Source organism: Mustela erminea, chromosome 1, assembly GCF_009829155.1.
Source record: "Mustela erminea isolate mMusErm1 chromosome 1, mMusErm1.Pri, whole genome shotgun sequence".
NCBI lineage: Eukaryota > Metazoa > Chordata > Mammalia > Carnivora > Mustelidae > Mustela > Mustela erminea.
The window spans coordinates 154,889,193-155,031,092 of NC_045614.1; the positions used below are offsets into that span (position 1 = coordinate 154,889,193).

At 43.7% G+C, this 141,900-nt stretch overlaps 1 protein-coding gene, 1 long non-coding RNA gene and 1 other non-coding gene across 4 annotated transcripts; 1 reads left to right on the forward strand and 2 right to left on the reverse strand.

Annotated features, from left to right (window-relative positions):
• Positions 1 to 3,102: 3,102 nt before the first annotated feature.
• ARHGAP31 (Rho GTPase activating protein 31) lies at positions 3,103 to 116,693 on the reverse strand. Of its 2 annotated transcripts, XM_032347922.1 has the most exons (13): positions 116,571 to 116,693; positions 54,226 to 54,328; positions 51,293 to 51,437; positions 40,812 to 40,894; positions 39,741 to 39,848; positions 38,941 to 39,083; positions 37,954 to 38,031; positions 33,130 to 33,328; positions 30,950 to 31,074; positions 24,309 to 24,371; positions 21,831 to 22,406; positions 18,813 to 19,093; positions 3,103 to 8,193 (listed from the first exon to the last, which is right to left on the reverse strand). In XM_032347922.1, exons 1-13 carry the CDS (start codon positions 116,668 to 116,670, stop codon positions 5,764 to 5,766), a joined length of 4,434 nt encoding a protein of 1,477 aa, XP_032203813.1. In that variant the 5' UTR covers positions 116,671 to 116,693; the 3' UTR covers positions 3,103 to 5,763. The 2 variants fall into 2 exon arrangements, with proteins under 2 accessions (XP_032203813.1, XP_032203822.1); XM_032347931.1 differs by lacking the exon at positions 37,954 to 38,031.
• Positions 18,197 to 18,303, reverse strand: LOC116581392. Its single transcript, XR_004282050.1, has one exon. It is a non-coding gene; the product is annotated as a U6 spliceosomal RNA (small nuclear RNA).
• LOC116593655 lies at positions 73,865 to 90,794 on the forward strand. The gene is made up of 3 exons (XR_004286921.1): positions 73,865 to 74,212; positions 85,958 to 86,127; positions 90,374 to 90,794. It is a non-coding gene; the product is annotated as an uncharacterized LOC116593655 (long non-coding RNA).
• Positions 116,694 to 141,900: the final 25,207 nt, after the last annotated feature.

Here is a 141,900-nt window from a genome sequence, read left to right on the forward strand (position 1 = left end):
ATGAATTGTGGTAATGAGAGATTTTTGTATGAGGTGGGAAGAAGCAATCGTGCAGAAACAAGTGGGAAATGAGAACATCATCTCTGCGATCTGTAGTCTGTGTAACAAGGGAGGGATGTGTAGCCTTCTGTGTAGGAACAGAGGTGCCCTCAGGTAAGCGTCAATTTTCGTGGGAGTCCAGGAAGTGGAAGCAACATTCAGGGAAAAGACCAGGGGTGTGAGAAGAGAAGACTCCAGAGGAACTGTGGGATAGATTAGGAGTGAGGGCAACTGTGTGCTGCCAGTTGGGGGGCAGTGGGCATGGATACAGGAAAGAGAAACAGCTGAGTGGGGATTGAGAGTATGGAGGAGAAAAGGTAGTTAGAGAAGTAATGAGGGATGACAGGAGCAGGCCTGAGTGGCATAAAGTTCTAAAAATATTGTTGCCAGAACGCTAGTATTTTTATCCCTTTGGCAATGGCATTTCTCACTGCAAATATCACCGGATGGTAAGCCTCTGTTGCATGATTGTTTTTTCTAAGGTCCTGTGATTTAGACCTGTTGAGGGCCCCTCTTCGTCTTTTTTGTGATAATATATACCAGGATTTTGCTGCTGTTGCTTTTTTTTTTTTTTTTTAAGATTTTATTTATTTATTTGACAGAGATCACAAGTAGGCAGAGAGGCAGGCAGGGGGCGGGGATGGGAAGCAGCCTCCCCTGAGAGAGAGCAGAGAGCCTGATGCGGGGCTCGATCCCAGGACTCTGAGATCATGACCTGAGCTGAAGGCAGAGGCTTAACCCACTGAGCCACCCAGGTGCCTCAGGATCTTGCTTCTTAAACGTGACCATTTACATAATCATTCAAATGAGAGTAGTCCCCCTTAATTGGTTGCTTCAAGTAATAGAAAATTTGAGTTCCCATCTATTAAGATGGACCCACACACATAACTCCCTAAGCTGTGGACTTTTGAGAAGCAGTAGGTTTTTTCTTCTTAGTTTTCATGACAATATCCATTGATTTACACTGGGTATCTTAGGTAATGTGTAGGATTATAACAGTAAGAGAAGTTAACAAATATTTGACAGTAAGAGGTAAGTTAAAAAAAGAACAAACTTACTGAAGCAACTCATCAGGACTTTGGCTGTGAGACCAAACCTTGAAGTAAAAACTAACATCAAACTAGAACAATGAGCCTGATGCATATAATCTACTTTTTCTAATACTGATTTTGGTGACCCTAGGTCCTCATCCTCTAGTTTATAGTGCCATCATAAGCATTATCCTTTATATCATTTATTAGAATACATGTTTAAAGCATAGCAACATTTTAATTACACTTAAATGTCTATGGATAGGTTTAGTATTTATATTTTTTAATCAATAGAAAAAATTTGATTATATCTTTGGAAACATTCGTCAAGCTCAACAAGCTGAAACCTTGTGGATTTCTAACAGATGCCTTTGAAAAAGTGCTTTACCTTGCAGAATTATTAGCCAGGAGTTGCCATGGCATTAAGTTATTGCAAAGCATTGTGATCCATCCAGGAAAACGCATGGCTACACCCTGCATGGGTTTCTTACACTAAGCTACATCCTCCTTCATCCTCACGGAGTAGTGATTTTGCACTGCCCATGAACCTCAAGGCTGCTAAATGACCTACTGTGTGCCCGTCCATCCGTGGTGACCCCCAGTTTTGTACTATCTGGACCAACACTGATCTCAGGCAATCACTCTTCTTCCATCTCCTATGCCTCTCTCTACTTGGAAAAGTGCCTGCTCCCTCTTCTGGCCTGACTTTGCTAGAGAAGGTGTTGACAAAGGAGGACACATCCTTTGTCATTCTACATTTTGAGCTGACCTGGAAGTGCCTAAAATCATTCTCCTCTTATTTAACCCCAGGATTCATTTTGTCATCAGATAGGACAAGCTGGGTAGAATGTGGTCCTACTCAATCCTGGTGGAAACTGGACCTCTCCTGAACCCCTCCCACTCCAATTCCAGACCAATGAATCTTACATTCCCACTATGTTTTCAGGCTTTGAAATGAGACCTGTGTAGACTAATGACTGTACCACCCAATTTTACTCTAATGTGATCAGCATGCTGAACGTTAGACATGAAAGTAACAGCTTATCTTGACCTATGACTTCATAACCAATACAAGTTAACCCGTTTTGTGATGACGGAAGTCTCTGAAGCTCCCTCCCCACGAGCATGGAATGCTGGTATTACCTGGCTCATCAGCAGAGACCCAGCAGGACTTCACAACTAAACCAATTCAGACCACACACAACTTCAGAACTCTTTGTTTTTGATTACCACTCTCACATTTTTCAAGCAATCGGAGCAAAATTCTCAATGCCTAAGTGTCTCCCTAGTACCTTCTATTGGATTTGCAATTGTTTAATTTGATTAAAGTCAGTAGGTAGCTTAAACACTATTAACAATCCTATTAAAAGATGCTAGTTGCTACAATTTTCCCTTTGAGCTTTCTTTTGGTAATGTAATGACTCTAAATCTTGCTCCTGTTTGTTTATGGACTGTTTCATTTGCTACCACCCCTCACCCTTTTTTTCATTAGACTCCAAGGATTTAAGAGTATTAAGGCACCCAGGGCAATATTACTAAGCTTTTGATAAATATTGTTGAGGAGGATGATGCTTACATTTTTAACTTATACAGAACCCAGAATTTTGACTTGGCCAATATTTTGAATTTTAGGGCTTAGACCAAGCTGTCTTAATGGGGTTTTGATCAGTTTTCTGCACATTCCATCTGATGCAAAGAATAAAAACCAAACTCCTCTATCTGGCCCATTTTGGTAAAAAAAGAAGAAAAAAAGAGGGAAAAATAGTTGGCCTAAGTCCCATTTTGCCAATAAATACAGATTATTATCTTCTTTAGCAACCACTAACACTAAAAGAAAACTTTAGGAGATGCATGCATTTTATTTCAAATTTAACATTTAAAATCAGCCATCCCCATTTTGAGGACTGGTAACTGGTTTGAAGGAGCACTTGGGAGAATTTGATTTTGCAGCCCTTTCTAGAGCACCATGCAGATCCACCTAAAAACACCGCCCTTGTCCTGTCCGCTGTCTGGATGGAAGCAGGCAATTTGATTTCCATCCAGCCATTCTCAGGGGGGTCTTTTTTCAGTCCCAAATGAATGACCAAACAGGTAATCTTGGAGCATTTGAGGGAACAATTTCAGGGGAGGAAATCTGAGTTCTCTTTGCCATGAAATGGAATTTCCTCAGCGTCAGGTTAGCCCCAGCCCACAGGAAGCTTATGAATGTGTTTGTGACAGTTGACAGGCTGGGCTGTATTGAAGAAGTCCACACTTTAGCCGTGGGACACTGGTAGAGAAGATGAGTCAGCTTCCACAGCCTTCCGGATTCACTGGCTTTGGAAAACTCAGAATAGAGAGTGTCTCCAGACAGTTGTCATTGGGTCTCATGACAGCATCCACACACCCACACTCCTGAAGACGATGCTAAAAAAAAAGATGTCAGTCTATGGGGCATAGCAGCCATTTAACAATCTGCCTACGAGTCTCGGGCAGAACTCATGTATTAAGGTGTACTTAGTGGCTTCTCAGTCTATCCCCAAATAAAATATATCCTCTAAGCGTTACAAACAAAAATTCAAAATAATCATAAAATAGTTTAAATATTTCATTATGTGGCTCAAGAGTTCTGATGGTGAAGCAAAGTCCAGTTCCTTTCCTCTCTCACATTCTAACTAGAACATGGTCTTTATCAAAGCATAGACACCACAGTGCACTGCAATTGGGATAAAGCCTATCTGCCCACATTTTCTGATAAGGCAGGAATGTACTTGTCAAATCTCCTGAGCATGGCCTTTCTCATCTGTCACCACTATATTTCTTCACCTTGCTTGCCCAGGAGGGAAAACGCCATACCCCGGCACTTTTTTTTACGGGTTGACATCCCATTGGCTGGACCCATTGGTCCAGGGTCTCGCTCACCGAATGAGAAGGCAAGACACTGAACCTATTAACCGCTCCCCTTGTTCATTCACCTCAGTGCCCTCTGAAAGGAGAACTCATCAGCTGGCCTCCCAGTTACCCCTGAAACAGACACTGGCTTAAAAGGGTCAGCACAAGATTTCAAAACTGTAAGGTTTATCAGGGAAGAAGGGAGAGGGGAATATGGATCTGTTGCAGGGCACCACCTCCAATTCTCCCCGGACGAGGTAACTTCAGTTCAGCCCCTACCCATCCCACCAGCGGCCTGGATTGTGAGGTCTGCTGATGCAATGACAGAGCTTGTGGACAGAGTTCAGCCAGACTTGAACCTGAGAAGATGTGCACAGAGCTAGAACTTTATTTCTTTCTAAATAAAATTGTTGCGTTAGAAGGTTTGAAACCACTGATACCCTAATGGGTTTTGCCTTGAGAGGGGCTCCTGTGAATCCCTTTTTGGGGGAGCACCAAAAATCTACCAGTAGGTTCTATTAATTCTCCTTCCTCTTACCAGCTGAAAAAGAAAGAAGCACTGAGGTTCTAAATAACTGAAATAAGATCACATTGGTTTATTGCTTCTGCTTGCATGTAGACAGGAGAATGGCCTAGGGTAATGGATGAGGGGGGTTATGGGATGGAGAAAGGTGCCTCAACTCTGCTCTGAGTAATGGAAGGAGAGGAAGAAAGGGAGGTACCCACTGGCTAAAATGAAATACATGTTCCAAAGGGCATTTCTCCCCAAGTGACAGAGATGGCCACCCTGTTGGGGCTCCCTCCTTATCCTCTCCTGTACTCCCAGCCTAGTGTGGAAGGACAGGGAACCTGAGCTAGAAGTGTTTTCTACTAATGCCCCATCAATTTAAACACACTGACTTTGGAGCATAGTTCTACCTATGCGTGAGGTTGTTCTCTACGATGATATCCTGTCTGTGGACTCTGATGGAAAGAACACAGATCACTTCACTGTTGCCTACCTAAGTGAAAATTCAGCACACCTCATTGAGGTAACCTTCAGCTCAGCCCCCAGTCTGCCCAACCACTAGATTTATACATCAGAGGTCAGGAGAATGGCAGAGTCCCCAAAAAATAACAAAAGCCACACCAGGCAGTCCTCTTAGATTTTGCCAGTCATAGAATTTGTGTATAGATTCTGATTTTCTATGCTGATACATGCAACCATCTCCCACAAGTCTGCAGAGGTTCCAGGGAAAGAGCATGGGCACCTTTACCCTGTCGGATCTGTAAGTGTACATTAGTTTGCACTTCCAAACCTACTTCTGTTCTGGAGTGTAAATGTGTACAAAGCTTATCAGAAAACTGGTCTAAAAGAACGCATGCTTTAAGGAGCATTAAAAAGCGTGAAGGAAAGAGGAGGCCTTCCAACCTCAACAGCAACATTTTCCAACACAGGCAAAGGATTTCTCTTTCTTTCAAAAAAACGTTATTTTTAGCCAACTCTCAACAGTAATAGGTAATGACAGTGTGGGAGAAACACAACTCAGAAACAACCCCAAATCTCATTGGAAGAAAGCATTTCAGCTTCTTCCTTTACCTGACCTTTTCCCACCTGCTGTTAAGGACTGATCCAAATTTCATTTCTTGGTCCTTCCCTTGACCTCTCTTCTGGCAAATGGACTAATTAATAAATGGTCAAAAAGCTGAAGAAAGAAAAGAGGCCAAAATAAGTCCAAACTTGGATAACCTATGCCTGGAATAATGGCAAGTTGGCCCTGTAATAACTTCCAGATGATGAATCATGACTTTTTTTTTTCAGACACCAGCAGGTGAACTGATGTCATTCTATTTGCCTCCCACTTCTTCCATCCAGAATCACTGACCTCCTCTGGGGCTGGTAAAAACAGCTGGTTGAGGTCTCTAGTCTTTGGCCATTCTTAGGGATGGTCATTTTATTCCTAAGCGTAACCCCTTCTGGTGTGACCCACGTGTTTTCTGCCAAATCCCCACAAAGAAGGCCAGGGGAAACTGTCTGGGTGGGACTTCTGATAGGGGACAGGAGAACCTTGGAATCTGTCACTGTGGAGGAAGGGGGTGGGTGGTCCATAATGGGGAAAGGAGGACTGAATAAGATAAGGCTCTGAGGTCTTCCTGGCCTTGACCTGTGGAAAGGTTTAGAACCCCCTGATGGTCGCTCCATTTTTGAAGAAAGAAGGTTGTCTCCGGAAGGCTCTGTCTCTGATGTACGCTTTCTGCATTGCACTGTTGCATCCTGGGTGGAGAGCACGTTAGCCAAGACTGGTTCTGGAGGAAGGGTGGGTCCCTCGCACATGTGGGATGTATTGGTATCCATTGGCGAGGTCTCAATGGCTCCCATATCTTGCTTTGGCTTCTCTTCTTTTGGGCTTTCCAAGGAGAGAGAATCATCTCTGGAAGATTTCTGCGAGGTCCCACCAGTTGAGCTGGGTTCTTCCTGGCTCCTCTCCAGAGGCTGAACTCCACTGTCCCCTGAGCTCTGAGATGGCAGGGGCTGTGGGATCTGTGTGTACTGAATCTTGGGTGGGATGACTGGGACTGCCCTAGCCTGGCACATTTTGACCATGAAGGAGGTTCTCACAGCTGACACACTCACAGGAGCTGAGTTACGGCGGCCCGTCAGGGCATGAGCCACAATGTCCAGGTCCTGAGGGTCCTGGGAGCAAAGACTCCACGGGTCTACTTTACAGTGAGATGAGGTCATCCATGCGACTTTTGTGTCTCCTGGCTCAGAGAGCTGCATTCCAGGTGAACCAAATGAGGCCACATTGTCAAACCGAAAGAGGTCAGTGATGGGAACGGCAGAGTCCAAATTGAGGGAAGAAGGCCTGTTTTTCCCTTTTGGAAGCCCAGACTCAGAGCTCTTCAGCTGTAACTTTGGGGGATGTTCTCCACATGAGGCACTGTCTTGCACACCAGGAGAACTCTCTTTGCTGTTGTCTGGCCCAGGAACACTACCTTGGTCAATCTGAGGGCTGCTGTGCCCTTGGTGTGTCCCCTGTTCCTTTCCCTCTGCTAGGCTGCCAGGGCTGATTTCTGCTGATTTGGGCTGCAAACCACCCGGTCCCTTCTGGCTGGGAGCAGCCTTTGTCCCTCTGTCCCCAGAGAACTCTCTAAAGGACTTCAGGGTTTTCTCATCCCATCCAGTTATCTCTCTCCTGGGGGCCAGGGGCTGCAGAAGGTCGGAATTCCTCTCCGCTTCGAGGTTAGCACAGCTGCTGGAGGAGGGAGCCTCAAGAGTCCACTGGCTCTTAACCGTGGTGGTTTTGCTATCTAGAGAATGACTCTGACGAAGGCTGGGCCTGTGGGGAAGCCTCCTCTCCAGTCGGTGGCCCTGGGGGCCCTGCACCTGGGCCTCCTGCACATCTTTCAGGGTGGGAGAGTGAAGGGGACTCGTTACCCACTGGGGCTCCTCCCAGGGCTCCACCATCTCCAGGCCATGCTGGGCAATGTCTGTCACAGTTTCGTCTTCATCACAGTCTGAGGGCTCCTGCACTGAATGGGCTACATCCCCCTCTCCTTGTGGGGAGATCCCAACCTCGCTTGCTGGGCTTTGAAAACCAGAGCCTTTTCCCTCATGAGCAGCATTCTTTGAATTTTGCTTTTCACTCTGTCCCAGAGAGGGCTCCTCCTCCTGACATAGGCTGGGAGTCCCAGGGCTGCCATTAGACTTCAGCTGGTCTGTGCATGGATTTGTCCTCAAACTCCTAGATGAGTCTTCTCTCTCAGGACTGCCCTTCGATAGCTGGACTCGAGGCGCCTCCTCCAGAGGAGTTGGAGGAGGCGCAGCAGGCGGGAGAGGAGGCGACAGATTCCCTGTGCCTTCCTGGCCCACCTTTGTTTGTAAAGAAGCCATTTCAAATGGAACAATTTCCAGAGGAGCTAAGCTGGTGGGGTCCGGACGAGGGCCCTTCTGTGTCTCGGGTCTGCGGAGGACGCTCGTCGTCTCTGGCTTTTCTCTATTGGCTGCTGGGGAAGTCCCTTGTGCCGTCTGATTGGCTGGATCCCTAGTCCACTCCTCCAGAGGGGTGGAGCCTGGTGGTAGGCCACAAGACAAGCTCCCAGGAGCCTCCTGGGAAGCAGAAGCCGCCGGACTGGCCTCCAGGATTGGCTGAGTGGGGCTGATCTTTGGGGCAGGTGCTGGCGATGAGGAGAGCTCCTCCTCAGATTCGATGATCTTCAGCTCCTGTTGTATCTCAGGCCAGATCAGGGCATTGGCCAGGTCATCCTCATCCTGAAAAATATCAAGGAACAGATTATTTTAGAGGCAAAGACTCGTGGCCCTGACAACTGCACTATTTTCCCAGTGATAGTGAAGGGCCTGGCGCTGGGCCAGGCTGCACTATCCCAGCAAATAAGGGCTACCGCATTACTAATCACTGTGGCTATTTATCCAGGGCTTACTGCATGCCATAACACATTCTAGCTGCATGTTCTGGTTTAATTGTCCCAGAGATAAATACTACTATAGCTACTCCCATTTAAGAGGTGAGGAGACCTATGTTCAAATAGATTAAACAATTTACCTAAGTCACACAGCACCAGCCCAGGACCAAAATCCAGCTATGTCCACACCAGAACAGAAACACTTAATCCCTGTGCACTGTTGATTTATAAAACAAACAAACCCCTAGTCTCAGTTAACCTCAGGTTTACCAGATGGCACACAAGAATGTGATTCTCCCCATGGAATGTAAATGTTAACTCTTGCCCTGATATCTGCTTTCCAAATAAATAAATAAATAAATAAATAAATAAATACAGCTTTTCTTATTACCAAAGAAATACATATATCACATGGAAAAAAATTTGACACATGTTAAAAGAAAGGAGAATACAAAAACAGCAAAATCTTATATTCCAACTACCTACAGATAACCATTGTGGATCTAAAGAGGTGCCTCCTACTGGGTATTCAGCCCAAAGATACAGATGGAGTGTAAAGAAGGTGCCATTTGCACACCAATGTTCCTAGCAGCAACATCCACAATAGCCAAACTGTGGAAAGAGCCAAGATGCCCTTCAACAGATGAATGGATAAAGAAGATATGGTCCATATATAAATGGAATATTACTCAGCCATCAGAAAGGATGAATACCCAACTTTTGCATCAACATGGACGGGGCTGAAGGAGATTATGCTGAGTGAAATAAGTCAAATAGAGAAAGTCAATTATCATGTGGTTTCATTTATTTGTGGAATATAAGGAATAGCATGGAGGACATCAGAAGAAGGAAGGGAAAAATGAAGGGGGGCAATTGGAGGGGGAGACGAACCATGAGAGACTATGGACTCCAAGAAGCAAACTGAGGGGGCGCCTGGGTGGCTCAGGGGTTAAAGCCTCTGCCTTCGGCTCAGGTCGTGATCCCAGGGTTCTGGGATCGAGCCCCGCATCGGGCTCTCTGCTCAGCAGGGAGCCTGCTTCCCCCCTCTCTTTTTCTGCCTGCCTTTCTGCCTACTTGTGATCTCTGTCAAATAAATAAATAAAATCTTAAAAAAAAAAAAAAAAGAAGCAAACTGAGGGTTTTAGAGGGGACGAGGGCAGAAGGAATAGGTTGACCTGGTGATGGGTATTAAGGAGGGCATGCATTGCATGGAGCACTGGGTGTTATATGTAAACAATGAGTCTTGGAACACTACACCAAAAACTAATGATGTACTAATATAACATAATAAAAAATAATAATACTTAAAAACAAACAAACAAACAAAGGTGTGCCTCCTCCTCCATCTTGTTTGCCACCCCTTGTCTCTCCTCAAGTCTAGTTTCTCTTTGACTCCTCCCTTCCCCTACACAAAGTCTCAAACTGCAGATAGGAAAGGGATGAAGGAAGGCCCAGTAAGGGCCAGGGAAACAAATTTCAGTGGCCTTCATTTCTTGTCTCAAGATACATCTGTCAAGGGACACCTGGGTGGCTCAGTTGGTTAAGCAGCTGCCTTCGGCTCAGGTCATGATCCCAGCGTCCTGGGATCGAGTCCCACATTGGGCTCCTTGCTCAGCAGGGAGCCTGCTTCTCCCTCAGCCTCTGCCTGCCATTCTGTCTGCCTGTGCTCGCTCTCTCTCCCTCTCTCTCTGATAAATAAATAAAATTGTAAAAAAAAAAAAAAAAAAAAAAAGATACATCTGTCAAAAAAAAAAAAATTAAAATTAAAAAAAAAATACATCTGTCACCAGGAGAAGCAGTTCCAGAAGGCAAATCCATTCTGGGTTCGGGGTGGGGGTGGAGTTCAGCTGGGGTTCTTTATGAGGAACCTGAACTGCTGTCAACCTGACATCACTTCTCACCAGGCTCTGATCACATGTTTTATATTACAATTAATTTGATATTTATCTTTCTCAATGGACTATGAGCTCCTTGAGGTAAGGAATTTGGTTTGTTCATCTTTGATTCCTCAAGGCCAAATGTTGCCTGGTATACTGTGAATAATTGCTCAATAAGAGGGCTTTTTTTTTTTTTTTCACTATTCCAAAATTCATTGTTTATACACCACATCCCTGTGCTCCATGCAATATGTGCCCTCCATAATACCAACCACCAGGCTCACCCAACCCCTGAGTCCCCTCCCCTCCAAAAGCCTCAGTTTGTTTCTCAGAGTCCACAGTCTCTCAAGGTTTGTCTCCCCCTCCGGTTTCCCCCAACTCACTTCTCCTCTCCATCTCCAAATGTCCTCCATGTTATTCCTTATGCTCCACCAAGTAAGTGAAACCAAATGATAATTGACTTTCTCTACTTGACTTATTTCACTTAGCATAGTCTCCTCCAGTCTCGTCCATGTTGATGCAAAAGTTGGGTATTCATCCTTTCTGATGAGGCATAATACTCCATTATACATATGGGCCATATCTTTATCCATTCATCCCTTGAAGGGCATCTTGGTTCTTTCCACAGTCTGGCGACTGTAGCCATTGCTGCTATGAACATTGGGGTACAGATGGCCCTTCTTTTCACTACATCTGTATCTTTTGGGTAAATACCCAGTAGTGCAATTGCAGGGTCATAGGGTAGCTCTATTTTAAATTTCTTAAGGAATCTCCACACTGTTTTCCAAAGTGGCTGCACCAACTTGCATTTCCACCAACAGTGTAAGAGGGTTCCCCTTTCTCCATATCCTCTCCAACACTTGTTTACTGTCTTGTTGATTTTAGCCATTCTGACTTGTGTAAGGTGGTATCTCAGTGTGGTTTTGATTTGAATCTCCCTGATGGTTAATGATAATGAATATTTTTTCACGTGTCTCTTAGCCATTTGTATGTCTTCTTTGGAGAAGTGTCTGTTCATGTCTTCTGCCCATTTTTTGACATGATTATTATCTGTTTTGTGTGTGTTGAGTTTGAGGAGTTCTTTATAGGTCTTGGATATCAGCCTTTTGTCTGTAGTGTCATTTGTGAATATCTTCTCCCATTCCATTGGTTGCCTCTTTGTTTTGTTAACTGTTTCCTTTGCTGTGCAGAAGCTTTTGATCTTGATGAAGTCCCAAAAGTTCATTTTCGCTTTTGTTTCCTTTGCTTTTGGAGACATATCTTGAAAGAAGTTGCTGTGGCCAATGTCGAAGAAGTTAGTGCCTATGTTCTCCTCTAGGATTTTGATAGATTCACGCCTCACGTTGAGGTCTTTTGTCTATTTCGAGTTTATCCTTGTGTATGGTGTAAGAGAATGGTCAAGTTTCATTCCTCTACCCATTGCTGTCCAATTTTCCCAGCACAATTTATTGAAGCAATGTCTTTTTTCCATTGTATATTTTTTTCCTGCTTTGTCAAAGATTATTTGACCATAGAGTTGAGGTTCCATACCTGGGTATTCTACTCTGTTCCACTGGTCTATGTGTCTCTTTTGTGCCAGTACCATGCTGTCTTGGTGATCACAGCTTTGTAGTAAAGCTTGAAATCAGGCAATGTGATGCCCCCAGTTTTATTTTTCTTTTTCAACATTTCCTTAGAAATTCGGGGTCTCTTCTGGTTCCATATAAATTTTAGGATTGTTTGTTCCAGCTCTTTGAAAAATGCTTGTGGAATTTTGATTGGGATGGCATTGAAAGTATAGATTGCTCTGGGCAGTACCGACATTTTAATGATGTTTATTCTTCCAATCCATGAGCATCGAATCCTCTTCCAACTTTTTGTGACTTCTTCAATTTCTTTCATGAATGTTCTGTAGTTCCTCGAGTACAAATCCTTTACCTCTTTGGTTAGGTTTATTTCCAGGTATCTTATGGTTCTTGGTGCTATAGTAAATGGAATCGATTCTCTAATTTCCCTTTCTATATTTCATTGTTAGTGTATAAGAAAGCAACTGATTTCTGTACATTGATTTTGTATCCTTGATTTTGCCACATTACTGAATTGCTGTATGCATTCTAGTATTTTGGGGGTGGAGTCTTTTGGGTTTTTCATATAAAGTATCATCTCCAAAGATAGAGAGTTTGACTTCTTCTTTGCCAATATGAATACGTTCTTTTTCTTTTTGTTGTCTGATTGCTGGTTCTAGGACTTCTAGCACTATGTTGAACAACAGTGGTGAGCGTGGACATCCTTATTGTGTTCCTAATCTCAAAGGGAAGGCTGTCAACTTTTCTCCATTGAGGATGATATTCGCTGTGGGTTTTTCATAGATAGATTTTATGAAGTTGAGGAATGTTCCCTCTATCCTTATACTTTGAATAGTTTTAATCAGGAACGGTTGCAGTATCTTGTCAAGTGCTTTTCTGTATCAGTTGAGAGGACCATGTGGCTCTTCTCTCTTCTCTTATTGATTTCTTCTATCACATTGATTGATTTGCAAATGTTAAACCACCTTGCATCCCATGGATAAATCCCACCTGGTCATGGTGGATAATTTTTTTTTTAATATTTTATTTATTTGACATAGAGAGAGAAATCACAAGTAGGTAGAGAGGCAGGCAGAGAGAGGGGAGAAAGCAGGTTCCCTGCAGGGCAGAGAGCCTGACGTGGGGCTCGATCCCAGGACCCTGGGATCATGACCTGAGCTGAAGGCAGAGGCTTTAACCCACTGAGCCACCCAGGTGCCCCCATGGTGGATAATTTTTTTAATGTACTGTTGGATCCTATTAGCTAGGATCTTGTTGAGAATCTTGGCATCCATATTCATCAGGGACATTCGTCTGAAATTCTCCTTTTTGGTGTGGTCTTTGCTTGGTTTAGGGATCAGGGTAATGCTGGCTTCATAAAAAGAGTCTGGAAGTTTCCCTTCTGTTTCTATTTTTTGAAACAGCTTCAGGAGAATAGTTATTATTTCTTCTTTAAATGTTTGGTAGAATTCTCCACGGAATCTGTCATGTCCTGGCCATTGTTTTTTGGGAGGTTTTTGGCCACTGCTTCAATCTCATTACTAAATATTGCTCTATCCAGGTTGTCCATTTCTTCCTGATTCAGTTTTGGAAGTTTATAGGTTTCCAGGAATACAACCATTTCGTCTAGTTTGCTTAATTTATTGGCATATAACTGTTGATAATAATTTCTGATGATTGTTTCTATTTCCTTGGTGTTAGTCATGATCTCTTCCTTTTCATTCATAATTTTATTAATTTCAGGTCCTCTCTCTTTCTTTTGGATTATTTTGGCCAATGGTTTATCGATCTTATTGATTCTTAAACCACCTTCTAGTTTTGTTGATGTATCTACTGTATCTCTAGTTTGTCTCATTGAACTCTGCTCTAATTTTGATTATTTTCCTTCTGTGTGTGGGGTTGGCTTAATTTGTTGTTGATTCTCCAGTTCTTTAAGGTGTAAAGAAAGCTGGTGTATTCTGGATTTTTCAATTTTTTGAGGGAGGCTTGGATGGCTATGTAGTTTCCCCTTAGGACTGTCTTTGCCATATCTCATAGGTTTTGGGCTGAAGTGTCTTCATTCTCATTGGTGTCCATGAATTGTTTAAGTTCTTCTTTAATTTTCTGGTTAATCCAAACATACTTAAGCAGGGTGGTCTTTAGCTTCCAAGTGTTTGAATTCCTTCCAAACTTTTTCTTGTGGTTGAGTTCCAGTTTCAAAGTACTGTGGTCTGAGAATATGCAGGAAATAATCTCAATCTTTTGGAATCGGTTGAGCCCTGATTTTGACCCAGTATGTGGTCTATTCTGGAGAAAGTTCCATGCGTGCTCAAGAAGAATGAGTATTCTGTTGTTTCAGGGCAGAATGTTCTGTATAAATCTTTGAGGTCCATCTGGTCCATCTGGTCCATCTCGTCCAATTCAATGCTCTTGTTTCTTTATTGATTTTCTGCTTGGATGATCTGTCCATTACTGAGAGTGGCATGTTAAGAACCCCTACTATTCATGTATTCATATCAATATGACTCTTTATCTTGATTAACAGTTGTCTTATGTAGTTGGCTGCTCCCATATTGGGGGCATAAATATTTACAATTGTTAGATCTTCTTGGTGGATAAACCCTTTAAGAATGATGTAGTGTCCTTCTTTATCCCTGACTACCATCTTTAGTTTAAAATCTAATTTACCTGATATGAGAATCACTACCCCAGCTTTCTTTTGAGGCCCACTGGCATGAAAGATGCTTCTCCATCCCTTCACTTTCAGTCTGGATGTATCCTTAGGTTCCAAGTGGGTCTCTTGCAGACAATATATGGATGAGTCTTGTCATTTTATCCAATCTGCAACCCTGCGCTGTCTTATGGGAGTGTTTAGGCCATTAATGTTGAGAGTGATTATTGAAAGATACATTTTTATTGACATCATGTTGCCTGTGAAATCCTTGTTTCTATAGATTGTCTCTGTAAATTTCTGTTCTATGACACTCTTGGGTTCGTTCTTCTTTTATAGAATACCTCTTAATATTTCTTGTAGTGTCAGCTTGGTGGTCACATACTCTATTAAACCATGGAAGCTCTTTATTTCTCCATCCATGTTGAATGTCATCCTTGCTGGATAAAGTATTCTTGGCTGCATGTTCTTCTCATTTAGGGCCCTGAATATGTCTTGCCAGCCCTTTCTGGCTTGCCAAGTTTCTGTGGACAGGTCTGACATTATTCTGATGGACCTTCTTCTGTATATAAGGAATCTCTTCCCCCTAGCTGCTCTCAAAAGCTCTTGTCTAAAATCATGATCATCAGTCTTACAATCAAGTGCCTCAAGGTCTTTCTAGATTCGTTGATCTTGGGGGGGTGTTCTTTCTACCTCTACGGCACGAACGCTGGTTCCATTCCCCAGACTGGGAAAATTTTCACAGAGAATTTTTTCAACTATATCTAGTAGTCTTCTTTCTTTCTCCTCCCCCCTCAGGGATCCCAATAATTCGGACATTGGAATATTTCATGGCATCATTTGTTTTCCTAATTCTGTTTTCATGGCTTCTAAGCTGTTTGTTCCAGGCCTCCTCCTGATCCTTTCTCTCTATCAGTTTGTCCTCTAGATCACTAATTCTATCTTCTGCCTCAGTTACCCTAGCTGTTAGAGTATTTAGATTAGATGGGATCTCATTGATAGCATTTTTAACTTCTCACGGGTGTCTTTTACTTCTGTCCTTAGCGATTCCATGTTGTCACTAATGGTTTTCTCCAACTTAGCCTTTGCTTGGATAATTGTTACCCTGAATTCCCTTTCCAACATATTATTTATGTCCATATCCAATAGTTCTGATGGAGAGGGCACAATCTCTGAATTTTTCTTCTGTTGGGTGTACCTCCTAGTAATTTTGGTGAGCGGCAGTTGAGGAGATATGTAGCTGAATGTATCAACTGTGATCCAGGCAAGGTGCACCCTGGAACACTTCTGAGCAATCGAAGTCACCACAAAAAAGAAAGAAAAAAAGAGAGAGAGAGAGAGAAAGAGAGAGGCAGAAAAAGGAAAAGAAAAGACCCAGCCAGAATGGGCCCCAAAGGTAAGATTTATAAGGCATACAAACAAAAAGACCAACAAAAGTAAATGACAAGAAAAATAAAGAACCCACCCAAAATGAACCCCAAGGATAGGATTTATATAATACCAGAACAAAAACAAATACACAGGAACACTGACAGAAGAAGAAGATGGGAGGGTGGTTATAAATCCTTGATGTGGGAGAGGAATGTCATTTTATTCTTTCTGGGTGTATCTTGATATTTTTGTTAAAAAACTCAACTTTCCAGGGATAAAGGGAAATTAAAACTGGTTTATATACAGGGGTAGTATTGATTAGGGAAAGAGGTTTACCTTGAAGCTTATATCTATATGTATATTTAAAAAAATAGAAAAGAAAAAGAAAAAAGGTATAAGTATGAAAAAAGTTCACGTTAAAATGTTAATATGGAATATATTGTAGTAAACCTCTAGTTGTAATGGTAAGTAGGTTAAAAAAATTAAAGAGAACAAGAATAGTGAGAACAAATTTAAAAGTAAAAGTTGAATCTACGAAATATACAGGTTTTAAGGCAATACCGGGAGTTTAATATCTTCTTTTCCCCTGAAATTGGAGTTTTACAGTTTTATGGGGACCCTGTGGTGGTTGTCCTCTCGTTCTTTTGACTGGCTTTCTGGGGGGAGGGGCCTGCCGCATTATTTTTCAGTCAGTCTTGCTTGGGTTGAGTCCTCCTGCCCCCTATCAAGGGACTGGGCTCTGTGAAAACTGGTTTTTCAGGCTTTGTTCTCTGGAGGTTTTCTCTTTGGAGGCTCTTTGTGGCTTCTCAGAGGTTTGGCGGAAAGCAAACTGCACCCAGACCTCCGACTCAGAGAGAAGCCTCCATCTGCTCCCCTCTGGGTGGTCCAGAACACACAGACTCCCCCTCTGCAAACTCTGCTGAGCCATGCAGCCTCCCACAGGCATAGCACATCCCCAGCCACTGTCTCAGGGGGAACCTGAAGCGTCCACTTGTCTCTGCACCCCCGTGCCACTAAAACCCCAAGCGATATTGGTCCAGGGAGCCCGCTTCTGGTGGCTGCCTTTGCCAGGACTACTACTGTCTGGGGCCCAGCCCTCAGGTTGCCACCACAGGGGATCGCACTGAATTCCGTCAGGCCCTGGCTGGGAGAGTCCAGACCTTCGGCCTCTTCTACAGACCACCAGCTAGCGTCAGGATGGAGCTTTCTCGGGTACTGGCAGGGAGTGGGTCAGACCCTGGTCGCACACTGAGCAAAAGTTCTAGGGAGCGCAGGCTGGCGCTGTCACCAGACTCCCTCATGTGGGGTGGGAGTGTGCCCCGCCGATCTGTGGTGCAAGCCGTGCAACCCCGGGGGCTCCACCATACTCTCTCTGGCACAGATGGTCACTGGCGGTGGCCTTCCTGGGTCTGTGGGTTTGGGCCCGTGCCCGTGACTGCGTGATTCCACCAGCTTCCCCTTAAGATCTTTTGCTCTTTTTGAGTGCTTTTAACCAGACTCCAAGTTAATGCTGGTCCCCAATCACAGGGCACTCTTGTATTGGGGTATTACTTTCCAATGGGTGGCTTCTAGTGGCTCCCTCGCCCTTCTGTTTATCCTCCGATATCAGTCTGATCGTTCCTACTCCGCTTTACCTCTCCACTGTTGTCTTCTGCCCCTGAAGAGATCCAGAACTGTCTAATCCTACAGCTCAGGCTGATTCCATGGGTGTTCAGAGTGTTCTGGTAGATAATTAGCTCACTTTAGGGGATAGGCTGAAATAGGGTCTCCTACTTCACCATCTTGCTTCTTTTTCAATAAGAGGTTTTCTTTTGTGGTATTTCTATTTGATTGTTTCCTTCAGAGAACTCTCCAGCAGTCGGATTCCTTGGTCAAAAGGCAGCGGTGTTTTTGAGATCTGATTCTACCATATCACACTGACTTGTGTCTCCTCCCATTTCACCTTCAGGCAGAGGCAGACTTTCACTCAACTGCTTACTCTCCTTAGCACCTACACGAACTGATCTCTTATAAGAAATAAATATTTAGAAAAGTAAATGAGCACGTAAACTCTCCTCCCCCACCATCTCAGTAAGTGGACCATAGTGCGTCTTTCTGCTTAGATCAGAAATCTATGAGGTGTTTTGACTCTTCCTTCTTCCTCACTCTTATCCAATCCTTTACCAAGTCCTGTTCATTCTAGCTTCTTTCTCGGTGTGGGTGATAAATTCTATTTCAGACACTGCTTTTTATTTTATTTTATTATTTTATTTTAGTAGGCTCCATGCCCAATGTAGGGCTTGAACTCATAATGCTGAGATCGAGAGTCACATGTTCTACCAACTGAGCCAGGCAGGAACACCCCACCCCAAAAATATGGAAGAAGTCCAATGCGCTATCCATTGCGCGACAGAGCCAGGCACTCACCCCCAAAATATGGAACGCTTCACGAATTTGTATATCATGCTAGCACAGGGGCTATGCTAATCTTCTCTGTATTGTTCCAATTTTGGTACAAGTGTGGCCGAAGCGAGCACCATTCTAGTTTCTAAATAGCTTTTGAAGCCTTCCATTTCTTTCCTTGTTCCCTCCTCCAAGCCACCATGTTTTCTCGCCTGGCCTGTCACATACTAGCCTTCTAACTGGCACCCATGCCTCCTCTCCTGCCTTTTCCAAGCCATTCTCCTCACAAAAGAGTGACCTATAAAGCATAAAATCCCAGGGTAGCCTGGTGGCATTAATTTCTACTTGCCCCTCCCCCCAAATTCAATCCCTGTAAGAATCTCTGTATCCTTCTCTTTCTATGATTGCAAACACATCTTTTGGGAACCTTATTTCAGCCCTCTTGAGCCACTACAGCCCTCCAGCACGGCCCTAACTCCCAGCACATGGTTGTGAAGGTTGTCTCCTCAAGTCACGTTGGCAGAAACTGGTTCTTAAACAATCCCTCCTCTTCCCCCCAACAAATCCCTGCTTTCCGTTCTACCGGGAGCCCCTGGGACAGAGAAGACTGTACTGGCTGGCTCCCGCAGTGAGTGCATCTTACCACGTCCTGGAGAAACACTGCTTCGGCTCTGGCCCCGGGGCTCTCCTGCAGAGTGCTGGGCTCCACCTGGTCAGCCTCTCGACCCTCCTCCTCCGCCTTCTCTGGGTCCAGCCTCTCCTCTAAGTCACTTGAATGTTGACAGTCCAGGGATGCTTCCGAGGCCTTCTTTTCCTCCTGCTGGGGGCCTGGCTCCAGGGGAAGGCCTTTGTTGCATTCCACCGTCCTCACTGCTTCTGGTCCTGGCTTGGCTTCCTCGAGAACCCCCTTCTTAGGTACGGAAGCTGTGAAGGATGAGAGTTATGTTGAAGACTTCATTTGCAGAGAGGCCCTAACCCGCGTAGTCACTGTCCTGGACTAGTCCCGCTTCACGAGGATGGAGGGAATTCTCCCAGCTTGCTGCTTTTCACATTTTGACCCTTTCCCCCTCGCCATGTCCTGCCTTTAGTTCCCAGAGTCACAGACTGTCAGAGATGGGACGGGTCTTGAAGATCCCCCAGTCCAGGGGCTCGTGACTGGGGATCCCCTGCTCTTTCCCTCCCCAGGAGACATTTGGGCGAGGAGGAGGTGGCTATGGGCATTTAGTGGGCAGAAGCCAGGAATGTTGCCAAATATCCTACGAAACGTAAAACAGCCCCTGCCCCCAACAAAGAGTTGCCCAGCCACAATGTCAATAGTACCAAGTTGAGAAACCCTGTTCTAATCTAATCTTTCACTTCACATCTAAGTAAATTCAGACCCTGAGGAGTCAAGCTGTTGCCTAGGGCACAGGAATCCCTTATTTACACCAAGCCACAGAGATGGGATGTGATTTTGACTGACAGCTTCCAGTGTGATTCTTCCCAGGGGGCAACTCCACACCAATTTGGATATATCTCACAAAAGACTCTGGGAACACTTTTTCCTCAAGTGCTTCCCTTCCTCTTCTAGCCCTCACCCTGCTCCATCCCACCAGCCCCCCCACAGAACATTCTCCACACAGGGCATCACATGATGCCCCTGAGTTTTTGCTCATCTTCTGCCCCCTGTCCAGAAGGGAAAGGGAGGAGTAAAGGACAAAATACTTATTGAACATCGTCTGTGAGCCAGACTGTGAACAGGCATTTTATGGACATTCCCCTGTTCAGAGTTCACCCCAGCCCTTGTGAGAGTGACCACTCCTGGCTCAGAGATATCAACCACCGTCCACTGTCACACAGCCCCAAAGCACTGAAGCTAGGATTCAAATCACCCCAGGTGAAGTCCAAAACCTACAGACTTTCCACAATACTCAGCTGCCTCTCACCCCAGAATGCCTTCCCCATTTTTTCTGTATGGAGAAAGCCCACCCATTTACGAAAGCCCTCCCAAATGTCACCTCTTCTGGAAAGCCTTCCTAGAATCCTCCCGAGAGGACTGCCTCTTCTTGATGCCCTTGAAATCCTTTCTGAACACCTCTTTCATTATCTTTCAAGGACTGAAGTCCTCCATCATTCAAAGAGCCCAAGGAGGGAGGCTCTTGGGTAGTGCAGTCAGTTAAGTAACCAACTCATGTCATGATCTCAGTCAGGGTTGTGAGATCGGGCCCTATGTCGGGCTGCATGCTGAGCTCAGAGTCTGCTTGAGATTCTCTCTCCCCTCTCTGCCCCTCCCCCTTGTGCTCTCTTGCTTTCTAGAAAAATAAATAAATAAATCTCTTAAAAAAAAAAAAAAAAGCCCAAGGAGAGTCTTGTGCTACTAGACAGGCTGACCCTGTGCCACACTTTGGTACGGTTTTAGTTTCTCTTCCTAGTTCATGAGCTCGCTGGGCAAAGGGATCCTATTCTAACAATCTCTGAGCCTCCACAGCCCCTTGTAAACATGTGAAGGTGCACGGTGGAGTGTTTTAAAGCACGGGTTTTAAAATCTGGGTTAAAATCCTGGTTCTTCTACTTCCTTGCTCTGAGTCATTTGGCAAGTTAACTGATTTCCTCTCTAAGCAAATGGGAAGGATAGTAACAAACTGTACCTCACAGGGTTTTTGCGCAGAACACTTAGGACAGTGCCTGATACCATAACAGTTGTTCAAAAAACGTTAGCTAATATTAATAGCAAAAATAGGCTTAAACCAAAGTGGGCATTTGCTGGTTTGTCTATCAGTCATCCTTGCCTTTGTGGTTCTCCTTACTTCCCTTTTATGTGGCTCACAGCTGGCTGTTGACCACAGAACCCCTCCTAACTCAAGAGATGGTTCAGACACTCGGCCTTAGCCAATCCTAGAACCCTAAGTGTCTGGCACCCATGATTCATCCAAGGCTGGGCACGTGTCCCAAGCAGGCCCAACGGAGTCTTCCCTGCATTTGATATATGGAAATTGGGAGCAAGATACCCTTTCTCATTGCTAGGGTTGCTAGCCATATTCTCTTCAGATATGAGGTAGAAGTGAGGGGTGGATGGATGGATGGAGAGAGGTTGAGTCCAGAAGAGTTGACTTCCTTGAGCTTTTCCTCCTGCCTGCTCACTATATGGGTGAATAAAATAATAGGCAACATTTGCTGAGTACTTGCTATGTATTACTCCCTGTTCTGAGAGCTTCCCATGTATTAACTAATTTAATATTCCCAGCAAACTTACGAAGAGGATATGATTAGGAAATTCATTCCCATTTTACAGCTCAAGCAGTTGAGGCACACAGCTGCTAAAGATCATCCAGTGAAATGGCTGACACTGGACTCGGGCAATCTGGCTCCAGAGCCCACAGTCTTTTTTTTTTTTTTTTTAAGATTTTAATTTTTTATTTGGCAGACAGATCACAGGCAGAGAGGCAGGCAGAGGGAGAGGGGGAAGCAGGCTCCCCACTGTGCAGAGAGGCCAATGCGGGACTTGATCCCAGGACCCTCAGATCATGACCTGAGCCAAAGGCAGGGGCTTAATCCACTGAGCCACCCAGGCATCCCCAGAGATGCAGTCTTAACCACTTCACTACATTATCTTGCAAACTCTGGTTAGGCAACTTTGTCTATTTTTTTAAATTCCTTTCGATGAAAGGAATTCCTGCTTTACCTGTAGATGTCTCAGCTCCCAGTGGCTTGTCATCTTCAGGCCAACCTCCACCCTCTGACCCCTGGAAAGAAAATTCTTCCAGGCTGGAAAGCGACTGGAGCTCCTTCGGGGGTGTTCTGCACGGGGTGCTGTTGGTGCTGATGACCGCTGACACGCGCAGCGGAACGGACACTGCAAAGGGCTCGGAGATGTTCAGGGCCTTGCGCTGGTGACGGGGAGAGGGCTCCATCTGGAAGAGACTGCTGGTAAAGACAGATTTGCTGGGGCTGTCGTTCGATGTGTAGAACATACCCAGCATCTTCGGGGCTGTTTGCTCACTCTCTGGATCCTCGAGAGGCCGGAACACCTTCAGCTGCTCAGGTGGGGGCCGAGCCTGAGCGCCCTGAAGTTGGCTTCGGTCACTGCTCATGTTGAAGCCCCCCTCCGCCCCTGCCGGCATCCCCTCCTGGCCCCATTCGCCCTCCTGCTTGCTGAGGTCACATGAGCTACCAGTGTTGGTTGAATGCAATTTTGCCGCTGGGATGAAAAATCCACCAGTGGTGACCGTTCGATTAAAATTTCCTTTGGTTTCTTTCCCTAGTGAAAAAGCAAACACACACACGGTCAGAAGCCTTGGCACACACACACACACACACACACACACCACAACACAGCCTTCCAGTAAGGGAAGGTGCACAACACCTGAACATTGGGAAGGCATAACCTTCTAAAAAGGGTATAGCCCTTCCAAAAGAGACAGACAACGTTTGGTTGACGGGAGAGTAAGCATCTTCTCCTGTGCACAGAATGTTGGCACGATGGCCTGACAGGACCATTCTCTGTTGTGCTCTACGCATCTGTTTGAAACTCCGCAAGGAGAGCAGTTTCCAAATGGCTAATGTTGCTAGACACAGTGGTCATCTACCCGGCAGTAAATGTAGATCGTGAAAAAAGACAAAGATGGGAGAGGGAATGAAGTTTTCCCAAAATGAAGGAGAAGACAAAAGGGCAAAATAGCAGAATTCTGTTTTACTTTAAAACTTTCGAATGTATTGTTTTAAGTGTCTTCTGGCAGACAGACCCAAAAGGGGTTGGATTTCCCAGCAAGGAAACAAATGCTGTTCTCAGCTAGACCTTTCTCCCTTTTCCCAGGCTTCCTCCTGCTGATTCAGGGGATGAGAAACTAGAAATGTAAATTAACTAAAAGTTAGAAAGCCCAGTTGTGAGCAGCAATTTCCCAACGGACTGACAAGTGAAAGCAAAGAGGAGAAAAATCTGTATTGGAAATAAACAAGGCGTGAGATAACACGGGAGTTGCCTGGGATCGGGAGAAAAACTGCACAAGGTACCAAGGGCTCTGCTGGAAGTCTTATGTGATACGAGCTTTACAATTCTCCTGACTGCTCATGGAGGAGAAGTGTAATCACCTCCTTTAACACATGAGGAAACCGAGACTCAGAGAGGCAGAGAACCTGCCCAGTGCCCACCAAAATGAGGACCTCAGTTTAGGTCCTCACCTAAATTCAGTAGAACCGCCTCAGGGGGGTTCAAAACTAAAGCAAATGGCCAAATATAAAGGCACAAAAATGCTAAAAGTATCGAGTCAGCTTGAAAAAGAGCTCATGGAGGATTTTACAAGTTTACAGTTATTTTTTAAAAGGTTGTTCTGTGGACGTTCTGCACGGTTTCAGGCTGCCTCCTTTATCAAAGAGCAAAATGGTTTGCATTAAAGGAGCTGGAAAAGTCACGGGATACATGTGGGCGTATGAACCTTCTGCTGCTGGGGAAGCCTTGTGCCTTATAACTCGTAGAGGTGCTTGTTGGCTCCTTAACAAGAACAGAAGCCAGAGGGATAGGCGAAGCAGCCCTGAAGACCAGCGTGTGTTCACGCTGGTGTCACTGTGAGGATGTGTCACCTCGCGTGCAACGCTATACACATCTACTCCACCCCAGGCTGACTGGCTACATGCCAGGCTGGTGCCCATCACTATGTACTGGTGAATGAATGAACCAATCTCCAGGCTCGAAATCACGACCTGGCAGATACGATGAAGCTACTGCCTGCAGAAGGAAATGGGCAAATTCAAGACATGTAAGTATCTAGGCACCAAACTATGAGGTAAAAACCAGTGCTTGGCTCTTCCTTATGCCTAAGGTGAAAGCCTCACCTGCCTTGGCTCGCAGGTGTTGCCCTTTTACCTAGTTCAGGTTTGAGTGTACAATGGCTGCCATCACCAGCTGTGGGGAGAGGAAGGTGGGGGGAGGAGGATGGCCCTTGAGGCCAAGACTTGTGTCATGTGGGGTGGGGAGAGGCTGGGGAGGTGGTTAAGGCAAGGGCTGTGTGAACCTGCTGGGTTCAGGAAGGGTCAGGAGGGATTTGGGACTGTGCGTGACTGTGATGAGACTGGCAGGCAGGTAACTCATGAAGGCAAGTCTGGTAGGGGAGCTCGTGTCTCCCAGTGGTGACCCCCAGCTCCGAGAGCAGTTGTGAGAGCTCACCTTCCACAGGCACTGAGCACAGCGAGTCCATGCTTTTAGCTGGCCGGATAGTAGCCTTTTCCACTAAAGACAAAAGAAAAAATATTCCTGATGAATGCATATTGAGAGGAAGCGTTCAGAACAAAAATCAGGCTCTAAGTACAGAAGAGAACTTTCTTTGCTAGAGTTTTTCAAGTATTTAGAGTTTTCCCCCGTGGTAAACATTCCCCCACCCCACCCTGGATGCTCCTCCTTTCATAATGAGACTGAGCTGACAAAAACAGGGCATTTCTAGATCAAAGACTCGTGAATATTTTACAGATAAAGGTAAATTACAATTTTGTCAAATAGCTTTTAGCAAATGAGCCCTGAACCAAATTTTATGATACAAAGATTCATCCAGGGGGTAGATAGAGTCTATGAGGCTCAAGGCAACTCCCCCCACCCTACAGGCTGGAGAGCAGGATTCTTGGCTGTCGCCACAACTGACGGCACCCAGGAATGTGGTACAGCCAAGGAGGGGGCCCCGGGGACAGAAGTCCCCTTTCTCCCACGTGCAGCTCTGCTCCTGAGGCCTGTAGGCTGGTTGCTGCTCTAAAGCATCTCACCCTGGAGCAGATCCAAACCAAACAGACCTTTTTTGAGTACCTAACATATGCCTGGTGTTCCCTGTGCGTCTTGGTAAGCCACCCAGGCAGATCTGGGGAGGAGTGTGGCTTAAATAAGTAAACACTTATTCCAGGCACGGGATTAGGCACTTAAAAATTTCGTTTCTTCTCTGGGAGCTGAAGTGGTTGAAAGGTAGTTCCTCTTGACGAGCTTGCCAGGAGGGGAAAGAGGGCAGTCTGGGAGCCGAGTGGGGTCCCAGGACTCGTGGCTGTGAGGTCACTGTGGATTCAGACAGATCTGGCTTCCAGTGCCAACTCTGCCCCTTCAGGTGGTGAACACGGACACGCAGCTGGTCCGTAGGAAGCCCTGGGAGTTGGCTCTACCCCAAACTGAGCTGTTTTATCCCTCTTAAATTTCCCACATTTCTCTCCTTGCCCAAACCCTGCTGCCTCTGAGAGGCTCTAAATTAGCCCCTTGGCCTCCTTGGCTCAGGGCTTCTCTCTGTCTGGGCCCTGTAAGGAGGGGACAGGGCCATCTTCACTCAAAACCCTGGAGACAGCAAGATGGCCTTCAACCTCCTTGCTTCTGCTCAGGCACTAGAACCCTTGTCCCTTCACCATCTGCTACTTCCGCAAGTTTACAAACTGACTTATCCTACAACTGCCTGACCAGTGTCCCTTGATTCAGAGACAAGTTTTTCCTTTGTTTTCCAGAGGCTGTGTTTCTGGACTTCCTCTGGGTTTCATAGGTCAGACTTGAGGGCCAGTGACCTGATGACACTTAAGTGTCATGGAGGATATGTGACATTCTCTCTGCCACCAGTGTTCACCTTTCATGTTGGATCCTCTTTCTGACAACGTGGCTTCTTGTGGCCTTGGTGGCCACAGTGGCTGCCTTTGGGAACAGTCCCCAAGGATTCCCTGGCTTCATTTCCATTTCAGTAAGTAAGCACTCAGGGCTCCTTCGCCCATGACTATTTAGCCCACAGTTTTCTGTCTGAGACCTTGTCCTGGACTTGTGGAGATACATCTACCAGTTTTCTGGCAGCTTTGGGGTCCTCAAGTCCTCTCTCTTCAAGTATCCCTATAGCTTTGGGACTTCCCTGCTGAAAAGCGTTTACTTTAGAGAGTACCCTGGACTCTCCCTGTGGGATAAGGCATAAATTTCAGTACATCCCCTTCATCTGTCCCCTCCAAAAAAATCCCCAGTGCTATTCATGGTGAATAGCACTTAGTTATGGGGTTTAGAAAAGATTTAAAAAAATCATTTAAATATGTCAATTCACTGACTCATTTTTTCACATGCATATTTCAACAAGCAGTGGGGTCATGTCACTTACAGACACCATGCAGGTGGATATGACCACAAGCAGCCCCCACCCCTGTGAGGGTCCCAGCAACACTCCTCTAGTGGAAAGTGGGCACTTACGCCCCCAGTCAAGGTCAGAGTGTCACTTGTATTGGCCCTGATGGTTCTTTCATTTCACCCCTGCATCCCATTAAAATTCAGCCATTCCCTTAATCTATCTGATTAGTTTGCTCATGAGGCTTTAGACCAGCAGCTTCCAACCCTGGCTGCATTTCAGAATCACCTGGGGAACTTTCTAAAAACGAGACTCTGGCTTTCCCACAGCTCCTGAGGCAGAACCGCTATGGGTGTGAGCCTCTGAGGTGCAGCCAGGCCGAGACTCCCAGGCTGGGGACATCCTGTGCGTTCTGTGAGTAGACGACCATTTGGTCTGGCACCTTGGACTTCTTCCTTCTGAAAGCCACTCAGGGGATGAGGGTGGGTGGGTGTTGGAAATCTTCCTAAGGCCAGATCAAAGCAGACCATTTATTTCATTTTTTGCTGTTTGTTTTGCTCTATTGTTTTTGACTTTTTGTTACGTGGTAAACTTCTTTCATGGTATCACCGATTCTGTGACTGAAATTGTCTTTGATGTGCTCAAGCAGATCTCTTTATTATTAGGTCAGGAGTTTTTTGCCAGGTACTCCTCCCTTCAGATTCTCCTTTGAGAAGCCTAATTTCTGATTTGTATCTGATCTACCACACCTGTGGCAACCCGCCCTCTTCACCTGAAATGGCTTTCCGGTTGGTGAAAGTCTTGTTTCCTCATATAGTGAATGTTGTAGATGCCTACCCAGAATCCTGTGCCCTTCCCCCTTCTCACAGAGCCCTTGTACTTTTTGGCTGCTCTTACTGTAATCCCATTCCTCATGCTGGGGATTGGTTTAGGAAGCCAGGCCTAAGCCAGTCAGTACAAGGAACCCGCTTGGCCATAGGGATTGATTCATATGACCCAGTGAAGGCAACGAGATGGGGTGGCATGGGGGCTGTTTCTGATGGGGGCTGCTGCGAAACAAGGGTCCCTGCTCTGAGGAGCAAGCTACCAGAAATAATGTTTTTTCTCCTTCTGGATGTAGTGATAGTCAAAGGGAAAGGCTAGAAGTACTATAGCCACTTCGTTGCAGCCAAGAAGCCAGACTGGGGATGAAGCTGACCCAGGAGCAGAGGAAAACAGGGAAATGGAGACAGAGCCACTGTGTTAAACCCTGAAGCCCTCCCTCTATCTCCCTGCTGAGCAGAGAGCCCGATTCGGGGCTCAATCCCAGGACCCTGAGATCATAAGAGGAGCTGAAGGCAGACGCTTAACCGACTGAGCCACCCAGGCACCCCAAATGTGAAGATTGGCATACAGTTATCACTGGCTTCATGGAAAGTCCTTCAAAATATTTTCACTCATTTTTCCTATAAGCATTCATTTCCCCCCAAAATCTTTATTACTAAAAACTTCAGGGCCATCTGGGTGATACAGTCGGTTAAGAGTTGGACTCTTGTGGGGTGCCTGGGTGGCTCAGTGGTTAAAGCTTCTGCCTTCAGCTCAGGATATGATATCAGGATCCTAGGATCAAGCTCTGCATAGGGCTCTCTGCTCAACAGGGAGCCTGCTTCCCCCTCTCTATCTCTGCCTACTTGTGATCTCTGTCTGTCAAAAGAAAAAAAAAAAAAAAGAGTTGAACTTTTGGTTTCCACTCAGGTCATGATCTCCAGGTCATGGGATGGTACCCTGTGTCTGCTTGAGATCCTCTCCCTCTCCCCCTCCCCACTCATGTGTTCACTCCCTCCTCCCTCTCTCTCAAAATAAAATCTTCAAAAAACAAAAAAACTTCAAACATTCACAAAGTTTGAAGATCTCTAAACGTACTACTCAAGTTGACATTTGCCATATACTTGCTTTCTCCATTTCTCTGTCTACTTACTCACTTAAATATAGCTGAATCATATGAAAGTGAGTTTCAATATTTTGACACTCATCTTTACATACTTCAACCTTGGGGGCACCTGGATGGCTCAGTTGGTTAAGTGTCTGACTTTGGCTTGGGTCATGATCCTAGGGTTCTGGGCTTGAATCCTACATCAGGCTCTTCACTCATCAGGAAGCCTGCTTCTCCCTCTGCCCTCACCCTGCTTGTGCTCTCTCTCTCTCTCAAATAAATAAATAAAATATTAAAAAATAATAACAAATAAATAAATAATTCAAACTTATCATATGCCTCCTAAGAACCATTAGAACCCTATAAAAATTTATAATTCTGTAATAACATCTAATAACTTATCTGTCCCCAAAATTATCATTTGTAGCCCTTTCTCAAAGGACTCAATAAAGGTTTGCTCATTGCATTTGTACATTTATTTTTGTACATCACATTTGTACATGTTTTCATGACTATTGGCCTCCATTTAAAAAAAATCAGACTTTCAGTCTATCACACTAAAGGTCATTGTGACAGATTTCTTTGGACTTCCCTTTATGACAGTATTCAGCTGGATTGGTTATATTCCTTTTTGTACTGTGATTCCCTCAGTTCCTTCCTGCACTCATTCCCATTCATTATTTAGATATCATTCCCACAAGGCAACACTCCTATTTAAAAATTATAACTCTGGCATGAGTCATGGGGGAGAAGAGACAGATCTTCCATAGAGTAGAGTTTAGTTAATCAATGTAGAGGAATGATGGAAATAGAAAATGGCCATATGGCAAACACCACAGTAATAACTGTTATAATAACAGTAATAACTTTTGGGGTGTCTGGGTGGCTCAGTCAGTTAAGTGTCTGTCTTTGGCTCAGGTCATGATCCCAGGGTCCTGGGATTGAGCCCCGAATCAGGCTCCCTGCTCAATGGAGAGCCTGCTTCTCCCTCTCCCTCTGCTGCTCCCCTTGCTTGTATTCTCTCTTTCTCTGTGTCAAATAAATAAATAAAATCTTAAAAATAACAGCAATTACTTTTGCAGACAAGAACCAATGATGAATGCTTAAATTCAGGGATGAGAAACAGGATATTTTCATAGTCTCAAAATATCTCCCACAATATACTTGTTAATTAGAAAGGAAAAATTAGTAACTTTACATGGACAAACACTTTAAGCAAGTAATCGAAGTTAACATCACAAGCAATAAGATATTGACATCGTGTGCCTCCTGATACAGCATGCTGAGACAGGCACATTCATCACCACAAGTGAATCATGAAAAAATGTCAGACAAGCAGAAGGTAAAATACTATCTACAAAATAAATGGCCGCACTCTTCCCAAGTGTCATGGTCAGTAACACTGAGGAAATGTCCTAGACTAGAGGAGATGAAGGAGGCATGACAATTGAACGCAGTGTGCATTCCTGGACCAGAAAAAGGATAATAGTTGGACAATTGGTCAATTATGAATAAGGTCTGTAAATTATTTAACAGTATATTGATGTGAATTTTTTGGCTTGGCTCGTATTATGGTGAACATCAAAAGCAGCTGTGTGAAGGTTACAAGGGTTCTCTGTGTACTATTTCTGCAACTTTTTTTTTGTAAATCTAAAATTATTTTTTTTAAAAAAAGACTCCCTTAGTTAATCTTTATGTTTCAGGTCTAGTGAGTTTCACATGATCAAACCAAAGACCACCCAAGAAGCAGAACTAGGGGGGAAAAGTAAATAAATATATATACATATATATGTATTATATATATAAAGAGTATTAAATGTATTTTCCATTTTATAAAAATTTATTTATCATATATACACATGATATATATCATATATATTTATGATATATATATGTATGTAATAAATAAATATTTGTAAAATAGAAAATCTATTGGTCTCTGTCCCCGTTTAAGGAGAACAGGGCTGCTAAAACCCTTGAAACTTCCTTGGTAATTAGATTGTCCTTTGTTCTAATGAGTCCATGGGTGGGTGGGCTCCTGGATGGCTCCCGAATGGGGCTGGTCACCAGAAAGACCAAGCCATGATTGCAAACTTGGAATCTTCAGCCTCATCCCCATTCTCTTGAGAAGGGAGAGGGCTGAAAATGGAGTTTACGATTGATTATGCCTATGTGACAAGCTTCCATTAAATCCCAATGGTATGGGGTTCAGAGAGTCTCCAGATAAGCAAATATCCCCACCAGGAGGGTGACGCACCCCAACTCTGTGGAGGAGACAGAAGTTCCTGGGCTCAGGCCTCTCGCAGACCTCACCTCATATATCTCTTCCACTGGCTGTACATCTGTGTCCTTCAGCATCTCCTTCAATAAACTGGTCAATATAATGAAGGGTTTCCCTAGGTTCTGTGAGCTGTTCTAGCAAAGAGCCCAATGAGGGGGGTCTTTAGAACCTCCCATCTACAGCTGGTTGGTCAGGAGCACAGGTAACAACTAGGCTTGTGACTGGCCCCTGAAGTCTGTAAATGTGTGGGTGGGGGCAGTCTTGTGGGAAGGAGTCCTTAACCCGTGGGACCTGGTGCGGTCTCTGGATCGACAGTGTCAGAATTGAGCTAAGTTGTAGACCACCCAGTGGTGTAGCAGAGAATTGCTTGCTGTGAGGAAAAACCTCCACACACTTGGTGACCAGGAGTGTCAGAAGTGAGGTAGTCTGTGTAGGTAGTAAGGAGACACATGGGAAAGAAACAGTAGGGAGGAACTGGGTTTTTCCCTATGCGGGAGGTCGATTGAACAGTTTTTCAAATATAATATATATCTCATAAAACTGCTAGTGATTCTTACCTGAGAGCCTCTGTCCTCTCACAAATACACTCCCATTTCTACTCAGCTTTGATTTGGAGTCTGATCCAGAACGTCCCAGGTTAAATATTGATTTCCACTTCTTTGATTTACTGGAAAGCTTTCTTCTAAAAGAGCCAAGCCATAATAAAGGGTTAGTTCAGTGACTGGTCATTTCAGGGGGACCTTTAAATTGAGAAGGAATACCCCAGTCATGTTCTTGGTTATGAATGGCTCTGGCATTTCAGGGAATTCCTCTCTAAAATTCAGTTTGAGCCTGAGTCTGACCCTGTTTGGGGTTGCCTTGAACAACCAAGCTGGGCTTTCATATTCCTCAGGGGAAGGGGCAAAGTTGTGCTTTTAAAGGCAGGCATGAGGGCAGACAGAGGCAGGATGGGCAGGAGAGTCAGAGGTCACAAGCAAGCACACGGTTCTGGGAATTTTGGTAGGAATTCTTGTAAGCACCGCAGTCCTGGGCTTCGAAAGACACCTATTTTTTGCAGGAGTGAAAGACCAAAGAACTCAGTGCTGTTATGCCCCCTGCACTTTGGACATCCTGCTTTGTCATCCATAGGGAGGGACGGGCTGGCGAAGACTTCCATGGACTGAAAAAGGGGCGGATAAGAAAGTGACGTGGGAAAGAGTCTGGCCCGGGAGAGTCAGGCTGCTGGGTGTGGTGGGACATCACTGCAGAGAAAAGCAGGGGATAATTAGGGCTTCACGCTTGTTTCTCTGATGCCTCTTGCCAGGCTGCCTCAGCAGGAGGCAAGAAAAGGAGAGTGCAAGACTGGGTCGTAGGAGCCTGGAGCCACCAGAGGTCACCCTAGAGGCTCTGCCCTGCTCTGGTTCACCCAGCTTTCAGATTTCATATGAAGTTCCAGGATGAAACCCTCCACCTGTGGGTTTCATAAAGGACCATTCCTCCACAGGGTTTTTCATAGAACATCCAGATCTCAAGCCCAGCATGTTTTCACAATTAATCAGAGATAGACCTGCATTGCTTGGTGGTTTCTTTTGAATCTGGCCCAGTTTTTTTCCAAGCACTTGGCCTGGGATGTATTTTATAGGCTTGCATACGTTGGGGTGCACATGTGTGGTGAAGGCACAGAGAAAACACACTTGATGGTCTCCCTGGGGTACTCTTTTTCCTGATCCCTGGGTAGAAGTTTTATTCTCCAGGGATTTAGGGAGCGAAGTAATGGGGCTCAGTCTAGAGAGAGCATGATCCATGTACTTCAGGAAATGGAGGGGTTTCTCGCCAGCTGAGGTCTAGGTGTGCCATTCCCATAATGCCCATGCACTGTGACAGACACTCCTCCTGCTGGGTAAAGTGGCATCACTCCTCTTTCCCTAAAGGGAAATAGCCCCACCATCTTGGGGATCATGCTGACAAGAAGACTGAGGTGCCTCTTTTCATACCTTGATGACTAAACATTGAGGATGACAGTCTCCCATGAAAAGGTTGCCTTTTAGCCCCTCTACCTACTGTCTGCCTAGAGTTTGGGACTCCTGCTTCAATCACTGCCAGCTTTTTAGAGCGCGGTGTGAAGCTGAGAAGGGAAAGGGGCAGTGTGGGGACCAGGGTTCCAACAGAGGAAGCAATGAAGAAAGAAAATATCCTATGAATAAAATTGATGTTTGGCTTGGTTTTGGAGGGGAAGGTGGGCTCTGACAGGTATGGACGGAGGACCAGAAGCCAGACAAATATGTCCCCAGGTGCCACCTGCCCAGAGCTCTCAGTCTAGAGTGGCACTACTTGTCAAATTATGCTCCATTCATCTCTATGGCTTTTATAATGTCACCTGGAGGTGGAGGATTGGGGGAGGGGACCAAGTTGTTGATAGCAAACTTCCTTCCAAAAATGTCAAGACTGTTTTGTGTAAATGAAGGAGTAAGGGATTTTAGTCATAACTCTTGACCCCTTTGGCCCCACCCCCATCACGGTACTTAGGGATCTCTGGTGGGAGAGCTGGTCTTGATAACTTGGGGGCGGGGAGGGAAGACAATCACCAGTGGGAGAGAGCTGTGGAGGCAGCTCCCTTCTCTTCGGAAATGTTCCCTCATACCCCGACCCAGCCCATACCCCCAACCCATGCTGCCATTGTGACCTTGAGACTATATAACTACTTCCTCTTCCTCCCTCCACCCAAATGTTCCCCAGAATTTACGAGAACGCTGCTTACTTGTTGTCTGGTAACTCAAGAACAGTGTGGAAGAGGGTGCCCACGGGAGGGACAATTTCAGGCAAGCTATTCTCCCTCCTTTCCTTCCGAGCAGGATGGTTAGTAGCCAGGCTCCTGGCCTGAGCTTCCTCCAGGCTCACCAGCTTCATGGGCAAGGAGAGGGCTGGCAAGGTCAGGCTCTTTGTGATGGGCGGGTTTTCTGTACAAAAGAGAAAAGAGCTCAGTCGTGGAAGGAGGCCTGTGCATTAGGTGTAGCCAGATTCCCCATCCACAGTGCTTCCATTCCTGATCCCCTGACAGGAGGCTTCTGGGGGATTTGGGGGTTGGGGGCAGAGGTTGCACATAGGAAACCGATAACCTCATGGCCAGCCAGCCAGCAGACATGTAGGACTTCAGGAGGAAACCTGCACTTGTACCTTTCAGGAGGGGTCCTGCTTGCTTGCTCCCTTCCTTCCTTCAAAGGACAAACATTTATTGAACATTTACTGCCTGGTACTTTCTTGTTTTGTTTTGTTTTTACTTAAAAATTAAAAAAAATTTTTTTAAATTGACATAGAATGTATTATTTGCCCCAGGGGTACAGGTCTGTGAATTGTCAGGCTTACACACTTCATAGCACTCACAGTAGCACATACCCTCCCCAATGCCCATAACCCAACCATCCTCTTCATTCCTCCCTCCCCCCCGACAACCCTCAGCTGCCTAGGACTTTGGCCAGGTGGGAATGTATGTTGGGCCATAGACATGACCTCATCAGCCTAGAACAAGGCAGGGGAACTTTCCTGCTCTCTGTAGCTGCAGAACCCACACTCCAAGGTGATTTAATGTGGGAGCCTATACTTTCCCTAAATCAGGAAGGTTTATATTCCTGCAGTGAAAAGACATTTTATAGCCCCTGCTATTCCCTAATAGATAGCTTGTTTTTTACTCACTACTCAGCGGTTTTTAAGTGTATGCAAATAAATCTTTTCTACCCATGGTTTGGCGGGGGGAGAGTTTGTTTATTTTTTGTTTTTGTTTTTATTTTTTGTTTAAAGAAATAGAAGTGATAATGATAGATCAATGGTGTCCAGGGTCATCTCTTTTCTCTAAGTGATTTGTTTTCCACTTTGGGCGATTTTGCAGCCCCCACCCCTTTCCCAGGGACATTTAGCAATTTCTGGAGACATTTTTGGTTGTCATAAGCATGTGTGGGAGTACTACTGGCATCTAGTGGGTAGAAGCCAAGGACGCTGCTAACCACCCTACAATGCATAGCACGGCCCCACAACAAGAACTACCAGGTACTAGCACATGGGCAGGCACTAATGGCAGGCCCTCCTCTGTGGGCCTCTCATAGTGGACCCATGCCAGAGGAGCGGGCAGCCCCGAACCAACCTCCTCACTGGTGGACTGTGAGCACAAATGGGGATGTCCAGTATGGAAAAATAAAAAAGGAAAAAAAACCCCAACCACACACACAAACAAAAAACCCAAAAAGTACTACCCAGCACAAAATATCATTAGTGCCAAGACTAAGAAACCTTGATCTAAGTAAAAGAAGGGGAGGTCCAAGTTGGCCTCTGTGTAGCCTTTGGCAACCCGCCAGTTTTCTGCAACTTTAGAAGGTGTCAAGAGACTCAAACATAACTTGGACCAACTGAGAATCAAATTTTTTTTGGTAGAGGACCCACCTAATTTTCAGAAAGCACCTTGGCAGCACTATTCCTCTTTGCAGAGCATGACCTTTTCTGGGAGGAGGGAAGTAAAACCACTGAACAAGGGCCTCACTGAACAGAGACGGTGTGCGATACCGGGGTTCTTCCAGGCAGAAGAGCATGGCAGTCATTCCACGGGACTGCAATTAAGTAAATCCGTGATCCTAAAAACTTCTTTTCAGTAAATTTCCAACATTAGCAGAGTTTTCCAACTTAACCCCAAGGAGGTTAAAATATTTAAATTCTATATTCTCTTAATATTTGCATTCTAAATTATTTATGATTTGTTAATTATTTATTTACTTAAAACATTCAGTCACTCTGGGAGCAACCGGATTAATGGGAAGAACCTACACTGCAGGTCGGGAGACCTCAGCTGGTTTAGCACCTACCCCTAGTTTCAGGCCGCAGTGTCCTAAGACCTGCTCACTGTCTCTACTCTGATGTTTAACAAGCATCTCTAACTTATCATTTCATCACAGAGCTTGTGATGGCTGCTCTTCACCTCTAAACTGCTATCCCCTCCCATCTTTGCCATGTCAGTCAATGGCACCATGGACCACCCAGCCAAAACCTGGAGGAGTTCTTTTCCATTCATTCCTTTTTTTTTTTTTTTTTTTTGATGCACCACCTCCTCCCACACCCAGACTATACGCTTACCTCCAAAATGCATCCCAAATCCAGCTACCTTCCTTCTGTCCACTGCTAACATGATAGCCCAGGCCACGATGATTGCCCACCTGATTTCAGCCATTGCTCCTTCACTAGTCTCCCTGCTTCCAGACTTGCTGCCTTTCCATCTCTCCCTCATACCATTGTCAGAATGCTTAGACTCTGTACTCCCTGCTCAAAATCCTCAGATAATCTCCCATGGCACTGAGAACAGACCAAACTCTTAGCTTGACCTAAAAGGACCTTCCATCAGGTTTCCCTCTCCTCTTTGCCCACTGATCCAGTGGGCTACAAAAATATACAGTAAAAATTTTTGATTGTATACTCCCATTATAAATTCTATATATATATGTCACTGTATTAGCATTATTTATAACAGAAAACATAAAAAAATCATAGAAATTACAAAATATACAATAGAAAGAAATGAGAAAGAAATGCTAATAGTTTATTCCAACATCTACGGTTTGGTACCTTGGTCTTTGGTGCCCCCTAGGGTGGGGCACCCCACTTTGGAGACCCCACTGGCTCTAACCACACTGGCCTACTTTCTGTACCACTCTGATCCCCTGTCCACTTCAGAGATTTTTATCTCTGTGTTTGGAACATTCATCCCTCAGATCCTCTTATCATAAGGTCTCAGATCAAAGATCACTTCTTCAGAGATCATGGCCACTCTGTACCAAAGTAACACCACCATATCATTGACCATTGCACTAACCTGCTGTGTTTTCTGCATGCTATTTCTTGTCTTCGAAGTGATAATGTCCTTATCTAGACTTCCTTCCCAACTAGACCATAGCTTTCTGCAGGGCAGGATCATTACCATTTTGTGCACTGATGGTCCCCAGTGTGTGGAATAGTGGATGGCACCTAGAAGTTGCTCTATGCATATTTATGTTTTAATGAATCTTGGGTACATCACAATCTCTCTTGCCTCCTTGCTCTTATTCATTAAACTCTGGATTCTGTGACTACTAAAATCTTTCCAATTTGAAAAAGAACCCTAATCCCAAATTTAAAATTCCAGAGGGTATAGCTTCTTCCATTTTGTGTAAACATTAACTGTGCTATCTTACCAAAGTCAATAAGAGTTCATGACAACATTTAAATGAAATGCATTGAATAATAAGCATTAGAGGCCATCAAGAGTTAAAGGCTTACAAGGCAGCTGGATTTACGTATACAGTATAAGAGATGATCAAGGCAATGGTCACAAAGAGAGCAGGCATTTTCAGGTTAGAATCAGAACCGGCTTTAACACTAACTGTCACAGACAGGATTTGCTTTCGGGAAGAATAGTTCCCCAAAGTCATTAGTTCTTCACAATGGTTTACTGGTCTATATTTCTTTTCTTTTTTCTTTTTTCTTTTTTTTTTTCTCTTCATAAAGGCAGCATAGAGCTGAGGAAAGAGCCATGGGCTGAAAAATCAGGTTCCATGTTCAGTCTCAAAGTTACTAGTTGTACAACTTGGGGCAGTTATTAAGCTTTTTCTGGTCCTCGGGATCTTCCCATATAAAATAAGGTCCGTGACAACTTCTTGTGATAAGCCAGTGAGATGATGTATGGGGAGCGCCTGCAATCGTTCCTGGCAGAGAATAAGTCCCCAATAACTTACTGGTTGATTCAAAAGGATGAATGAATGAATGCACCCTCTCACTTACCTTCAAAAAGGATTTCTATAGCTTACGATAAAAACTATATCTCTAGTGAGAGAATTAAAATAAAGATAAACGAAACATTAGCCACACCTCAGTATATAACCAAGAGAATCGAAAACATGTGTTCACACAAAAACTTGTATTCACAGCAGCATTATTCATAATATCCAAAAAGTAGAAACAACCCAAATGGCCATCAACTGACGAATAGGTAAACAAAATGTAGTACAGGCATACAACATAAGATATATTATTCATCCGTAAAAAGGGAGGAAACACTGACATATGTAACAATGTGGGTCAACCTCAGAGAACATGTGCTAAGTGAAAGAAGTCAGTCACAAAAGACCACGTTGCGTGATTCCATTTATATAAAATGTCTAGAGGAGGCAAATCCCTAGAAATAGAAAGTAGCTTTGTGGTTGCCAGGATCTCGGGGGAAGGGTGAAACGTGCGGAGACTGCTTCGTGTGTATGGGGTTTCTTTCTGGAGTGATGCAATGTTCTGAAATTAGACGGTGGTGATGGTTGCACAATTCCGTGAATACTAAAAGCCACCAAACTGTATATTCTAAGATGATTAAGATGGTGAATTTTATGCTATGTGAATTTTATTTCAATAAAAAATGTTTTCAAAGGAAGGTTATAAACCACAAAGAGGACAGGGTCGGGGTGGGAGCACATATACCAGGAATCAAAATTGGATGTTAGCTGCAATTGATTATTCTGATGGTTATGTTCGTTTTCCCCAACTACATTAGCTAAACGAGAAAAGAATGCTTTAATCAGCTAACCCAAATATTTGGCAGATAGAGTTCTCATAGACCACTGGTTCCCCAAGTGTGGGCCCTGGCCAGCAGCAGCACCACCACCTGAAAACACACCAGAAATACAAATTCTCAGAAGCATCCCAGACACACCGAATCACACATTCTGGGGATAAGGTCCGGTAATCTGTGTTTGAACAGCCCCCCAGGGGATTGTGACATATGCTAATGCTTAAAAACTCACACAAGTGGTAGTTACAAGGCTTCCTGACCAGTTGGATAGTTGATTTATGATAAATCAAGCTTACAGGAGTTGAAGCAACAGAAACCAGTTCATTCCTAGCATGTTCATTAGATCATTATGAGAGCTATTGGGAACCACAGTCTTGCATCTTCTCACATCCAGCCTCAAATAGCTGTATCTTTCTCACCAACATGGCCACAGAGGGTTTCAGTGCTGACCAGTCTCTGCATATGCACACCTACAGATACACACTCATTTTTGTATGCCTAGTGCCTGGTGCGTGGTAGAACAAAGTAAGCACTCAAGAAATGCTTGTGAAGAGAACCATTCTGAATATACATGTGCATACAGCCATACAGCCTCTTAACCCACTCATAACACCCAAGATGAAGACATAAGCGTCTTCTGAAATCCCATCAGGAAAGTAAAGGTGAAGGAAGAATGTTACCTGCTGATAACAACCCAGAGAGTTTAATAACTTACTAAAACCAATAGATTATTACAGCACAGAACTCTCCGTTCAAGGGCTAGGTCATGCATGCAACTGCTCAGAAACATGCCACAGCCACCCATGAACACATCTTGGTGCACGAAGACCAATGTACACACGTGCACAATCCCCAGACGCTGACACATAGAGTAGTCAGCCCACACGCACACAGACAAAGCTCAGGGCTAGAAGCAAGGCAACCCTAACTTCTTCTTGGGCCCCATGACTAGGCAAGGAAGAAGGATGGCCTGGTGCGGAGTATGCCAGAAGAAGCCATTACCATTGTGCTCCAAAGACGCAGGCGTGCCGTTGTTAAAGATTTGATCCACATGATTCAGGATGAACTCAATCACCACCTGCTGGACCCGAACTGCAAGGAAAGCAGCATCTCCATTGCACCCAGTGGCTTCGATTTCTTTTGACCTAAATCATGATGAAACACATTCATTGAGTGAGTCTGTCCCCCAATGGAAAGCAGTCAGGGGGAGCCAGTGGGCCTTTTGTACAAGCCCCATTTCCTAAATGTATACAGTTTGTTAATCTCTAGAATATTTTAACTATTTCAGACCTATGAAAAGGACTCCCCAAAGGCTGTGATGCCAAACATACTGAAAAATTTGAAAACAGTTACCAGGGACCATGCATTGCTAGACTACAAACATTGTATTTGTGAATATACAGGAATTGCTTTTTTTCCTTCATGGGGTCTCCTCCCATCCTCTCCCCCCACCACCCAATTCTTCTGTGAGTCAGGTCATCACTTATGAAGTCCTCTGACACGGTGACTCCGCCAAAACCAACAAAAGCCAATGAGCCCTCCAGACAAGAAAGGCCTTTTCAAGAAAATTATAACACACAAACCCGTAACTTTAGCCACACGCTGGCTGTAGCCAGAAAATGCCTTTGGAACCCAGAGTTTCCAGGATGGCAGACAAAGAGCTCAGGCTATTACAATCCTCTTAACTTACAGGTGTTACAAATGACCACTTGGCTACAGCTTTGTCTTCAAGGGGCTTCATTTCAGTCGGTGGCTGCTTTGAGCCCACGGGGGTGGTGAGAAGGTGAGGGTATGGGGGTTACCTGAGCAAGTTTGGTGCCCACACCAGGGCGAGGTTCCTGGCGTGCATGTTGGTCTTACTGCTGAAGGAGGCAATGTGGGCCAGGTGTCGAATCAGGTATTCCAAGGTCCTGTAACGGTTCATTTTTTTTTTTTTTTTTTTTTTTTAAGTAAAGTAAGAAACTTTAGTGCCTATGTAAAGCCCAACATCTGGAGATAATTTCTAAGTTTGGATTTAAAAGATTCTAAATATTTCTATCTCGTGAATTTTGGAGGAATAGCAGGAAGGTATCAAGATTGATGGAAATAATCTTCTTGGCCCTAGGCATGCTGGCTCAGGGTGGAGAAGGGGAATGGTTTTGTCAGAAGTCAGCCGAGGCCCCTGGAGAGCCAGAGACAGCTCCCTGGGCCTCGTTTTATCCAGGCCACCATTGCCGCCGCACAATCTTAACTCTTAACTCTTAACTCTTAACTCTTCTCTTGCTGGAATTCTCCCAGCTACAGGTAACTTGGTTCTTGTTCCTTAGAGAGCTCAACCCATGGACGAATGACATCTGTTAGTCGGAGTTTCTTCCTTCTACCACATCAAAATCTACCCCCTTATGAAAGATGCTTAGAGAACCCTGGAAAAGGTGGTAAGATGAGGGGCTAAACTGTGAGAACAAAATGGAAGGATGGCATGATGTGGGGGATGGTACTGAGGAGCAAACAGATTGTCAGCCAGAAGCTCAAGAGCTACAGCCAAACCCTATTTAAAGACCCTCCTGTGGATCCCACAGATGTGTTTATGCTATGAATCTGGGTAAGAACCTAGGATAGCACAGCCAGTGAGGCTGGCTCGTGTGATCATAATGACTTCCCGTGAGACTCTGAGGGGGGCCCCACAAGTAAATAGGACATGGGCTGCCCCTTCCTGCCAATGTCCCTGGGCAGGCACCAATGCACTCTGATAAAAGTTGACCCATTCACCCACCTCAAAATGCCACAGGAAAGTCACTGTCCACTAAACTTGCTCGCTCTTACGACACCAGTCAGCATCTCTGGTATTATACCACCTTGAGAGGCTGTGGACATCTTTTACCAAAAATTCTTACCTATAATGGGATGGGGGAAGCTCCTGGATAACATTTTGGATTCGGGCCAGTTGGCCTTCTTCCGGGCAATGTGACACGGCCTCCTGTGGAGAAGAACGTAAAGCAGCCCAGTGAGTGCTTGAGAGGATGGACGCCCCCTTTGTCTCCTGGCTTTATTTAGGTTTCTGGTACTCCAGCCTCCCACCCAGGCCTAGAGATCATGCTTCCAAGAGGTGTGCTTTTCTATTAGAAACGAATGACTAAATTCCGAGGCTTTGTGATGCAAAGTGTCTAACAGTGAGTGCACACGGGGGCGTCTGGATTGCTGGGTCTCTGTGTAGCCTCAAAAGGTTGTTAGGTATCTGATAAAGGTGTAGAATCTTGGGTGTGTGGTGTGGCAAAGAGAGTGACAGAGGTTCACACTGGGAGAGAGGAAGAGACAGAGACAAGGAGAGATGGACTGGAATAACAGGGTGTCTCTATGTTGACTCAGCCAGCTGTCTTCTTGGGTGCAAACAGCCACTTCCTGTCTGGCCTGACACAATTCCGTGACCTCACTACTCAGTGCCTCATCCACTGTCATAGATGCTGATGTGAGGAAGGAGGGAAGACGAGCCTTCTCAGCAGGGTAAGAACTTTGTACCCTTTGTACCAGGTCTCACGTGGACCTCTCTGGTTGTTTCCTGTGTGGGTATTTGTTCTCCTGAGACAGAGAAACCAAAGGGATCCCACGAAAAGAAGCTGTTGTTTTGTTTGTTTGTTTGTTTGTTTGAACTCTTTGCTCCTTTTCCTGCTTCTGTTCTTGCTAGGACCAACACCCCTTGCCTTACACAGACGTTACAGAACAGAAAACTTTATGTCCTCCTTGCAAAGCAAGAGAAGTTAATGATCTCTTTGGAGTCTTCCAGCACAATGGATGAATCTAAGGAATGATGGGGGGTTGTCATGACCAGTTTCCATGACCACTGAATCATTAAGAACCCCAGCTCCAGGGCATAAGTGGCTTACAGAGTCTTTAATTCCTGGATTACTTAGAGGATACGTGCACCACACCTCAACAAGAACCTCGGGCCCCAAGCAAAGATAAGACTCAGTCTTCTCTCCTTTCTGAGTCTTCCAGAAAATTCCCTGTCCATATCTACTCTCTCCATGTCTTCAACAAACTCTACTCTCACTTCTTCTTGGCTTGCATTTGATTTCCAACCTGTGACAAGCCAAGGACCTTCTTGACTGGTCCTGTGGGACTCCCCTACTCTGGGCCCGAGGACCCAGCCAGCCTGCATCACTCTCGCCTGCCCAGGGTCTTCAGGGAGAGCCAAGGGCATTCGTAAAGGTAGTGTGAGCACACACTTGCCCAGAATGTCCACACAGTGTAGATGTTCCTGGGCAGATGCCTGGTGTCCTGTCCTGAGAAGTTGTCCTGCCTATGCCCAGGCTCAAGGGGGCCCCTTCCAGTGCAGTGGCCGAGGGTTCACAAACTGCCAGTGTGGGAGCAGTACCTAGGTCCAAGGTCAATGGTAATCACATCTTTCTTTGTTTATTGAGGTATACTTTATAGACAGTAAAAATATACCAATCTTAAGCCATAGTCCCATGAATTCTTTCATAAGTGCATACTGTTGTAACCCCATCTAGATCAAGACACACTTGAAAGAGAGCTCCTGAGCTCATGTCAATCCTTAACGGCCCTGAATTCACAAGCAGATGTGACTTACACAGCCTTGAATTTCCTCCCAGTGCCAGAAACTTGCTTTACATTTTGTACATAAGGCAAAGTCAAATCGGGAAATACATTCTGTACTTTGAGAAATACTGCCCTCTCCATTTCAACCAGAAAGAAAATCCTAAGTGTGGTATAGTTTTCTCATATCGTTCACCTCTGCTCAAGCTTCAGCTGTCATCTTTGGCTTATGTGCAAAGGCTGAAGCACATACTCTCAGTAGTGAGAATTCTTAGGCACTGAAAAGAAGAAGGAACTTGACTTGGGCACTCTCTGTTATGCCTGGCCCTATTCTAGGCCACACGTGCAGCGTCTATTCTGCTCTAGCTTAGAGAAGACATCCTGAGCGCTGCCCAAGCCTAGAGTTCCCAATTCCCTGACTTGTCTCTATTGTTTCCCACAGCACACACCACCATTACCAAGAGACTGTAGCCCGTACTTGGTGAGTAGGTCTATTTCTTATTGTCAGTCTCCTACACTAGACGTAAGCTCTGCAGGTGCAGGGCTGTGAAGAGTCCTAGCCCTCAGAGTGCCTAGCACCCACAGAGCACTCCCTTCATATTTGTCAGCTTTGTTATACTCCATCTAAGTGGGACATCGTGCCAGGGCTCTGTCCACCCCCCCTTTTTTTAACCTTTCTTCTCTCCCCTCCCCTTTTAATTTAATTGAAATAAAACATATGCAGACACCAACTGTTTTTGTTTTTTTTTTTAAATGCTACCAAAATTCTCCACATGGAAAAACTTGAGTTTTTGTTTCCTAAGCATTGGTGGGAAAAATGAGGCACTGGGAGGTCACAGTGTCCCAGTCTTCAGGTTGGGGTGCAAGCCTGAGACTAGAACCAGCATAAGCGTGATCGCTGTTGCAACCCTCCATTTTGGAGCTATGGAGGAGATAGAGGGTATGAACAAGAATGGGGCCTGGAGTAGGAACCCGGACACCCCTGCTTTCTTTCTGAGGAATTCCTAAGGGGAGCCAGCAGAGAGAAGCTCCCGAGGAAGGAGGGGCTATGGAATATGTGGACCCTCCTGCATTCTATTCTGCAAAGGGGGAAGGGTGGGAAGCCTCTCTTCCTCTCAGCAACCTTTGTACAGTGCCCCCCATTTTTGAAAAATGTGTCTGGGGAATAAAGGTGCAGGTCAATTTAAGAGCCCTCATGGAAAGTTTCTTTGATATTTTAGGAAGCTGTTAGTCATCTTTGTTCTGAGAGGCTGGGCGGGTCTTCCCCCTGCTGCCTGCAGGTCCCATTTGGGATTCTTGTTTATTTCATTGTTCACAGCCTCTCCCCTTCCTATTCAGAAGCCCTCTGGCTCCCCGTAATTTCTCCTGGAGGGGTCCAGTCCTACAAACTCATTTTTCCCTCTCTGTTCCCCCATTAAGTTGGCTGAACCTATCATCAGGGAATTGGGGGAGGGGAGTTGAAGCTTTGCCTACCCCAAGTTTTTTGCCTTGAAGAGAATTTCACTCAACTTTTGCCAAGCTAATCTGGCTATGAGTTAAATCTTAAAAGACCCAGGACGAATCTGTGACTATTCATTCTCTTACAATCAGTATCAATAAGACCGGCTTCCTGCCCTTTGAGGACTTGGTCCAAGACTGGACTCTTGTTCCTTCTGGTGGCCCCTTGCTCTTGTTTTATCTGTTCACCTGAATGTTACCGTCAGAGCTCAAGTCCTGCTGCCTCGGCAGCCCTGTCACCAGGGGAGGCAAACAACCCACGCCTCTCCTTTTCAGTTGCGCCCCAGCTACAACTTGGCCGATTATTTTACACTATTAGACTAATAAATCTAATGCCCATTATTTAAAATGGGCATTTTAAGTCTAATGCCCATTATTTAAAAAACAAAAGCATTCAAAGGAATACACAGAAAAAAGTCAGTCTTCTGCCGACTGCAGACCTTCAGGGGTTGTCTCCAGAGGCAACCTGTGTGTGTCCTTCCAGATAGTCCTTAGACCTTTCCAACTTTGTCACACACAAGTGGAACAAGCCCGACTGTGATAGAGAACTTCAGCTACTTCCATCGGGTCTCAAACTTTCAGTTGATTAAGTTCTTTCTGGCTTATCTCTTAACTCGGGCAAAAGACCCTGTGGGCAAAGCATCCCCTGAGGGGAATGAACTTACCCCTGAAACCATAAGGACCGCCCTGAACCAGAAAGACCCCATGTGACTGACCCTGAGACAAAGATCTGTTGGACCTTCACCGCCTACCTGCATGTACCCACCCACCTTTGCCCTCACTTTTCCTTATATAAACCTGGGAAGCATCTTCAGGGCTTTGGAGGTGGTCTTGGAGACGCTCGTCTGCTCTCTCCCCGGTGGTGGCCTCACTGAAATACATTCCTGTCTTGTTTCACCACCACTCACATCTCTGCCTTTGGCTTTCGTCAGTGGTGAGTGATGGAACCTGGTCCCTCTGGCACCCGAGGAGTCAGCTGCTCCTGTAGCCTTGCACCCCCACTTGAATTATGGGACCTGGTCCATCTGCAAATTCCCACCATCCTGGTTTGCCTGAGATTAGGGGTTTCCTGGGGCACAGGACTTTCAGCATTAAAGCTGGGGGAGTCCAAGGCAAACAAAGAGCAGCTGGCCGCTGCCCACCCCTGCAGCTCTCTTGAGCTCCCAGCCAGCCTGCTTTTGCCTTGCGCCACACACTAGTAGCCCACCCTAACCCAAGGGACATTTCAAATTCTGTGTGTGGGTCCACAAACCTGTCAGCAAAGGCTCACTAGGTAAACATCTTCCAGCATCTGGAGAGCAGGGAAAGGAAACACAACAAGGAACACAACGAACACTGTTTCTGTGCTCAGGAAGCTTACAGTTAAATGAGGAAGACTGATCCACAAAGAAATTATTGCAATATAAACTCACTCTAAAATTAAACACCTCTCTACATTGCCTTCTCTAAAAATCCAGAATCGCAACTTTCCTCTTGGGTGTAATGATTCCAACTGAATCAATCAATAGGACCAAAATTGAATTTTTCCTAAAATGAACTTTTTATCTGATAAAAATAAAATGTAGCATAGTAGGCTGAAGAGTTGCTCTCAAAGATATCAGGTCCAAATCTCCAGAACCTATCCACCTTACTTTACTTAGGAAAGAAGTCTTTGCAGATGTGATTCAGTTAAAGGTTTTGAGATGAGATGATCCTGGATTAACCCAATGGGCCCTAAATGCAATCACAGCTATCCTTATAAGAGGGAGGCAGAGGGAGCTCTGACACAGACAGAAGAGGAGAGGAAAAGGCCATCACAGAGGCAGAGATAGGAGTGCTGGCACCTACTGGAAGCCAGCCCTGCCCCAGCACCCCCCCACACCCCCAGTCTGGGCTCTTGAACTGGGAGAGAAGAAAATTTTTTTTTAAGCCACTAAGTTTGTGGTGATTTATTACAGCAGCTACAGGAAACTAATACGTGTACTCAAAATTATAATATTATAATATAATACAATTATAATATGGAATATGAAGTAATTAACAATCACTTGCTATCCTACCAGCCAGACGTAACTACTATTAACCACCTCACATGTGCAGCATACAAGAGGCAATCTTCCTGACTTCCCAGCACCAAATATGAACACGCATTGTTTCCTAGTCAGTTACATATACTGCTTTATGCCATTTAACTTTATATTGTGGCCGATAAATACTCTTCAAAAATGTGACTTTTCATGGCTACCCAGGATCAAAAATAACAGCATTTATTTAACTTACCCCTTATTGTTAGACACATAGATACTCCCACATTTTGGTATTATACTATTGCAATGAAGCATTTAGAAGTCCATTACTTGTGGACATATCTGATTGTTATCATAGAATGTGGTCCTAGAAATAGTTACTATATTTAAAAAATAAGAGCACTTTAGGATTCTCAATAGTAATTCCAAATGACTTTCTGAGGTGTCCAGCTAATTCACACTTTTCAACATAGAAAACCATAGAGGGGCAACTACTAGTTCAGTCAGTAGAGCATGCAACTCTTGATCTAGGGGTTGTGAGTTCAAATCCCATGTTGGGTGTAGAGATTACTTGGAATTAAAATCTTAAAAAGATAACAACAAAACACCCTAAAAGACCCAGTGTCAACACAGGATTGCCAGCATGAAATACTAATGTCAAAAAATTATTTAGGGGCGCCTGGGTGGCTCAGTGGGTTAAGCTCGGGTCATGATCTCAGGGTCCTGGGATCAAGCCCCACATCGGGCTCTCTGCTCGGCAGGGAGCCTGCTTCCTCCTCTCTCTCTGCCTGCCTCTCTGCCTGCTTGTCATTTCTCTCTGTCAAATAAATAAATAAAATCTTTTTAAAAATTACTTATTTAATATGCAAATATATTTTCTAATACATTTATACTTTTTTAATTAAAATTTTTTTCCTACATTTTAAAACTGTCTATCTGTGGTGGCTGGGTGGCTCAGTCAGTTAGGCAACCGCCTTGGCTGAGATCATGATCCCAGAGTCCTGGGAAGGAGTCCCTCATGGGGCTCCTTGCTCAGTGGGAAGGCTGTTTCTCCCTCTACTCCTCCCTGCTGCTTGTGCTCTGCCTCTCTCTCTCTCTCTCTCACAAGATCTCTTTCTCTCTCTCTCTCAAATGAACAAATAAAATCTAAGAAACAAAAACTTATTTACTTATCTGACTTTTTTTTTTTAAACTGAAGTATAGTTATACACAATGTTACATCAGTTTGGGGTGCATTTATAATTTTTTAAAAACTGTATTTCTTCACTGATTTGTTCAACGAATTGTCCGTTGATGCTCTTTGCTCATTTGTTTAGCAAGTGGTTTTTGTTATGTGGTGCTTTTATCTTTTTTTTTTTAATAGTTGATCATTTGCCTTTTAATTTATTATTTATTTATTTATTTATTTATTTATTTATTTATTTATTTTGGACAAAGAGAGATACAGCGAGAGAAGGAACACAAGCAAAGGGAGTGGGAGAGGGAGAAGCAGGCATCCCATTGAGCAGGGAGCCCTAACTGGGGCTACATCCCAGGACCCTGGGATCATGACCTGAGTGGAAGGCAGACGCTTAACAACTCAGCCACCCTAGTGCTCCTGTCTTTTAATTTTGTTAATGTGTTTTTTATATAGAAAAAAGATTATATGTAGTTTAGTTTGTTACATTTGCCTCTGGTGATCTTTTGCCTTTTGCTTCTTTAAAAAGCTTTCACCTGAAATCTGCTAAATGGTAAGAATGTAACTTGACTTTCCTCCTTTCCCAGTAGTTAGTCAATTTTGCTAATACCATTGATTGAATTCTTTGTTAGCCTGGGATGCTTTCTTTATCTCATATTAAGTTACTGACCACCTGGGCCTACTTAGGAGTTGTTAACTCTATTTTAAAATAGTGTCATAGTTTTGAGACAGAATATTCAATCTTTCCTTCCATTTACTAGCTGTACAAGCCCAGGCAAGAGTGTCTCTGAGCCTCATCTATAATTCACTCATCTGTAAGAAACTATAAAACCTACTTTATAGAGTTATTCTGAAGAGTAAATGAAATAATATTTTAATGTTTATCATATAGTAAATACTCAATAAATAAAATCATTATTATTATTCCATTAATATTTTTCTAGTTTTATTATTTCACTGTGATAGTATTCTAATTTAGCAGTGCAAGCGGGTTTAAATAAATCATTTTAAGAATATGTGAGTTTAACAGAGCTATTTCCATACTACCAAAGAAGGTTTGCTTATATTATAATTTGTTATTGAAAAGAAATCAATTAAATGATATATTTTTAGTGTAGATAACTTCACTAGGTCCTACTTATGCAGAGGTCAGTTATACAGCAAAATATTCTTTATTTTATTTTTTTTGTGTCAATACCATGTTAGATTTCCTGGAAATCTAATGACAAGTTGAAAATAATGTTGCTTTAATATTATTCTGCTGCTGTGGGAGAACAGAACGATTAGCAATGTTAAGGAACAATAGTGGGAAGAGATAAATATGGGGTTCGCTCTGAGCCTATAAGCAAGACTTAAGAAAAAAACATATTTCTGAAGTTTCCAGATAAGAATTCTTATTTACCCCCAACTATCATAAAGTGAAATTTAGTTAAAATAAATTGGACTCATTCTGTTCTTTAACATGATGATATCCTATTCTATCACATTCTAAGATGTACTATTATACTGATAAGAGGATTAAAACTATGCAGAAAAAGACAATAAAGTCTTATGCACAAAATAAAACAAAAATAATAATTTAACAAATTAGAAATATCAAGTGTTGGTGAGGCTACAGGGAAAAGACCATTCTTATCTCTCTGGAGAACAATTTGGCAACATAATATTTTAAGTAAGAGTTTTTTACTCAATAAATCTAAATCTATGTTTTCTTCCTAAAGATGCAAACAGAGAAAAGGATAAAGATATATGTACAAAAATATTTATCATCACATTGTTTTATAAAAGCAAAGTTTTGAGAAACAGAAAGTCAAAATGTCCATCAGTAGGAAACTGGCTTCAGAAATTCACTGTGCAGGGGCGCCTGGGTGGTTCAGTGGGTTAAAGCCTCTGCCTTTGGCTCAGGTCATGGTCTCAGGGTCCTGGGATCGAGCCCCACATCAGGCTTTCTGCTCAGCGGGGAGCCTGCTTCCTCCTCTCTCTCTCTGCCTGCCTCTCTGCCTACTTGTGATCTGTCAAATAAATAAATAAAATCTTAAAAAGAAAAGAAATTCACTGTGCATATGAGAAAATACTCTGTAAAAATTGTGTTTCTCTATTTGTCAGCATGGAAAGATGGCCACATTGTTGAGTTAACATCTGAAAGCAGAGATATATAGTATTGAGAAGGGAAAGGGGAGAGGGGGAAAGAGAGAGAGGGAAAGGGAGAGATGTCTCCTGAAATGAGAGGAAGTAATGTCTCCTGAAATGTTACCAGCAGATATGTCTGGGGTGGGGACTTTCCAGCAATTTATACTTTCTCCTTTACACTTTTCTGTATTGCTTTCATTTTTGCAATAAAATTCTATTTTGACTTGGGAAAACAAAATATACCAAAAACACGATGCGAAGAACAAAGGAGTGAAAGAAAGACCCACGTATTAACCATAGCTGTCTGTGGTCTTTAAGAGGAGACAAAGGGTTCCTTTCTACCTTTCCTCCATTTTCCAATCTGTCTTTTACCAAATACGATTACTTTTAAAATGAGGAAATAATCACAGATTATACTCTGGCAGACTCACAAGACCCATAACTTTTCCTCCTGGTTCCCAGAAAAGACTCCTCTGAAGTTTCAATTTTTAGAGGCTACCATTATTTTTTACTTCGCCACTCAGAGTGGGGGCTCATTTGCCTTCAGCCTTAGATCTCGAGGTCACCTTAGATCTCTAAGGGTCCGCAAACTCCTGATACTTCGTATCAGCTGATACATGTTGGCTTCTCCAGTAGTCAACCTCTGGGCCCAAGTTTTTTGTTTTGGCCTAATTTTTTTCATTAAAAAAATTAATGTACATTTAGTAGATGAGATATTGAAAGTTAAAGTCTTAAAGAAGCAGTGAAAACTATAATCTCATCATTGAAACAAATGGCTATTAATCTTTTGAACATCTTTCTCTTTAGTCACATTTTAATATACAATTATGCATCTGTTTTTTTCCAGTTACCATTACGAGTGATTCCCTCTATTACTGAAAACTCTTAAGTATATGTTAATGGTCCAAACCCAACTTTTAAAATGCATCCACTTATTCGTATATCGTTTGAAACTGAAGAACCTTCTCTATGCTCAAAATAAGTTTATGACGGGAGCCATGAGAAAGACTGCTTCCCATTTTAGAGCCTAGATCTGGTCCTTATCAGTAACTTCAACTCCTCCATAATCTTAATTGCAAACATCCCCTTGACCACCCCACTCCAACAGTCTATTGCCCTTATTGGGATGAATAATCCATCAATAATATTTTTTCACTGTTTCTGCCTTACGGCCTTACTTCCCCTCTTATCCAGACAAAATTCCACGGTCAACTATTTCTATCACTCTCTCGCATACACCCTCATCTTCCTCACCCCCCTTATTAGGTGAACCTCAATCTCGGTTGAACCCATCTCTCCACCTACTCTGCACCTCCACCCCAGCAGCCAAACATTCAAGCCCATTTTTAATGCTATCTCTACAGACATCCTGTAAGCATTTATTCTTTCTACTTTTCCCACAGATGCCCCTATTTGGTGACCATAGAGCTGCTGGTAAGGTGTCCTGCCCATCCACCCTCCACCAATTCAACTCACGGGCTCAGTCTCTTCTTCCTCTTGGCTGCATTTCCCAGATTCTTTCCTCTTTCCAGCCTTCTGATCTCTCCCTTGACTTAGGTTTGTCCTCTCTCCCTTCTCTACCTGCCCACCTCATTCCCCAGACCCCAAAAGAACTACAGAAGGAGAAGCCTGATGAAAATGAACTAGCAGTAGAGGTACATCTGGAGTCTTAGGTTCCTGTCCTGTTGTGTGACCTGGGGCCAGTCATTTCACACCTCTGCTGTTTAGCTTTCCCTTATACAATGAGGAGCATTCGGTTAAGTAAACACAGAGATAATTCTAATCCAGCTCTTGAAACAAATAAACGCGATTCTGAAAATCTAAGAAAGGAAAAATTTAGCCGATGGATCCACTACCTTACTTTCCTCACTATAGCAACCTACTTCCATTACCTGATTAAGATAATGTCAACCATCTGGTGAGTTTTATTATTGTTATGTTAGTGTTGAAATTCTCCTTGGCCCATCCAGGAGTCCCACCCAATAACCATAATGGAAATCCAAACACTCACCGTGAATTTCTCATAGAGCTCATAAGTCAGGAGGGGGTTGGGCAGCTCCCTAAAGTAGAGCTTGCAGAGTGAGCCCACACAGTGGATGTCCTGGAGATACACTTCCCTTGTCAGATCTGGACATTGATCTGAACCAAACTCTTGCCTGAAACAACACAGACAGAGACATAACAATCCGGAGAGCATGGGCTCCTTGTCAGCAGCTGCTTGGCTGCTGCTGGGTACAAAGACCCTAAACCGCTGATCTGACTCTGTTTTTGACCTTGATCAAAATGACCTTCTCTTCCCAGCACAAGGAAGCTCCGGGAAGACTTCCACTTCAGGTCTGGATCTTCCCTGTGAAAGCTGCTGTCATCGGAAAAACATAATGCCCATTTACAAATGATTTCTCAGGGCATTATGTCCCAGTCTAAATTATGAACGGTGGGGAAATACAAACTTTTGTTGCCAAAGAAGCCTGTTCAGATTTCAGTTCTTCCAAAATATTTTTCTAAATGAACTTCTCTTTCTTGGAGAAGAGACCAAAGCCAGGGTGTGTCAGATTGTTATCATTCATCTCCGTATACTCACGTCAACAAACTTGTTTTATCTGGAGACTCTGAACCCCTGTAAGCCGACTGATAGTGACTCCCACAGGATAGCCGGGAGTATAAATGTCTTACGAACAATGTATAGCGAGGTGTTTGGGAACAACATCAGGTTCCAGGCCTTGTTTCTAATTTAAAAACATTTCTTGACCAAGGTGATAGGAATACACTGCCTCAAATAATATATACATACAAGTTAAAAACCTGTTCGAAAAGGGACAAATTGGAGCTTTCGTATACAGGAGAAGTCAGATTTCTTGAGAGAATTCATTTGGTCAGCTGCATTGTGACAGCCTGAACGGGACTCTTGGAGCCAGCATTTTTTTTTTTTTTTTTTTTAGGTTTTAAAAAATTTATTTTTTAAAAGTTAACATGTGCCTAAAAGGAAGTTGAAAAACACAAGAAGCAAAGAACAAAGTCATCCATAATCACAAGCAGTTTACAGTTTGACTTCTAGGTCCCATGTGTGTATCTACAAAAGTAAGCATTTTAATGTAATTAAGATCGTAGTTATGTATCATGCTTTTTTACACACCATGAATATTTACCATTTCAATGTCCCCAAACTATGAGCATTTTGATAACCAAGAATACACTCCACCAACTCCATCTGAAAGAAAAAAGTGTAATCCTGCCTTTCTCGGGGAAGATTTCAGAAAAGACAAAAATTTCAACAACAACCCCCTGCCCGGCTTCCTGCCACCTGCTTCTGGCCCTTTAACAAAGGGTGGGGAAATCCCTGACGCTGCCTGAGCCCAAAAGGAGCCGGGTGGGGCTCCTTTTGCGCTCAAAGAAAACCTTGCAGCACCATATAAATTCAGGGGCATGGGTTTTTTGCTGTTGGTTTGTTTTGTTTTATTTGTTATTGTTTTTGTTTTTAAGAGAGCAGAGGAGCAGAACAAGAACACATTTGGAGCTTACCCATTTATTTAGCCAAAATTTCCCTGCAGGGGCTAAGGTTGGTCCTTTAATGAAAAAGAATTTGGCTACTGCCCAAGAGTTCTCCCACCATACCAACTACTGTGCAGTCTCTTTCAGAGCAAAGAGTAAAACATTAAAAAGTATTTGCTGTTGAAACTCTAGAAAAGGTCAGGCTAGTAAATTATAGTGACATTATGTAAGTACATAGATCTGTCAAACTCGATGGTTGCACAAACCAATTAGTTTTTAACAGTCACCACTTCCCCAGGAGTAAAAAAAGGATGTCTTATTCCTTTTCCTTTTGCAGAATGTCATTACAATTGCAATGGGAGGAGCAGAGGCAGAACAAAATCAGAGGAAGAAGACAGAAGATGAATTAACCGTACAATCTATTCAATTTAATGGACTAATCTGCTAATACGAATGTTTTTACTGTTTTAAAAGTCTACCCTTATAATTAAACATATAAATATATAAAAATAACACTTGGTAAAACACTGTAAATATACTATATATCTACTCCCTTTATTATATATATAACATACATAAAACATACACATACATATCTGTGTTTTGTGTGAAGGTTATTGTACTCTTAATTCAATGTGATAGAAATTTCTTCCCCAAAATTCAGGATATATTTTAGAATTGTTTAGGATAAATCTATGGAATTGGAAATAGTTCATCTACTCATAATTTTTAAAATCTCAGCCTCATTGAGAGAAATACACAGTCATGCAGATTTTTAATTTCCTGACCGAGGGAACTAGCAAATGGTGAGTGTGCGTACCAACAGAAAAACTCGAATCATCTCCAAGTTCTTAACAGGAACCTAACTGAGCTCTGGGTAGGTAACTGAACGCTAATAAGTTACGTTGTTCTAACTTGTGATTGAAATCATTTGAGTTCCACCTAAGAAGGATAGGTGGATAGATCCATCCTAAGAAGGATGAATCCACCTAAGAAGGATAAACCTGGTGCAAGACAAAGAAACAGATTAAGAGCGCCTGGGTGGCTCAGTGGGTTAAAGCCTCGGCCTTTGGATCAGGTCATGATCTTAGGGTCTAGGGATTGAGTCCTGCATTGGGCTCTCTGCTCAGCAGGGAGTCTGCTTCCCCCTTCTCTCTCTGCCTGCTTCTCTGCCTACTTGTGATCTCTCTCTGTCAAATAAATAAATAAAATGTTTTAAAAAAAGAAACAGATTAAAAACCTCAGGAGCTTTTGTTGGAAAGAATTACATCAGAGGAGAGGATTTCCTGATTAGATTAAGAACAGTCAGGCATCTGAAAACTTAGCACTTCGTCTGCTCTGCCACCCTTCCCTCAACCCCTTCAGGTCTGTAATACTCCCAACCCTGGCAGACAGAGGTACGGACAGTGGAAGGATCGCAGGAGAATTCTTTCTGGGGCTATTCTTTCAGCTTACCTTAGCCTTTGTATATTTGAGGTGACTCCTGAAAGCCGATAGATTCCATCCACAATGCCGTGAGTCTCTATAAATTCCGCACAGCTCTTCAATACATATGGAACTACATAAAGAAAAACAATAAAGCATTAGCTAGAAGTCTAACTGTCCTTTAAAGATATCCTTTAAAAAATCCAGGTAACTTCAAAGAGAAGCAAGTATGGAATGCACGTGAGTTACAAGTGGAAACAATTACTTTTCAATGGTAGATGATATTCTTTTGTGTTTAAAAAAAAATCATGAGGTTTTGTTAAAGTTCAGAAAAGTCATGTGTTTTTAAAGTTGGTTGGGTTTTTTCAAGGAATTTGAAAAATATGCAAACACTTAGGTTCTGAAACCAGCAGTGACCTTGGAAATCCCACAACTCGATCTCCTCATTTCACTGGTGCTCCAAGTGTGGTCTTCTGACTGGCAGCATCAGCATCTCCTGGGAACTTGTTGGGCGTGCAAATTCCCAGGCCCTACTCCAGACCCAGTGAATCAGAAATTCTGGAGGTGGGGCCCAGCAGTCTATGATTTAAAAGCTTTCCAGGTGACTGTCGCATGACACAACTGTCTATATTCTACACATGAAGAAACCGAGGGTGTGGATAAATTTACTTTTGTCACTCAAGATTATTTGTTGCTTATAAAAAGTAATTAACACATGGAAAAATGCATATAAATCGGTAAAAGAAAAACAAGGCACAAATTCGAATATACATTGTGAATTTAGCTATGTTTAAAAAGATGCAAAGGAAAAGAGACTGATGATGTCTACTAGAAGGTTAAAGGTGATAATAAGTTGAAGTGCTTTTTTAAAGGTGAGAACCACCCTCCGCCAACACCATGAATGGGTCAAAGAGCCATGGACTGAATGGACCACATAAAAGGGATCATCATGGCCTTTTGAATTCCTGCCACTCCAGAAGTTTCTACTGCCTAGGTAGAAATGTCTGGATATGCTGATCTCTCCTCAAGGCTGACCCTGATTGGTCCAACAAGATCAGTGCCATAGAATGGCAGCTACAAGCATTTTGGATGGCATGGAGATAGCAGTGAATTACTTGCCACTTTGGCCCCTGGAGAGATCACCTGAGGTCCCTCCATGAGACTGCTGTGGATGATGGTTTTTTATGGAGCTCCCAAAGCCTTGGGCACTTGAAGTCTTCAGTGGTGGAGGTGAGGTATAGGAACTCTATGAGCCAGTGCTTGGGCTGGCACTGTGTTGCCTCCCCCCAATCCATGAATGCCTTAGGCTTAGAGGAACGCCAATCCATTAATGCTTAAGGTACATGATGGTGCTTGCACACGATTCCAGGCTGAGCTGGGCTTTTATGGAAGTAAACACTGGGTATTTAGACACAACTCTCTGCCTGGAGTCCCTGTTACAACATTTCCTTTCTTCCTTTTCTTTTCTTTCTTTCTTTTCAACTGCCCAGTTTTATGATCAACCAGCAAAATGCAAATTGAAACACTGATTATTTTTTCTATTACAACATTTTCTAAACAATTCCCCCACCGTTTTATTCAACTACTAACTCAAACTTCGGACGCTCAGTAAAACTCATCATACTTCAAGTATTCCACCCATCTTTCAAAGGCCGTGCACCCCCTGGGCCATTCCCCTCCAGGACACATCCATGTTTTAGCCTGGTCTCCCATGACCGGAAACGGAGAAGAGCTTCGCAGTTATCCCAGGTGGAAAGAGGGCAGGGAATGGACTCGGGACTGGAAATATTGAGACGAGAGACCTGTATGGTAGTACCGCCCACTATGAGGGAGCAGAGTGTGGTGGAGGAGGGGCTGTGAGGGTAGGAAGGGGTCTGGGGCCTCTGCTCAGCTTCTACCAGAAGAGCTAGATCTACTTTGATCTGTCTTATGAGGTAGTGTTCTTTGTGAGATTTTTGTTTCTTACCCCATGCCACTAAATAATAAATAAATACGTAAGTAGACAAACAGAGTTCCATTGCTTAAAAAATTGTTTTGGGTTTTCTTGGTTTTTTTTGTTTTGTTTTGTTTTAAACCCCTGTCATACACAATAATGGCCAGTCCTTTCCCTATCTTGTCAAGCTGTGGTTTTTGTAACCTGCCACATTTGGTCTATGGATAAGAACACAGGTTTGGACATCAAACTGCCTTTGCAACCTTGAGCAAAATACATAAGTCATAACCCTGTTTCTCAGTTTCTACATCTATAAAATGAGGATAATGGTGACATTAACCTCATACCTAGGATTGAAGTAATACTGTAAACATTTAGCACAGATCCTGACATATAATAAGCATTCTACAATGACAGTTATTATTTCTATTTGAAGCCTATATGTGATTTAAGTTCATAATTTGTGAGATGTAATCTTGGTGAAAATAATTTGTGTCCCCCCATCCCATGAGTGATTAGGGCAGAATGGATCAACCTTTTTCCAGCTGACACGCATTGCTACTATGTGGAATGGCTTTTGTGTCCTTCTTTGGTTAAATATTTCTACTTGAAGATAATTTTGCTTGTCTGAAGTCGCTTTTCTATGCATTTAGGTGTGTCTTCGTAGCACAGAGGCAGCAGGATCCAACAGTGTACAACCTGTGCCTTAGAGTCCCGGGGCTGTGTCTTGTGTTCCACAGTGTGTCTCTGTAGCGGGGCACATGGCTGTTGGGCCATGCAGGGCACAAGTGCACTTAAGAGCTCTGAGCATTCCCAAGAAGGACTCAAAACAAAAACCCTGGACTTGAAGGACCTTTAGAAAACACTCTCCAGGAGGGGTGGTGCAGGGTCACCAACCATCCTATCCCATTCTCAGGTGGGGCCCTCCTAGGACCGTAGCTCTTAGCTGTAGCACCTCGGGTCTGTTTGTTTTAAAGGTGGAGAGAACACATTCCCGGATGGAGCCTCTGCCATAAATTTACTCTGCCTTTGATACCAAGGCCCTAGAACCTTTCATCCACAGCTCTGTTTAAACTAGAGGCAATATTAAAACAACTCAGGGGAGGAGGCCATAGTCCCAGTCCCTGAGGAGTGTTAGCTTTCCTGGATTCTTATCTCAGGCTGAATTGGAAGATGTAGGGATTCTCCATCATACTCAGCAAATGGGAAAGGATCAACTTAATCTCTGTAATCATCTAGCTCTAGAGCCAGAGCCGTGGTTCTCAGGTGCACCTGCAGCAGCTGCCTCCAGGAGATTCTGATCCGTGCTAAGGCTGAAGAACCACTAGTCTATAAATAGGAGCTTCTCATACTTTTAAACGTGACACAGATCTCTGGGATCTTGTTAACATGTGGATCCCAATGGGAGAAGAGCATCAAGAATTTGCCTTTTTAAGAAATTCCCAGATGATGGGAACACTGCCCACCTGAGGCCCCACTTAGGAAGCCAGGGTTTGAGGGTAATACTGATGCAGGGTGCTGTGGGGAGCCACTAAGAGTTCAGTCTCAGAATCTCAGATTTCTTTACAGTTGTCCCTGGGGCCCAAACAAATTGGGGACACCCTCGGATTCTGGGCAGGGTAGAAGTTTGACCCCAAATAGCTGAATGGTGATAGATGGAAAGAAAGCTTTCACTGTCACTTTGGGCATGGGAAGGAGTGAGGCTAGCTAGAGTCCCAGAGCTACTTCTGTAGGATTTATCATGGACCCAAAGAACTTCAAGTCTCCTACAGAGATCCACACAGATGCTGATTATGATATAATGTTATAACTTCTTTGAACTGTTTCACTGAAGGTTCTCGAAGATCTTTTTTGTTTTGTTTCTCCTGGATCAGCAATCTCAAGTGTTACATTTTAAATCTGAGCACAAAAAAAAAAAAAAAAAAAAAAAATCTTGAAGTAGTTTCTGGTGGAAAAGAAAACTCTGCCTTTGATTTATGCCTTACGGTTGACACAACATTTTAAAGTCTTTTGTCTCATTTGATCCAACCTGGTACAACTAAAAGACATTTGATACTTACGCACTTTTTTTCTCAATTCCTAACCTCTTCAAGGGCATAGTGCAGAAAAGGCCCGCAGTTAAATAATTTCTCTGAGTACTCCCAGAAGTAATGTCTGCTAAGCTGCCCTGGTTCCCCTTGTGGCCAGGACCTCATCAGATCTGGAGACAGAGATTGCAACAAGCAGTTTGGCTTGCTTACTGATGTGCTCTTGGCGGCCATAGGATTTCATAGTTCAAAGCGCATTTGGGTTTTAGGAAAACATGGTCCTCTTTCATCTCTGTTCTGGATTTTTGTTAAGGTCTTCTACTAATCGGATTTCATCCTCTCTCTGGGTCCTGCATTCCTAATCTTGAAAGTGAAGTCTAATGGTGTATACACACAGTGGAATCCTGGTCAGCCATAAAAAAAGAATAATATAGCACATGGGTGACAGAAGCCAGACTATGTACATTCTGTACACTTCCGTTTATATTAGCAAGTGTACACTAATTTATAGTAGGAGAAAGCAGGGGAGAGGCAGGAGGTAGGAACTGGGAAGGAGTCAGGGAAACTTCCAGGAATGAAGGATAGTTTCATCATCTTGACTGAGGTGCTAGAAAGGACCAAGGGCCACTTGGGTGGGTGCGGAAGAATTGATACTTGAATGAGGAAGGTAAAAGAGTGAGGGAGACAAGCCCCTGAACAGGGAAGAAATTCTCTGAGACTCCGTTGCTGTGCGCAGGATAGAGAGCGAGGTCTTTAAGCAGCATTGCTATGCTGTGAATGAGGTGGCCCTATGGCATTGTTGTTCATAAGATGGAGTAAAGAATTCATTTACTTTTCCATTATTCTTGGCTATCAACAGAGAACTTCCTAGCTCCCCTCCACCCACAGGGAATCTAAAAGCTGTCCCAGTGGCTCCGGGAAATTTCTCTCTCTGCTAGCTCCTGCTCTTTCTTTCTGTCCTGCAACTCAGGCTATTTGTGCCATGCTCCCCTCTAGCCTCTGTGAGTCTCAACTTGCCTAGAGGTTGCCGTCCCCCGCAATTTCCCCTCTGATTCTTCTTCCTCCCCTTGTAACTTCTACTCTCTTCCTCTTGGTCTAGTGTAGTGTAAAGAAAAGTTTCAAAATGTGTGGTATTGATTTTATTTATTTTTATTTTTTTAAAAAGATTTTATTTAATTATTTATTTGAGAAGGAGAGAAAAAGAGAGTTCAGGACAGGGGTAGGGGAAGAGGGACAGGATCTCAAGCAGACTCTGCCCTGACCATGGAGACAACCAGAGCTTGATCTCACGACCCTGAGATCATGATCTGAGCCAAAACCTAGAGTCAGATGCTCAACCTACTGAGCCACCCCAGGCACACCTGTGTGGTATTAATTTTAAGAAGTATAATGTTCTTTGTTCTTTAAAAAAGCAAATTAACCGCCTTCTAATTTTCTAAAGACAAAAATTTTAAATATATTCAGGCTTTGACATGTTTTCCTTAGAGGAAAGTTTTGGTTTTTATTTTTAATTTTCATCTTTAAAATATTCAGATATAATTCAAATGCTGTAAAACTCACCCTTTCAAAGCATATATTTAAGTGGTTTGGAGTATATTTCAGGGTTAAGCAACCATCACATTTCAGAACATTTTCATTATTTCAATTCTAGGATATTTCCATATAGGCAAGCTTATTTCGTTGAAGTAATTTTTGTAATAGTATAAGATTGTCCATCAACAGGAGGCTGCTTATATAAATATAGAACATCCATTTAGTTAAATACTACACAGTTATTAAAAAGAATGAGAAAACTTTCACATACCGATAGAGAGTGGTCTTCAAGGTACATTGTCGAGCAAAAAAAACAAGGGGAAGACAAGCATGACAGTATGCTAGCATCTGTTTTTTTAAAAAGAGAGACTAGAAGAATAGACATGCAATTCATTTGCATGTGCATTAAATATTTGTGGAAGGACACATAAGGAAGTTATAAGTTTAGCTGCCTACAGGAGGACCCAGGGGTGGGCTAAGGGTATAAGAGGGAAACTCACTATAAGAAAAAAAGTGTCATGAAAAATGAAATTTAATGACAACGAAAAATGAAATTTAACAAATATTTACTGCAAGCCTACTCTCATCCAGCTATTCGGTAAAGCGATAGTAACCAAAACAGTATGGTACTAGCATAAATACAGACAGACTGACCAATGGAACGGAAGCAAGAGCCTAGAATGAACCCAAGTATGTACAGTCAACTAATATTTGGCAAGAGAGCCAAGAAATACTTAATAGAGAAAAGACAGTTTCTTCAATAAATGGTGCTGGTAAAAGCGGATACTCACATGTAAAAGAATGAAACCAGACCCCCATCCTACACTACTTACAAAAATTAACTTGAAATGTATTAAGTTTCAATGTAAGACCTGAAACTCTTAGCAGAAAACATAGGGAAAAATCTCCTTGACGTGGGTCTTGGCAATAATTTTTGGAGATGATACATAAAGCACGAACAACATTAATCAAAAATAAACAAGCAGGACTACATGAAACTAAAAAGCTTCTGCACAGCAAAAGAAATAATCAACAAGTGAAAAGACAAGCTACAGAATGGGAAAAACTATTTGCAAATCACATATCTGATTAGGGCCTAATATCCGAAGTATGCAAAGAACAATAACTCAAAAGCAAAAAATAAAACAGGGGCGCCTGGGTGGCTCAGTGGGTTAAGCCGCTGCTTTCAGCTCAGGTCATGATCTCAGGGTCCTGGGATCGAGTCCCGCATCGGGCTGTCTGCTCAGCAGGGAGCCTGCTTCCCTCTCTCTCTCTCTCTCTCTGCCTGCCTCTCTGTCTACTTGTGATCTCGCTCTGTCAAATAAATAAATAAAATCTTAAAAAAAAAAGAAACAAAAATAAATAAACTAAAAAACAAAACACCACAAAATTCAATTAAAAAATAGATGAAAGACCTGAATAGACATTTCTCCAAAGAAGACATATGAAAGGCCAACAGACAGATGAAAAGATACTCAACACCAGTCATCAGTAGGGAAATACCAATCAACACCACAATGAGGCATCGCCTCATGCCTGTTAGAATGGCCATCATGAAAAAAATATTTTTGTGTGTGTGGACGTGGCGAAAAAAGAAACTTGTGCACTGCTGGTGGGATTGCAAATTGGTACAGCCACTATGGAAAACAGCATTCAGTGTTTAAAAAAAAAAATAGAACTACCATAGGATCCAGCAATTCCACTTTTGGGGTTATTTCCAAAGGAAATGAAAATACTAACTTCAAAAAGATATTTGCACCTGCCTGTTCACAGCAGCATTATTTACAATAGCCAAGACATGAAAACAACCCAAGTGTCCATCAGTGGATTGTATATACACACACACACACACTCAGAAATATTTTTCAGCCATAAGAAAGAAGGAAATCCTGCCATTTGCAACAACATAGGTAGACCTGGAGAGCTTGATGCCCAGTGAAATAAATCAGTCGAGGACAAATACTGTATGAATCCACTTATCTGTGGAATCTTAAAAACAAAACTAAACTAAACAAAACTCCTAGAGAGAGAGATCAGAATTGAAGTTACCAGACGCAGAAAGTAGGGGAAGAGGAAATTGGGGAAAGGTGGTCAAAAGACTTCCAGTTACAAGACAAATAGGGATATAGCGTTCTGCGTGATGCCTCCGGTTGATGCTGCTGTATGACATGTAGGAAACTTGTTAAGAGAGTAAATCCGAAGAGTGCCCACTACAGAGAAAATTTTTTTTCTTTTTGCTTTCTCTTTTTATCCTAGCTATAGGAGAGGACAGATGTTAACTAAACACATTGCTGTTATCATTTCACACTATATGCAAGTCAAACCATTATTCTGTATACCTTAAACTCATACAGTAATGTCAATTATATCTCGATAAAACCAGAACAAAGTTTTAATGAATTCAAAAAAAGCTGGTAGTATAAACAAGCTGGGAAGCAAGAAACAAATCTAAAAACCACATAGTGATGGTCTCTCTACACACTGAAATGTTAATAGTAGTTACCTCTAGGTGGTAGAAACCAATGATTTTTGCTTTGTTGTATTTTAAACTTCACTTTCCTGAGTTTTCTGTAATGAGGATCATGTAGAAATAGTTTTTTTTTTTAAAGAAACACCTAGGTTTTTGAAAAACAAATTTCACTGAAGAAGCCAGAGGGCCTTCTGAAGTCTGTGAGGCAATTTCTAAATGTTGAAATCGTCTCCAATGACCCCACTGAGATAATTACTCCTTGTTAAATAGAGGTATTTGCCTAACCGGCTGGCCTGGTATGGCCAAGGACTAGCTCCATTCCGGAGCTGGGCTCGTGATGGCGGACTGCATCCTCGAGCCCCTCCCCTTTCTACTTTAATGGTCTCAGATACCAAGTCAAGTCCACTCTTTCCTGTAGAAGTGTCCAGGTCTTCCCTCTGGTGCATACCCTGACCCACCCCAGCTCTTGTCAGTGCACCCCTTCCTTCCTGGTGACAATGATTTTCAGTCAAACATGTAGAGAAGCCATCTAGCCCAAAGGACGAAAAGGTAAGACCTTTGTCCTCAGGAAGAAAAAAAAAAGAATGGAACTCACTGTGCACCTTTTTTATGCTGATCTCTGAGCTCTACACTTTCTTTCTTTTTTTTTTTTTTTTAAGATTTTATTTATTTGACAGAGAGAGATTACAAGTAGGCAGAGAGGGCGAGAGCGAGAGGAGGAAGCAGGCTCCCTGCCTAGCAGAGAGCCCGATGCGGGACTCGATCCCAGGACCCTGAGATCATGACCTGAGCTGAAGGCAGAGGCGTAACCCACTGAGCCACCCAGGCAGCTCCTGAGCTCTACACGTTCATCCACTGTTTGCACCCAAGGCACAACCACCTTATGGGGGACGTATTCATCCCTTCTTGATAAACAAGGAAGCTGAAGCTCAAAGGTGTTAAGTAACCTGGCCTATATGAAAATATCAAGCAAACTATGTTAAGGGCTCTAGAGACGCACAAAAAATGTGATAGAAGTCCTTCTAAAGAGATTACACAAGGTGAGGGAGGTCAGCCAGGGCTTTGGGGTGCTGACCAAAAGAGAAGATTGTGTGCATTTGTAGGGTCCCGACGGTACAGGGGGGCCACACTAGAGGCTTCTGGGACAGGATCCTCACCCCAAAGGGCTCACATGTGGGACATGAGTGGATAAAGATGGACCAATCCAGGCTAGGCCATAAGAGGTCTTGACGCTGGTTTGAGGGGGTGACGGGAGATGCTGTGATGCGATACGATACAACGTGAGGTAATGTATATAATGTATACTGTAAGACATGCGGAACGCTTGGTTAAGCGTCCGGCATATAATAAGCACTTAATAAATGCCACCCACTTTTTGGTGCAGGGAATGGTATAAACAAGGTGGGAAAGCAAGAAACAATGTGGTGAATTCCAGGAATGCTGACTAGACCAGTCTGGTGGAAAAGCGTTCAGATAAACTGGGGGAGTTTCTAATGACAGCCCAGGAAGATTTTGTTCCATTTTGATCTCCACTGCCAGATAAATCTTTCTAAAACACTAACTGGATGGTAAAGCTCCCTTCCTCTTGAACATTCAGTGGCTCCCTGTTGCCTGTAGGAGGATGTCCAATCCCAGCAGCTCGGGGGACAGACTCTTCTCAGCTGCCTCATCAGGGCTAACCATTGAATTCTTCCTGCCAAGCCCTTTGAGAAAGCTGGGCAGGGGGAGGAGATACTATGAGGGAAAAGACTTATCCCAAACCTATTGCTCCAAAAAGAAAAAAATGAAGGTTAGTGGGGAGGACCCTTTATGCTTTGTTGAGGATGAAAGAGAAGAGGAGAAGGAGAAGGCTCACTCTTTTTTAGCTGATTTCTGAAATTTCTCTAGTGCCTTTCTGACTCAGAGGTAAAAGGCTGGTTGAGGGCAGGGAAATATCTGGGACTCCACATCATCAGCAAGTTAGTGGGCAAGTGGAAACAGCCTCAGAGGGGCTGGCGGTGAGGTGGAGGAGGGAGAGGCTCTGGCCTCAAGGAAGGACAGTACTGAGTAGAGACAAGGGGTGGGACAGGATGAGGCGCATTCAGGGAAAACAAGCCTCCCAGGAGCCCCTCCATGGCCCGGGGCTTAGCTGGCCCGGTTCACCTTGCACAAAGGAATAGTACAGAAGGACCTTGTCCCATTGCTGAAAATGGAGGCTTCTGGGCTGTATGTCATTTGTAGACTTTTTAAACACTCATCCTTCCTACTGTCTGACTTTGTTCCCAGGCTATATGTGGGGCAGGCATCACCCACTCCATGGGGGCTGACCTTCTAGTCACACCGCAGCTTGTGAGCCACCACTTTCCTTTCCCTTGCCAACAAATCATTCAAATCCTCAATTTAACTGCATGAAGGGCACTGTCAGCCTTGGTCACCTGATCAAGGTTTTAGTTCCTGGACCAGCACGCCCTCTTCCTTGCCACCTGCTTCTAGGGATGCCATGGATAGAGGCTCCACCTTGGTCAAATGTAAAGAAGATGAACTCATATGCCTCCAGGGACAGTCCCAGGCGGTGAGAAGGGATAGTGCCAAGCAGGTTAACAAAAGATAAACAGGGAAAGTAAACCTGTTTCTTGAACAGTATGCTTCACTAACACCAATCATCTCAAGAACGATAATGCGACTTTCTTCCCTCAGCTGAGTGTATCCAGCTGACATTTTTTTTTTTTCTTTTTTGCATGCCTAGTGGGTGGTCATGGGATGCGCTCATCAAATGCTATGTGGAGTAACATGCTTAATGATTTAATTCTCACAACCCTGTCTTGGAGGCATACCTATTCCTATTTTATAGATGGGCAACTCAGATGCTAGGTAGTTGGATGATTTGCCCACGGTTGAACAGCTAGTGGCAAAGATAGGGTGCCATTACAAGCCTGTTCAATACCAAAGTTCATGCACTTTCCAGGACATTTTATAAATATGACCTCCAAGCTAGGGAAACTGAGGCATAGCCCAGGCACAGGGAAGACCAGAAAGCAGCAGGAAGCAGAGGTGATTTCCTGTCCAAGAGCAACCTGATGATGGACAAGGATGTAAAACAATGAGATAAGAAAGCTGAGTTTTCATCCTGACCCCCCAAATACCAGATTTCAGACTTTTGAGGAGAGTAACTGTTTCCCTTTTGAATTCTCCCACAGGTACTAGGGGCTAGGTTCTTATCAGTTAAAGCCACAAGAATCAGCTGTATATCTTCCGGTGGTGGGTGGTGGGGGAAGGCACTCCTAGCCTCAGACTTTCATCTGTACCAAGAACAAGTTTTGGATCTAGATGACGGCTAATATTTCCTCCAGGTCTAACATCCCCGGGCGTGAACTTTCTGCATGAAGCTGGGCTCGAGACTGAAGACAGACTTGGCTTCTACCCGCAGTGCTCAAGTTCTCACCTGTGATGGTTTCTACCTAGTTCTTCCAGGGCAAAGTGGTAGCGTTTGTTTTTGTTTTTGTTTTTTTTTTAACTTGTATTTTTGTTTCCTACTTGTAGGAACGTCTCCCAAAACTTACCCTTCCCGTATTTATGGAAATTTGTGTTAAATAGATACAAAGGTCAATCTCAGAAGGTTTACACATATCTCCCTTGGTATAACTGAACTCCTATTAGCTCAATGCTATTTTTATTATTACGGATGTGGGGAGGCCTTGGGGGACTTAGCTTGAAATGGTGTGAGTCCATCTGAAGGCCACACCCCACCCCCTGCCTGAGGCGACCTTGCCCTGAGGGTGAGAAATACCTTCTCTTGCTCACTGTACCTTCTGGTTTCCCAGGAGGCTCAGCTTCCTAATGGTTTCCAGACCTATGGCACCCTGGGTTCTTTTCATTTCTGTTTTTCTAAAATCACATTTGCTGATGAAAGATGAGGAGCATTTAGAAAAAACAACTTCATCGTCGGCCCTGTAAGTCCACCGAAGAACAACCAGGTAGTGCTTATCAGCTCCCCGCTGCACCCCTGCCCCAGCATCCTTTCATTTCCTGCCCAATATTCCTGAGCCACAGGCAGCCATTGTTTCCAGAACAGCTCTGCTTGGAAGCCTGGGTTCCTCAGCCTCCCAGTGCTTCCTGTTGTTATAAGGCCTCTCTTTCCTGCCGAAAACAAGAGCACTTCCCTGCGGTATGTAACCCTTTTGGGTCAACCCATTTCTTACATGAGTTTGCTCAGTGCTTGCAAATACTAGGTGCTCATTAGACTTATTTTCTTTAACTTTTAAAAAAATGATTATTATCCAAGTACGGCAAATGTAAAAATATAGCTGAGCAAAAGAAAAAAAAAATCACCAGGGGCGCCTGGGTGGCTCAGTGGGTTAAGCCGCTGCCTTCGGCTCAGGTCATGATCTCAGGGTCCTGGGATCGAGTCCCGCATCGGGCTCTGTGCTCAGCAGGGAGCCTGCTTCTTCCTCTCTCTCTCTCTGCCTGCCTCTCTGCCTACTTGTGATCTCTCTCTGTCGAATAAATAATAAAATCTTAAAAAAAAAAAAAAAAAGAAAAAATCACCAAATCTCACTCATTTTGTTAGCATTTAAAAATCTCTTGGGTGTTCATATGCTAAGACTCTGCATCAGGCCTATCTACAGACACAGAATTTATCACGGGACCCAGAGGTTGAAGAGATGCTCACTCCCAATGGTTGAGACAGGCAAGGAGGGCTGCCAGGAGACCAGGCTCTGGAGGTTCTCACATATCAGCAGGCAAAAGCCCTTTGGCGGCTTCACAGAAGTAGAGACTCCCGGCAATTTCCCTGCAAATTCTCAGGTTTACTCTTAGAGAAATTCAGAGAGAGATCCTCTTTAAGAATTTTGTTAAGGGGGGGCACCTGGGTGGCTCAGTGGGTTAAAGCCTCTGCTTTCGGCTCAGGTCATGATCCCAGAGTCCAGGGATCGAGCCCCGCATCGGGCTCTCTGCTCGGCTGGGAGCCTGCTTCCTCCTCTCTCTGCCTGCCTCTCTGCCTGCTTGTGATCTCTGCCTGTCAAATAAATAAATAAAATCTTAAAAAAAAATTTTTTTGTTAAAATAATTTGGGAGGAGCTCTTGGGGCAACTGAACTTGAAGGGATTGGGAGGTGGCAGAGGGATGACATCGTTGGGGTTTTTAGGAATCAGAGTCTACCCAATCTATCTCACTGCCAGCTGCCAGAATGAGATTTCAAAAACACAGATCTGATCGTGTTTCTCCCTTGCAAACACCAAGGTCCATAGCAGGGATAGCTGGGTCTTTGTGGTCCTTGCCCCAACACTACGTTCTCTAGTGCCATCAAGGTTCTGTGAAGACCACCGCTCGCGCCTTTGCCTTCTCCTTCCTCCTACTGAAATGCACCATCCCACAACTTTCCTGGAACTTCAAACAGAATAAATCGCTCAAAGCGGGACACAAATCTCTGCTGTATCATCTAGAATTCTGGATGTTATTTTATGGTGCAAATCAAGATATCCTAATTTCTGGGAGTTTCTGTTTTGTGGTCCCGAGGAACACAGTTGAAGTATACGATGTAGAGTATTTTGGAGACTAACATGTTCCTCTTCCCAACTTCTTCTATGAATCAGACAGATCCCAACAAAAGATGTACTCTGGCAGACAGACTTCATCTTTACCTTTACAGGTGATGGATTATCCTTCATGTAAAATCAGGCAAAAATTAGTAGCAATCGGTGGTTTATTGAAACAGCAAGGGATGGTGATATTCAAGCTTTTATCTTGGGGCTCTGCAGCTCAAAAATGACCTCCTATTCTCTGTATGTCTTCTATAAGGAACCAGCTTTCATTCAGAGACTAGATTTTGCAATTACCAGAATGTGCTCCCTCTTCTCCCTCACTCACAACTATTATACCCCCGCTTTTACACATGATTTTCACCAGGTATACCTAGGATTACTGCTCAGTAATGAAGATGGCACAAAGAACTACTGTCAGATTTCCAGGCACCTTCTTGGAGGAGGAAGTAGTCAGAATAGATAAAGGATCCAGACAACTAGTGAAGAAAATGCTGGTGTACCATTTAGATCCCCTCAATGTCCAGAGTTCGAGGAGCCAGATATCACAGATCTCTTTTGCTTTAAATTTCTAACTTTCGTTCTCACTTTTTCTGTAACAGTTTCAGGATTGGAACTGTCTGCAGTTTGCAGTTTGCAACAGAAAATGTGCATGTCAGATCTGATCCAAGGGTAGCCCAGGGACAGGCAACTTTTAAATGCTAAGGCTCAGGTCCTGATCCCTTTCCTGGGTACTCAGAAGGGGTCAGGGAAGGGGTCGGGGATGCCTCTGGGGGCATTCTGGGCACCAGAAGGCAGCAGCTAGTCCTGTGTGTAACAGCCTAGAAGAGGCTCCAAAGGAAGACTAAGTCTCGACTCAAATTTGCATACGAGGAGGCCACTGTAAAGCTTCCATCAAGGAAACGATGGTAAAAACTTGGTGCTTTACAACATCCATCAGGATCAAGCATAGTGGGGAGAATCGAGAGGTGGGGAGACCTTCCGGGAATGACACAAGCACTGAGAGATTCACCCCTAGGTCACTTCCTCTGGGAATCCATCTCTGATCCCAAAAAGGAGGGCGTACTTGTTATATAGTATTAGAGTAACCGATACACACTTGACCCATAATTGAGTGGTTTCCTTTTTCTGTTGTCAAACAACTGCTTTTCTTCTATTCTGTAAACTGCACGAGGAGCTATTCCATCTTACCCCACTTAGAAGACGCTGCTCACGAGCTCAGCAGTCTACGGATGACCCGTTCCGAGCAGCACCTGGAACAGAGCGTGCACTCGTGGATGAATGAGGGAAAGGACAGGCCGGCCCACATGTGCAAGCATCAGCTGGGCCTCATGGGGCACGTGGCAAGATGCCATCGTCCTGGCAAAGACCAAAGTAGAGGCAAAGAGCACCTTTGTCTCCCGGGCTTTTTTCCTTCGCAGCTCCTATTTCTTTTCTCCCATCCCCAACCATTGACTCCACACTCTGCTTCTGCTCCCCACTGCTTGGGCAGCCGCATCCTGGCATTCTGGGATGGCAGAGTTGCGAGGGGCCTTAAGATCTTCTTGCTGAAGCTGCCTGATTCAGTGCCAGGTACACAAGGTCTAGGAAGTGTGGGGACCTATTCAAGGTCCCCCAGCTCTATGGTGGTCAAGTTCGAGAATTGGAGAGAGCCCGAGAAAAGGGGGGCAGGAGCACTGAAGAGGGAGCAGGATTTCCTCTCTTTTCAGTTTGGAGAATTAGGGTTTAAATACCTGGTAGGCCTCTCTCTGGCCCAGACTAACACACACACACTTCAGCACTAAAAGCAATTTATGATATTTAAGCTTAGCCACACCCCGAGCAGTCAAACCAAATTAAGTGTGTTTATTGAATCCCCACGTGTAAAAGCCTGTGCCAAACTTCTGGGATTTAAAGAAGTATCTTGTACTTATAAGACACTGCCCACGACCTCAGCTGACACTCTGGTTAGCTCAATCACATGCAGTGAAATCGTGGGTAAAACAAAAATGTCAGGAAGAGCCCTTTCTCGATCTTTCTACCGCTGTCAGGCAGGAGTCAGCCGGGTCTAATGAAACCTTTCTGGAGAGAGAGGAAAGGGAGTCAGCCACCAGAGGCTCTCTCTCCTTTTCTACAAACTTGCTCTCCTTAAAAAGTGAGTAGCTGATCCTCCGCAAGGAGGAGGGGCTTGTTTATTGTTCTAAAGACCTCCTGACTCCAGTTGAGAGAGGACTGTGGGCTCACAAAGAACAGTCCTCCCAGGCTTAAGGTCCCCGAAGATAGGTAGAAGTTGCAGGCTATGTAGGCAGGCACTCTCCGAGCAGCCTGTGGCCACTGTGTGGGTGTGGGAGGGAGCCTCAGGCCAGGGGCTCTGCTGGGAACACACAGGAAAGCAGGCCGGATCTGGGTTGGGGAAATTCCGGGGGACTTACTGAGAAGATCAGCTCTGTGTGGAGGACAGAGCAGCCCTGGTGCCACGGAACCCCGGCGATCTGACCAGTTTGCAATCCATGAGATTCCAGAGCGACTGGAGAGGGCTGGGTGCCCAGGCGCCTAGGTGACTGCGTAAATGGATGGGGTGGACAAAGGCTACCAGAGAGCCCTTCGTGGCTTAGTCTCAAGCACACACTTTTTCTTGGTCCTGTCCCAACGTTTTGGTTTGGAATCACCTGCTTATTAGTTCATTTAATGGCCATCTCTCACTCATCTTCCCTCAAACATCCAGGAAGAGGGAGAGATCAAGGAAGAGAAAGCAGTCCCTACCCTAGTCTTTTCGATTATTCAGCCTATGCTCCCGTCCCACCCTCTCCAGGAAGCCTTCCCAGATTCATCTGTCAGTCAAGCGTTTTTTTGGCACCCACTCTATGCTTGGGTGGCGGGTGCTCACGTCAAGGACACAATGGAAAGCAAAACAAGAGGCCTCATCTTCAGGGATTTGAGTCTAATGGGAAGGAATTCATTGAAATTAATCTCCTCCTCTCTGTTTCTGGTTAAGGGGATAAATTCTCAAGCTACTCTACCTGGGTTCAAATCCTCCCACGGCACCTTTCTACCAGTGAGACGTGGGCATGTCTCCTGTAAGCTGAGGCCATCATCCTGGTGTCTTTGGTTGGTTCCAGTTTATGGCTGTTCTGTGTAATTACAGAACAAATAGTAATCCTTTTCACTTAAAATCATTTTCCAGTTTGGGAAAAAAATTATATGGTTACCGCACTTTTTTTTAAAAGGGGGAAGGAGCAGAGGGAGAGGGAGAGAGAGATTCTTGAGCAGCCTCGACACCCAGTGCCCAGCCCTGTGTAGGGCTCAATCTCACCACCCTGAGATCATGACCTGAGCTCAAATCAAGAGTCAGATGTTTAACAGACTGAGCCACCCAGGCCCCTCTGGTTACCGTGCTTCTAATGTTCAGTTTCCTTATTTGTAAACTGGTGTTAATAATAAAATCCACCTCAGAAAGTAGTTGTGAGATTTAAATAAAATAATCTGCAAAGTGCATGGAACAATACCTCAGTAAGCTCCCAGTAAATATTAACACTTGCCATTATTATTTTTATTGTGGTTATTGTCTCTTTGGACTTTGGTCCTCTAGGGTGAGTGTGTCCTTATGTCAGGGACCCTTTTACTTTTCTCTGAATTGCTCGCACCCAGCACCGTGCTCTGCACAGAGATTCTGACCCAATGTCTCCTCAAAGGCACAAGCCCACACAGGCTGTAGCCATAGTAGGGTCAGCCCACCGAATAGCAGATTCATGGTCTGCCCAGAGATGCTGCCTCTCATCCGGTCTCACACAGAAGCATGGGAAAATGGACAATGTTGTCCTCATTCCCTTTCTGAGTAGGTCTGCCAGCAAAAATACAGAACACCAGTTAAATGTGAATTTCAGATAAACGACAAATAATTTTTAAGTGTAAGTGTGCCTCCAATATTACATGGGACATATATTAAAACATGATTTATTATTTACGTGAAATTAAAATGTAGTTGAGTGTCTTGTAGTTCTTATTTGCTAAATATGGTAACCTTATTTCCCGAGTCCATCTCCCACTCCTGGCTGCTGCCTGCCCCACAGCAGTATCTCCCTTGAGCCTCATAGCCACAAAACCACTACCACAGATCTCCCCTGACTCCTCTCTGTCATATTGGCCAAGCCTGGGCCGGTCCGTGAGACTCAGCTCATGAGTGAGCTCCCTCCGTCCGATATGAGGAGGAACTGAGAAAGGGGTGGGCAGCAGGTGTGGATGTGTTTCTGGAGAATTCTGGAGCCAGAATTCTCACTGGTCAGAGGACTCTGGATGTCCACAAGTGTCTGTGGGCTCTCCTCCCTGAAGAGGTAAGGGAAAACTATATCCCCACCTGGTCTCTGGGAGAAAAGGGATGCCAAGGATAAAGTCAGTCTTGATATCTAATTAGCTTTGTCTTCTAAGCTAGTCTCTGCATGCCCCCACCTCCGGGGCGGGGGGCCTTTTTCTTAGTGACCAAGTCTGTTTTTTTTTTTTTTTTTTTTTTTTTTTATTTATTTATTTTTTTTTTTAAAGATTTTATTTATTTATTTAACAGAGAGAGATTACAAGTAGGCAGAGAGGCAGGCAGAGAGAGAGAGGAGGAAGCAGGCTCCCTGCTGAGCAGAGAGCCCGACGCGGGACTCGATCCCGGGACCCCGAGATCATGACCTGAGCCGAAGGCAGCGGCTTAACCCACTGAGCCACCCAGGCGCCCACCAAGTCTGTTTTTGATTGTAGGAGTGTGTGGGTCAGTGGGGGTATCTTGACAGCATTCTTTCAGAAAAGGAGGGAGCAAGAAACCAGGGTATGTCTGAGTTTAGGAAGTCTAAACGTTTGGAGTACCAGCTCCCCTTGCTCCTCCTTTTCCTTACAACATTGACCGTGTGCCAGGTACGCGGTTAAGTATCTGCATATGTATTACTTCATTCAAGGCATACCTGCAAGGGAAGTAGACGTATCCTCACTTCACAGCTGAGAATTCAGGGGCGAAGAGTTGACTCCCTTGCTGAACATCGGTCACTTTGCATGTGGTGGAGCTAATATCTGAGCTGAGTCTCTCTGACTCCCAGTCCCACTCTCTCACTGGCCCCCTACTCTGTCCCTCCTTCAGCAGGCCTTTGGAACCTCCTGGTACTCAGTAACTACTTCCTGAAGGGGTGGGCGACTGACTATGTAAATGAATGTGTCTACACTGAAGGAGCCAACTTGACTCTATAGACAATGCTCAGCAAGAGGACTGGTTTGTCATGATGGATATATCAATTATTATATATATATATATATAAATAAAATTATAGAAAATTTGGGGGTATAGCTCAGTGGTAGAGCATTTGACTGCAAATTATAGAAAGTTAATTATAAAAATACATTAATATATTTTTGATTTTGGAAATCCATCCAAGTATAATTTGTGATCAAGTATTTCATGGCTGCTAATACCATTGCAATCTTTTGTATGTTTGTTTTTAAATGAAAATATTGTGCTCAGACCTCCTGGGTCCCACAGACTTTGATCCTCCTAGTTGTATTTTACATTTATTACAGTGTTTGGGGGGAGAACATATTCCCTGTGTAATTCAGGATTCAGCTGGCTTTTTGGGAAATCATCCTTGTGGGATACTCAAATCATAGCTTCTGGCTAGTCCCTGCCTTTTAAAGAACTTCACGAAAACATGCTCTGACCTTCAATTTTCTGTGAACCAGCAGTAACCAATGGTCTCTGCATAGTTCTGAGTATTCCATTGAGAAATTTATTTTTTCTTTTGATCTTGATGTACATTTGGTATTCATTTTTTTCTTGGTGTGTTTCCATTTACACACGAATGACCTCAATCTGTTTTCAGCAGAGCCCTGCTCGAGTTGGATGAAGAGGCAGGGCTTATTAACAAGAAAAGTCCTTGAAGCTGCTGGCCTAGGATAGAATTGCTTTTTCAGAGCCTATACATTTATACCACACATTCTGTCACACACACACACACACACACACACACACACACACACACACACACACCGGGTCACAGGACATCAGGCTGTGGAACACAGAGGGATTTTACTTTAAGGAATATAACTTTGAATATGAAAAAGTAGAACAACTGCCATCTTAAGAAACAAGTGGCAGTAACTGGTTGGGTACAAGCTGGGATATGCAGCCTGGAATGGTTTAGATCAACATTCCAGGAGTGCCCAGGACTCCTAAGTCTGTGTCAGAAAGTGAGGAGACATCTGGAAGGGCCCTGAGAGGTAGCAGGAATGTCTTGTGCACAGACTTCTGGTGGTTATATAATACCAGCGGTGGGTTTTTCAATCAAGATATGTGCTTGGACAAACAGGAGAATACTTAAGAGAAGAACCAGGCAGAATAATAAATACGGAATTGTCTCAGACAGTCCTGGCCATCTGGTCAACAAAATTAAACCGCTTCAGAAAGTCCCTTAAAACTCCTCCTGGAAACTGTGGCCTTGGCTGTGTGCAGAAACAATATCCACCCCCACGCTGAGAATGAGGCTGAGTACCTCCATTCACGGATTTCAATCTGATCTCCACAATGCCTCCCAAGGTAAGAATTATCATCCTCATTTCCAGAGCCGGCAACTGAGTCTCAGAGAAAGGGATCCCTTGTCACATCGCACAGCCGGTAAGTGGCCCAAGCGTGGTCCACCTCAAGTAGCTGCTGCTGACGTGGCTGATTGTTGCCAATTTTCATAGACACTAGAGCTACTCCTCTAGCCACTCAGTCACTGAATCCTCCTGGAATTTTATATGGCATTTGAGAGCGATACCTCTAGAGACCTTTGTGGATCCCCAAATTTGGGGATACCACTAGAGCACTTAATTTATATGATAAAAATGAGAAGAGGACAAATAACCTTAGGAGATGGCGATGACTGGGGTCACCTAAGCTCTTTAGCTGGCTAAATTATTCATCTCTATAGGCCAGACCCTCAATGTGTGTCATAGACGTGTGGCTCAGCAAATTCAAAATGCCTGCGTGACGTGTATCTCACTCTGGTTTTAATTTGCATTTCTCCAGTGGCTAATGATGATGAACATTTTTTCATGTGCTTGTCCATCTGTATATCCTCTTCAATAAAACGCCTGCTCATGGCCTATTTTCTAATTGGATTGTCTGTTGTTGTTGTTGTTTTTACTGTGAAGGTTTGAAAGTCTTTTGTCAAATGTGGTTGGTTTGCAAATTTCTTCTCCCCTCTGTACCTTATTTACCTGGAAACCAGGGTCTTTTGCAGAACTTAAGTTTTTAAGTTTGATGAGGTCCAGTTAATCAATTTTTCCTTTTATGGATGCCTTTGGTGTCAAGTCTAAGAACTCTTTCCTATCCAAGATCCCAAAGATTTTATTTTTTTCCTAAAAGTTTTATAGTTTGGGGGCACCTTGGTGGCTCAGTGGGTTAAGCCTCTGCCTTCGGCTCAGGTCATGATCTCAGGGTCCTGGGATCAAGCCCCATGTCGGGCTCTCTGCTTAGCAGGGAGCCTGCTTCCTCCTCTCTCTCTGCCTGCCTCTCTGCCTACTTGTGATCTCTGTCTGTCAAATAAATAAATAAAATCTTTTTTAAAAGTTTTATAGTTTTGTGTTTTATATATAAGTCATGACCCATTTTGAGTTAACTTTTTTAAAGATTTATTTATTTATTTGATGATGGGGAGGGATAGAGGGGAGAGGGAGAAAGAGTCTTAAGCAGACTCTACATTGAGCATGGAGCCTGATGTGGGTCGCAACCTCATGACCCTAAGATCATGACCTGAGCCAAAACTGAGAGTCAGATGCTCTCGGTTATTTTTAGATATTTTAGAATAAGCTTGCCTATGTCTACAAAAAACCTTGCAGGGATTTTGAGAAGAACTGCTTTAAGCCTTTAGGACAATTTAGGGGGAAAATCACATCTTTCCTATGTTGAGTTTATTAGATCTTTTTTGATTTGTTCCTTCTCCATTCCTGTAACTTCCACCCAAAGGAGAAAGTCATTAGCTTATGTCCCAGTTACTTGACCAGCCTTGTAACTCGACTTTGAATTGTGGTCTTCTGTCGTTCCCATTCATCTTACATATTGCGGCCAAAATAATGAACTCAAACCCTCTTCCCCCAAAATTTTGCTTGGGGGTTTCAAATGGCTTTCTATTCCAGACCCAAATCCAGGCTTACCCTCTTCTTCAGACTCCCCAAATTTCTACATTTCATTCATTTTTGATATATCCAGGTAATTCATTACTCTGTACCTTTCCCTATTCCTATAACTTAGCCAGGAATTCCTTCCACACTACTGGCTACAAACAGGCTAATCTGTTTCCATCTTTCCCTGCCAAGTCAAGCTTACTCTATGCAAGAAACATTCCCTAAATAACCTGGTTGTCTTGTACATGTTCATACACAGTACCATGCCCAGTGTCAGATCAATAAAAATAATCTGACACCCACAGCAGATCATTTTTTTTTTCTTCAAGATTTTATTTATTTATTTGACATACACGCAGAGAGAGAGAGAGAGAGAGAGAGATCACAAATAGGCAGAGAGGCAGGCAGAGAGAGAGGGGGAAGCAGGCTCCCCGCCAAGAAGAGAGCCCAATGTGGGGCTCGATCAATACATGACCTGAGCAGAAGGCAGAGGCTTAACCCACTGAACCAGCCAGGCACCCCCAAAGCAGATCACTTTTAATAACACCTTCCTTCATAAAATGAAGTTATTTTTAGTAATTAGCATACAATAAATAGTGATATAGTAATAGTTATTATTTCTTATTTTGTTCTTGAGTTTTAAGTCAATCACTTAAAAAGGGAAAATATAATTACATTTTAAAAGCTAATCAAATTCAGTAAAATATTTCATGTATGAATTGAAATTTGCACTTGTAAAGTAAAAATATCAGTTTATACTGTTTATACTGTTTCACTATCTCGAGTTTTAACCACAAATTAAAAAAAACTAAATTAGTCATATAATGATTTATGTCCTGTTTCTCCCTTGTTTGTAAGCATGGTGCTATCATTATTTACTTCACATCCACTGTTTAAATGCAAGAATATGTAGCACCACGGGGGTTGGAGACACAACCTGCACCTGAAATGAGCTCAAACTATTCAAGCCAGTATGGACGGTCATTAAACTGAAGTTTCACATGGGTTGGCAGATGGCTATAGAAGTGGGAGTTCTCCAAGTCAACATCCATGTAGAATACAATGTTTGTGAAAGGATAAGTCATGAAAATGTATTAGCACACTAAATATATTTGCATATACATTATTAAAACTCAAGGTCCCCCCAAATGTTAAAATGATTTACCATAGGATCCAGAAATCGAATTTTTAGGTATGTAAACCCAAAAGAAATAAAATCATACATCTGCACAAAAGCTTGTACATGAATCTTCATAATAGCATTATTCATAATAGCCAAAAAGAGGAAACACCCCAAAAGTCCGTTAGCTGTTGAGTAAATAAATGAACTCTCATGTATCCATACAATGGATATTATTTGGCAACGAAAAGGAAAGAAGTACGGACACATGCTATGACATGGATGGACCCTGACAACATTTTTGAAGTGCAAGAAGCCAGACACAAGAAGCCAAGTATTGTATAATTGCACTCGTATTACATGTTCAGAAGAGGCAAATCTGTCAAGATAGAAAGCAATTATTGGTTGTGTAGCACAGGAGGAGTAAGCAGAGAGGTGAGGGAATGGTTTCTTTCTCGGGTGATGAAAATGTTCTAAGATTCATTATGGTGATGATTGCCCAACTCTGAATACATTATAGGCCATCCATCTGTCTTTAATGGGTTAATTGTAGGTCAGTTCTATTTCAACACAACTTTTTCTTAGAATACAATAATAAGCATAGCAATTGTTTAGAACTGAGACCAACAAAAGACTTTTGTGGGGAAGGATATTTTTATCACTGTCATTGTTAGAACTACCAGCGCATGGTGATTAAGAAAAGCAATCCCACTCTTAGTTGGTTTTATGGTTATTGGCTTCTCAGCACACAGTGCACTCCTCATTTTGGGGCACACAGGCTGGACCTCTCCCACCACTGTGCCTTGATGATACGTTCCATGTATGGCTCCACCAGGGCTCACCTGGTGATTGGCTGATATAAATTGCTTATGTGAAGAAAAAAGTGTGATTTGGGGCTTAAATTTTACACAAAGAATACTGAGGTAACAGTCCCATTTTGGGGGGGATGGAGAGCCCCTAAGAATGAAATAAAAACTTTTATATGGTTAAGTGAGTCTTCTGTAGAGAAGTTTTACTCAGATACCATGGTTTTTAAATTCAATGAACCCAAGGCCCTAGATTCCTTGTACCCCTGACCAACACGGAGCCCCTTATACTGACTGATGAACTGTTACCGATCCATCGATAAGTGTCTGTGGCTCTTTCCAACCCCCAAAGCAGTAAGAGCCCCTATTCCCATACCTGTGGAGACACTATCCTGGAGATTACCTCTCCCTCCAGCCAGGGCCCAATGCCCCTGCTCCTCAGAGTCCAGCCCTCCACTGTGGCATGGCTGCCTCATAGCTCTCTTCTCCTGAGACCCCAAATCTCAGTAAGAGCCTACGTGTTCTCCTCCCTCCACATACTTCCGTATCCCTCGTCCCCTCACTCACAGGGTCACCTGCTCTAAGGATGGCACATTTCCCCAGAGATTCCCAGGACCGCCCTGGCATGGTCACCCCTCTTCCCACTACCTTACCTGGTTAGAGGGAGTTGTTGTCTCTACTTAGAGTTCTTGGAAACCTAACTTGCCTCCTGGCAATGTCATAAGCGGGCAGTCCATTCCTCTAGTACTTCAAGGGCTAATTTTAAAGGAGTTTTACGTGCAATATTTCCTGTGATTCTTATAATTTTTTGCATTTGAGCATTTTGTAGGTATTTTATTTTCTCAATTTTTAAAAAGATTTATTTATTTATTTGAGAGAGAGGAGAGAGAGAGAGAGAGCAAAAGTGGGAGGAGGGGCAGAGGGGAAGGGAGAGAGAATCTCAAGCCAATTCCCCCACAGAGTGTGGAACCTGACGTGGGGTTCCATCTCACAACACTGCGATCATAACCTGAGCCAAAATCAAGAGTCGGCCTACTGACTGAGCCATCCAGGCACCCCTATTTTCTCAGTTTTGATGATAAAACTGAGGCTCAGAGAGGCTAAGTAGCTTGCCTGAAGTGACCCAGCCGACAAATGAAAGAACCATGATAGAAACCTATGGTTTCTGCTTCCTCTTCCAGTTCAGTATTACGTAGAGGAGTAAACCACAATGAAATTATAGTCTGCATAGATTTTTGGTGGTTGGTCTTGGAACCTAATCACCATTTTAGACTTTTTTTTTTCCATGGGAAAATGCATTTTGAATTCCAAATGATCAATGTACAAGTCTTTCTCTAGAGCCAAACTCATTTTTAATTTGGGGGCTGTCTCTGTCATCTCTCCACCAAATGTGTTACATTTATGGGTTTCATCATTACACTGATCAAGACACAAAGGATGAAAAAAAAGGCTTTGGGGTCAGGCTTGGGCTTACCACTTACTAGATGTGACCTCAAGCAGATGATTTAAACTTTTTGAACTTCGGTCTCCTCCTCCATAAAAGAGGGGCAAGGTTATACATGGAGGAATATTGTAAGAATTAAATGAATAAGGCATGCATGTAAAGCGTCCACGGTGGGGCAATGCTCAGTGCAAAGTCCATCCCGGTAGCTGGGCAGTGTTTTTCTAACAGTAAAGTCAGGCTGATAACACCCCAGATTATATCCCCACTGGCCAGGGATGGTCCTTGTTTATCCTCCCGTGCGGGTGATTATTACTATCATCCCTTCCACTCTTCTGGTGCCCCAGTATGGATGAGAACGGATAAATCACCCCCCCAGCAGACTGGCTGGCAGGGCCCAGGAGCAGGGACTTGAGGGGACAGCACAGTTCTAAGGTCGCAACTCCCTCATCATAGGAAAATCTGGCCTTTGTTAAGTAAGAGTGCACCACCGGGGGGCTGAGAGCTACCCTTTGGATGTTTCCAGAAGCTGAGTCTGGGTTCCACTAAGGGTCTGAAACCAGGAGGAGAGCTTGCAGGGATTAGGGAGTCCAGCCAAAGGAATCAACAGTCATGCAAGTGTCTGGGCAGCCAGCAGCCATGCCAAGGAGTCAGGCCACAGGGGCAGGGCAGGAGCTGGGGAGGGGGCATTATGGCAAGCCCCACAGGAGGTGAGGATGAGCCAGGAGACAAGGGAAACCAGTAAGGGAGCTCAGTAAAGCACCAGAAGGGACTCCCTGTGTGTGGGAAGGGATGCTGGGCATCGGCCACCCTGGCAGGACCTGGTTCCACCCTCCCTCGTCTTTAAAGGGGCTATGGCACGGTCCAGGGCGCATGTGGGCGGCACCCTCCCTCCGTCACACTTGCGCCGGGGTTAATCAGTGACTCTGAGAAGGCTGCCCATGACAACAGGGACCAAACACAGCGAGGGTGGAGCCACTCCCACCTCCTGAGGCAAATGTTTCCTCCACCCACCTGCATCACTTCTCCACATTGAAGAAACAGAATGTTTCTTACATTGTTACAATGTTACCTGAATCCTTCTCACAAAGCCACTGCCGAAAAAACCTCATGGATGAGGTTGAAATGATTGAAAGCCCTACTAACCCAAAAGTTGGCTGGCAAAAAGAAATAACCGGGCAGGAGTCAGAACAAGGTTCTATCCTGGTTCTGCCTCCTTCCGACTCTGAATCTGGAGCGAGGTCCTCTCACCTTCCTGAGCTCATTTTTTTCAACTGTCAATGATGAAAACAGTTGTAAACACAGAAAGCATGGGTATGCCAGCATTACAAACACAGTGGAGCACCACCAAATACACAAATACATATAAGCTGGACAATATCCAATATAATAATAAAGTAGCAGCATTTTATAAAACAAACACTTTGGATGCCTCGGTGGCTCCGTGGGTTAAGCTTTTGCCTTTGTTTGGCTCAGGTCATGATCTCGGGGTCCTGGGATCGAGCCCTGCATTGGGCTCTCTGCTTGGTGGGGAGCCTGCTCCCCTACCCCTGTGCCTGCCGCTCTGATTATTTGTGATCTCTCTGTCAAATAAATAAATAAAATATTAAAAAAAAACATAGGAAAAAAAACAAAACAGTTATCATTTGTATTAAGAAAAAAAGCTCAGGGCATCTGGCTGGCTCAGTCTGCAGAACATGTAACTCTTGATCTCAGAGTCGTGAGTTCAAGCCCCACACCGAGCGTGGAGCCTACTTTTAAACAAATTATAAAGAAAAAAGAAAAAAGCTCAGGAAAATAACATTATATATTTTTTTAAAGATTTTACTTATTTATTTATTGACAGAAATCACAAGTAGATGGAGAGGCAGGCAGAGAGAGAGAGAGAGAGAGAGGGAAGCAGGCTCCCTGCTGAGCAGAGAGCCCGACGCGGGACTCGATCCCAGGACCCCGAGATCATGACCCGAGCCGAAGGCAGCGGCTTAACCCACTGAGCCACCCAGGCACCCCATAACATTGTATTTTTAAAAATATGTAGGTGGGGTGCCTGGGTGGCTCAGCTGCTTAAGCGTGACCCTTGATCTCAACTCAGGTCTTCATCTCAGGAATATGAGTTCAAGCCCCACACTGGGCTCCATGCCTGGATCCTACTTAAAAAAATATATAGCTGGGGTGAATGTAGCAAACACATTCTAGTATATTAGAATCACTTCAAACACTACAGAAATGCTCCTTTTACATGCTCCTTGAATATGTTAGTGGAGTTGCTAACCTCATCTCCCTCTAGAAACATACAAAAGATAATATAAATAATCCTCCCAAAATGTTGGGATAGATACAGGGATGACAGGCCCACACTGGCATACTGATATTAATGGAAATTCAGCTTTCCCTTTTGAAAAAGGAAGAGTAATCTTTGCTTTCTAATGAACACTCCTGGTCTGAACCAGAATGCTGGGCTGTTTTCCACCAGTATTCCCAACATATGGAACAAACGGCATCTTTCATCAAGGTAGCATACTGTTACATAAAAAACATCCCTTACCAAGCCCTTCCTGCTTCCATGTGAGGTACTCATGCTCTCTGAGCCGCAGGGCTCTCACCTGGAGAATGAAGATGGCAGTTGCTGGGAAGACCAAATTAAAACACACCTGCCAGGGCGCCTGGGTGGCTCAGTGGTTTAAGCTGCTGCCTTCGGCTCAGGCCATGATCTCAGGTCCTGGGATTGAGTCCCACATGGGGCTCTCTGCTCAGCAGGGAGCCTGCTTCCCTTCCTCTCTCTCTGCCTGCCTCTCTGCCTACTTGTGATCTCTCTCTGTCAAATAAATAAATAAAATCTTTAAAAATAAACAAACAAACAAAATAAAAAACCACATCTGCCATATTGTCAGTAGCTGTGACTAGTGGATGGCAGCGAGCAGGGAGGCAAGGCAGCCAAGAAAGCAAACCCGGCCCAAGCCTCGTGCATGTGAGGGGAGGATCTGGCACTCAGGCGAGGGGACAGTTTGTGATTCATCTTAAAATATAGGGACTCTGGAAGGGTGAAGAAAAGGCCAGAGGGCCTGAACACTACCTCATTTGGAGAATGTTTGAAGAAGCCCGGGTGTTTAACCTGGAAAAGAGAAGTCTTAGGGCAAAGTGAGACTGTTCTCCAATACTTGAAGGGTTTCATGAGGACCCCGGTGAAGACATATTCTTTGTGTCTCTAGAAAGCAAACCAGGACCCAGAGATAGAAATGACAGACGCACCAGTTGGTTCAATAGCAGAAAAGTCTCTCCACCCAGGGGAGCTTTTTACCTCAGTTATGTCATGGCAGGCCACTCCCCAGGTCCAGGATGCCTGCCCTGGGCTAGACCGAGAGTATCTGCCCTGTGAGGTCACTTTTGAGTCAACAGAAGCCCTGTTTTAACACAGCTCCATTTGTAAAATTCTGTTACCATTTTCTGTTCATAGTTTATATGATTAAATCAATTTTTATAAATCTCAAGTTCTTCAAAATGGTTCCTCAAGGTGATTCTCCTGGGGCATATGAAGACCCAGAGAAAATAGTGACTATGTTTTATCATTAGATTCAGAATGCTTTTTGATGATTTTCATTCCAGTCTAGAATTAATCATTAGTTACTAGAATTTCCAGGCACTATACACACACCTTCCCGACTCCCCCTCCCACCCTCGAAATCCAACCTGGAATCAAAGACTCCTATGGATTAGTGCTCGGTCCAAAAGTTGAAGTATTTTTTAATTTAAAGTCTAAAAAGGTTAATATTGGGGGTGCCTGGGAGGCTCAGTGGGTTAAGCCTCTGCCTTCAGCTCAGGTCATGATCTCAGGGTCCTGGGATCGAGCCCCGCATTGGGCTCTCTGCTCAGCATGTAGTCTGCTTCCTCCTCTCTCTCTGCCTGCCTCTCTGCCTACTTGTGATCTCTCTCTGTCAAATTAAAAAAAAAAAAAAAAAAAGGTTAATATTGCTTTCCTTAACCCTTTCCATTTTTTTTCTTTTCTCTCAAATCGTTCTAAAGTTCAGAATGGATTTGTGTAGGAATATGACACATATACAGGTAGAAAGAAACAAAGAGCTCATTTTGATCCTCTTTTTCCTCTAAAGAAAGCCATAGATATTGCATTATCTATCTTGTCTCAAGCGCGGAACGGCACAGAAATGTGACTCAGGGCTCAAACAACATTAATTATTCAGCATGAGGACCTTGGGAGTAATGGAGTTATGGGGACTCCAAGGTCCTGGCAAAGCCCCCCTTGAACTCATCAGACCAAGGGCAAGACCATGAGAAGTGGACGTTTGAAACAAATCAGCAGTTTCAGAGGAGCACCCAATGACATTTTAATCTGAAAAATTATAAACAACCTCACTCCCACCAGCAGCCCTGCCATCTCCTGAGGAATGTGCAGTGTGGCAGATCTGAAGGAGCTATTGATAAGCAGCGTGGCTTTCAATGCCCTGCTGAGGAGAGAGTTTGACAGCGAAAAGACGACGCTTGCAGCTTCCAAAGGCACACACTTTATAAATAAATTGCGCATACAAGGCATAGGTCTGTTTCTGAGCCTGGAATGTACACCACACAGCCTATTTAAAAGCATCTCAAAGCCCATTTAGTAATGGCTTCTCCTAAGCGCTGTGGGGTGAGGGATAAAGAGATAAAGGAGGCAAAGCCTCTCGCCACAGAACTGTGACATGCCCTCGTTTCCAGCCCACCTCCCTCTTCCTCACCGGACAGATGAAGAAGCTGGGATTCCAAGAAGAGAGGTGACCTGCTTTAGGGTTGTCAGAAAGGTAGGCCTAGGGCTTAGGTTTCTTGATTCTAAAACTAGAGTTTATTATGTGATGATAGAAAGAAAATCTCCATACAGTCGATCACAGAACAATTCTAAAAAATGGGCAAAGCCACTGGGGGCCGGGAGCCCTGGTTTTTATCCTAGCAAAGGAAGGCACATTGTGTCCCATTTTGGGGGTCACTGTAACAAAAACCATGGGGCCCTGATACTGGGTCACGGAAGAGTCATGCCTCTGGCCTGGAATGCAAGATGGCCGATTGTTCCTATGAGCCAGCCGCTGGCACCAGCCTGCTTGCAAAGCAAAGAAAGAGCTAGCCACGCCATGCTCCTTCTCTTGTGCAAGCCCTGGGTTCTCTAACACTGCTGTGGAGATCTCTTAAGTCCCTGAAGAGTCAAATGGGAAGATCCCCAAACCCCATCTCCTACATTTCCCCAGTGTGTAGCTTTTGCCTTTCAGCCTGGTTTGGTCCCTTCCTGATGGCTTGGACCACAGTATTAATGGGGAGATTAGATCACTTCAAACAAGCAGTCAATTCAATGGAAGTATCGACCACACCGGTGGGTTTTATGAAGCAGTTGACTGAGTCTTGGATACCAGGGCAAGAGCCCCTTCACTCAAGACACAGCCTCATTCTCCTTCCATGTGACTTCCTCAGTGTCTCTGTTTGTTTACCCAGACAGGGTCTTCATTTACCCGCTCCTCAGCACCAGGGAAGACCCACACAATGAGGCTTGGCTAACACTGCGGCGGGGACAGTGCGGATGCGGTCTCTCCATGCACTCCTGGTTCAGTCACAGAACAGTCCGTCCTTTCACTGGCCACTGTGGAATGAGCGAGAGCTCTGTGAGCAGGCACGCAGGGCATCCTCTGTCTGAGGGCCAAGTCCTGTTTCCAAGTTCCCCGCTGTAACCGTGGAGACGCTGCAGGGGGTGGGCAGGCCCTGTGAGGGCCCTTTGTCTGTCCCTGGAGACTCTCTAGCAGGAGGGTGTGGGCAGCTGGGTTCTGGGGCTGGCCAGGAAGGAGGGAAAAGAACTGGAAAGAGGGCCCAGAACTGCAGGCCCCCAAACCAAGGATCCAGGCCAGGGCGGATCCTCTGTAATAAGCTCTCCAGGTTTTCTAGCACCCTTCAACACCTCTTGAAGGTTTCCTTTCGGCGGCTCCCACTCCCACAGGCTGCAAGGGTTTTGCACAGGACCTGGGGCCTCAGGTGTGGATGTGGCACACTGCACGTGACTTGACACAGGCAGTGTTGATGTGTGATGGAGATGAGCAGTAGAGAGAGAGGAGCTTGGTGACCATATGCCACCATGATCTAAGAGGCAGCGATACAATAGGATCCACCATGGTCTCCGCCTCAGGGTAGACTCGGCACACTGGACTCACTTAGATCCTCAGACCCTTGCCATAGGGTTTCCAGGTTCCTTCCAAGGTATGTGAGGTAACAATATGATCATGTCATTAAGTCCCATCATGGGTGATTTAATTATCCACTAGATATTTCTTGGAATACTAATGATGATTAGTCTTTTCCTAGTAGCTATCATTTAAAGCATCTATGAGGGCCCCCTGGGTGGCTCCACTGGTTAAGCGTCCAACTCTTGATCTCAGCTCAGGTCTTGATCTCAGCTCAGGTCTTGATCTCAGGGTCATGAGTTCAAGCCCGCACTGGGTTCCTTGCTGGGTGTGGAAACTGGCATTTAAAAAATAGCATCTATGATATGTCAGACATCTACTTGAATGATTTTGTTTCTTCCCCTCAACAATCTTGGAAAATGGGTGATTAGTATTCTCTTGAATAAGTGAGGGCACAGAGGTTCAGAGGTGAAGACTGCCCAACTGGGAAGGGGCACAAGTGGCTTTCAAATCTAGGTTCGTCTGAACCCAAAGCTTGTATCTTTATAAATCCAGATGAGAAAGTAGTAAGCAAACACTGCATTCAATTTTTAAAGAATTTATAATTTCTTAGTTGCCACATAATGTGCATTCAATTTTGAGTATCATTTTCCTCTCCAAGGGGACAAGTCATTGTCCTGCTGATTATACCTGACAAGAAGCCCACTATGGCCAAAGTATGATGTGGCTGACAAGGACACTGAACTGCCGCAGGCTGCATTACCAGAAGTATGGTGTCCAGAAAGAGGAAGGAGAACACCACTCTACAATCCTCAGTCGACACCTGGAACGGTAAGTTCCATCCTTGGAAAAACAGTTTAAAAGGAGGACAAGCAGACTGAGCCACATTCAGAAGAGTCTGATCCTGAAAGCAATTGCACCTAAACAATGTCCTCTGCAGAAAAACTGAGCAACTGAGGTTATTGGGCTTGGAGAAGAGTGAAGTTTCTGGTGCCATGTAGAAGTTGGGGTGTGTGGCGAGGAGAAGGGATATAGTGGGTATCCCTGAAGTTTGAAATGGCTGTCTAGAGGAAGAAAGCAGTTCTTCAATGTGATAATGAATAGCTCTATTCACTTATAAGACTGGCATAAGGATGTTGCTAACTGTCAACAGAAAGAAAAACTTTGCAGTATGTAGAAACCGTTCACAGATGGAAGTCTGCTTTGTGAGGTAGTGGGTTTCCTGTCCAGGAGACAGAGTACAGTCAAGCATTAGGACTCCGTGACTGTTAAAGTCCCTTCTGACCCCAAATCCCACAATTCATCAATAAATTCACAATCATAAATGTCCTCTCAGATTCTGTATTTCTTCCTCCTAATATCTCATTTGCATTTAATCTGTTATGCTTGGTAAACTTTACTTTTTCCCTTCACTAGAATCAATGATATCTTAAAATATTTTGATATTAAGTTAATTATTGAAGGCTTTATGCGATTTCCTTGAGGAAATTTTTAGACACTTGATCTTTCTGATCAGCCATACATTTGTCCTAGATTTCCAATATGGGATATTTAACAAATCTCTTATCCATCGGGGTGGAAAATTTATTTTTATGAACACATTATTCCAAATTTTCCTACCTAGTGACCAAATACTGTCATCATTTCCTTTTCCAAATGGAACAGTAGCAAAAGTAATTCCTTTGCTTTCTCATAGCCCTGAATAACGAATTTACTTGCATTGGCAATAGTACTGTGTATGCATTCAATTCAGTTAATTAATTAATTCATTCAGTAAACATTTGTGGAGTGTCCAATATTGTTCTAGGCACTGGGGAAACAGTGAGTAACACAAACAAAATTCTCTGCTCCTGTGGAGCTGCCTTTTAATGGAGGAGACAATAAACAAGATAAGAAAGTAAATATATACAAGATAAACAAAATACATACTAGATGGTGACCCTTACTAAAGAGAAGAAGAAAGCAGGGAGAAGTGTGTGGGAGGGTGGGGGAAAGAAAGAGGATGTTTCCATTTAAACAGGCTGATCAAGTCCCTTTACATTTTATTTAAGTGATGGGAGCCCCACTAAGAAGGTAACAGTTCAATTTAAAGTCTCAAAGGAAGTAAGTGAGCAAAGTATCTATCAGAACATTCCAGGCAGAGGGCGTATCAAGTGCAAAGGCAAAACCTTAGTCAGTGCAAAATCAGCTGAGTGGTGAGCATCACGTACGACAAAAAGAAGTAAAACACAGGTATGTGTACACAGGATCTTGAGGGAAAAGGAACATATCCGTATGCGAGACAGTAGGCAGTCAACTACCACGTGGTAAGTAGCATAGATCAGATCACTGAAAGTTTTCTGTTTAGTTATACTGGAACAGCCACTGCTCCCCAGAATACACCTTGCATGTTCGCAGCTGTAGGCCACCTGTAGGCCACAATGCCAGAATGTTCTACTCATACTTCTGCTTTAGATCTTTTTTAAAAAAGATTTTATTTATTGATTGATTTGTTTGTTTGTTTATTTAGAACACTCACACCAGGGGGAGGGGCAGAGAGAAAGGGAGGTAGAGAATCTCATGCCGACTTCAGCGCTGAGGGTAGAGTCCAACCGGGGGCTTGATCCCAGGACCCTGAGATCACGACCTGAGCCGAAATCTAGTCAGACACTGAATGCACTGAGCCACCCAGGCACCCCTGTATTAGATCTTATGCCACCTTCCAAGCCATGGCCAAACATGTCCTCCTTCATGGGGCTCTTCCTGACTAGCACCCATCTGAACTCAAACACTAGCATGTCTCCCTCTCAACCTACTGAATCAGAACTCACATCTTAACAAGATCCATAGGTGATCCATGGGCCCACCAAAGTTCAAGGATCTCATCTTAAGGCCACTCCTCTTCAAATGTGGCTGCACATTGTGAAACCCCCTGGGAGCTTTTAAAAAATACCAATGCCTAGTTCCACCTTCAGAGAATCTGATTTAATCAGCATTTGGTGATTGCTGGGCAGTGAGACTTTTGAAAACTGCCCAGATGATTCTAATATGCAGCAAAGTTTGAAAATCAGGGCTAGCTTCTCTTTTGTTTCTAATTCCTCTCCCCACCATTTTTTCCCTAATTGGCAAAGAGCCTGCCCTCCAGCCTGTTCATTTTTTCTTAGAGGTAAGAATCAGGAGAAGAGGCTTCCCTCCACCCTTTGTCTCCTGACTCCGGGGCTCTGGGCTTGGCCTCACTGATTCCTTTATAGGTGTGGAGACTGAAAGTAGGAAGGAGTCAGCAGATCAGTGGGAGAAAGAAAGCGGAAGTTCCCCCACCCCCCGGCATCATGGCCTTACAGTGGGCGCCTTGGGCCAGACTCTTAAATACCTTCTCTGTAAACGGGGAACAACAGTATCTCTCCAGTGCGCCTTGAGGAGTCACAGGGGGCTTGGGGAAGATCCACAGAAGTCATCCGTGGAAGTGCTTTTTTAAAATAGTAGACTATAATGTACATGAAAGCTGCCATGGCTTCCTACCCAATAGTCCTAGAATACTCATTCCCAATTTTAAAAATCTGCTTTCCCCTATTTCTCAAGTCTAAGCAAGCATGTTAAGTGAAATTTTATCTTAGTGTCCAAAAGGGAGGAATACGCCTGTGTGGTATCTGTACGAACGTGGGCAGGTGATTCAAGTTATACTTCACTGCACTACTGGTCACCAGAAGGAAGTGACCCTGTAACTTGAGGAGACTTTGATGAACACCAAACATCCTGTGAGTGTTCAATAAGCATTTAAGACTGTACCATGGTAAGACCACACTATGTCCCTACTGAAGTAAGGAGTGTTATGTATCTCTTACCCACAGAACCTAATCTTCACCTTTTAAGGAAAAGTACAGCACCTTCATTTAGCTGTTCTGCTGATCTGCAAACTGAAAGACCAAAAAAACCTGGCTCATTCAAAAATAGGTTCTTCGTTTTACTAAAAGGTATAGTCCCTTAAAAGTCATGGTAAAAGCTAAATGCCAGAAGTTAAAACTAGATACAACAGTACTACCTTTATCTAGAGTAAGCACGAGATGTTGAGTGAGTACAGAAAGGCCCCTCTGGCCAAATATATTTTCCCCACATCTCTCTAGAAATTCTTTGAGGTTCTCATTGCAGCAGTTTCTTTAAATGTATACAAATGCCCTTGGGAAGGGCCACAAGGTTTTTTAAAAGTAATCTCCACACCCAAGATGGGTCTCAAACTCACAACCCCGAGATCAAGAGTCGCAGGCTCTACTGACTGAACCAGTCAGATGGCCTTGTAATTCAGTTTTTAAAAGATTTTGAAGAACTCACATGGGGTTCCTAATTTTTTTATTTTTCTGAGAGAAGACATCAACTTACAAACTATCATCATTTCATAATAGAATGGACAGTTCAAAATAAAGTCAGGAAGAACATAATCTCAGAATAAAGTACTGTTTTTTTCCAAAGGGAGTTGTTGTTGTTGTTGTTGTTGTTGTTGTTTAGATTTTGTTTATGTTAGAGAGAGAGAGCACAAATGCGGTGGGGGCAGAGGGAGAGAGAGAGAATCTCAAGCAGGCACTGCACTGAGCATGGAACCCTACGCTGGACTCAATCTTACAACTCTAAGCTCATGACCTGAGCCAAAATCAAGAGTCGGAGGCTTAACCAACTGAGCCATGCAGGTACCCCAGTACTGATCTTTTCAAGACAGGATCGTTGTAATCTTAAAACTGTGATGATTATGTACAAACATATTACACAATCTGTCCCACTTTTTCCATGGCTCTCCATTTGTGAGCTGCGTCCTAGACAGCCAGGAGGATGCAAAGTGAATCAAGAATGCTGATGTCCTGGAGATGGCTGGGGGCTACAGAAGACAGTACATTCTAAAAAAGGGGAAAGAGAGAAGAGAGGAACACACTACAGCAGTAACTTGACCTAGGATCATCTACAGTTATAGACAACGGAGCCCAGCCGTGTTGGACCTGAAGGGAACTGCTTCCCTTGGTTATAAGGCAGGAGCCTGACATGTGAACCTGAGGAAAGCAAGCACACAGTGGCAGAGGGTCCCTGGGGCTAACTTTTCTTTTTCATTCACAAGTGTAACCTGTGTCTCGCTGAGGATCCACCTCTCCATTCCCTGGAGGAAAGAGTAAGAATGAAGGAAAGGAAATGTGAAAACTGTTAACAACGGGAAACACAAGCTGGAATATAACTAAGATGCAAGAAAGGAAGAAGAAAAGGAACTCACAACTAAGCTGAAAACTTTCAAAATGAAACGAATCCCTCCCTTTGCGAGTAAGGATATGAGCCACAGAAGTGATGTGAACATTTTCTGTTAAAGATGAGCTCATCTTGCCTGAGAACCTGAAGCTCACGGATCTGCCCAAGACCATCCAGCCCCAAATGGCAAAGTGAAGCTTGCACCAGCCCCCATGGGTGTTTCCACGGCTTCCCGCTCTCCATCATGTGAGGCAGTTAAAACAATTTTCCCAAAGTTTTGATGTAGCCTCTGCCTCTTCTTTTCCTGTTATCAGTCGGGTTGCCCTTCTTCCTGAATGTGGTTAAAAGACAAACAGACCCCCTGCTGGCAGCCCTGAGCGCCCCTCCTCCGCGCGTTCCCGCTCAGGGCTGGCTGGGTCTGCACCTTGGCCCGGGAGGGTGAGGATGCCGCCCTACCCCGGGTGCCTCGCACCCCGAGCTGCTGCGGGAGCCAGCGCTTCGGTGGCCCCTGGGGATTCCCCAGGCCCGGGACCGCTGCGGGAGCGGGGACGGTGGGGCGCTGCCGGGCTCCGGGTGACTCAGACCCGTAGAGGCGTTCCGGGAAGCCGGCGGGAGGCGCGCGGGGGCGCAGGGCTTTCCCGCAGCCGCAGGGTGTCGGGTTCCAGACGCTGAAATGGGGATCAGAAACCCGTGGGCGGAGTGGCCCAGGAGGAAGCCGAGCCGTAGGGAGCAGAAGCAAGCGCCTCGGTTCCTTTTGAGAGGGATCGGAGGGAACATGGCCTTGACCTAATGAAAGCCTTAGACGTCGCCCCTAGAGGTCTGCGCGCGGGCAGTGCGCATTCGGGTGGGTGGGCCGGGGGCCCCTTTGGGAGGATCCCAGGCCCCCCGCTGGGAAGTGGGGGGGCAGAGGGCGGAGGGGTGGGAGGCCGGAAGTGGCAGGGTGTCGCGGGACCTCGCCACCTGGGTCCTGTTCTCGTCGGCGCCCCACATGGAGCCAGGCGCAGGGTCGGACGTGGACCCAGGGCAGCAAGCAAATGACAGAGAAGCAGGCTGAAGAAGGCCGGACCCGAGCCAAGAGGGCTTTGAGGGAACTGCAAAAGTGAGGGCTCCCCAAGAACCTCCGCCCACCTCCCCTTCCAGCCTGTCCTTCCCAGACTAGCCGGTTCTCCATCAGAGATTCCTTTGTTTTCAACGTTGGCCTCTCAGCCCTGTGGTGGGAGGCTGGGGAGGAAGAAGGTTGGGCAGAGCGGAGACAGTGGGTGGGAGGTCCGGGAGCTGACCACTGGGGTAAGCTGCAGGAGGGCACAAGGGGGACATCCAGACAAACCACATCTGAACACAAGCTGCCGACAATGAGAAAAGGTGCCGTGAGGGGTAATGGAGTGCAAAGCTCAACCCCCAGGCAAGACAAAATATAAATCTTGGCTCTAAAAAAAGATAGAGGGTGGTGCAAGGTTGTTTCTGTAAATTAGGCACTTTAAATGCATAATCTTCGTTTTCATTTATCTTTGTAAGATAAATGCTATTATCCCATTCCAGAAACAAGGGGGAAAATCAGAAAGTTAAAATTTCAGTCTCAGGTCCCAGCTCCCTAAAGCCAGTCCCCCAAAGCCCCTGTGCCAAGGTCCTCTTATATTATGAATTAATCACCACCACTCCCTTTTATTCTTTTTTTTTTTTAAGTTTTTTTTTTTCTTTACTTATTAGAGAGAAAGTGTGTGCCTGCCGGTGCACAAGCAAGGGCAAGGGCAGAGGGAGAGGGAGAAGCAGATTCCTTGAAGAGCAGGAAGCCCAACGTGGGGCTCAACCCATGACCCTGAGATCAGGACCTGAGCTGAAGGCAGACACGTAATCGCTTAATCAACCGAGCCACCTAGGCACCCCTACTCCCTTTTTATTCCTATGTAGTTTTGAGTTACTTCACTCCCAGTCAAAAAAGTCCTAATAATACACCTTTTAATCCAGTCACTATACTTCTGGACATCATTTTTTTTTTTTTAAGATTTATTTATTTATTTGAGAGAGAGAGAGAGAGAGAGAGCGAGCACAGTGGGGAGGGGCAGAGGGAAAGAATCTTCAAGCAGACTCTCTGCTGAGCAGGGAGCTCAAAGCAAGACTTGATCTCAAGACCCTGAGATCATGATCTGACCTGAAACTAAGAGTCCAAGGCTAAACCGACTGAGCCACCCAGCTGCCCCTCTGGGAATCTATTCTAAAGAAATACATAAGAGGCATATATATAAAAATACACACACACACATACATGCATACATACACACAATGTAATCACAACCACATGGAAAATATACATAGGAAAAAACCCTGAAAATAAATTACATCTTTTTTTCCTAAAATGCTTATATATTTCCCATTTTTTCTACAATGTGGATAAGCATGTATTATTAGTTAAAATATTTATTTCAGGGGCACCTGGGTGGCTCAGTGGGTTAAGGCCTCTGCCTTCAGCTCAGGTCATGATCCCAGGGTCCTGGGTTCGAGCCCCACGTAGGGCTCTCTGCTCCACAGGGAACCTGCTTTCTCCCCTCTCTCTGCCTGCCTCTCTGCCTACTTGTGATTTCTCTCTCTCTGTCAAATAAATAAAATCTTTAAAAAAAAATTTATTTCAGAAACTTTCCATATTATCCATATACACACACACACACATCTATAAAATATGAAATCACTAGGAAATCACTAGGCCGGGTGAAAGAAGATAAGATGTACTTGAGCGACTTTTCCATCAATTGAAAGATTTTCCATAATTTAAAAGATATGTGGAAGTTAGAGGGGATGGGGCAATTTATATACATCCAAGATATCACCAAAAGGGAAGAGCATGCTTCACTGGGCCAAAGCAGGGGCCAAAAATCTGAGCTTTAGAATACATAAAAAGGAAATGACGAGCTCACAGCTGATTCCTGATTGGCAAGGACATGGGGATTCATGGGCAGAAGGGACCAAATTGGAATGGAACTCTTTTTTTTTTTTTAAGATTTTATTTATTTTATTTGACAGACAGAGATTATAAGTAGGCAGAGAGAGAGGAGAAAGCAGGCTCCCTGCTGAGCAAAGAGCCCGATGCGGGGCTCGATCCCAGGACCCTGGGATCATGACCTGAGCCGAAGGCAGAGGCTTTAACCCACTGAGCCACCCAGGCGCCCCTGGAATGGAACTCTTAATAGCGAAGGAAAGAATACATTTATAACGATGATTACTTAGGAAAGGAAGTAAAGGACTAAAAGGTAGGGTCATGATGTCATGAAAAGTTTATTTACAATAAATGTATTTATCAGAAGAATATTTTCTAATCATGAAGATTAGATATGCAGAATGAACTTAACTTGTTTATGTTTGGCCCAAGATTGTTTGAAACCAGTATGGTATTTTGTATCTCAACCCACGTAGATGATAATTATGCTCATTTTGGGTTAGAAAATACCTAACAACGAAATGCCCCTTATTTGGGGCCCATAACTTTTCCATGAGGACGGAAGGGGAGAAAATCAAGAAAGCCACATGTTTACATGTGTGTGTTTCTGGAGATCTTATGCAGCAGCAGGAAAATATGCACCAATTAACAAAAGCAGGTTTCTTGGGTTTGACAACTTCAAGTCTTGTGTAAGGCCCTAGTAGAATGAAGAATATTGCTGTATTCTTCAAGCTATCCAATACTAGATGGGGTATGAAAATCACACATGGAACATAAACTATATTGAGAACCTATGTTATGGTAGAAGGCAAAATTCTTGTTCTGGGATTAAAATCCAGGATTCTCTGGATGGTCAACAAACCACATACAAAAACTCCCTGTTAGGGCAGGGAGCCTGCTTCTCTCTCTGCCTTTGCCTGTGTGTGCGCTCTCTCTCTCTCTCTTTCTCTCTCTCCCCCCACACCCCCCACAAGTAAATAAATAAATGAATAAAATATTTTTAAAAAAAATTAAAGGGCACTAGAGCCAGGAGATGGGATGTTTTGGGCACTAAAACAATGTTAGGATTTCTACAAATACTTATTGATTAAATAAAGAAATAAAGAGCACAGTGTGTTGTTGGATATAACTTTGTACCAGTGCCTAGATGGAAGGTGAGAGCCCATCCTGCTCCATATCCTGTAAGATACCCTGTAACTCATGGAATGCAGTGAAATGTTATCTTCTTGAAGTGTCTTATGCTACAATGTGCAGTGAATTCTCAATACCTCCCATCAAAATCAAAGAAGGTGGCAGAGAAATCACGTTATTTAAAAATTATAATAGAGGAACAGAAAGCGTTTTGGTTTACTTTGCTTAAACTATCGAAGACTGAATGTAAGCATTTCGATGACATTTGGGTCACAAAATGGAGGAATTTTCTGAACTTGCTCTTAAAAAAAACAAAACAAAACAACAACAACAACAATACACCCACAACCCTCTAGAGACTGTTTTATAAAAATATGTGATGAAATCCAGAAGGTGCTTTTATCTCCTACCACCCATACCAGAAGATTAATCTCTGTGGTCAGTGTCTTGTTCTGGCTGGGGTTGTGTTTGAGCCCAGCTCTGGAAACTTCTCCCATTAGAACATCTGTTCCACAGTTGGTAATGTTTGTTTAGTATTGCCCAAAAGAAGGGAGCAGAAGGGAAGAATTTTTAACAATGAGTCCCAAGATAGACTAGGTCAGAGGCACTGCTTATTTTTGAAAAGGCTTTTTTTTTTTGAGTAATGTGACCTGTATGTTCAAAAAAGGAGGGCAGGTCATTGGGCCAAGAGATGGATGTCCATCCAATACTGGAATGCAGTTTAGCTTGTTTTTTACCACTTCTTGAATTTTCTCCCCAGAAATATTTGTTCATTGAATTATTACTACATTCCATACTCACTAAAAGCTTAGGGTTTTTTTTTTAAGTTATTAGACAGAAATCTGAATGTTTAACTTAAAATACAAAATCATAAGTGAAGACAGATTCTACAGTATCCAATTAGCATTCTGCAAAGATAAAAAAAATCTAGTTGTCTTAAGAAATCTAAGTAAAATATGTAAATAATCTATATCATTTGGAAAAATGCCACATTAACCAAGAAAAGGAGGTATCATTTCTCTGGCTCAGTGAAACCAGATTAAATTAGTTGATCAGTAAGTAAAATATCTTTTCATTTTTCTAAATATGGGAAGTTCAGAAAGATCAAGCAGGCTTGCATCTGCAGAACAGAAAAGTTACATTTATGGCAAAATTCAAATTATTAGATGATATTTAAAAAAAAATTCAGACTGTAACTTCTCTGTCATTAGTGCTATCTTTAAATTATTGTTTTTACAAGAATATTATTCGAGACTTCTAGCAAAGATCATTTATAAAGATTCTGAGTTTTACCCAGGAAAAAAACCATTGAGGCCTAGCATTTGAAAACTTTGTAGAAACAGCTGGGTTTAGTTTCAGAGCTCCAAAATTAAATTGAAAGAGGGAAAGATCCTAATCCCTCAAACCATCTGTTCAAAGAGCAGTGAAAAAAAATGATGACAGAGTCTTCAGCTGGGGGAACAATGACCTCTTAATGGAGATCTGAAAGTCCCTTTCCTAGTCACTATTTCAGCTGATCCTCCCAGCGTCCCTGTGAGTCTATATGGTAAATATTTTTACCCTCTTATTGCAGATAAGACACTGAAGCTCCTTACTCCCCATCATACAGAACATCATTAGCAAAGGCTAGTCTTCCACTTGGCCGTTTCCAAAATTCTGTACCACCTTCCAATTCCATTCTTCCTTCCCATCTCCCTTCCTTTCTTCTTCCCTCTTGCTTCTTCTTTCTTCCCCTTCCTCCCACATGAATGGGGATGCCCCTTTAGTGTCAGAAATTATTCAATGTTGCTAGTGTTCACGTAAGAAACTATACCCACAATGGCAAGAAGGCTAAGAATTATCCATAGAAATCTAGAGAAGTGGCATGAATGCCAGTCCTCTCTCTCTCTCTCTCTCTCTCTCTCTGCTTGCTTGCTTTCTTTTTCTTTCTTTATTTCTTTTTTAAGATTTTATTTCTTCATTTGGGAGAACGAGAGAGAAAGTAAGAGCAGGAGGAGGGGCAGAGGGACAAGCAGATGCCCCGCTGAGCAGGGAGCCCCACCTGGAATTGGATCCTGGGACCCAGGATCATGACCTGAGCTGAAGTCAGACACTTAACCAACTGAATCACCCAGGCACCCTCTCTCTGCCTTATTTCTATACTGTTCCCATTGAAAATGGAAACCTCACTATCCTATAAAACAGAAAACAGTACATTACATATGGGTGCCGGACATTTTTTGCCAAAGAACTGAATTTGCATGGGTACTCTGCAGGCCTTTTGTGAAATGTCACCAAACGAAACAAACACACATGACACCTGGACTGCCCAGAGGAAAGGTTCCAGGGCAAACCTCAGGCAACAGATCTCAGAAAGGAGGTTATTAGTGAGGTCAGGAGGGAGCACAGGAGATAGATAGTTGGCTGGGTGGGTGACCCTCAGACAGAAAAAAAAAAAGTTTTGCTGATTCGCAGATTTAAGCAGCAGTGGTTTTCGAACTTAATTTTTTAAATATAAAATGTTTTGTTCAGATACATTTTATCCCAAAACATAAAACAAATAGGACTGAAGAAACCAAGAGTGCCCTGCTGAAGCGGGGCAGGGGGGCGGGGCACGCAAGAGACCTCTGTAGTGGTCCCTCTTATGGGAAAAGCATAGCACAAACTTTAACTTATTTATTTATTTATTTATTCTGGGGGGTGGTGGGGAGGGCAGAGGAAGAGTATGAATCCCAAGCATGTTCTATGCCCAACACAGAGCCTGATGTAGGGCTCAGTCCCACAACCCTGAGATCATGATCCCAGCCAAAATCAAGAGTCAGATGCTTGACTGACTGAGCCACCCAGATGCCCCACAAATGTTAAGTTTATTTGTACTTAAATATCCCTCAAAATAAGTAAGCAAGACCAATTTCTTAGGATTAAACTATGGGATCCCAAGCATGTATTTCAGGAAGAGTCCCTAACTCAAGCCCATTCCAGCCCTGGGGGGTTTCAGAGAAAGGGTATGCTTCTTTTTCCTGGAAACTCTATTACTTCTCTTCAAAGCTGAAATTCTACCTGAAGCAGGATAGGGGGCATGAGAATAAACAGTTTGCCTTCCTAGGGAACTTGCTTGGGGGCTGTTGGACTGTTGGGGGCTGCATAAAGTTTATCCAGTTCTAAATAACAGTTTTGTTTAGAGAAAGTTATTCGCAAACACACATCCCTCAGTGCTGCCCTGGGAAACTGTCATACTTTTTTACTCCTTTAGCAATTCACTATGTTCAGAGAACACTATTTTTGTGTCCAATATCTTGTCAGATCCCCACCCCATAAAGCAAGCTGGACAGAGGTTATTATCCCCATTCTACAGAGGAGGAAGCTAAGGCTTAGAAAAATGAAGGGACTTCCAAAGGTCACATGACAAATACATATGTCTTCTGATTCCTAATCCAGAGCTTTATGCATGCATGCTAGCTATATAAGTCTTGTGTCCTAGTAAAGGCCATGGATTTGGTGTTCTGTGTCCTTGGGGACCATCAGTGTCCTCATTACACAGCAGGTGTAGTAATAACCTGTTCCATCTCACTTACAGGATTAGGAAGGACAAAGGAGAGGATTTGGTAAAAACACTTGGTAAGGCACCATGTAAGGATACTCCCCACCGACCTCTGCAACCTTGGCAGGTTCTCTGTCCTTCTATTAACTTGGACTTTACTTTTAAACCCCAAAATATTTGTCTCACAGTATCTGACGGTTTGGTGCAAAAGTCTCTTGCAAAATTCGGCAGGTGACCAAAGTGGTCACCCAGCCATATTTTTGCATAACCTCAAACCGAAGTTCTCTCTCCCTATGTTGGAGATTCAAGGATGCGTTACCAAAGGCTTCCAAGACCGCTCTACCCTGAACCCCAAGCAGTGGCCATAAGGACTGTGAGTCCAGCTGATATGTTAAGGAGGTCCTCAAGGTGTGTGTATATGGGGGAAGCTGGGCCTTCGTGGAGTCATCGCAGTCCAGGCTCTTTGTCTTCTCCTCAGCAGAATCAGAACCTGAATTTGGCAAGTTCATCTGAGAGTGATTCATTCTTTGCAACCAAGTTCTGTGGGAATGACTTTGTGACATCTAATGGCAATTTTGTCTTTTTTTTTTTGTTTTTAAAAAAAGAATTCACGTTGGGTCTAGCCTCTGTATAGATGGGCACATCCTTAGGAGGATAAGTGTTGATAGGGGCGTCTGGGTGATTCAGTGGATTAAAGCCTCTGCCTTCAGCTAAGGTCATGGTCTCAGGGTCTTGGGCTTCAGCCCCACATCGGTCTCTCTGCTCAGCAGGGAGCCTGCTTCCTTTCCTGTCTTTCTGCTTGCCTCTCTGCCTACTTGTGATTTCTGTCTGTCAAATAAATAAAATCTTTAAAAAAAGAAAAGTTGTTGATAAAAACAAAATCAGAGTAAAGAAAGTTGCAATAATTTAGGGAATCTTTACACTTTTACATAATGAAAATGCCTTATTGTTTTTCCAAAGTATACACATTATACATGTACATTATTTAAAAACCCCAAATCATTCAAAAAACCCAGCAACACAGCAAAGCATGCGGAAGAAAGAGAAAAGCACCCATCCAGAAAAAAGCTATTGTTAATGTTTTGAGTGTATTCCCCCAGACTTTTTCTTATGTATATAGTTACAAAAATAGAATTATATGGTATATGTTTTGATATATCAAATATCTATAGATAGAGTTGGACATCTTTCTATGACAGCAAATATATGTCCTCCTTTTAACCAGATATGTAATACAGGATATTTTTTCTCAGGCTGTGAGGTAGTCTCTTCTGAGTCCTCCTTCCCTCTTAAAGGCCATTATCATCTGAGCCTCTTCTCTTTCAGGGATTCCTGATGCTGGATAGTTCTGAGAAATGCACTGACCTGCTCTCTCTGGCTAATACCAACAGGTAGCCAGAAATACCACTGGCCAGCTGCATTTTCTCAGGCAAATTACTGTCTTGTCCAGGGCCCCAGGTTTCTCCATGTATGAAACCAGAAGTTTGGGCAACAATTTCCTGAGATTCCTTCAGCTCTAAATGACACATTAGCTTCTAGCTCATTGATCTCCATGGTTGCCTTGGCACAGGATGACCCGGGCATGGAATGGAAGGGGAGCCCCAGCTGTGCACTGGCATGAGTTACTTACAGGCCTGGAAGAACCCTTGTTGGTAGCCGATGCCTGAGCTAGCAGGGCTGGGGAAGCCCAATGATCGGGGACAGCGTTATTCCAGGAAAACAGCACTCCTGGTTTCCTTCCAACATGGCAGTAGGCGATGTCTACAAGGAGGCATCAAACTCACAGCATATCAGCAAACACAGCCTTTGGGGCAGCTCGGTCTTTTCTGAGCATGAGTGCCTAAACTGCAGGATAATTATGGTATTCGTAAATACTGATACTCATTTCCCATTTTAAAAGCTCTTTGGCCTATATCTTCTCATGCAAGTCTCATTCCCCTCTTTGATGGGGGAAATTGAGATTCAGAGAGTGTGATGATTTGCCTATGACCAGCAGACAATTATTTGCAGAATGAAGAAGCCACCCCATGCTGCACCAGTGGATTCCCCCACCTCTACTCTCCATGTTGGATACCTAGACACATGACAGATGCACACATATGGGCAAAATGCTCACACAGACGCACTCCTCCATCCCCACCCCACCACTACTAGGACCCACGACAGCAAGCATTGTCCTTCCCTGGCTCCATCTACTCATTTAACACGTATTTGTCAGCATTATGCTGGGCATCAGTGATAAAGTGGTGAGCCAGGAGACATGGCTCCTGATCTCACAGAGTTGACCCAGAGTCATCGAGAGTCTAGAATGAGGCAGGGATAGGGTGGATGTGAGGATGGGGCATTCAGTGTGATAACAGCAGCACTGGGCAGTGCAGCGTAGCATGGGAGCACCCAATCCCTCCTCAGAGGGATCAGGGAAGGCATCTTGGAGGATGAGACATGCACGCTAAGACCCAAATTATGGGCTGGAGTTGGCAAGACCCTGGGTGAAGCTAAAGAGAGATAGGAGGAGTTAGGCAGGTCTCTGGGGATGACAACTGGTAAACCCTATGGGTATTTATGGAGCCAATGTTTGTCTTAAGGGTAATGGGAAGCCATTCAAGTATATAGAGAGTGATACCAGTGAAAGGTTCTTATCAGACATTCTCTTTTCCAATCCTACTGTAAGATATACTCTGGCTATAGTTTTCGCAAAAATATGGACGCTCAGCTTCAGGATACATTCCTATGTAGGCTGCCACCTGTTTCACTGTTGTTGCCACTTCCTGGGTCTCTGTGGCCTGTGCTAACGTGGTTCAGATGACCAGAGTACTGTGATATGCCAGCGTGTGGGCCAAAGAGCTTCCTATTAGTCCCTGCCCCCAGCATCAGCCTTAACCCAGGGCCTGGACTCCAGCTGACAGAACATAGACTGACCAGCTAGTATTGACCAGCCCAGTATAACCAGAAGTTATAACTAGAAGCATAGCTAGTATAACTAGTTATGTATATTAAAGTATAATGTAGTATACTTTAGTATATATATAATATAGTATACTTTTAGTATATTAAAGTATAACTAGAAGCATGTGGACTAGAAAATTCTACCCTCATTATAAGCAAAGGGAAGCCATATTAATATTCAGTAAGTTATAAATAACAATAATTATCAATGAAAATGATGATGACTCACATACCATATTCGATAATTACTAATTGATCAGTATTTAGACAAAAAGAGAAGCCTTATAGGAACTTGTAAAAAGGGAAAGAAATGGTTAAATAAATTACAATCTTGGGGCACCTGGGTGGCTCAGTGGGTTAAAGCCTCTGCCTTCGGCTCAGGTCATGATCCCAGAGTCCTGGGATCGAGCCCAACATCGGGCTCTCTGCTCGGCAGAGAGCCTGCTTCCTCCTCTCTCTCTGCCTGCCTCTCTGCCTACTTGTGATCTCTGTCTGTCAAATAAATAAACAAAATCTTTAAAAAAAAATTATGATCTTGTATAAAAAGTATATGTGTATTTGCTTGTATATATGCACGGGATATCTACAGAAAGATTTCCAAAAAATTAACACTACTTCCTTCCGGGACGAAGAACAGGGAGGCTAAGGACAGGGATGGGAGGGACATTTTTTTACTACGTCCATTAGAGTCTTTTACACTGGGAAACACAGGAATGTGACACACACCCAATTAAAAAAATAAAATTATACTTAACAACTCATCCATTCAGCAGAATCCCCTGCAGTGATAAAGAAGAGTGAGACTGAGCTATATATAATTACAAAAATGGGTAGTTCTCCAAGATCTTCTGTTATTTAAAACAGCCTATCTCAAAACATATACATGTTGTAACTTTGTGGGGAATAAGAAACAAAGCAACTCATTCTATGCATATGTTTTTTAGCATATACACAGAGAAAGTTCTCTGTGCCATTCAATTCAGTAGCCATTGACCACATATGGCTATGTAAATTTAAATTAATTAAAATGTAGCATTCAGTTCCTCCATGGCTCTAGCCACATTCGAAAGCTACCAGCCACATGTGGCCAGTGGTTGACAAATCCGACAGTGCAGACAGAACCCATTTCCCTCAGAAAATTTCGCTATACAGAACTAGTCTGGTTGAATCCAGCCCTGACTCACACATGGGACTGCAAGTGTGTGAGAAGGGACTCTGTACTAAGTCTCCATACTGTTTGAATTTCTTTTTCTTTTTCTTTCTTTTTTACAATTGCTTTTATAATTTTACAAGAGAAGACGATGACTTGCAACTGTGGCAGGTGTTTATGCCTCATGAAAATCACATCCTGTATTTTTTCTTGACTCCTGCCAATTCCACTTAGGAGTCAAGGGAGAGCAGAGCACAGCCCAAGGGGCTATTCTGGTGAGAGGGTAATGGAGACCACCGCCATCCGGAATGGGAGCGAATGCACCTCTGGGAGGGAACCTCTCAGGTAGTGGCTGACCATCGAGCTAGTCTTGTTTCCTTCTGGTCCTCTGCTTTTTCAGCCACAAGGGACAAAACCGGTTTGAGCGCCTGCCAGAAGGAAAGGCAGAGGCTGAAGTATTTTTAGTTCTTGGAGTTGTGGAATCTGGCAGAGGCAAGGCAGGCACTAGACAGGGAGGCCCACCTCCAAGGGACCCCAAGGTCTCCTCAGAGATGGAGACCTCTCAGGGTGGGGAAGACACTTCTCTGAGGCGGGGACGGCCATCCTATAGCACAGTGGGATCATACTGATCATACTGCGCCAAGCTCAAAATGGCACCTGGGACTAAAACTGACAAGAACAATGGATCTGATAACTACTCCATGGTTTCTTAAACTGGAGGAATGACAAAAGAGGAGGTGAAGAGAACCTCCGAAGAAAAAGAGATGGGAGGGAGTAGAAGTGTGGCCAGGAGGTAGGTGGGAAGAAACATTACAAAATTTTTCAACTCAAATAAAACTTGGATTTGAAATATTAAACATCGCTCTGGTTTTCATCCACAAGACAGAGAAAAGTGAAATTTCCTAAGATTATAAATAGATGGAATAAACCAAAACTCTGGGTTATAACTGCTTGGGGCACTTCATTTTTCCTCCCCCCTGGAGGAAGTTTAGTCCTAGCCTGGGGTCCAATTTTTTTCTTACCAGCAACAACAGAAACAGCAAAAAGGACACAGAAGCTTTAAAGGTGGCTCAAGATTCTTCCTTTATTGAATTGGAATTTGAACTGGCACACTTGTGTCAATTGCTCTTTTCTTCTGTGGAAGAATTATAATGGTCATTTCATAAGCCATCTGTTCTTATAACCCTAGCCCAGGCAGGTGGGTGGCTCATGCTTCACCCTCATTCTCTTTGCTCTTCTTTTGAGAATGTTGGTCCTGCCATATTGTTCTACACCCAAAGCCTTGGCTTGGATTCTTCCCTCTGTCTGGAACATCTTTCTCTCAGGCAGAGACCTCTCAGATTCCACTCATCTTAGAAGACCCAGCTCCTCTGAGTCAGAATTACTGTCATCCACCTCCTGTTGTGGTTTGTGTGAGAGTCAGTTGAGAGTGTGCTCATCTCTTGCATGAGACTGTGAGATCCCACAGGGACAGACAATACGTCTTCATCTCTGTGTCCCAGCTAACCCAGGGCCTGGTTTACGGTAAGTGCTTAAAATGCTGATATCCTTCTCCTCCTCCCCTCACAGAATCACCACCTTATTCCCTCCATTCACATTATTAATATCTACTGAGCCAATGTGCTGTGGGGAAAACAGATTGTGGTAGGTTGAGTCATGTCACTCCAATGAAGTCCATGTCCTTATTCTAGAACCTGTGAATGTTGTCTCATATGTCTAGAATCTAGGGATCTCAAGATGAGGAGATTACCTTGAATTATCTGATGTAACCACAGGGTCTTTATAAGAAAGAGGCAGGAAATCAGAGACATGTGATGAGGGGCCACAAACTGAAGAAGGAAAACAGCCTGGAGAAGCTGGAAAAGGCAAGAAAATGGATTCTCTCTGAGAGCCTCCAGAAAAGAACCAGCCCTGCGGACATTGAGCACACAGACAAACAGGGCATGGCCCCAGTCTTCAAGGAGCAGCTTTTCTTTCTACACAGGGGAGAGACAATTTAGGAAACTAGGACAATAGCCATGGAAAGTGAGAAGTAATGAAAGTCTACAATTCACCACCCAATCACCTTCCTAAACATATTTTGTGGCCAAGCTTCCATCTTCAAATACAGCACTGAGAAATGAAAACAGACTCCATATTTGATTCAACCCACGAGGAGTGCAGGGGGGGATCTGTACATTTTACAACCTGAGATTCTGTTTGTACAACCTACGATTGAGCCAGATCTACTAGATTCAGTCAACTGTCAAACCGTGGTTGTAGAGCAAAGAAATAGGCAGATGGGAAACAGCATCTGGGCCAGCTAAAACCCACGCCTTCCGTGGTTCCATCAGTGATGAAAACAGGCTCATTTTCCAGATTTATAGCCCTCCTGAAATACAAATGGAAACTAGAAGATTGGATGGCTGTCACTATGATTATAGCCTTGTACTGTAACTCTCGTTTTCCTCCCTTTTGATTTTGTTTTTAGGTTACTTTTTCTGATTAGTAAAGAAATGTAAATTTAGGAAGTTTGCCATAGTCCCACCCCAGAAATATTTATCAACAAATAAAAGTCTGAAGATTGGGGCACGTGGGTGGCTCGGTTGGGCAACTGCCTTCAGCTCAGTCATGATCCCGGAGTCCTGGGATAGAGTCCCGATTTGGGTCCCAACTCCATGGGGAGTCTGCTTCTCCCTCTGACCCTCGCCCTTCTCATGCTCTCTCTCACTCTCTCTCTCAAATAAATAAAATCTTTAAAAAAAAAGTCTGAAGACTTAGCATTTTTATGCATTCAACCAAAGAAATTAAATAATTGGAGGTATATTAAAAATTTGTTTTTTTCAAAGAGGAAGCCCCTAGAGATAGATGGGAGCCTCAGAATAGTATTTGTTCTCAGCTCCCTTAACTTTCCATATCTGTAGCATTACTCAGGAACCACATTCTGAGCAATGAGGCCGAAACAGGGAAAGACTTCCAGTCACCAAGGAAATACTAGCCATAGGTTTATTAAATTCCAGGCCATGCAATAGTTCATTTGGTCCTCATGATAACCCTGCACAATAATACCACAATCCCTACTTCACAGATGAGGAAACAGAAGCACAGAGAGATCTGGCAGCTTGTGGAGCTAGCATGTGGAGAGCTAGCATGCGGGAGAGCAGAAATCTGAACCAAGTCAAATTATCAGCAAAAAGCCACATGCTAACCACCACATCACACTGCCTCTCAGAAAAGAAGTTAATTGATTTTACTAAACTGCACCCATGAAGACAGGAAAGCAAACAAACAGGACTTAGGAAGATTTTTTTGTCATAAGGATTAAAACAAAAAGGCTTTATGAATAGTTGAAAGAATCAGGACTATCCCATTCCCATTATAATTTTTAAAGATTCCCACCCTCCCCCCAATTTAAGTAGTAAAAATACATGTTTACTGTTGAGGATTTGAGCAATATGTAAAATGTAATGAAGAAAATAAAAATCATGTGGTTTCATTCAGCTGCTTCTTTCTGTGGGCCAAGTCAATGTTTCTGAAAATGAGATCAGTAGACGAAAGAGATCAAGATCACCTGGAGCTCATCTTTAAAAATGTGGATTCCGAGACTCCATCTCAGACTTACAAAAGCAGAATCTCTGAGGGACCGACCTCAGAATGCAGTGGCACTTTACAGCTCTCAGCCCTAGAGAGGCTAGAACTCATTCAGTGAAATCTCATGCTCTCCACAGACCCAGGGACTACGACCTAGGCAAGAGCCCCTATTGGAAATTCTCACTACATGTCCATTTCGTTTCGAGGAGTCTGAAAGGGAATTTAAGGAGTATTTCTAATATTCCTTATAATGTACTAAAGTATACTATATTTAACTAATGCTTTTTTACATTTTGAAATTTAATTTTAAGTTCAATTTTAAAAGTAAAAGTTGCAATTTTAGTCATTCTTATGCCCAGTAGAGTTTGAGTACCACTGCCAGAGGCTTAAAAAGAGAGGGCCAGAATTCTTAGACCCAGATTTCAAAACTAATGTCCCCCATCCCCTACCCCCCTAAAGCCTAACCACCCCCCTCCTTCCACCTGCCTTTCCTTTCTGAAACCAAATTGTCATTCGGGGCAGTAGAAAAAGGGGAACTGAAGAAACCATGTCCCATTTGAAAATCAGGCTTGGGGTGAGAAAAAAAACAGATCACTCCATGAGTATATTTTCCTGACCTTCAGGGTTCTGGGCTCAGGGTCCAAACTGCTTTAATGCACCCCAAAGGGCCCCCAAGTAGCATTTGTGTCCTCAGTTCTTTTTCTTTTTAAAGATATTACTTATTTGAGAGAGAGAGAGAACACTAGAGAGAGAGAGCTAGCAATCATGAATTAGGGGCAGAGGCAGAGGGAGAAGCAAGCTCCCCGCTGACCAGGGACCCCCCCTACCCCCCAATGCAGGGCTCGATCCCAGCACCCTGGGATCATGACCCGAGCCAAAGGCAGACACCTAACCGACTGAGCCACCCAGGCACCCTGTGTCCTCAGTTCTGAGCCCATTCAGAGCCCTGCATCTAGCTTTGCTTTTCCATAAAGCAAAATGGCTCCTCCCCATTAACATCAGGCCCATGTTCTAGCTATTAGCCAAACAAAAGATTTTCCAAATATGGACCCAAAAAAGCATGTGCACTTTGAAGGCCACAATAAGCTTAAATAGCTAAAACATATTTAAAAAAAAGAAAGCCAACAATTGACGCCAAAAGCGTGAGTCCTTAAGGAACAGAACAGCAAGACAAAAGCCAGAAAGAGGAACAAAAATATGCATTCTAGGGGAGGGGCAAGCAGGGAGGTGTAGATTTATATGGAAGAGCTGACATCATTGTTTCCCAATAATGCTCTGCATGCAGGAAACAGATGGGAAAGAAGTGGTGGAAGGGACTACTTATGGTAACAGCGCATGCTCTCTGTTTAGAAACCTGCCATTTGGAACCTAAATGTTTTACTTTGAAAAACTAGGGATGAGAGCTCCATTGCCAGAAGTTTTATTAAAAGTCTAGCTAAATCCTGCTGAACTTATCACCTTGGCAATGCGTGGTAAAATGGAGAGCCTGATTTACTGCCAGCTGACCTGTTTGGGTCCAGGGGACACAAAGCTGTGGAATGGGAATTTAATATTGGACAGACAGGCTTTTGGTCCTGGTTCCTCTATCTCCTGGCTGGGTGATGTTAGTTAGGCAAGTTACTTAACCTGAGTTGGTCTTCATATAAAGAATGGGGTTGCCCACCAATGCCATACTGGTAGATTGAATCAAGACACATAATTAGGAGGGTCACTTAACATCATTAAAAAGTTTTTTCTCTTTTACCAGTCTCCCTCGTTGTCCTGCCCTTAGGCAGGGCACCAACAGCAGCTAACCCAGTCACCACTCTTGGTACCATCAGCTACTCTGTCTTCTCCTGAGGATAGTTTCACTCTCCTGCCACTGAAGACAGCCCCCACCCTCAAGCTGGGTCACAAGAAGTCCCTCTCAACTCCTTTTCCCAGAATTTCAGCGTCTCTCCCTCAGGGTGCAAGAAGGCATGAGCAATTACAAGTATCAGGCAAGACCATGTTGTTTCCTGTCTGTAGACACCAAGCATCCCATCTCCCCCAATCTCTGCCATTCCTCATGGTCAGATGATATTTATCATGGAGTCCTTGCTACTCCATGATAAATTTCATTCTTGGTACTTCTCTTAGCTATCCTCCCCTCCCATGACCTCACCAGGCTGAGAGCAACTTGAGAGCATCTTTGTAAATCCGAGAGTGTCTTGCACATTAGTTAAATACTTGTTGCGTTGAAATGGAAAAAAAAAAAAAAAAAAACCCACACAAGATGGTTTCTGAATAAAAACATGAAAAGATCCAGGGAAAGAAATATGCATAATTGCACAAATTAGCTCAACTGCCTGTCACGAAAGCTATAGATTTATTTATAGTTTGCCAGAATCCTATTTTATATGTCAAATTATTTTCTGGTGTCTTTAACAGTAAGAGCTGGGATATGTTGCTTTGGGAGAGGGGGTGACATTCATCCCTCTCTCGCTGGGCGAGGTGGGGATGGGGTCCCCAAAGGCATTCTGGGGCAGCATCATGCTATGGGCGGGGTCCTAGGGCCTGGTATGCATCAGCCAAGCTTGAACTAGAACAAAGAGTGCCTGAGACTCCATCCCAGAAACTCAGTTGGTTCTGGGGCCCCGCCAAGAATGTGGTTCATACCAAGGAGTGACTGGTGAGGCACTAGGAAAAGGCAGTGTTTCTGGGGCATCCTGTGCAAAGTCTGGGTCAGTTTCTATCTTGGAGTAGCTAGGAGCCCCCAAGGGGAACCTTAAACAATCTTGGATTCCTGACACTGTAGCAGCCCATCAGAGTGTCTCTGGTCCTGAGCTTCCTAGAAGGGCTTGAACACTGACTTCCTTAGGAGGAAATAGGGTCAATCAACCAAGTACTGTGTGCTGGCCATGGGGCTCACCTCGAGAGGCACTTTGCACGACCAAATGTGCCTGAGCTGCTGACTGCCAGCCGCCTTCAGCAGAGCTCATCACCGACATGCCAGTTAGAAAATAAGATAGTAAGGCTTTAAAAAAAAAAAAAAAGGCGGGGGGAGGCGCCTGGGTGGCTCAGTGGTTTAAAGCCTCTGCCTTCGGCTCAGGTCATGATCCCAGAGTCTTGGGATCGAGCCCCACATCGGGCTCTCTGCTTAGCAGGAAGCCTGCTTCCTCCTCTCTCTCTCTCTCTCTCTCTCTGCCTACTTGTGATCTCTTTCTGTCGAATAAATAAATAAAATCTTTAAAATAAATAAATAAAAATTTAAAAAAAAAAAAGAAAATAGGATAGTAAGGGAAATGAAGATCAAGCTGGGTGTCTGGGACTCTAATGCAATGGGCATTCCAAGAAGAAAGAGGATTGTGGCTGCTGTGGGCAGGGAGGGGCCTGGGAGGAAAAGGTGGGGTCTGGTTGGTCTTGAAAGCTGGCAGACTTGTGTGAAAAGCGCCTCGAACAGGGGAAAGTGCCATGCAAATGTCCTTTGTTATTATCATTAATGATCTAATGGCTGGGGGAAGAACCAAGCAAAGGGAGAAAAGGCTATTTTTTTTTTTTTTTTTGCAGGGTTATGGGTTTGTGTTGTTTTGTTTTGTTTTATTTTTACAAAACTAATGTAAATGCCAAATTGTAAACTGTGCTACTCTGGGAGATTGTGTTTGTGCTCAGGACCGTGGCCTTGGGAGTCAGGTAGATCTGGATTTAAATCCTGCCGTTCCCATCTCCAAAATCTTTGTAATGTATTTAACCTCCTTCATCAAGTTTCCTCCTCTATAAAGTGGGGATAAAAAATGCCTGATTCTTACAGATGTCAAAAATACGACTTTGTATGGATAAAGGGACTGGCACATGGTAAGCAATCCATGCAGACATTAACTCTAACTACTAATAAAAACAACAAGCGGGCGCCTGGGTGGCTCAGTGGGTTAAGCCGCTGCCTTCGGCTCAGGTCATGATCTCAGGGTCCTGGGATCCAGGCCGGCATCGGGCTCTCTGCTCAGCAGGGAGCCTGCTTCTCTCTCTCTCTGCTTGCCTCTCTCTCTACTTGTGATCTCTCTCTGTCAAATAAATAAATAAAATCTTAAAAAAAAAAAAAAAAAAAAAAACAAGCAAGTCTGACCTGGGGCTCAGCCTTCATTTCTGGGTCCCTTCTCTTTTTCCAAGACCACCTACTTTTCCTCCTTCCTCCTTCAGCTACCAGCAGCATCATGCTCTCATCTTTCTCCATCAGAAGTTGCTCTTAGAAAAAAATCTAATACCAGTATCTGCTCTTCTCTGAATCACAGTCGCATCTTTCCTCTGCATGCTCTTTATTCTAAACCTTACCTAAAACTGCATCCCGGAGGGGAGGGTTAGAGGGACAGGCTCCAGACTCCTGAAGCTGTAGCAGGATGCGGCCCCACGGAAATAAGGACCTGAGGCCAGCCCTGCCAGGGAGGAGCATTAAGATCACTTAAACTCAAGAGCTGCCTTTGTACAGGGGCACAGAGATAGCTCAGAAAATTGGGTGGGACACGCACACATAAGCAAAAAGAAAAGTCATCTGAAGGGTGGGAGTAAGTGGGAAAAAGCTACATTGGCTTAAATTCAAGACAAGTTATGAGTGAAAAACAAAACAATAAGAAAACAAGTAGATCCACGTTCCTGGTCCTCCAGACCTGTGTGAAGGCACCACAGAGGGGACAGTGGAATTCTGAAACCCAGAGGCCAGTGGGGGTGGATAGCTCACCCTGATCAGTCTGTTCTGGAGGAAATGAGCACCAGGTCACCCCAATTAGAAGGGTCTGTCGCTACTTTGTTCCAAAAATATTTAGCTACAATATCTAATGGAAAAAGAGTTGGGGGGGGCACATTTCTTATCCTCAGACTAAGTCCTGGGTCTTTCAGCCCACCTGCTTCTCCCACCCACAGCCAGCCACGCTGCCACAAAATCCCAGGAAACTCTCCAGTGAGGTGATACCCAGGAACAAACAGTCCCCAGCAAGGGTTTCAGGACGGCCTAGGTCAATCAGCTTCTGGAATTCAGAATGCGTTCTCCCCTCCTCCCCACTCCCACAGAAGTTTTCCAGTTAGCCTACAGATGCCTGAGGGAGTGGGGGTGGGGTGGGGTAAAAAGGATGCAGCAAAATCTACAGCTCCAATGGAACAGGGAGCTTATTCCCCACTTACAGCATTGGCTATGGAAAAGGGTGCTCCCGCTTTCATCACGTTCCCCTAGGCCCCAGCACAAGGCGAGGCCTCCAGCTCCCCCCTACCCCATAGCAGATGGTTCACTTAGCTCCAGGGAATGGCGGGTGACAGAGAGTGGGCTTCCTCAGCAGGGCCAACACCCGAGCCTCCTGAGGCTGGAAGGCATCTGAGTGGCCGCCTGTGGGGGTGGGTAAGGGAAGTGGAAGGGTGAGGCCATGCCTGTGGTCAAGGGGCTGTTGGCACAGGTCTGGAGAGTGGCAGGAGGGAGGGCTGTGGGTAAGTGGAAGTAGCTGTTTCTATTCTCTATGAGGGTTGTTTGCCATGTCCAGACGATGCAGAGTAAGTGACCATCAGACTTTGTGTTTTCAGTTTGCTTCTGGCTTAAGGCCTTAATTCTCCTGCTTGGGTTCTTCCTGGTCCAATTCTGGGACCCAGATATGGGGATGTCCCTCGAAACTCAAGCCTGTGAGGTTGTTGTTCTGTCCCCACAAGCTCAACCTCCAGGACCTGATTTCTCTTTCAGTTCCCTTTCGTTACAGGAGCGGCGGGGCACCTTTCTCAGAGCTTTCTGAGGGCCCTTTGGACTCAGGTTGACATTTTGCTCTTCCACACTATGCCCCAAGGGTCTACTCTCCCATGGCTCTGGGAAATCCCTGCAGGAAATGGCCTCTTCATTCAATAGGGCAATAAGTCTGCCTCCAGTCTCCCTTTGTGACTGACAACCCAACTGACCCTATCATTTACATCTCATTGGAGCCCTTGCTCATTCAGTCACGGATGGCAGGTGATTATACTAGGACAAGTCCAGGATTTTATGATAATAATAGCTACATTCATAGCTTTCCATATGCATGTCCTCTGCCAAGTGCTCTGCCTGTATGAACTCGGTTATCCTCATATCAGTCCTCTTATCACCATTTCACAAATGAGGAAACTGAGGCCCAGGGGGGTAAGTAACTTATACCAGGCAAAGTTGGAATTCAATGCCGAACAGTAAGCTTCCAGAACTCCTAATGCGAGTACCCTGCAGAGGCACCCGACGTGGGAGGTCAGGGAAGGTTTCCAGAAGGAGCTGAGACCTAAAGAACAAAGAATGAGGTAGGAAGGATTTGACAAGGATGTGCCCGCTGAGATGCTGGGGAGGAAAGGCCTAAGCCAAAGAGCGTAACTTTTGTGGTTCTCCAGGCAGTATTAAATCCTGCCTTGAACAGAAAGACTTTGTTCCCATTTATGTTTGGGTATCTTATCTATTTGATCGTAGATAGTAGCTTTCACAGCTCCTCCTTTAGTTATGACAGGTAATCTCAGAGCTTCATTGAGTTACTGGTTTCTGAAAGTTTGTTCACATCCCCTAGACTGTAAATTTCTCGAGTCTGGGGTGCATGTTTCTCTCCCATGGTACCTCCCCTATGCCTCAGTCCCTATTTGTTAAATATACCAATAAACAGAGAGAATTATTTAGCCTCAGAAATTTTATATATATATATATATTTTTTTCTTCCTTTTCAATCTGATAAAAACTAGAAAAAAAAGCCTCAGTCATAAAAAGGCTCACAATTCTTATCAAACATTCAGAGGATACATTCTGAATAGTTAAGATTCTTTATCCAGGAAGAAAATGGCCCATAAAACCCTACACTGCCAGCAGTGGTTCCCAACTCTGCCTGTGCAATGGAATCATCTAGGAAGCTTTTAAAACATACTCATGCCTGCCTGGGCAACAAGACATTCTGATTTAATTCTTTTGAGATGGGACCTGGGCAAACCCTCACATTGCCTTTTTTTTTTTTTTTTTTTAGCTCCTCAGGTGCTTCGAATGTACCACCATCATGGCAAACCACTGGGTCAGACAATATCATCTTTTCCCAGAGATCAAATAAAATGACAGAGTTGCTCAGAAGGGTGAGAATGTCCTCAGCCATGGGGTACCTGGGTGGTTCAGTGGGTTAAAGCCTCTGCCTTCGGCTCAGGTCATGATCCCAGGGTCTTGGGATCGAGCCCCACATCGGGCTCTCTGCTCAATGGGGAGCCTGTTTTTCCCCCTTTCTCTCTGCCTCCCTCTCTGTCTACTTGTGAGCTCTTTCTGTCAAATACATAAATAAAATCTTAAAAAAAAAAAAAAAGAACCTCCTTCACCCTTCACAGGGGAGACAGTTGACGCAAATGGAGGCAGAAGACAGCTTTTCCGGTAACGTTCTCTTACTGGTCCCTGGTCTCCCGGCCTCAGAATTTCCAAGCCATGAGGGAAGAGCCCAGGTGCTGGGCTGAGGATGGAGAAGGTAAGGAATGCTGGTGGACGTGCTCCGGCCTCCCGGGGCCTCACCAGCAGCCTTCCAACTGCAGGTGACAAAATGATGGGGTTTTCATTACATTGTTGCAAGCAAAAGGCCTTCACGTTCACCGGTCAAAAAAGAAGATCCCACCAAACTGTACTATTTTCAGGATACCAGTGAGGGAGGGATGCTCTTCTGCCTCTAATCCGGCCAGGAAGATAATGCTATCTGGTTCCCAGGGGAGAGCTGAGGGTTGGCATGGCAGTCATTGTGCTGGCCAAGTTGGCCACCAGCAACTTTGAGCCATGCTTGAGTGTTCTCACCAGGCAGCAGGAGAGTGGTCAAAGAAGCAGGGGGAAACTGACCCTTCACATCAGGCCTGTGTGCGGCTGGCACGATCAACTGCAGGGTCTGAACTTGGCATCAGTGTGAATGCCCAGAGAAAACGCATACACGATGTGTGTGTGTGTGTGCGCGCATGCACGTGTGTGTGTGTGTGTGTCTGTGTGTGTGTGTTTCTATAAGGAAGGGCTTCTGGTTTTCATCAGCTTCCTAAAGATTAAAGCTGAAGCTTGGCCCTGGGCAGCTTCTGCTCTGAGCTGGACACCTATTCGTCACCCACACACCCTCTGCTAGCAGATTTATCTGGCTGAAGGTAGCAGGGCTGGCCAGAGCAAATGACGGAAGTGGATGGCATTCATCTTTTATGCTCGACCGCAGGGTGTAGCTTCCCCATTTGCAGATGGCCTGAATACAGCGAATTGTCACCAGCTTTGTCTTCTACCCCAGCTTCCCTCCCTGGCCCAGCATAAGTACTCTCTTGGCTTTCCTACATCTCTGTCCTTCCCTTCTGCCCTTGCGCTTCCAAACCTGGATCCATTTCTCTCTGTCTCTATGCAGGATCATTCCATTACCCTTGACTCCACACTTCAATACTCATGTATGTCTTGTGAGGCCCTCCCCAGCCTTCTGGTTTCTTTACCATGCTGACTTGTCACCCTCAGGATTCTGGGTTGAACTTCCAGGGTGGTGGGCAGAGGGGCAGTGCCCAGGTCAGCTTTTCCTCCCTGGAAGCAGAGGCCAGACCTTGTCTACTAACCAATACATGCTTCAGAAAGTCTGTGAGGAAAACACACTGTCTGAGAAAAAACCATTAGCGTTTTGCCTACTGATGCTATACTGCAGGAAAAATAAGAGGCAACCACATAATGAGTTTTAAATGTGGCAAAAAAAAAAAAAATCCTAATCACTCTCATTTATATAAGCTGTTTATTATGCATACCTAATTCTCATGTGGCACAAGAATGGTGTCTAGACCATTAAGTGGGTCAGTTTCCTTTTGTTTCAAAGCTAAACTGTATTCAGGTACGTCAGACTTGAAAGTTTGCTGATCCTGTGACAGGGCTGTCTGCTTTCAATTTAGGAAAAAAAAAATCATTAGAGGAAAACGTTGGCCTAGATGAGAAAGCTAGGGAAGAAAGAGGAGCCTGGTAGGCCAGGTCCCTCAGCAACCTCTGTGATTTACTGTATGACCTTAGGCAGGTCAATTTACCTGTCTGGGCTTCCTTGCCTCTCCTGCCCCCCACTTCACCACGGCTGGGAATACTGGGTACTGGTTTTCAATTATTTTTCTTTAAGCAGTAGCCCCTTTCCTTTTTTTTTTTTTCCCCTTCCCCAAATGAAACCTGTATGGAAGCCCAAAATATAAAGCAGGTGAAACAAGAGATGCCAAAGGCTGCCTTTGAGGTGTCTTCACAGAATGCTGGGATTCCTGGCTCATCTTATGATTTATGACATTGTAAGAATGGGGCGGGACCAGCAAGCACCCCCATGCAACTCTCATGCTTGAAGGGGGGGCCCAAAATAACACCCACATGGTGGGCAGGGGCATCACAGGAGCATTTGTAGTGAGCCTGGACTTAAACTTGAAGTTCCTCAAGAAAACAGGTGGAGGGAAACATTTCCTTCTGAACTTCTGAGGGTAGTGGTTAAGATGCACCCTTGGAGTTCTATCACATTCAGAAAAGTTTAGTCCAATTTTAATTCAAATTGCCCTCTCCCGGATTATTGGAGAGGATGAAATGAGTTGACTTATTCTTGGTTTCAAAAGAGGCAGTTCTGAAACCTGTGGTCCCCCGAGCTCTGAGATACTAAGCCATTTGTCCTAATGGAACAGCACACACTGGAGTCTAGAACGCCACAGGAATATCACACCACTGCAAATTACTAGGTGGTACTGAGTCTTAAAAAAAAAACGGAACTGAAACAAAATCTTTGCCCTGTTTTTGAGATGCACACTTGATACGAGCTAATCAAATCGCTTTTGAGATGATTTTCCTGGAGGCAGAATTATTCTGCACAGTTAAACAGCCCTCCAGTTTCCTCCTTTGTTATAGCTCTCTATGTGTAAATACAAGGCCTATATAGTGAACTGTTTTCTCTCTCACTTAAGTTTCTGAAGACAAGGCCTTTTTGTCACGGTATGCACAAGACCAGTCAACCTTACAAAAGGAGTCATTTTCTGCTCAATTTCCTCAACTTTCCTATGATTAAAAACTTCTAACCCCAAATGCTGTTATTGTACTCTAGATTGTTTTCTTTCCCTCTGCACCAACAAATGTTTAAATTGTCTCCACTCTGCAGGATTCCCCCCACCTTTTTTTTTTTTTTTTTTTTTTTAATGCAGTCTGACCTTGAAAACGGAGAAGCTGGCTCTCCTTTTCTTTTATATGCTCTAAACTATTTTAAAATCCGGGCCCTCTGACCTTTTTACAACACTCTTCTTGTCTGACACACCAAATGCTAATCTGAAAGCCAAGAGGAGGTAAAGGGTCTGGGGGGTTGGGAAGGGGAGGGAGGGAGGTACTATATATCTGGCATCCGTTCAGAAATTCAGAAAATGTTTGTGCAACCACTCCCCCAGCCAGGATCCACCGCACCCCCTGCCTTCCAGCACATTAATAAAAAAAGATGCGAGCAGATGAAATTGGAGAGCCCGAGAAGGACACCCAAGGCGGTCGTAATTATGTACCCGGAGAAACCCAGTGATCACCATCCCAGAAGTCCGGCCCGCATCCCTCCCCTCCGACATCCACACTTCGCGATCAGGACCCCTGGAGCTCCCACCCCCCAGCCCGCAGAGATAGCGGGTTAAACTTGAAGCAGCACCGCCCATTAACGGCTGGTGTGCGACCAGCGGAAGGACCGCCACAACTTCTGCACGTCGGGGCGGCAGCGCCGTGCACCTTCGGAATCATACGTGTCTTTCAAAAGAAAAAAAAAGTTCACTGCGCCCACAGGCCTGGACTACATTAACTCGTGAACCGAATCTAACACACCCCAGCAGAGTCCATCTCGCCCTCAAACAAAAAGAAAAGGTGGGGGTGGGGGGCGAAGGCACTTTACCATCCTGTCCGGAGCTTTCCAGATACTCGGTCAGGTCACAGCCGAAGGCACTGGAGGCTCCCTTTCGTTTCAGCTTCTGCTTGGCACCCTTGTTCTTCATGAGTTAGTCCCAAAGAGGTTGCCCCTCCGTCTCCCCCTGCCCTGTGCGTGGCACCGCGCCTAGGCCGGTCTCCCGGGTCAGATCACGGGCTGCGGCGCGGCACTGAGGGGCCGCATGGGCGCGCGGACGAAGAGCGGCCCGGGGCAGCGCGCATGGAGCCCGCGGGGCGCTGAGCCCGGCGCGGCCGCGGAGCCTGGAGTCCACGGCGCGCTCCTCCAGGGCCGCGGGGCGGGAGGCCGGGCGGAGCTGGCGGCCGCGGGCCGGCCGGCGGGAGTGTCACTTCCTCACTCGGAGTCCCGGGGACTTCCACGGGCTCCTGCGGTGTCTTCGGGTGTTTTCCTCCGCTTCGGAGGGAGGGCGAGCTCTCCTCTCCGCCTCTGCAGATGCCCCGGAGAGGACGAGCGCGCGGCGAGCGGGCAGCAGCCGGAGGGCGAGCAGACAGCCCGGGGGCTGCGTGGCTCCTCTGCCCTGCGCCCGCTGTCTTGCCTTCAGACGGCTTCGGGAACGCGAAAAACCAGCATCCTGTCTCTCTCGCCCGCCCTCACGCCTTCCTTTTTTTCCTGTCTTACAAATCCTAGGATCATCCAGCTCAGGAAATGCTGGAAGGAAGTTAGCTAGGGAGGGGGGCGGAGGGTGGAAATTTTTGGCAGCTCCGCGCTGCGTGTGTATGGGGCCGGAGGAAGTAGGTGGGTGGGTTGAGGAGTGCGGGGTGGGGGGGCGGGGAGGACGCGCTCCGCCGAGAGCTGGTCGGCGGCTCTGGAGATAACTGGGCAGCTCGGGAGGAAACCGCCGCGCTCCCAGGAGGACCCGCAGCCCCAGCCGCCGGCTTCCTGCCCCACCGCGGCTCCTGCAGGAGGGCGGGAGGCGGCGCGCTGGCCTTCGGGACGCAGGGTGCTAGGTGGAACTGTAAAAAAGTCCTGCCTTGTGTTGATCCTCGTTGTCACCATCTCTTTGACACTTTCTATTTTGGTGCCTGCGTTCTCCTACACAAACACTCGAAGTAGTGACAGAGACAAAGACAGGGAGTCCGGCGGAGAAACCCGATGGCGAGCGGTTTTCCGCCAGCCACTCCCATCCTCCTCTCCAGCGCCCAGGTACCCCCAACCCCGTTAGCTCCCCTCCGACGCTGAGGGAAGACTGGAGGCTGCTGCCTTGTAACCGCTGCCCAAGAAATCAGATCTCTGGTTACAGATTTACACACACACACACACACACACACACACACTCCACCGCACACACGCATTATTGCAAGTTTGCCAAGTGGAAGTGATTTGCGGGGTATCCAGGATTTAAGGTGACTGATATTCGAGCATAATGGGGAGAAAGTAGTCTCCCAGGCCGTTTGATAATTTGTCTCCAGTTTTCAGGAGGACGTGATTTTTTTTCTTTTCCAGTTAGATCTGAAATTCCTTGACTTCTGTGTACTCAGCACACAGTAAGCACTCAAATTCTTGTGATTTAACCATTTGAAGATTAAACTTCCTGTATAAATTCAAATCCATATATAGACATTCATACAGTTCAGAATGCTGACGGAAACTTTATAGTATTTACTGAATCCCTTTACAGTCCCTTAATTCCCTATGTATCACTTTGACAGTGAACTTTGACCCTTAACCTTTTGTCTTTGCCAGAGGTCACAAGTGACAGCCTGCCTTCTGAATCTGGCCCCCAGATGTGTTTGGTCTGGCATACACAACGCTTTAAATTTTTTAAAATTACGTGCCAACTTTAAAGGGTTAAGAGATTTCACTTAAGAGATCTGAGTTTCTAGCTCCTCTTGCAAAAATGGGAGATCTGGTAACAGGGAAAGTGCAATCCCACATGGCAAGGATTGCTGATGCCCGCTGTGACAGCTCCCTTTCAGGTTTGCAGCTCCCCCCACCTGTATTCCCCCCCTTTGCACCTGCCTGACTTCTGGAGCCACTGGAGTTCCAAACCCAAGCTCTGTGTATGGGGTCTCCTTCCTTGCATTTTCCATCCGTCTGTCAGTGACACTAGCATAGCCATCGTCATCTTGGCTAGACATCTTCAAGTAACCACTGACTCATTTCTTTCCTCCCAACCCCACCTCTAGGCTAGTCCTGCCTGGACTGATGAGTCCTTCAAAATGCCTCTCCTCTGGGTTTCTTTTTTTCCACGCCCCTTCAGTAAGGATTGTTCACTCCTCAGTTATTAGAAAAACTTGTAGTGGGATTTGCTGAGTCCAGGCTCTGCCCACTTCTTCCATCATATGTACTAAAGGCTTGACAAACCTTCCTGAAGTATTGTTGTCATATGCCTGCTTTGTTCAAAACCAGTCAATGACTCCCTGTTTTCTAGTGCCAGGACAACAATTTCTAAGCATTAGAGAATCTCTGGTAGGGTATTCAGTGTGATGGCTTGTTCCTCCCTTTATAGAGAAGCATTTCCATATGAGACAATAATTATTACTATTAACATTTGTTTAGGAGTTTACTTTAGTGAGCACTTTCATAACCACTCATTTCATCTATCCTACAGAGGACTTCAGCAAAGAAGGGAGGCTGAAGGGGGTGATTTTTCCTGGGTCCAGGCTCCCAGAAGACAAAATATGGATAAATTGTCAAGTTTAAATTACCTTTTTCAATCCTTGAAAACAGTCTTTTAACTTTTGATTTTGAAGTAATTTCAGCTTATAAAAAATCTGCAAATAATAGTCTAAGAATTCCCATTTACCCTTCACAACGCTTTCCCAAATATTAATATCTGCTATAATCAGAGCATAATTATCAAAATTAGGTAATTATATTGATACCATAATATTAACTAACCAACAGCCCTTATTCAATTATCAATGAATTTTTAATTACATGTATTTTTTGTTAAATGTAATCTTTCTCATGATAAAGCCCATCGGTAGTTTACAAATAATTCTCATACACTTCATAGTATAACGTTAGCTATGTATCAGATCCCCTTAATCACCAACAAACACAGAAGTGTAGGTTGTTGCAAAACAGAGTTGCCTAGGTGAACCAGGAAAGCTGGTGACCTTGACACAGTCCTAAAATTCTTCTGTGCTTTCCTGAGGATTCCCCAGGAGGACACCACAATCCTAAATGTTTCATCCTGTAATAGCCTGAGACCTTTTCGTCCCTGATTCGTGACAAGTCATGTAAAGTTGGGTTCAAGTTGTTTAGTGTTGAGGGTTGAGGTAGAACTGAGTACTGGGCAAGGCGTCCATTATGCCTGGGCTGAATAAACGAACATTTGATATACGTTCATGGGGGTTCTTTGTCTTTATTTGATAATTCCCAATAATCTACTCTTATGGTCAGAAGAACTCACAATTTAGCAAGCCAGATAATGAAGCCACATGGTAACAGCAAGACTCAGGAAGCCAGAAAACTGTCCCCTCTCCATTTGTCCCTCTTCCTTTTCATTGCTGAGTATGCCTCATGATAGATGCAAACTTGAAGCTAGCCCTTCTTCTGGACACTCTATTTTTCTTTCTCTTTCCTTCCTCTGCTTATCTCTTCCTCTTCTCATTTTTCTTTCTCCTTGCTTACCCGAAGATGTGTAGCTTTTTCTGGGTCTGCTGAAGAAAATCAGATTTGGGTTTCAAAGGGCTTATCTGTTGGGCTGGGGATTTCCTAGAAAGTAGGATTATATGGAGATTGTGTAGGAATGTTAATAGGAGAACGAATTAAGCTGTTTGCTGGTAATAAATGATCCCTTCAGTAGATTATCACGAGACAAAAAGCCCTTCACTCATATGGAGTTCCCACCATAGAGTTTTGTTGTTACCCATGATTTATCTTATCTGCAACTAAGACTGGTGCCTATCAAAGTGTGCCATCTGCATCCTTCGCTCACCAATGTTGGTAGTAATTTTCTCTGCTGTAAATAAATTAGATACAGAAGACAGAGAGCGGGTATTGGGAGATTTTAGTGTCACGTTTGAGGCAGCCTTTTGTTTTACTTGGCCATAAACTAGAATCAGCAATCAGCAATTTTACTTGTTTTTTTCATGATTTATTTATTTCAGAGAGAGAGAGAGAACAGGCATGCAGAAGTTGGGGGAAGGGGCACAGGGAGAAGGAGAGAAGTCCTCAAGCAGACTTCCTGCTGAGCCCGATGAAGACCAGGGGCTCAATCCCAGGACCCTGAGATGAAGACCTGAGCCGACAACAAGAGTTAATATTATGGTATCAATATAAATTTCCTAATTTTCTCTTCTCCTTTTTTATTCTCTGTTCTCAGCTTAAAAATGCTGGCCTTTTCTCTGGTGGCTGGGTGTTAGGAGCTGAATTGTGCATCCCCTGCCAGATTCATATATTAAAGCCCTAACCTCCAGTGCTTCAGAATCTGACTTTTATGTGGAGATACGGCCTTTAAAAAGATGATTCAGTTAAAACGAGGCTTTTAGAGTAGGTTCTAATCCACTCTGACCAATGTCCTTGGGAGACGGGGAGATGAAGTTGCAGAGAGACATCAGGGACGTAAAACTCAGAGAAAAGACCATGTAAGGACATCATGAGAGGGCGGCCATCTATAAGGCAAGGAGAGAAGCCTCCGGAGAAACCGAACCTGTGACAATTCCATCCTGGACTTCTAGCCTCTAAAACTGTGAGAAAATAAACAACTGTTGTTTCAGCCTCCCGGGCTGTGGTAGTCAGTTACGGCAGCCCTAGCAGACTAGTAGATGGAGTGAGGCTCTTCTATGAGACGGGCCTTGTGCCCACCCTGGGCCCGGATGCCAGTGCCCTGAGGGTCTCAAGCTAATAGAGGATTAGGATGGCCAGAGCAAAAGGACTTCTAGAAAGTTATATATCCCAAGTTCTATTACTGCATTTCTCTGTGCCATGAGTTCCCAGATCTAGGTTATGCTGCCAATTGTGGCCTGTAAGTGGTCAAATGAGGAAGAATAAGCACCCCTAGTAGGGTTGGAGGAGGTCCACAATACCAGTCTCGAATCAAACAGAGCAGAGTGGAAGAGAGGCCCACATGATGGCAGGGACGGAACAGGAGCCGGAATCAGTCTCTCAGTCCTAGAAGCAGGGGCAGCTGGCTAGCAGTGCATCCTGGATCACGCCAGCTGAGCTCCCATTGCTCTACCGCCTCTCTGCTTCTAAGTGGGCTCCCAAGAGCAAGCCATTGCAGTGAGAAGAGCAGAGGAGGGGGTCCTTACACGTTCCTACTCCTAGCTCAAAAGTTGAAGAGCAGACTTAGTTATGACTTATGATATTCTCTCTCTCTCTCTGAAGCATTGTCTGTATTTTAGTTCCTTTTCAGTTCCTAGAATTTAACAACTGCATTACTCAGGCAGAGAAAAAAGCATGGGGAAACCCTGCTTTATAGTCATAGTTCCGCAGCTGAGAATGTGGTTCAGTGGCTTCATCAACTAGGCATTTCGGGATAGAAAGGGCAAAAATTGAGGGAATAGTGAAAAAGAAAAAAACTCAGTTATAAAAAAAAATAATAAAGTCTTACTTATTATAATAAAATTGCATTGATCGGTGGGTGGGGGAATGGGGTAACTGGGTGATGGGCATTAAGAAGGGCACCTGATGGGATGAGCACTGGGTGTTAAATGCAACTGATGAATCATTGAACACTATGTCTGAAACTAATGATGTACTCTAAGTTGGCTAATTGAATTTTTTAAAAGATTTCATTTATTTATTTGAGAAACAAAGATCACAAATAGGCAGAGCAGCAGGCAGAGAGAGAGAGTGGGAAGCAGGCTCCCTGCTGAGTAGAGTGCCCAATGTGGGGCTCAATCCCTGGACCCTGAGATCATGACCTGAGCCGAAGGCAGAGGCCTAACCCACTGAGCCACCCAGGTACCCCTGGCTAATTGAATTTAAATAAAAGCAATTGCATTGATCAGTACCCCTCCTTACTACTTAAGAAACTCAACCTTTATTTAAAAGAGTAAATATAGGAGAGGGTAGAGTCTAAGATGACCCCAAGTTTGTAGAATCAGCGGCTGGTGGTTCAGTAGGTTGAACATCTGACTCTTGGTTTCCAAGTTGTGATGGCAGGGTTGTGAGATCAAGCCCAGCATCGGGCTCTGCACTCAGTGAGGAGTCTGTTTGGAACCCTCTCTCTCCCTCTGCCCCTCCCCTGCTTGTGCCTGTGTTCTCTCTCTCTCTCTAAAAATTCCTTAAAGAAATACGGGCCGGTGAGGGTAAAAATTATTTTTTGCAGGAAGATAAAACTTCTTTATATATTAAGGGCTCTACTGTAACCAAACTAAGGTTAGTTCATTCTGTGGTGAGTTGCAGATAGAAACTATGTCAAGACGCCTGGGTGGCTCTGTTGGTTAAGTGTCTGACTCTGGATTTCAGCTCAGGTCATGATCTCAGGGTCACGGATTGCCTGAGTCGGCTCTGCGCTGGGGGTGGAGGCTGCTTAAGATTCTTTCTCTCCCACCCCCTCTGCCCTTTCCCCTACCCTGCTTGCATACTTGCATGCTCTCGCATGCTCTCTCTCTCTCTCTCTCTCTCAAAAGAAAGAAAGATAGAAAGAAAGGAAAGAAGGAAGGAAAGAAAACTACAGCAGATGAGTTGTTGCACAAAGGAAACTTTATTTGCAGGAAATAGGGAGATCATGGGGAGTAACGTCCAAATCCATGAATCCCCAGCAAGGATGAATGGTTCCTTTTATTTAGGGTTAGGATGACTATTCAGATAGGAAGGGAAGCCTTGTCATCATATGTAGAGGCGGGCATAAGCTGGCACATGACCCCGAAGGAATCATGCCTCTGCATAAATTGTATGTAATGTAAACAAGGCTGGTGCTCCTGCCTTAGTGGAGATTTTACTATTAGGATGACGTAAAGGTAACTTTCAGTCTTTGGGTCCATCTGGGCAAGTGTGAGTCGGGGTTAAATTCATACTGGTTTGGGTAGTCTGGGCCAGCAGGAGCTCGTTGTCTGAGCCGTCTTTATTGCTTGAGGAGAAGTTTCGTTTTCCATCACAGGATGTTATGCCCATTGGGTCTTTTGCCTGAGTTAAGAGATAAGCTGGAAAGAAGAGCTTAAGAAAAAATGCAGGACAAAAGTCAGTGAGTCCAAGCAGGTAGGCAGTAAAGGTCAGGTCTTGGGGTCCAGCCGGTGAGAGTACCAGAACTTTCAGGAAGCAATACCCTTTGTGTAAAATGCAGGACTGGGTAGGGGTGAAGAGGTTAGGCCTAGAAATTAGATGAGACCTCTGAACACACTATTTGAAATGATTTGAGAAAGAAGTCTTTTCCTATGAGTATTTTAGTTAGGCTCTAATTTCTTTGCATTGAATATTGTTCCAACACAAGAGGTTTGGGAATCTTTTGTGTTTTCCTGAGTGTTTTTGAAAACTGTAAGGTCATTTTGACCCATGATATACAGCGTAGCGCTACATGAGTCTTTAGTATTTCAGACACAATGAGCAAAGCAGGCAGCACAAGACAGCCTTGTCCCACTCCACCAAGGGCACAGGGCACTGCCAGACAGCAGCAGGAAGCATCCTGCCTAGTCTCATGTGGCGAGACTTCACAAGGCGGGAGGGAGAGCCAAGTGCCCTGGGCTGAAACAGTAGTAGACAGACGTTTGAATCTGCCCGGGGTCTGGCCTTAACCTCTGAGACTGAATGTGGATCTCTTTGGCTGGGGGCCCCTGTCTGGTGGCCCAGAGGGAAGATGTGAGAGGCTGTTCTGGTAAGCAGCAACCCCAGAGGCCTGGCTGGGTCTGTCCTGAGGGTCTCACAGAGGTTCTGGGGTCCCTCTCAGCAGTTGGGGTTGGGATCATTTCTCCCACCCCACACTCTGTGTCTTTGGAGTTTGAGATTTGGGCGGGAAAACCTGGACCCTTCAGAGAATTCGGGAGTCCTCGGATAGGGGATGACTTGGCTACTTGACCAATTTTAATTATGTTGGTGTTTGTTTTGTTCTGTTGTCTCTTATTCTGCCTCTGCTTCCTAATTTTACTCTGTTCCGCACCCCTTTGGGCATGGTGCCTTCTCTCTGGCTGGGAGAAAGACGATAAAAGGAGCAAAGTCGGGGTTGTGAGCTCCAGCTGTCCCCCCTCGGGGTCTCTGAATACTGGAGCTGGTGATGTTCTGAGGTGGGTGGGGATCTGTCCCCGCCCCGTTCATTGTGTTCCAGAGTTTCCTGTGCATTGCCTGTAACCCTCTACCAATCTGCCAGGCGCCTTTTAACACAAAAGGGAGGAGATGGGGGAAGGGAGTGCTGAGGAAAAACATCCCTATAAATAGCCCTCTTGAACAAAATTGTTTTCCCAATACACAGTTGTTGTGAAGCCTTGATGCGCCTTAATCTACCTCTCACTCTCCTCCCAGCTCATTCCAACCTTCCTCCACATGCCTGGTGTTGCTACTCCATTGTCTCTGAGAAGGAGATGCTGTGGAGGCACTTAACGAGAGCTTCAGACCCCCACAGGCCCCTCACCAGCTCTGGGCACATGGGCCGTGGGTTCAGGCTGACTCCATTCCTGCCTCTGCCGCTTCTTTACCCCATGGCCTTGGTTGGGCAAATCTCGTAACCACTCTGAGGCTCAGTTGCCCCATCTGTTAAATGGAGGTGAGGATAGCTTCCTGAAAGGGTTGTTGAGAGGATTCATTCAGGAAAGAGCCCACCACTTTGCCTGGACATAGCTGAGTGCTGCTCATACATAAAGTGATTATTATTATCTTACTGAGCAATTCTTCCCTTTCCTTCATCATTATCCAATTTTTCGGGGTCTTCTCCTGTTTCCTATTACAAGGATGTCCCATGTAAAACACATTTATAAGACTTTAAGTTTATTTTATTTTAATTATTTATTTTATCTTTCCTAGTTCCAACATGATTTGAGAGAATTTACCTTTGTTAGAAAAGTGGAAAAATTCTCAGGAACGGTAAAATCGTCTCTTGTCAGTTTTTCTAACAGGGAAGGTATATTGTGGTTTGTGGGCTCTTGGGGAAGTAGTTCTGATGGTGGCTCAGACTGTTAAATAACAAAAATTCAAACAAATAAATTGTAAAGCTCTACCTGGCTTTATTAAATGATTCATGGATCGGGAAGCATCCCCATCTAGCAAATAGAAAGGACCTCCTTCAAGTCGCCTAAAAGGAAAGGTTTTTAAAGGTAGAGAGGGAGCAGAAAAAAGGAGTGATTAGCAAAGAGGCCGTTGTTTTAGGCAGGGTTGCCCTCCTAAGGGGAATAGAAGGGGTCTATCAGTACATTTCCTAGTGCTGACCAGGAAGTTCTCATGTTAACTGGTTAAAGGTTGCATTCCTGGGGGGTTGGAACTGCCATTAGCTGAGTTACTAAGTGTAGGTTTGCTGGCCTGGGTCCTTAACATACGGAGCTCCATGATGGCCTTGTGGTTTTCTTTTTTGATCGGGTCGTCAGCCTCCTTGAAATGTGATCGAAATTTAAGGCATTGACGTACCCTCACTTATTGCTTCAGAGTTCTCCCAGCTTTTGCTGTTGTGTGTGTGGGTATGTGTGTGCGCGCACAGGCACACACACACACACACACGCGCGCACACGTGCATGCACTCATGTCCCTCCCAGGTCATGACCTCGTTGCATCATTGCTGTGATGTTCACAGGTTATGACTTCTAGCTCACAAAGTTTAGGTCCATCACCCTCTCCATTCCTCTTCTGATGTTCCTGTCTTAGGGAGACCATTTGCTTGGATGTTAGCAGCTGCAAACATACATTTAAAGCTTTTGAGAGAATACAGTGCATCCAGGAAATTAACATGACTACTAAAAGCAGGGTAATTCCCAATGTCTGGAGTACATTTTGTGGTCATGGTCTCCAAGACCCAAACCAATCAAAATCAAAGAAGTAAAAGAAAGACCCTGCTGGAGTTTCCTTTTTAAGCCCAGTGACTTGCTTGGCAATCTTATGTAATTGTGTTTGAACTTCCCCAGAAGTGTTCATTCAGGTGCAGCCGGTGGTGCTGGCCAGAGCACAGACGCCTCCTTGCTCAGCTAAAAGATAATCAGATGCTCTCCAATATCAAGAACAACTCTGGCCAGAAAAATCTAAGGATCTTTGTCGGGCAGCTAGTGTCTCAGCAATGGATTCTGCAATATCTGTAACTGTGAAGGAGAAGTTCCTAACCCTATTCTCATTTATATTTATCCCTAACCAGGGAAATAGGGCCCTTCAGAAAGGGAGCAAATCCCGAAGCATGAATATGTCCTAGTAGGTCTTTTTTTTTTTTTTTTTTTAAACAAGACAATGTAAAATCCAGGGGAGTTGACCCATGAGATGTCTTAATTTGCTTGTGACAATTGAGGGACACAACGGAGGACTCACTGCCGGGTCTGGCCACCAGCAACGGGACATTCAGAGGCCAGAGGGGAACGATAACCAGCACAGACACAGACAAAACCCTGTCAGGGCACCTTCACTAGCGTGGTTCTGTTAGTGGAGGGACAGAAGTTTTTGATGACAAACCCAGCCGTCTGAAAGGCAAACCTCACCCCCTTCAGCAACAGCCTGGAAAATGCGGATGATGGCATTATCTCTCCAGGGCAGGGTCAGAGTAAAAGAAAGAAGGGGAAGGAAGGGTTTCATGTTTAGTTAATATGAAGTTGATTCAGCATCTTGGGCAGAAGCACATTGACGTCAGCTACTTCTCTTCCTAGTCAGTTTGATTTGGAGATTTTCAAATCTTGTGTATTAGCAGAAGTTAGGGGGAGCCTTCTTCAGCTGTGAGGTGTATGGGCAAGTTCAAGTCCCTGAGTTTGGACTGCCATATGTTAGTGAAGAGGACCTAGTAGAGACCCTTCCAAGGAAATTCCAGAGCTGTCTTTGTTGGAGAGTTTCTAAATGCCAGCTCGTTCTATAAGCTGAAGGTGATCAGATATCTGTTTTCTAGATTACTTGTCAGATTCCTTTCCATGAATCTTGCTGATAAGACACATTTGCAAAAGCATTTTAGAGGAAAACAATAACTGTAAATGATAAGGACTTAAAAGTGACCATGGCTAAAGATCTACAAGGAGTTTATTATAATGAAATTGACATGGAAATTTGGTTATTTCTATGACACACAACACTTTAAGTTAATCACATATTAGGAAATATCAGGTTTCTAGGAGTTTCATACAATTTCTAGAACACTTATTTTAACAACACAAATATAGTCAAAGAAGGTTTAGCATCATTTCTTTGGCAACATTTCCCGTGTAACATACTACATAAGCCTATTTAGCTTACTATCTCTCATTTATGATGAAAACAAAACCTGGAAATGTTCCAGGGGCCCTCTGGATCTCCTCAGTTAGACTGTGGTCAAAAGACTTTGCTTTAGAATTTGATTTTTGGAAGTATGTCAAAAATAGCAAAAGATCTGAACATTTGATTAAATAGGATCACAGATCGTTATGAAGCAATACCTAAATATCCATTTAATCTAAGTGACAATAAAAGATTTTATTTTATTTATTTTTCTTTAAGATTTTATTTATTTATTTGATAGAAAGAGATCACAAGCAGGATCCCAGCCAAGCAGAGAGCCCCATGCGGGGCCCGATCCCAGGACCCTGAGATCATGACCTGAGCCAAAGGCAGAAGCTTAACCCACTGAGCCACCCAGGCGCCCCACAATAAAAGATTTTAAAGGCAAATGCAGATGGTTATATATTTGTGAACAAAGTTTAACTCTTTTAATATTAAGACTCAATTTTCTTAAGTAATCAAAGACCTGATAAACATAAGAAATTATTTTGACAAAGCATAGAATCCTTGTTTTCTAAGCAGGTAACTTCAAAGGTAAAGAAAAACTATTGTTTACAATTTCTTATTAAGAGCAGACCAGTAGTTCAAGAAAACTCTGTCCTCTTATCAAAGAGAAAACAAAATTTTAATTTTGCATCAGTGTACTTTTGATATTAAAACTCATGTACCTAACTAAATTTAGTTTAATCCTAAATTTTAATTTTTAATCTTAAATCTTAAACTTTCTTTTTATGTTCAGATTTTGTCTTAAATGTTCCCTCTTCAAACAGCCAGCTTCACTTTAGGACAAAATTACTTTCTTTTTACTCAACAAAAATGCATTTCCATTTCTCATACACTGAAAACACACATCTTACCTTTCTTGCATACAGAGATGTTTCTATCATTATTTCTAATAGCTTTAACCACATGAATTAATTAGAATTCTTAACCCTTAGAAACTAACTTCTAGTGGAAGCTAAGAAGTAAGAAATTGTGAACTGTTACATCAGCATTCTTTGGATAAATTTATGAATACATTTTATAATTTCTAGAAATGTGCTTCTTCATTATACATCTCTGAATAAAGCACAGAACATGTTTATCAACAGATAAAGATATAACTTTAGTTTCTTTATAATAAGGAAACCAAAAGTAAATAATGTTCAATAATCAATATTTTCACTATATTATCTTTTTGGGAAATTATTTAGATATTTAATGAACTTAACTCATCCCTTAATGAAACTTAGATTTCAGGTTACCAGAAAGATTTGGGGGAAATTATTTAGAAAGTTCATCTAAAATCTTTTTATCTTATTTGTATCTGTTTAGTTTACTTGTTCTTATGTCTAGGTTACTCATAAAAACTTCATGACACATTAGACAAAGTCAACCATTATTCTAAGTTATTTTTTCTGGCAAATTTTCAACATAAATAATATGAACTTTTTATGACTTTCAGTAAATCCAGGCAGAATAAATGTTTTATATTTAAAGCTGATAACTCTAAAGACATGTCAATTGGAGTCAAACCAACAACCTTAAATTTGCTTTAATATGGAATATTTTTCCAGATCATGTAAACCTGAAAAACATTTGGATTAGTTTAGATCTTTCTGAAATTTTTAGAATGCCCAAACCTTCAAGTGCTTGCTTTCAAACCAACTACAAAGGCTGTTTTACAAATTAATTTTATCAATACCACCCAGAGATAGAAAAATATCTCCCCTTTATAACATACATACATTGTACCATGTATGTGTACACACATACACACACACACACACTCACACACAAACAGATTTTTAAGATCTATATTTATCCCTGGAATTAATGTTAAGAGATTGTGGCACATATCAGACACAAGAGCCCGTTTAGCAGTTTGTATTTTTAAAAATTTCTATTTTTCCCTTTTGTCTCAGATGATTGTGGGTTGCGTTTACATTTCAAAGACATAATAAGATATATAACTTTAGGAGACCAAGAAAGAGGGACACCTGGGGGCCTCAGTCAGTTAAGCAGCTGCCTTCTGCTCAGGTCATGATCTCAATGTCCTGGGATCGAGTCCGTCATCAGGCTCCTTGCTCAACGGGGAGTCTGCTTCTCCGTCTCCCTCTGCCTGTCACTCCCCCTGCTTGTGCTCTCTCTCTGACAAGTAAATAAATAAATAAAATCTTAAAAAAAAAAAAAAAAAAGGAGACTGAGAAAGAATATAAATTACCCCACGAAAGACTTTGGTTTCTTAAGGCCAATAATCTACAAGATGTTCTGGGTAAGTAGGGGAAATTTGTGGATTGGTAAAAGATAGGTGAACTTTGAATGGCCTTTATGGTCATGTAAAGTCAATTCAGGGGACAACTTAGAATGAGTATTCAAATAAAGGAGTGTAAAAAGGGACGCATAAAGAATTACATCCATTTTACAGCATTTTGTACTTGGTACCTCTTGTGTCTTTTACATTTGATCTTAGCCAAAAGGCTGAGAAGCGAGTCTCTTGTGTCTTTCACATTTTTATTCATCAGCTTTTTGCAGCAAAACTTTCAATGAAGCTATTTTGGAATTTCAAAATCTTTTGGAAGCTTCTGTTTGCTGATTAAAACAGGTATTTCATTCTACCTCCTTTGGGAACACTTGCTTTTAGTGCCCTTCTTAAACGTTCTTATCTAATTTCAACATTCCCCATAATGTTTAATGTTTGTTTAAAATTATAATTTTAGGTTGTTTTTAGTAGGATTTTGTCATTTTTGCAGATGATCTTCAACTTCCAGGACTTTAGTTCTTGGACAGAACATAAACAGGGGTGCTGGAGAGTGATAGGCTCAGTTCTTTGGATGTAAAGGAGCCCATTTCTTTTAGGTAGACTTTAGGATTTCTCAGAGCCAAACTAATACCTAGAAGAGGGACAAGCTGTAGGTTGGGAATTGTGGAATGTTTTATAGCATACCTCACTGCATGAGGTTTTCATGAGGTTTTCTTGCAGATCAACTCAACCTGTTTTCTGGCCAAATTATCCTATCATGGGAGTCTTTACGAGGTGGTAAGTACTCTAACAGGCTTTAAATGTTTGACCCTGGCCCACCAACTTTTGCTCCTTTCTGGTTTCTGAGATTCCATTAGCAATACCTTTTATTTATACAAAACAAGACAAACAAACATATATTGGCAGTAACCAGGAGATGTTAGAGCACCCTGCCCACAGGAAGGCCCTCTGCATACCACTACTGCATACCATGGCATGTTGGGCTGCATAAGGGATGGATCCAGCAAACCCCAAGGCATGAGAACTGTAGCTGCCACCAACAATTCCCAGCATGGAATCCAGGGACAGAGCTATGGAAGGTCTTGGGGTTTTCTACTTGGGGAATTGGGGTCTGAACGTCTGGCTTGGTTTCTGGCTGTCACTTCTGCCAGCTGCACTGTGCTCCAGGGAGAGCCATCTGCCAGCTTGAGCTGCCCTTTCCTGTAAAGGAAAGCCAATTAGATCTAAAGCTCAAAGGCAAATAGAGCAGAGCTCAACCAAGAGGAACTCACCAAGGGTCCTTGGGCCGGTGAGAAAGACAGCAAACTCAGACCTATCCACAGAAGGCCACACCTGTGTTTCCTGATCCTGAATGCTGCCAGGTGAGTTCACTCTGGATCCTGTTACTGCCACCAAATCGGGTAAGTCACAAAAATTCAAACATTAAAATGTAAAGATCTAATGGACTTTATTAAATGATTCATGGATCGGGAAGCATCCCCATCTAGCAAATAGAAAGGACCTCCTTCAAGTCGCCTAAAAGGAAAGATTTTTAAAGGTAGAGGGAGCAAAAAAAAAAAAAAAAAAGGAAGTGATTAGCAAAGAAGCCATTGTTTTAGGCAGGGTTGCCCTCATAAGGGGAATGGAAGGGGTCTATCAGTACATTTCCTAGTGCTGACCAGGAAGTTCCCATATTGATTGGTTAAAGTTTGCATTCCTTGGGGGTTTGGAACTGCAGTTAGGTTAGGTATTAAGTCTTGGTTTACTAACTTGGGGCTTTAACTTAAGTGGCTCCATTATGGCCCTGCGAGGTTTTTTTTTTTTTTTTTTAAACACACTTTTCTTGCATCTCTGGTGTCCCCAGACCTGTTTTTATTTCTATCTTGGGAGCACGATATGCAAAAATTAGTTTGAGGACAGGAGTTATAATAGGTTACAGATATAAGTTATCCTCAGTATATAATTCTACTCCTAAAATTGTGAATATTTGGAAATTGGATAATGTATTTCTTTGTTTATTATGCATGTATTTATATATAATAAAATATAAATTATATATTTATATATATATATTTTATGAAGTCATGGGGGTTGTTGTTGGTGGGGAAATGTTACCAATTTGTAACAAAATTCACTTTTGAAAAATCTTATCTTTCTTTCAGGGAACATTCTGCTTTATTCAATCCTTGATACACAAGTAGTTAATTCTCCATACTGATCTTAAAAGAAGCTAGTAGAATGTACACAAAAATCAACGTGCGCACTCTTTCAAAGATGTGTGTGTGTGTGTTTGTGTATCTACCTATCTATCATCTATCCATTTTATATTGATTGGATTGCATGGGAATCCTCTCTGATTCCATGGGACCTGATTATTTATAGCAGTTACAGGTGTCTGCTCTAATTCTAGGTCTTTAGCAGAACTTCCTCAATTGGATATCTACTTAGGGATTAAAAAAAAAAGATTTTATTTATTTATTTGACACAGAGAGAGAGAAAGAAAGAGAGAGAGATGACAAGTAGGCAGAGCAGCAGGCAGAGAGAGAGATGGAAGCAGGCTCCCTGCTGAGCAGAGAGCCCAATGTGGGGCTCGATCCCAGGACCCTGGGATCATGACCTGAGCCGAAGGCAGAGACTTTAACCCACTGAGCCACCCAGGCGCCCTGGGATGTTTTAAAACCCTTTAGATTAATATGCACTTGCCTGGATTTACTTTTAAAAACGAAGCTCCCTAAGCCCCCACATTTCCCAGACAGTCCTGATTTCAAACATTCTGTCCCAATGTCAAACCATATGCTAAAAGAGGGATCCTAATTTTTTGTTGTTGTTTAAAGATTTTATTTATTTGTTTGACAGAGAGAGAGATCACAAGTAGACAGAGAGGCAGGCGGGGCGGGGCGGGGTGGGGGGAAGCAGGCTCCCTGCTGAGCAGAGAGGCCCGATGCGGGACCCGATCCCAGGACCCTGAGACCATGACCTGAGCTGAAGACAGAGGCTTAACCCACTGAGCCACCCAGGAGCCCTGGGATCCTAATTTTTGCTTTGAAAAATATGGCCAATGTTCTGAGTTGAATAGTGTCCCCTCAAAAATCAGATGTTGAGCTTCTAACTCCCAGGAACTCAGACGGTGACCTTTCTTTGGAAATAGGATGGTTTTGATATAACTAATTAAGTTAAGATGTGGACAGACTGGCGTAAGATGGGTCCCTGATCCAATATGACTGGCATCTCCTACTTGAAAGGCAGAAATGTGGTCACAGACATGCACACAGGGAGAATGCCAAGTGAAAACAGGGCAACAATTGGAGCGATGTTAGGACTGCCAAGGATTGCCAGGGAACCACCAGAAATGAGGGAGAAGCATGGAACAGATTTACTTTGCATCCCTTCCAAAGAACCAACCCTGCCAACACTTTGATCTTGACTTCTAGCCTCCAGGACCCTGAGTAATGTCTGTTGTTTAGTAAATGTCTGTTGTTTCAAGCACCCAGTTTGTGGTACTTTGTTATGGCGGCCCTACCTGACTAATGTAGCTGACATAGTAAATGAGAAGCGTTAACCCCCAAGTCCTGCCTTGAAACCTGTTCCTCTCAGGGCCAAGTAATCTCAGAGGATGTCTCTTGGTGGAGTCCCAGAAAATATCTGAATCTCTAGCTGGCATTCGTATCAAGCAATGAAGGCTCATTTCAAAGGGGGTCTACAAAAATACCTGCTTGTAGATGACGGTGGAATATAGAAGGTGGGGGGGACTTCTTCCCATGAATTTTAATGTTTTTCAAGAACTATTCTTGGAATACCAGAGAAAGGGAGCTCTGTGGGCCCCCCTGTAACAGCACTGCCACCTCCCTGAGCAGGTCTCTCTGGCTCTGGCCCCTTGTTTCCCCATCCCCATCCACACCTCTGCAAGGGATTCAGTATAGGAGTTACCTCCCTTCTATAGTCCATGACCCAAAGGCTGGAATTTTTAAGAGAGTCTGCAGTCTGACTGTTTACCCTCAACATTTATTCACTTATTCAAGCTGTCAAATTCACTGTGTGTCCTCTCTACTCCAGACATGAGGTTTGGTGCTGAGGACACAAGGCTGGAAAGACACCAACCATGGAGGGCTCACTCTGGTGGTGGGAGAGCCAGGCACACAGGCAGTTGCCAAATCGTGAGATAAATAGCATAATGGGAACATTGAAATGGGAGGGCCTGATTCCTGGTAAAGTCCGAGTAAGCACCTTTGATGAGGTAATCGTGGGGGAGACTTGAAAGCTGACTACTTGTTCTTGCAGATAATAGGGGTGAGGATTTTCAGGATAGTGAGGATAACGTTTCTAGAGACTTGGAGGTGAGTGAACCCAGAACGTGTTTGGGGTATAGAAACAAATTACAGTGCTGGGGGATGGGAGAGACTTGTGGTGTATCCAGGTTGCGCTAGTTCAGAGCTGATCCTGTAAGGGGTGGCCACTGGAGAATTTTGAGCAGGACAGTGTCACCTAAGGTTGGCAGTGATGTGGGAGTCGAGGGAGGAACAGAGGGAGGTGGCAAAACTAGGGGGAAGGGCACTAGCATTCCTCTTTGGCTTTTTCCCTTTCATCCTAGAGAAAGATAGAGATGCATCCCAGTTAATGCCTAGCTTCCGGAGTTAAACCACTTGGGGTCAAATCCTGGCCTTGCCACTTGCTTTAGTCCTGCAATTAATTCATACTGCAGCCTCATTATGAACTCAGATGATCTAATAAGGGAATTTAATATACCCACATTATTATTGTATTTTGGCTGGAAACTAAGTCCGATTTTAGAAACTGTGGACCTATAAATTCAGACTCTATTTCTAGAAAATATTGTAAGACAATCACTACAAAGTCGACTTGTATACTTCTTAACCTGTATATAGTATCTTGGCCTTACAGGAATTTGGCTTGCATTATTAAAATGCCCAGAAGGGGCATCACAGTGATCGTTAGCATTTGAAATGTGGGTTTGCCATCTAGTGGGCATCTTTGAGTGTGTATGCATTATATACACACGTACGACATATAGACACAAACACAGAGTTTCCATCCGTGGTTCTTCCTCTCAGTGCGTCCTCAACACTGAAGGTCAAACAGTATTTTGGACACATTACTGTTTGTAAAAGTGTCTTAGTTTATATCTGTCAGGTCGTGTGAGTGTTTTATTATGTGTGTGCTTACATACAGAGTCAGGAATAATAGCATGATATGGAGGGTTCTTTCAAACTACACGTACTCTTCCAGTTGGCTATTTCCAATTTGAAAATTACTGATCCAGAAAAGAAGGTAGAAAGATATATCGTCACCATAAAGGCTTAGTGCCTGCTCCCTAGTAGATACCCAGTGAACATTAACTTCCTTCCTCTCCTTCTCCCCCTCTCTCTTCCACCATAAAAGCTCAATTCCAAATTACAATTCAACAGTAATATGTGCATTTGGTGGGCAAAGTGTTACTACGCGTGAAGCGCGTCACTGTCTACCCCAGCACAAAAACGTATAAGACCCAGCTCCTATCTTGAGGATGCCTACAGGAGGAAATGCAAAGCTTCATGAGAAAATTCCAGCAGAATAGGTCTCAAATGTTTGTTCGAGGCAGATCTTTGAGAAATTAGAATTGGATTTTCTTTTAGGAATTACATTTCAGTGATGCTAGTTTTCCCCGACTAAGAAGAAAGACCCTCGTGGCAAGTTCTGAAATGGATATAGGCGAAGCTTGATTTATATTTGAATGGGCAGATATTTAGAGGAGAACGGGCCCACAAAGGAAAGGGGGGGGCGTGGTGAGCAAAGGAGACCAGAAGCAGTGTGGGTTGGGTTTTGTGGAAGTTTCAAGAGAAGGAGGATAGAAATTTGGGAGCAGCTACCATATGGTGTGAGAAATTGAGAGAAGGTCAGAGAAAGAAGATTTTAAGAGGTTTTGTTATGTATTATGAATGGAATCCCCTTTTGATGTTTTCATGGCAGTGCTGTAAAAATTTAAATTGCTTTACTGTTATTTTTGGATGCGGGTTAGTGTTTCTTTGGAAAATACCACCGTGTGGCAGGCTGTGAAGTGGCTTAGCTTTATCTGGAAAACATAAATGGTCAGACCATAAAACTTTAAAATAGATACATTATATTTTCCTTATGTGCCTGAAATCTAAAATCAAGCAAAACTAAAATGATGAAATTGTATAAAGAATATCTATTATAAAAGTAATACATGCATTTTGTTACCAAATTCAAAAGGTACAGAATGGTATTAAACGGACAAAAAGTAAATGTTTCCTGCTTCATTTCTCAAACCTCTCCTTCACACCCATGTCTTACACCTTCAAGAGTTTGCTTTTAATTCTTTCGTTAGTTAGGATTATAATTGTGAACTCTGTGCTCATAACACTTTTTTTTTTTTTTAAGATTTTATTTGTTTATTTGAGAGAGAGAGAGAAAGAGAAAGCACGACAGGGGGGAAGGTCAGAGGGAGAAACAGACTCCCTGCTGAGCAGGGAGCCTGATGCAGACTTGATCCTGGGACTGGATCCTGGGACTCAATCTTGGGAGTGGATCTTGGGAGTGGACCTTTGGACTCGATCCTGGGACTCCCGGGATCATGACCTGAGCCAAAGGCAGATGGTTAACTGACTGAGCCGCCCTTCACTCCCCCATCCCCATCCCAGGCACCCCAGCACTTTCTTGACTTATTTCCTTTATTCGGTGTTCATTAACCTCATATTATGAATGATGAGAAACACATCTTGTTGAGATACTCCGTTGCTCTCTCCCTCCATGTGCTTTCTTAATTAAATTATTTCCCATTCTTCTATGGTTTATCATTACAATTTTTTTTTTAAGTAGGCTCCATGCCCAATGTCGAGCTTGAACTCACAACCCTGAGATCGAGTCTCATGCCCTACGGAGGCCAGCCACATGCCCCATCACTGTAATTTTAAATACTGTGCTTAACCTTTGAATTCTTATTCTATCAATATAGGTTGTAATCTAAGGATTGAGATCAATAAATTAGCTTATGATGTATAGTTTATGCTCATGCAAATATTATTTCCTACAGAATACAGGGTGATGTGTTCAGTGGATAACCTACTTCCACATCTCTAAACCACTCAAAAGAGAATGAAAAAAACATCAAGGATGACTGGATTCTTCTTTCCTATACTGCCTAACTTGCTCAAATCATATCACATAGTTTGCCTCATATTTCACGCTATATTTTAAAAAACTTTTTGTTTTACTTAGAGTTTGCAATTGATTCTCTTTTTAAATTTTAATTTGTCTTTTTAAATTTTAAATTTTTTTAAAAAATATGCTTTTCTCATTAACATAGCTAAGAACTTCCAGATTTTAATTATACGACTTTTTATTTTGTTTGTTTGTGGAGAAGTAATAAATGTACATACTACATAGTTTAAAAGGAAATAATAGATATATAGTGAAAAGTTAGTCTTCTTTTCACACTTGTCCCTCAGCTATTTAGTTTTTCTTTCGAGAAGTAACTACTCTTTTTAGTTTTTATGTATTATCTCTGAGATATGTTATGCATTTACAAGCATACAAGTATATTTGGGTTTTATCAATAGCAATTAGTTTCTGACTCAGCTATGACAAATGATACTTTATTGAATATCTTTGTGGACACATATGCTGGAATATCTGTAGAATAAGTCTCTAGGGAAGAATTGTTGGGTCAGAGGTAATGTGCATTTTTTTTTTAAAGATTCTATTTACTTATTTATTTATTTATTTATTTATTTTTAAAGATTTTATTTATTTATTTGACAGATAGAGATCACAAGTAGGCAGAGAGGGAGGCAGAGAGAGAGAGGAGGAAGCAGGCTCCCTGCTGAGCAGAGAGCCCAACGTGGGACTCGATAGCGGGACTCAATCCCAGGACCCTGAGACCATGACCGGAGCTGAAGGCAGTGGCTTAACCCACTGAGCCACCCAGGTGCCCTTATTTATTTATTTGACAGACAGAGATTACAAGTAGGCAGAGAGGCAGTCAGAGAGAAGAGGAAACAGGCTCCCTGCTGAGCAGAGAGCCCGATGTGGGGCTGGATCCCAGGACCCTGGGATCATGACCTGAGCGGAAGGCAGAGGCTTTAACCCACTGAGCCACCCAGATGTCCCGGTAATGTGCATTTTTTAAGGTTTGATAATATTGCCAAATTGTCCTCAATGGAAATCATACCAATTTACATTCTTACTAGCTAAGGTAAAGATTGCCTGGGGCTCCTGGGTGACTAAGTGGGTTAAGCCTCTGCCTGCGGCTCAGGTCATGATCCCCGGGTCCTGGGATTGAGCCCCGCATCGGGCTCTCTGCTCCTCGGGGAGCCTGCTTCTCCCTCTCTCTCTGTCTGCTTGTGATCTCTGTCAAATAAATAAATAAAATCTTAAAAAAAAAAAAAAAAGAGTCTGTGCCACCAATTCTCTCAGTGTAGTTTTAATTTGCATTTGAATTTCATTTATTTTATAAGTAAGAATGAGGATCTTCTCATAAAATAAAGATGCCTTTACATTTTCTTAACTACAAGTTGTTACTTCATATATTTTTCATGTTTTACTATTGGTTTGTTGAACTTTCTCACTGACTTGGGTTTTTTTACATTAAAGAAGTTAATCTTTTATCTGTAGTATGACTTACGCTTTCCCCAAATTTGCCTTTTAACTTTTTTTTAATGTTTTTGCCATGCAATTAAAAAAAATTTGAAATGTATCCATGTATTCTTTTGTAATTTATAAGTATCAGTCATGTTTATAAAGGAATCCTCCACTTATAGATTATAACAACATTCTCCCATGTATATCAAATAGTGCTGTGCACGATTTGGTAAGTTTTGGCATATGCATATACATGGTCATAGGATGGTTCTATTAATTTTTAAAGAAATCTCCATACTGTTTTTCACTGTGGCTGCACCAACAGTGCATGAAAGTTTCTTTTTTCCCCATATCCTGACCAACCAACACTTGTTGTTCCTTGAGTTTTTTATTTTAGCCATTCTGACAGGTATGGGGTGATATCTCACTGTGGTTTTGATTTGTGTTTTCCCAGTGAGGAGTGAGGCTAAGCCTTTTTTTCATGTGTCTGTTGGTCATCTGGGTGTCTTTAGGTCTGTTCATACCTTCTGCCCATTTTTTATTTTTTTATTTTATTTTATTTTTTTTTCTTTTTATAAGATTTTATTTATTTATTTGACAGAGAGGAATCACAAGTAGGCAGAGGGGCAGGCAGAGAGAGAGAGAGAGAGAGAGAGAAGGAAGCAGGCTCCCTGCCAAGCAGAGAGCCCGATGTGGGACTCGATCCCAGAACCCTGAGATCATGACCTGAGCCGAAGGCAGAGGCTTAATCCACTGAGCCACCCAGGTGCCCCTGCCCATTTTTCAATTGGATTGTTCTTCTGGCTCATGAACAAAGCTTACAATTCTATTCATTTAGGTCTCTTGTTGTTCTTTGGGTATTGAGTTGTACAAGTTCTTTGTATATTTTGGATACTAACCCTTTATTGGACATGTCATTTGCAAATGTATTCTGCCATTCTGTAAGCTGTCTTTTAGTTTTGTTGATTATTTCATTCGCTATGTAGAAGCTTTTTATTTTGACGTAGTTTCAATAGCTTATTTTTGCTTCTGCTTCTCTTGCTCAGGAGACATATCTAGAAAAAAGTTGCTCTAGCCAATGTCGGAGAGATTATGCCTATGCTCTCTTCAAGGATTTTTATGGTTTCAGGTCTCATGTTTAAGTCTTTAATCTTTTTGAGTTTATTATTGGATATGGTGGAAGAAAGTGGTTCAGTTTCATTCTTTTGCATATAGCTGAACATTTTTCCCAATGCCATTTGTCAAAGAGACTGTCTTTTTCCCATTGTGCATTCATTCCTCCTTTGTTGAAAATTATTTGATCATAGAACTGTGGGCTTATTTCTGGGTTTTCTGTTCTATCCCATTGATCTGCGTGTCTATTTTTATACCAGTACCATACAATTTTAATTACTACTTTACAATACCTGAAATCTGGAATTGTGATAACCCCATTTTTCTTTTTCAAGGTTGTTTTGGCTACTCAAGGTCTTTGGAGGTTCTATACGAGTTTTAGGATTATTTATTCTACTCCTTTTTAAAAAGTAATCTCTACACGCAATATGTGGCTCAAACTCATCACCCTGAGATCAAGACTGAGCCAGTCAGGCACCCCAGGATTGTTTGTTCTAGTTCTGTGAAATTGCTCTTTTTGTTTTGATAGGATTGCATTCAATCTGTAGATTGCTTTAGGTAGTATAGACATTTTAATGATAATCTGTTTTTCCAATCCATGAGTGGATTGGAATGTCTTGAAGAAATGTCTTGCCATTTCTTTTTTCTTCTTCTTCTTTTTTTTAATAACACATTAGGGTACTGGAGTTATATTCTTGACTCTGATTAAGCTGGAGCATCTTCCACTTTGTACATGCCTTCTTTTTTTTTTCCTTTTTAGAAACACAAGCAGGGGGAGTGGGAGAGAGAGAAGCAGGCTCCCCGCTGGGCAGGGAGCCCAATGTGGGGCTCGATCCCAGGACTCTGGGATCGTGACCTGAGCCGAAGGCAGATGCCCAACCAACTGAGCCACCCAGGTGCCCAATGTCTTGCCATTTCTTAACATCATCTTGAATTTCTTTCGTCAGTGTTTTATAGTTTTCAGAGTGCAGGTCTTTCTCCTCTTTGGTTAAATTTGTTCTTAGCTATCTTAATTGTTTTGGGTAAAATTATAAACAGGATTGTTTTCCTAATTTCACTTTTCGCTACTTCATTAGGAGTGTATAGGAATGCAACTGATTTCTGTACTTTGGTTTTGTATCCTGTAGTTTTAATGAATTCATTTATCTGTTCTAGTAGTGTTTTTTTGGTGGAGTCTTTAGGATTTTCTATATATAGTATCATGTCATCTGCAAATTTGTGAGAGTGCTTGTTCCTGACCAATCTGGATGCCTTTTATTTCTTTATGTTTTCTAATTGCTGTGCCTAGGACTTCCAGTACTATGTTAAATAAATGTGGTGAGAGTGGACATCCTTGTCTTATTCCTGATCATAGAGGAAAAACTCTCAGCTGCTCCCAATCCAGTATGAGTTTGGCTGTGTTTTTTTCTCATACAAGGCCTTTATTGTGTTGAGGTATTTTCTCTCTAGACCTACTTTGCAGAGGGTTTTATCATGAATGGTTGTTGTACTTTGTCAAATGCATTTTCTGGACCTGTTGAAATGATCGTATGTTTTTATCCTTTCTCTTACTGATGTGACGTATTGTGTTAATTGTTTTGTGGATAGTGAGCCATACTTGCATCCTGGGAATAAATCCCAATTGATTGTGGAATGCGATTTTTTAAAATTAATTGTTGGGTTCAATTTGCTAATATATTGTTGAGATTTTTGCATCTATATTCACGGGAGATGTTGGCCTATAATTCAAAATTTTTTGTGGTGACTTTATCTGGTTTTAGTGCTTTTCCATTTTCTAAATAGTGTTTTTCTAAGAGCCGTTTTAATTTTTGAAGTCCACTTCAAAAGGTTTCCTTCTATATTTTCTTTTAGACATTTTATAGATTTAAGTTTTACATTTAGGCTTTTCATTCATTTTGAGTTAATTTTTGTACATGTTAAGATGAAGTTGTTGTTTTTTTTTTTTTGACAGACTATCTAGTTGTTCAAGCACTATTTATTGAAAAGACTATCCTTTCCCTGCTCAATTGCATTTGTGCCCTTGTCAAAAGTCATATTTACATGACTTTATCTTTGGAATCATTAAAAAAAAATTATTTTGTTAAGTAAAATCTACTC

Excerpts from the sequence above, each read along its gene's own strand:
- ARHGAP31 (XM_032347922.1), bottom strand. The coding sequence starts at position 116,670 with ATGAAGAACAAGGGTGCCAAGCAGAAGCTGAAACGAAAGGGAGCCTCC. Across the intron at positions 38,032-38,940 it reads TGCGTCTTTGGAGCACAATG|GTGGTGGTGCTGCTGCTGGC; the intron begins GTAATGGCTTCT and ends GTGTGTTTTCAG. Across the intron at positions 24,372-30,949 it reads GAGAGGACAGAGGCTCTCAG|TGGAAAAGGCTACTATCCGG; the intron begins GTAAGAATCACT and ends TTTTGTCTTTAG.